The following is a 144,179-nucleotide window of genomic DNA, read 5'->3' on the forward strand; positions in this document are numbered from 1 at the left end:
TGGGCAAGGAGGGCTCTTGAAACTACACCAATGGTTTGTGGTCCAGAATTAGTCACCACCCTCTGCATCTCAGCCCTGCAGTGCTATGTGGACAGACAGCCCCCTTCCTCACTCTTGTCCACACCCCTCCCCAACTGGCCCAAGTTGGCTTTGCAGCCTCATAGGCCGTTTAAACAAGGCAGGTCCCTCCTGTTCCCCAAGTTAGAGCCGACACCGCACATGCTGATTTGTTAACTATCAGCTTACTTTCTTATTACATTACATGAAATGGAGCTTTACGGACTCTTTAGGTCACATAATTTCACCAGTGGAAATTAAATTCTTCTCTAACCTTTATTAAGAACTACATGGCAGACACTACCTTGAATGTTTTTGATGTATGATCTCATCTGATGGTCTCATCAGCTCTATGAGATAAGTATAATTACCTTCATTTTGCATATGGGAGAAGTAAAGCTAGGAGAGGTTCATTGACATGGTCACAGTCACACAGATAGACAGCCGAGCAAGGAGGATTCAAACCTGGGAGTCTGGCTCTAGGGCCCTTGCTCCCCATCGAGCTTCTCACTCCAGCTCAGGCTCCTGACCCCCTGACCTTTCCACAGCACTGATGGGCTCATGAGCCCTCAAGGACAGCTTCATGAAGCCCTGAGCCAAGTATTCCGGGCAAACAGGAGCCAGTGCCACTAGGTGTGGATGCCCTCGGGCAGGTGATGAAGAGGTGTGTCATTTCCCCACTCTCCAAGCTGGGGGGAGTGAACTTGGCCTGGGTTCAGCTGGCTGCATGTGGGCCTGTGCTGCAGCAGAGGGACACCACCTCCTCTTTGCTCTCTCTCCTTACGGGGCAAGTGTGACAGTGGCTGCGTTTTGCTCTTGAGCTGGCCATTTCCATGCTCACTTAGCCCCATGGCTACAGATAGTGAGGAGGGTGGAATAGCCGGCAGATTCCATGATGCTGGGCCCACTGGGAGGCAGTGGTCATAAATGGAGTTCCTATAGTCAGAGATTTCCAGCACACGATAAAGGAGGTCATTTATCATCCAACAGTGTGTGGCCATTCATTTGGGAGAGGTGGGCAAAAGTGAAGCCCCCTATTCGGGAGCAGGGAGCCTGGGAAATTCATCTGCTAGTTGTGGCCAGACCCCTGGGGATTGAGGCCTGCTCACTTAGCTGACCAGCAGTGCATTTCTTTGAGAGATTCCTAGTTGGCCCTCCTGGTGCTTGGTGGCTGTTCCCTCACTGTGCTGGGTGTGAGCAGGGATCCCACAGGCCTCTGGGTTCTGTGGGCTCACTCTAGTGGCTGCTGTACCCAAAGGCTTGGGGTTTTTCATTCCAAGTGTTTTTTTTTTTTTTTTTTCCAGAAGTGGACCTCCCATAGAGCATAACCCCACACTCGTAGCCCAGAAAAGGGAGACCCTCAGTAGCGGCTGACCCTCCTGCCCGTGGTCCCAGCCTCCACAAGTGATGGCGCCAGTGCTTCATCTGGTAGAAAGTGCTGATAGCGGGTAAATGCTGCTCAACTAGGCATGCAGAAGGGCTCAACGGGGTCCTCCAGGGTGGAAGATGTCTCCCCCACCCCAAGGGTGCTAGCGGGTCAGGGGTGAGCAGTAATCAGGGTGACCATGATGTCTGTGGGCCACTAAAATCCCTGAGAGGGCAGGTCACGAACCCTAAGGAGGGTTGGTGGTCTGGCAGCCATGCGTGGTGGATTCCTCACCTGGTGGAACTGAGCCATGAGGCTGCTGCCTTCCATCCTTTGGCTTCTCCTCATGATCGTGAAAGACTAGGGGAAGAATGGGACCAAAGATTCTTCCCCAGGATGGAGCAGTTACTGTATGAATATACTGTTGGGCCTCTGGGGAAAGAGAACTGGGCTTCCTAAGGCCCGAGTCACCAGAATCTCTTGATGGAATCTCTGTGCAGTGGAGTAAGGCCAGTGACAGGCAGTAAAGGGTTAATGCAGAACTTTTTTTGGAAGAACAGGTATCGAGAGTGGCCTGTCAAGAGGGCAGACACACCTGGCCCAGTCTTTTTTAATTTAAATGTTTAAATACAATTTTTAAAGGTTACTTTCCATTTACAGTTAATTACAAAATATTGGCTCTATTCCCCATGTTGTGCAATACAGCCTTGAGCCTGTCTTACGCCCGATGCTGTGCACCTCCCGCTCCCCCTCCCCTTTTCTGCCCCTCCCCCCTCTCCCTACACCCAGCCCAGTCTTGAACCGGACTCACAGTGAATAAGTGTATATACCCGTGTGGGGAACGGAGGAGACGCCAGATGCAAAGTTGAACAGCCCTGCCGAGACCACCGGTAGCACCCGGCTCAGCCTGCCCTGCCAGCCTGCCCTGCCAGCCTGCCCTGTCAGATCCCAGGCAGGATGGGTGCAACCCGCAGGACTCCACCCAGGAAAGAAGGGACAAAAGGTAGAGGAAGCCCAGAAAGGGAAAGTGGGTCAAATCTGCCATGATAACCCATCACCTAAAGCAGGATGGTTATTAGATGAGAAACGGAGGGGTTTCTAATTCTTAAACCGTGGGGGGAAATACGGAAAGCTTGAAAGGGGAAGCCAAGCTCGGCAGAGTCTCCGGAGAATCCGGGCATGCGCGCGTGAGTTCTGTCTCTCTCTGCACGTGGCTTGGTTGGCCTACACAGGGCAGTGGGCTTGTGTTCAAGGCCAGGAGGACAAATCTGGGTTTCAGAGAGCCGGCAGGCGGCCACCTAGGTGCCAGCACTGTGGTCGCTGGTTAACAGCAAAGAAGGCTCATTGGAGCCAAAGCGAGGGAAGAGGGGTTGTCAGCCAGCCCACTGAGGGGCATTCTGGTGGGCTTACCCTCTCTGGGCTCCTTGGGCAGTCTGTCCAAGCCTGTAGACCTACTGTGGGACCAGCTGTGAAACAGGAAGCCAGTGGGCTACCTCCGAACCTGGATGGGCCATTTTTCAAAAATGATTGGAATGGACTACATTCACTGAGAAACTTCTCATGGCAGTTTGTAATAGTTGGACAGGGTAAGAAGGGGCAGATAAAAACCTAGAGCAGGTATGAAAAGGAGGGTGACCAATCAGAACACCGTCAAGGTCAAGGAGGAGGCAGGGCAAGGAGGGCTGCCTTCTTGCCCTAGGGCTCCCTCTAGGGATCAGTGAATCCCTACCCCGCACTGGGTTCCGAGGACAAGGGGAAATAAAGGCACTGAATCTTGGCACCTTGACCATTTCCATCCATCTTTGGGCTCTGGTGTGAGCTGAGTGCTTGAGAAATGCTGGCACGGAGGGACTCCCTGGGGGGCAATCACGAGGCCCAGGCTCCTCTGACATGGGGAGACCCCTGGCCCTCTGAGAGTGGATGAGTGAGGGGTGGGAGAAGCTAGCCCTCCATCCCTTGCTCACATGGCCTGCTTGGCCACGTTAGCCTCCAAGTTGCTCTGACCTCCTGTTCTGGGGGTTGGTGCCTTAGCTGCAGGATGTTTTTAAAAGGGCTTGAGTGAGGGGGACAGGGAAGAGACAGGCCCTCGTACTGCCTGTAGCCTGTCAGTCAGGGATGGACACAAATTGGACCTACAGACGGGCCTTGGGTGATTTTACTAACACACTTTCTGGTCCCTGGAGGTTACCTCTGGTGGCAAGATGGAGATTCCTGGGTCCCCACAGAGTGTATTGCTCCAAAGAGAGGCATACATCACCTGGCTCACTTTGGAAGGAGTGGAAGACCCCCGCTGGTTGGGCATGGACACATCCAACACTGGGAAGGAGGTGGAGTGGGATAAATCCCTAATCCAGACACCACAGAGCTATGCCCTGCGTGCTGAGCCACTGGGGTCAGAGAGCCGAACTGGAGCTGAGCAGGGATGTCTAGTGGAGGCTCTGTGTGGCCAGGAAGAACGGCTTCCCTTCTACCAGTGGGATAGGCTGAGACTCCCGTGGACTCAACTTCCCACTGGACTGGGGGATCCCCAACTCTCCAGGTGTTAGGGCGTGGACATTTCCCCTAGTCCCCTGAACACCTGGCCTGGCCCTGAGACCGCTTGACATATGAGCCTATAGTGTGTATTTCTCTTGGGCAAGACCTCTCACGCCAGCCCCATAGGAAAGGAAAACACCCTGCTGGGGCAAGGCCCACAGTGCGCGATCTCTGCAGGATGCGGGGAGAACGGGGCCAGGGGCACCTGGGGCCCTTCAGGTTAATACCAAGTGCACTTGCTGATGTTCTTCCTGAGCTGCTTGGGGGACCAAAAAAGTATAAGGTCAAGGAAATGTCTGTTTACATGATCTAAAATATCCATCCAGGGGACCTCAGCCCTGAACACCAGACTCCTATCCAGCTGCCCACTGGACCGTCTCCACTTGGACGTTTACTGGGCATCTTTAGCTCACAATGTGCTGACCTTCTTCACCAGTCTGCTCCACCCCTTCTCCCCAGCCTGCTCCTTCCTTGCCTTTCCAGCTCAGCCAGTGGAAGCCCTATTGTTCCATTTTCTCAGGCCGAGACCCTTGTAGTTTCCCTTGATTCCTCTCTTTCTCTCACACCCCTCACCCAATCTGCTAATAGAACTGACAGGATTGGTCCAGGATGTATTTAGAATCTCAGCCCTTCTCACCAACTCCTTGGCTACTGCCAGAGCCTGTGCTGGTCCGTACGGTGATGCTTTTGTAATGTTTAGAAAAATATCACCCACATAACTTAATGGGTGGACAGAGCCTTTGAAGAGAAAGGTTCCCTTCCCTCTGGAGGGATGCAGCTCCACACTTAGGCCTTGGCTGGATTCCAGTGCCCCTTCACGCTACCCATGAGGCCAGTGCCTCTGCGATGTATCAATTGCACAACCATGTGTGGTGTGCTGGCTGGTCCACACTGGTCCAGACCCACTGTCCTCTCTCACCTGCACTGTTGCAGTCAGCCTCTGAAGTCTCTGTTTCTGTCCTTGCCCTCCTCACCCTTCAGACAATTTACCCCTTTTTGCTTCCTTCCTGCCTACTTGAACTGGGACCTCTTATTTCCTCTTCCCCAGCCCTCAACATGGAAACCATAGTGATTTTTTTTTTATTATTGAAGTGCAGTTGCTATACAATATTATATAAGTTTCAGGTGTACAATATAGTGATTCACACTTTTTTAAAGGTTATACTCCATTTATATTATAGTTTTAAAATATTGGCTATATTCTCTGTGTTGTGCAATACATCCTTGTAGCTTATTTTATACCTAATAATTTGTCCCTCTTAGTCCCCTACCCCTATGTTGCCCCTCCCCCCTTTCCTGTCCCCACTGGTAACAGTAGTTTGTTCTCTATATCTGTGAGTTTGCTTCTTCTTTTTTTAATATTCCCTAGTTTGCTGTATTTTTTTAAATTCCACATATAAGTGATATCATACAGTATTTGTCTTTCTCTCTCTGATTTATTTCACTTAGCATAATGCCAAGTCCATCCATGTTGCTGCAAATGGCAAAATTTCATTCTTTTTTATGGCTGAGTAGTATTCTATTATATATATATGTATATATAAAAATATATGTGTATATATAAAAATCTTCTTTATCCATTCATCTGTTGATAGGCACTTAGGTTGCTTCCATACCTTAGCTGCTGTAAATAGTGCTGTTTTGAATATTGGGGTGCATGTATCTTTTCGAATTAGTGTTTTTGTTTTTTTTGGAAATACATCCAAGAGTGGAATCGCTGGGTCATATGATAGTTCTATTTTTAGATTTTGAGAAATGTCCATACTGTTCTCCATAGTGGCTGCAGCAATTTATATTCCCACCAGCAGTGCACCAGGGTCCCTTTTCTCCACATCGTCGTCAACCTTTGTTATTTGAGATGGTAGCCATTCTGACAGGTGTGAGGTCATACCTCATTGTGGTTTTGATTTGCATTTCCCTGATGATTATCGATGTTGAGCATCCTTTCATAGTGATCTTTTAAAAGTACAAATCAAGTCAAGTCACTCTTCTGTTCAAAACCTCACTCCAAGTAAAAGTCCCGGCTAGGTCCTAGAAAGCTCTGTGTAGTAGGCCCCCTGTTACCTCATCAACCCATCCCCAGCGATCTCCCCCTTCTTCCCTCCACCCCAGGGACATGGCCTCCCCGCTGTCTCTCGGTTATACTTGGCTTGCTCCTATCTCGGGTGGGGCCCTTGCACTCACTCTCCTTTCTTCTGGAATGTTCTTCTGCAGATATTCGCCTGGCTCGTTCCTCACTTTCTCTAGGTCTTTACTCAAATGGCACACGTCCGACTAATAACAGCTGCAGCCACCCCTCCTGAAACCCAGCACCTCTTCTCCCTTCCCAGGGAACATCTACTCTCTTCCACAGCGCTCACCCCTCGTAACATAGCACATTCATCCTGCTTATTATTGTGGTTATGTCTCTCTCTTGTCACTGGAATAAGCTTCACAAAAGCAGGAGTTTTGGGCTGTCTTGCTTTTGGCTATATTCCCAACACCCACAACAGTACCTGGTACATCATAGGTGAACAACTTATTTGCTATTTGTCGAGTGAATGAGAGGCAGGAAGCAGAATGGAACTCTTACACTGAAACATATGAAGTTGTTTTTGCCAGTCAAAAGTGGTCAAATATCAGAAATTTCATGTGGTTCAACCTAATATAATGTAACCCATGGTTGGCCCAAAGGATGTGTTATGTGGGGGACATTTCCCCTTGATTTGCTCTGTGTGCTCCCATTCAAAAACTTTAGGTTCTGTTTAGAATCCTTCAGGGACAAATTTCCCATTTAAATGGACATTTCTCTCTCTAATTCTGTGATCCATGGAACAGCCTTCCTCCAGGGAAAATTAAAAGACATTGTTTTATATATATATAATATATATAATATAATATTATTAATAATATAATATAACTATAATATATTATTATGTAATAATATATAATATATTATAGTATATTATATAGAGAGTATAGTATATATACTATATATACTGTAATATACAATAATGTATATTATATTAATATATATTATATTATGGTATATATAGTAGATACTGTATAGTATAGTATATATATTGATATATAATATATAATATATCATTATATATACTATATACTATTATAATAGTATAATAATATATAATAATATATCATATATATACTATATACTATATATACTAATATACTATAGTATATTATAGTATACTATATATTATAGTATATATATAGCTTTATATACTATACTATATATAAAAATTATATATAGCATAGTGTATATATAATTTTTTTTAGCTATGGGATAGTTGGAAAACCTAAAAGTTAATAGACTATCAAACTGTGACCAGCCATCAGAATCAACATTAGAGCCTTAGCGGAGGTGAGATCAGTAATGAGCAGGGCATGTCCACCTCATGGCTCAGGCCTGGAGGAACAAGGCTCTGAGCCAAGATGCCGGTACCACATCCCTTGAACCAAACAGATTGTTCAGAGGGTAGAGTCTCTTCCTCTGCCAGTTTGGATTTTTTTTTTTTTCCTGTTTTACTCATATAGCCAAGGGAAAGGGAGTAAAACACTGAACTTGTGCCTTTTAAATACAACTCTCTTAAAGACGTAGACTATTAAAATCCATATGAAAAAGGTCTTTCTCTTGATGTCTCTAAATGCCACACTTCAGGACATACATTCTGTGAAATCAGTCATATCCCTGAAGGTGCGGCCTTTAACCCTGCACAGTTGAGTAGTAACTAAAAGTACAGTTACTGGTCGACTGCACTCCCAATATGGGGCCCACATTCCAGCGCCAAAAGGAGCCAGGCAGGGAATATAAGCACATGAAACTAGCTCACTCGTGTCCACAAAGAAATGTGTTTTCTTCCAAACGTCCTGACCTTCCCAGACTACCTTTATTCTCCTCACTTTTGAATGAGACATGAGTACAAAGTATCATACTTTTCTTCTCAAATCTATTCTAAGGAAAACAACAGTCCAAGTGTGACTATAAATGGCACCTGGCCCTGCCTCTCTGGAGGAGAAGGGTCTTGGCACAGTTGACCTGTCTGAAGGGGGTCAGCCTCTGCGGAGATTCTGCTGACCGTGATCTTGTGGACACGCTGGTGCATGTGGCTGAATCGCTGGCTGTTTCAGAAACTCAGATTCCTTTAGGAATCTCTTGATTTTAAAATCATGGCAATGAAAAAAAAAAACTCTGCGTGAACAAGACTGGAGGGTGTCACAAAAGTGGGTGCTCTGCACAGGGGACTTTTAGGGCAGTAAAACCATTCTGTATAATACCATGATGATGGATACATGTCATCAAACATTTATCAAACCTGTAGAATGCACAACACAAAGAGTGAATCCTAATGTGAACTATCAACTTTAGTTAATAAAAATGTATCAATATTGGCTCATCAATTGTATCAAAACTACCACACTAATGCAAGATGCTAATGTAACAGAGAAGAACAAACCTGACTCCACATTGGATCTATTCCTTTAGCTCTAACCCTTGTGCTCTGTTGCCTGTGCTTTGTCATGCTGCCTCTGCACCTTTGGTAAAAGAATGTTGTCTATACCCTGAAATAATACATGATAACCCATTCTCAAGGCTCTGACCTTTCATTGTGTAACTCTTTTCCATTTATGTAGAGATAAAAAGTTGCAGAACAGAAAATAAAAATTGTCTTGGTGGAGTTTTACAGGATCATTGTGACCAGACCTACACGGACACAGGCAAGGACAAAGGATTCCAACACCAAGACATCTGCAACAACCAGCCACCCCCCCTCCACTTTCAGTATAAAAGAAGCCAGAACTCTAACTCAGGGAAGATGGTTCTTTGGGACATGAGTCCACCATCTTCTCGGTCTGCTGGCTTTCCAAATAAAATCACTATTTCTTGCCCCACCAGCTCGTCCCTCAATTTCTTGGCCTGTTGTGCAGTGAGCTGTACGAGCTTGCACTCAGTAACACTAGTAGGCGGGGAAAGGAGGAACTGTGTGGGCGCTGGAGGGTGGGGTGGTGGTATGTGGGAACTCTCTACTTCTCATTCAATTTTTCTGTAAACTTAAAACTGCTTAAAGAACAAAGTGTGGGGTTTTTTGTGTTTTTTTTTTTTTTTTTAAATGTAGGTGCTCTACCTGAATTGGCAGGATAAAGTCATTAAGATGCAGTTGTTCAAGGCTTTTTTTAGAATGGCGTCCTGCAGGTTTTCTGAACCAATTCACCTGGTTCAAATTCCAGGCTTCCTGGAAAGCTCATGAGATGAGGGGGGTTGTTATAGACTACCGCTGGGGAAAGTAGGGTGGGGCTGGAATAGGCGTTCAGATCCTCAGGGAGCTGGAGTGGGAAGGATTGGGAAGGATGGGGGATGGTGCTGATATTTGCAGGTGGGCAATGTAGTCAATCAAAATACACGAGCCCTGGGCAGGTTCCACAGCAAGGAGAGAGCTCTCATGTGGACGAGGTGGTATGATAACCAGCAGGGGTTGTCGGGCCTACCAAGGTGGGGGGTGGAAGGGTCCAGCTAAGGGGAGGAGTAGTTTTAGCACAGACATTATTTGGAATTATCCTGTGTGGTGATAATAATAAAGGAAAGCCGAGGGCTTTCAGTTTTGTTATATTTTTTCAATTCTCTACGGACAAAGACCTCTATTGCCTGCTTAGGGCAGGTGCCTCCCATTGCTCCCCTTTCCTCTGCCACCCCACAGTCACTACTGAGAGAGAAAGACATTAGATTCAGGGACCTACCACCAAGGGCAGCGCCTTAACCTTTCACCAAGCAACTCTTCAGGGGCTGTGGGAGACAGGTGGGAGGGAGGCCAACCCTCAGCCACCTCTCTAGAGCCCACGATTTTGCTGTTGTCAGACAGTGAAATTAAAGCCTCTTTTGTTTCAACTCCGACACCAAGATGCTCAAGATTTCTCTTTGTTTCTATCCACCCCCGTCCACCGCAATGTACAATTAATTCTATTAAGAACAACAACAAAACCCGTTGGGCCAGCACTAGCAACAAAGCTCTTCTCTGTCCTCATAGGAGAAGCTTTTACTGATCACCAGGGCACTGTCCTATCACACAAGGACCTGGGTTCAGAGAAACCTCCCCGACTTCGTCTCATGGGCAGAGACTTCCTGACAAAGGTGGGCACCCACAGCGTGTCTCTCCTCGAGTCTGTTCTTCACTCAGAGACACAAACTGTGGAGAATCCAGAAAACTGAACTCCCCTTCTCTGCCGTACATTTCTTTGACACTCCTCAGTGAGGTAGCTAGGGTATCATCCTTCCACCCCCTCCCAGGCACTGCTATAAATCCCTGCAGAAAATAACAGCTACACTAGCCATGATGATGCAGATGATGGCGGCAACCACAGCTTGGAGTATGCGATGGAGAAGGAGAGGGAGAGATCCAGCGGCAAAGGACTCTCTCCAGCAGACCCGATCACTACCGGTAAGATGCGACTATGTTTTCATACCCAGCATCACTTAAAAATTTGCCAGGCAGTGGGTAGTGCAAAGTGGTACTTCAGAATTACATAGGAAAAATACTGCCAAAAGTTTGGAATGATATTCAGCAAAATGTGCATCAGCTTCCCCTTAAAGAAGGTTTTAAAGGAACCAAAACAAAACAGTAGAGTTAAAGCCAAAACTGAAGGCTTAAGTTTTAGCTGAATGCGGTCTTATAGAAATGCACGTTCCCTGTGGCTACATCTGTGGATGTTTCAAGAAGCAGAACTTATGCTTTGGAAAACCAAACCAGCCAATAAGCACATGGAAAGACACTCAACATCACTGGCCATCAGGGAAATTCAAATCAAAACCACAATGAGATACCAGTCCATACCCACTAGGATGGCTCAAATAGAAAAGAGAGATGATAACAAGTTTTGGGGATAATGTGGGGAAAAAATGGACCCCTCCTGTATCGCTGGTGGGAATATAAAGTGGTGCAGCCACTTTGAAAAACATTCTGGTGGTTCCTCAAGAGTTTAAACATGAGTCACCATATGATCCAGAAATTCCACTGCTAAGTACAAACCCAAGAGAAACAAAAGCATATGTCTACACAAAAACTTGAACATGAATGTTCACAGCAGCATTATTCATAATACCTAAAAAGTAGAAATAAGCCAAGTGTCCATCATCTGATGAATAGATAAACAAAATGTGCTACATACATACAATGGAATATGGTTTGGCCATAAAAAGAAATAAAGTTCTGATATATGCTACAAAATGGATGAACTTCAAAACATTACGCTATGTGAAAGAAGCAAGTCAGAAAAGACCACATATCATATGATTCCATTTATATGAAATGTCCAGAATGGGCAAATACATAGAGACAGAAAGTAGATCAGTGGTTGCCTGGGACTGGGTGGGGGAAATGGGAAGGGGCTGCTAAAGGGTACGGGGTTTCTTTGGGGGATGACAATAATGTTGTAAAATTGTGTTGACGGTTGCACAACTCTATGAATATAGTAAAAAAAATCATTGAATTTTACCCTTTAGATGAGTGAATTGTGTGGTACATAAATTATACCTCAATAAAGCCATTAAAAAAACAAAACCAGTGAGATGAAGGACAAACATGAGAAACTGTCTCGAAATGCAGAGGACAGTAACAGAGGTGACAAAATGAAAGACAAAGAGGCTACAAATGAAGAACGAGCAGGCAGCTAACCAGAGTTTCTGAAGGAGATCCTAGAGTGAGTGGGATGGAAGTCACAAATAAAGGTATAAGATAACCCTCCTTTTGCAAGGTCACTCAGACACATAGATACCTAGACATATCTGACCCATACAAATGGCCAGTAAGCACATTAAAAAGTAACTTGAGTTTCACTATTAATTAAAAAATTGTTTGAATAACTGGCAATGATTTAAAAAAAAAAACAATGTCAACTTTTAGCCAGGCCATGAGGGAACTGGACCCCTCATATATCACTGATGTGAACATAAACTGGTAGAACCTTGTGTAAGACAGTTTGGAAACACACGTCAAGTCTTAACATTTTCATATCCTTTTTCACAGTACTTCCACCTCTAAGAATTCACCTGGGGGTGAGGGAAAAAGTGGGAGAATGGATTTCCCCAGATACTTAACTATAAGATTATAAAACTTTGTGCACCTCTCAAATGCTCAGTGGTACAGGGGTTTGTTGAATAAATTTGGCTCTCATTACATAATTAAAAACTATGAGGCCATTAATAATGATGTTTTAGGAAAATGCTTAAGGATAGATAACTATTCATTTTTTGGTCAAGGCATGATAGCAGTTTATAAAACAACATGCATGGTAATTTTTGAATTAAAACAATATATATACAGATATGCGATATCTAATGTACAGCATGGTGACTGTAGCTAATAATACGGTATTATATGTGGGAAAGTTGCTGAGAGTAGATCATAAGCATTCTGATCACACACACACACACAAAAATAGTAACGATGTTAACTATGTGAGGTAATGGGTGTGTAAATAATCTTAATCTTGGTAATCACACATCTGCATTGTATATGGATATCAAATCATCATGTTGTACACTTTCAATATATACAATTATATTTGTCAATTATTTCTTAATAAAGTTAAAAAAATATATATACATACACTACATCCAGAGAGGAGGCCGAGAATGAGAAAATTTTTCATTACATCTTAAATGGTAACAGTGATTTTTATTTTCTTTATACATATTTAAAACTTGCATAGACTTCTATAATGGTAAAAATAACAATAAAAGGAATGTATACGAAGTCCTCCAATGACTGTCACCTCAGAGTGGAGTCCAACCCCTCAACCAGTGCCTGAGGTCCTGGCCTAGCGGCCCTGCCCCCTCGGCCCATCTGTCTGTCTCCTCCTCCTCCAGCCTTACCCCGTAGCCGTATACCATTCCTAGTTCTTCCCTAAGTGGGTTTGGTGTTGTAGCAGCTCTCTGCTGTTTCATCAGCCAGTAACATCTTCCTCCTTCTCCCTCACCATGATTCCTGCCTGCCTGCTCTCTCCTGGGTCACCTTTCTTGGGAAGCCTTCCCTGGCCACCCAAGCAGAGCTCACATTTCATGTTCCACCCTACCCCGTGCGTACACTATATTTTTTGTCTCCAATGGCACTGCCGTTATGTTTACACTTCTCTCTCCTGAGTCATTTGAGGATTAGGCCAGGTTCTTAACCATCCTGTTTACTCAGCATCCATCCAGCACAGTCCTGGATAAATGTTTATGGAGTGAATGAGGGAACGAATGGACGTGAGCTCTGGGCTCCCACAGCTGCAGGACATCTGCACTAAGCATCCCGTAGCTCTCTAAATGCAACCTCCCCTGGACTGACAGAGCCCACCATCTTCTCCTTGAGGTACCTTGACTCTCCCTCCTCATTAGTAACCCTCACTCTTTCTGTCCACTCCCCATCTCTGTGATTGGAGCCTCCATCTCTGCAGGGACTGGGGCCAGGACCGTGGGCATCTTTTTTCTCCCATAGAAACTCCCCGGGGCCATCAATCCTACCACCTGGATGGCTTTTGCCTTGTTTCCCCTTCTTTCCCTGAACACTGCCATTGACGTCTCCCCCGCTCTCACTCTCACCTGGATTCCTGCCACAGCCTCCGCATCCTTACCCTAATAAAAACTCCCCAGTAGCTTCTGTTTCCTCCAGTGTAAAGTCAAAAGTCTTCCCAGGGATCCACCACGATCCAGCCCTGGTCTCCCTCTCCAGCTTCGTCTCTCCCCCATCCCTCCCCTTTCATCCTTTTCAGGAGCAACCTGATGAGTTCTTTCGTTTTTATTTATTTATTTATTTATTTATGGCTGTGTTGGGTCTTCGTTTCTGTGCGAGGGCTTTCTCTAGTTGCAGCAAGTGGGGGCCACTCTTCATCGCCGTGCGCGGGCCTCTCATTATCGCGGCCTCTCTTGTTGTGGAGCACAGGCTCCAGACGCGCAGGCTCAGTAATTGTGGCTCACGGGCCTAGCTGCACCGCGGCATGTGGGATCTTCCCAGACCAGGGCTCGAACCCGTGTCCCCTGCATTGGCAGGCAGATTCTCAACCACTGCGCCACCAGGGAAGCCTGATGAGTTCTTACCTCTGTGCCTATTGCATGCTGTTTGTTTCGTATGGAAAACTTCTGCAACACTTTTGCTTCCCTAACTCATTCATGAAGCCTTAATATAAAAGACACTTCCTTCAGAAAGCCTTCCCTCACAACCCCAAGTCCCAATTAGGTCCCTCCAAGATAAAGTCCCATACTCCCCAAACTGCCCCCAACATACCCTTCTCATGTAGTATTTAATTGTTGACTTAACTATTCTCTCTCAACAGACTGTAAGTTGAATGGTGGCAGAAACAAAGTCAGCTTGTTCATGAACATTCCACCAATGTCCAGTAAAAAAATTAAATCCTTAATTAATGGTTAGCATTCAGTAAGCAAATAGATGAATGAATGTTTGCTTCTCCTTTTGCTATGGCAGATGCTGATTCAAACTTTGGAACCAGACGAGACATCTAGTTCTTCATTTTCTGAAGGTCAGGAATTGGGGAGCAACGCTGCAGCGACGCTGCCCGTCACCCCTACCCAAGTAGCTGTCTGCTCCAGGGCAGGCTTTTCGGAGGGAAGGCAGCTGTGCTGGGTCTTTCCAGGGGTGCTTTTCTTCTGGCTGCCTTTCCAAGTATTCATGAACAACTTCCCCATCAGTCACGAGATTTTCCCAAGACTTACAGGAACCTACCCTGAAGAGTAAGGAAAGTTCTCTCCATGTTTCTAAATGCTACCTTCCAGATATTTTCAGAGTTCTTGAGTTTAAGGTCCCAGGATTGAACCTTTGCATGATGTCAAGTTCCCTGTGGAGATGTTGCTGGGCTGGGACTCAGGATGGCTATCCACCCCTGCCTCCACCCCAAGTCAGGATAAGAAAGAGAAGTGCTGTTTGGGTCAGGCAGGCAGTAATGCCAAGCGGGCGCTCCGAAGTCTCCAACTGACTGAGTCAAGTTCAGAGGAATCCAGCACCCCTGGGGTGCTTGGAGGGTAGCTGAGCCGTGTTGGTGTGATAGATTGGAGTATTGATCAGCAAACATTTACTCCTTTTTCCCCCCACCCCCGGGCTGTGTGTACTTCCTGTTTCACTGACTTTGGACTTGGTCACGTGATGTGTGTTGGTCACCGGAATATGAGCAGATATGATAAGAGCAGAGGCTTTAAATATGCATATATGGTTCTTCCCTCTTACACTCCTTTCATTCACAATGAGAAGAATATGCCTCAGGTCACCCCTGCTCCTTCAGCCTGGTCCCCCGGATATAAGTTTTGGACAGTTTAGCTTGAGGTGGTTATTTGTTATATAAGCAGAGATGTGTATGATTTGGGGTTCAGGGGGCAGTCTGGGCTGAAAATCTACATTGGAGGGATCAACAGATGCATGGCATTTAAAGCCTTGAGACAGATGAGCTCACCAAGGTGTGGGTATAGATGGAAAAGTAGTCCAGTGAGTGGATCCTGGTTTCCTTCAATGGTAAGAGGTCAGGGAGATGAGACGGAATCAGCAAGGAAATGGAAATGGAGCAGAACGGCAGGCAGACAACCACACCCGTGAGGACCCCTGGGAGCCAAGCGGAGAGAGGGCTTAGGGTTGGAGAAAGTAATCAAATGTGTCAAAGTGAGATGACGTGTGGAATTGACCAGTGGGTTCAGTGACAGGGATGTGGTCCATGTCCTTGATCAAAATATATTCAGTGGAGTCATGGGAGCAAAAACGTCAACTGAAAAGATTCAGGAGAGAATAGTAGGACAAGTGTTTGCAAGTATAGACGATTCTTATGAAAGCTTGGCTCAGAAATGAAGGAGAGAAATGGGGCTGTAGCCAAAGGGGGAAATGACATCGAGAGAGATTTTTTTAAACTATAGTATAAAAAAGAATAAGTGTGAATGCTGGTGGGAATGATCCAAGAGAGAGAAGAAACTGATGAAGCAGTAAAGATGGAGGAGTGATGACACAGTGATAAACACAGTTTATCCTTCGGAACTGGGAGAAGATTGAGTGTGTGAACTTCCATGCATGGACGTGAGGGCGCTACAGTGATGGGAGCTTGCAGACGCTCTCCTCCAGTTGCATCAACTTTCTCAATGGAACAGGAAGCCAGGTCATCAACAGGGGCAAAGAAGAAAGTGTAGCAGAGTCATCCAGGAGGGCTGAAGAATGAATGGACCAAGGATGTGTAGCTCATATTCTGGCCAGTAGTGACTCTTGTGAGCACGCTTACCTACTATCTTATTAGTCCCATTACCTTATAGCCTTATTAGTCTTTATTATCTACTATCTTTAATAAGCCTCATGATAGCCCTCTGAAGTAGGTCCTATTATTTGCCTCATTTATAGATGAGAATATTGAAGCACAGAGGAGTCAAGAAACTTATCCAAAGTCACACAGCAAGAAAGTGGTTGGGCCAGGATTTGAACACAGGCAGTCTGGCTCTGGGACCAAATACTTAATCACTAGGTTAGTCTGGCCCAGCTGAACATATGAAAGCCTGTCACGGAACTGAACTAAATGGAATAAGGGTTGAATTGACGTTTGTGGTGTAACCGCTATGCGTCCAGCTCTGTACTAGATGCCTTCACCACTCTGTGCAGTCATGGTTATTATCAACCCATTTTACTGCTAAGGATACTGAGGCCCAGAGAGATTCAGTTGCTTGTTAAAAGCTGCAGAGCTAGGAAGTGGAAGAACTGAGTTGTGAACTCATATCAGTCTGATTCCCAAACCCACACCCTGTACACAAGGTCAAAGAACCATTATAACACTTAAGTGGGTCTACCCAGCTAAAGCTCACTTATTAGCTAAATACATCAGAACCCTCCTGACATCAGGCTGAGATCGCTTGGAACCTTTGTCCTGAGTAGGTGGAGAACTTACTATGTGGGCCTTATAGCAGGAAGAAGGTGACTAAAAGAAGGTGACCTAAACGAAGGTGACTTTGGGGGAATGCTCTTTGTGTTACTGACCGTTTTTGTAAGCCCACTCTGTTCAATGAGAAGGGAGTCTTAGAGGTAGATGGCCAGAGTCTTAGAATTTTCCTTTCTTTTTCTTTTAATCAAACCTCTAGGCTTATAACCCAAGAGCACTCACTCTACTTATATAAGCATTTCCAAAAACCATTTTCTCAAGAAAGAGATTATAATGTATCATCTACACTGAACAACCACCCACTTCCTCAAATGCAAGGAAGCAGACAGTTAAAAAAAAAAAAAAAGCCAAGAGGCAGCCGTTGTTTATCACGACCTCGCCTCAGTGAGGCCTGAGATTCTTTCGAACAGGAGCTTTGCTTCCCATGACGCAGAGTGAAGTGTCAACTGGGATATTTCTGGTAATACTGAAAGCAGGAAAAGCAGGGTGCACACTTCACGAGGTACCAGCCCCCCGAGGGACCGTGGGCGGGTTTGGGTGCCATCCCTGGTGACAGATGGATGGACCTTTCATCTGAGAAAGGAGAAGACATGCTGGCAGATCAACCTCAAACCCAAGATTGCTTGTGAAGCAATCGTAAAGGGGAAAACACACACACACAAGCTTGTGAGGCAAGAAGATCAAAAAGCCAAGAAGGGCGTGAATTGAGGCAGACTCCCTGCTTCAGCAGCAACTCACCCAAACCAGAAGCAAAATGTCCCTGAAGTTGCCAAGAAACTGGGATTTCAACCTGCGAGGGGAGGCTGGGAAAATAGGTATGGTCAATGTCTTTTTGCTGCCTTTGTGGTTCTCATACTTGGGTTCCCACCATTTGCATGTTGGTCTGCAGGGAGCATAGTCTACTTAAAAATGAATCTGTCCGCAGAGCTGGGTTTGGGGTAAAATTTGCATTCAAACTGATATGTTGGCTCAGAGTTCCCAAGTGCTGGGGAGGGGTTCTTCTTTGTTTGGAGGTGGCGGGAATGGAGCTCCTTGGTGTGTGGGATCTGGGGTACTTGGGATGGACTAAGGCTACAGATCTCACAAAACATGGTGAGTTTTTCTCTGTTTATCATGGAAGGATAATTTCCCTCCTGTTTGGACACTCATCCATATTTTGAGTGGATTTTGGTAGCAGTCTTTGGAAATGCTTGATCTGTAAAGGAACGCAAGGTGTTCTGTTTTATGAGCCCACTGGGTCCCCAGACCTTCTCTGTGGACTCGGGGCTAAGGTGGTGTTACTTGTAGCAAAAAGTAAATAGTGTGGACAAGACAGGAATATAGAGGCCTTTGAAGGTATAACAAAGACACGTTTAATTAAAGGGACAGAATACATTTTAGATTAATTACCTTAGGGGACTCTGGTATGTTTTCTGAGATATTCTGGCCTTTAATTCATACCTCTTCTCGTTAATGATGTTGGTGATACATTGATTTTTAGAAAAATTTTTTATTGAAATATAGTTGATTTACACTGTTGTGTTGGTTTCAGGTGTACAACAAAGTGATTCAATTGTACATGTATATAAACATATATATTCTTTTTTCACATCATCTTCCATTATAGGTTATGACAAGATATTGAGTATAGTTCCCTGTGTTATACAGTAGGTCCTTGTTGGTTATCTATTTTATATATAGTAGTGTGTATATTTTAATCTGAAACTCCTAATTTATTTCTTCCCTACCCTTTCCTCTTTGGTAACCGTAAGTTTGTATTCATGTCTGTGAGTCTATTTCTGTTTTGTAAATAAGTTTATTTGTATCATTTTTTTTAAGATACCACATATAAGCAATTTCATATGATATTTATCTTTTTCTGTGGCTTACTTCACTTAGTACGATAATCTCTAGGTCCATTCATGTGATACATTGATTTTAATCTGTTCTATAATTGTTATCATGAGTTTCTTTATATGGGTTCCTTCTACTATTAAATTGACCCCAGTAATTTAGAATAGAGCAGTTGGGCTGGAAATGATTCCCTGTGTTTTGACCTTATGCTTGTATAGTGAGATAACTTCCTTGATAATAGACAGAGATAAGTATTAAGGTGTTTCTAATGGCTTGGAAAAGTTTTGCTTGGAACAGGTTTAAACTTGGGCTTCTAACAGTGGTTAATGAGCTACTAAAGCAAGGGGTCCACTGCAAAGTCACATATCTGAGTGTTAATGATATAGGTCTGAGAAAGAATTTGAAAGAAAATTGAGAGTAATCAGAGAAGCCATTTATCTTGGTAACCAGGGAGGATTAGTGGTCCCTAACCAAGCTGAGAATCATTGCAGGTCGGTTCAGAGAATGAGAGATTTTACATAATCAGAGGGTTTTCTCCTAACTACTGTTGATATCAATGTACTTGGCTAATGCTCATTCTATTGTATGTCATAAAAAATTTGTTTTTAAAAGTAAAACTTCTATGGTTCTGTTCCTTTTGAAAGTGTCTTGCTTCTATTTATGTGGGGTCATTCTACCTTCTCACGATCCGTGTTTGAACAAGTCTTATTCTCCTTCTTTTAAAAATGGAAGCTTGAGACAATTAATGGTTAAATGATTAATTGATTAAATGGTTAAATGATTTTTTTCAGGGATAGAGGACGTTACCACATTAAAGTGCAGGTCTGCATAATCTCAGACCTGGGATAATGTTGGGTAGATTTCATGATTTCTACCAACGTTTCTTAAAACATGGTCCCATAGTTAGCCTGTGTTAGAAGTCACCACAAGTGCTCACTAAAAATGCAGATTCCTGGGCATCACCCTGACTTGTAAAATCAGAATCTCTGAAGGGAGACCCAAGCATCTGCAATTTAATAAGCTCCCAGCCCTCCATCTCACCTGATCAAGAAGTCCAGCTGTGGTCTAGGTTAGTAAACTTGGACAATTACCATTCATCTAGCATAGAGCATGGTGCTGGGTCCTAGTGGGCACACAACAAATATTTGTTGACTGAATGAATGATTGAGTACAAGCAGATGATATTATTTAGTATTTTTTAATGAAAAAAATCATAATTACATAATGAAATACAGAGGAGCCCTTGTCATTATCCATGCCATTTACAAGTTTGTCCCCCCAAGAGATTGGACTGCAGCCAGAATACTTTTTGTGAGTGTCACGTTGATGAGAATTCAGGTCACTGGCTGAGCCCTCTGAGGGAAGAGAGTCATTGACTCAGCCATGGGACCTCTGGTCCCTTCTCCAGCACCCTGTGTCCAGGTGTGACTGTAGGAACTGACTTAAGAATAACCAAAGAAGCTCACGTCTATTAAAAAATGTGTGGAGCTGGGAGTCATGACAGGGAGTCATGACCTGTGGTTTTTCCAGCCTGGGCCAGTCAGGAGTAGTTCTGGGTTTCTCAGTCTGGACACTACAGATATTTTGGGCTGGTTAGTTCTCAGTGATGGAGGCTATCCTGTGCATTACAGGATGTTAGCAGCGTCCTCAGCCTCTATCCACTAGATGACAGTAGCACTCCCCTACCACCATCAGTTGTGACAACCAAAAATATCTCCAGAAGTTACTGGATGTCTGGGGAGAGACATCTCTCCTAGTTGAAAACCACTGGCATAGATCCTCACCAAGAGGGTGTGGTTATCAGGTCACTTGGGACTGGAATCCAAGTATTACCTCATGATTCATTGTCAAGGTCAACTTTCAAGAGGCTCTTAGTAAGATATAACTTCAGGGAATGGGCAGTGCCCTAGGAGGACACCAGGTTCAGCACTTACTTAGGGAAATAGCAAGACACTGATCCATGATGTGGCCCAGGAAGGGGCTCCAACGTCTTTTTGGTGAGCGGCACTTCTAGTTCCCTCTGAATCTTGTGAGTGCTGAGCCAGGGCTGGAATGAAAGTGGAAGTCTCCGAGAGAGGGTGGAGGACCCTCCTCTGTACTTCCATCTCAGAGAGTGGGGAGGGCCCCAGTGGATGGGAGGCTGACCAGAGACCACACCATGGGTCTGGAAGCCGTGGGAGAACGTGACCCAAGCTACCCTGTGTCTGACCTATTGGTCCTAGGAGGGAACAGGGGTTGGAGGCAAGGGAAATGCAGAGCCAACAGACTTGACTTGAGGTGGAGCCAAGAGCACATACTTCTTCCTTCGATCCTTTGTCATCTTCAATTTTAGTCCAATAGTTAAAATCATGATAGCCTTCCATTTCTTTCATGTAGTGTTACTCATATCTTTTACTCTTTCATTTATTTGTCTTTCTAACTGAACTGTAAGCCCTAGAGGGTGGGTTCTAGGATGCAGTGTCCTTTCTTGCACACTGTCCAAGGGTATGGCACATCCAGAGGCTGGCATGTAGGTGTTCTATTGAGAGGGTATTGACCATCCAGGGAAAGCCCTTCCTGCCCGGCTGCTGGGGAGTGCTTAGTTGGAAGATCTCTGGGTGAATTTCAGGACCACCCACGTTGTATCCAGTTGCAGGCACGTCTTACTTTTTTCTCAGCTCCCCTAAGCCAAATGAGGGGACAATGGGCCCTAGAGAGCATATGACTCTGAGATACATTAAAAAAGTGACTATGGAGGGACAGTTGTTTTCAACTTTTTTTTCCCCTCTGAAATTCAATGTTGAAAAAAAATTATCCAGAAACAAAAATTCATTATTCTAATCTCCCAAGTAGTAAAGTGAAAAACAACAGTAGTGGAGGGCTTTTTTCCACTTGATAAATCATTATTTGTCCGATATGGAATCTAGTTTTGCTCTTTAGAAAATCAGAGTAAAGGGAATAAAAATATTTGTTACTTAAGACCCTGTAACTAGACCAATTTCCAATGTAGGTTATTATTCTTGTTAAAAGCTGTCAGATTTGAAAGTATAGTTTTAGATAAACAGATGCATAGATAGATACAGAGATCCACAGAGACAGAGAGAATTGAATATATAAATAAGTCCTATGAATCAAAAAATAGTTTAAAAAATGAAGAAACAACATGAATAGGCATTTTACAGGATAGGAATAATACTGTCAATAAATATATGGAAATATGGTTAATCACAGTAATTAGGAAATGTAAATTAAAAGCACAATGACATACCTAATCTCACCCACCAAAATTGCTAAAATGAAAAATTCTGACAATACCAAGTGTTGTCAAGGACACGGAGCAATAGGAACTCTCAGACACTAAGAATAAAACGATTTTGGAAAACAATTTAGCATTGCTCAGTGAAACTGATGATGTACAAACTCTACGAAGCAGCCATTTCCCTCTGGAGACTGTCCCCTGGAGAAGCTACTGTGTGTATGAACAAGAAGAGATGTACAGAAGTTCCACAGTAGTATTTCTTGAAATAACAAGGGGCAGGAAACAACCCAAGTGCCCATCACTAACAGAATAGATAAATAAATTGTAGTATCTTTATAAAATGTAATGCTACCCAAGAGCAATAACTAATTAATTGTGGTCATATATTTCAATGAGTCTGAATAGCAAAAACTTAATTTTAGGCAGAAAAGGGAAGTCACAGAAGATCAGAATGGGGATTCATTTACAGGAAGCTTAAAAACTGTGTATGTATATGGCAAAACTATAAAGGAAAATGAGGAATTGACTAATATAAAGTTCTGGATGGTTGTTACTTCTGTAGGGAAAAGAAAGGGAAATGCATTTGGGAAGCTCCAAATGTACCTAACTAACGTTATTGGTAGTTACATGAGAAGTTATTTTATTATTGTATATAAAATGAACAAAGAAACAAACGCGTAAATAAACACTCAAAAATCTGGAAGGAGATATACAATTTGTTAATACAGTTGACCCTTGAACAATGGGGGGGTGGTTAGGGGCGCAGGACCCTCCCTCCCCATTCCGTGCAGCCAGAAATCTGAGTACTACTATCTCTGCCTCAGAAACAAAGGAATTGATAAGTGACTCACTCAAGGGGGCAAGATGTTGAAATAGCAAAAGGATCTCCAATCGAACACAAACTTTTCGCTGCACTTAAAGATCTGTAAAATGAAAACACAGGAACTATATTTATCAAAAAAATTCACCTATAAGTGGACCTGCACAGTTCAAACCTGTGTTGTTCAAGGGTCAACTGGAGTAGCTAATTATGGGTGAAGGATTTATGGGTGAGGTATACCCACACATGTATGTATTATTACTTTATAAGTATTTTCCAGAGTTTCTATAGTGAACAAGTATTAACTACATTATTGAGAATACTCAAAGCTAAAACAAATTCCAGTGCTTGGCCAGGCGTGTTGGCACAAGGTCTGGCGGCACATGCTCTTTGGCAGTCGGCAGCCAGGTGCAAAGCCCTCCTGCAGCTGCAGAGGTTGCAACCAGCCAGGACCTACACGTGGTCAGCGGCAGGATGCTTATTATAGGGGTGCTGGAAAGATGCTGGGACTGGTTAAGAAGACTAAGGTGGTGATGATGGTCCCATCACACACAAGACAGCTTGAAAGAAAAAATGCCTCTCCTGAGGCAGCTCTGTGGTTGTTTAATCGGATAGAGGAGAAGGGAGTGAGTAAAGAGCTAATGTGAAGCCTCAGCGTTGGCACAGCAACTGAGACAAAAGCGCGCCCATGGAGACTCAGGGAAATACCACAGGGAGAGCCAGGGTGAGGCGCAGGCCAATGGGACAGATTCCAGCCTGGGGGTGGTATGTAAGTTTTGTGGAGTCCCCAGAGGGGAACTGAGATATGGAAGTCTCAAAGAGAGAAAATAATTTACATTTCTTGTCTTATGCTTTACTCATCACCATTTTTCTCCTTGAAAGCTTTTTTTGTTCTTCCTTTGAATACGTTCTAAAAAATCAAAATCACTTTACACACACACACAAAATGACACCCATAGGTCTGGCAAGCAAATCTAAAGGCAGTCCTGCTCTCTGCTCCTGCAAGGCTTAACAGGCTAGTGCGGCATAGACAGAGAAACAATTACAGGACATCAAGACCAGTCCTGTGATAACAGCCATGGGAGCCACAGGAGGGCTCCTAGGAATCGGCATGCTGGTCCCGCCACCTCTCTCCCCAACACTGCCATTCATTTTTATCTATATATCTATAGATAAAAGATATCTATAGATATATCTTTAAGATATAGTTGTGTATATTCTTCAGTGAGTCCCAGACTTGCCATCCTTCTCAGACTGATTTTCCTGTACATGGTCCCTGTTCCTTTGGAGAAGAAAAAACTCTATAATTTTCTGTAGCCCCTCCTTGTGAAGGGATTACACCTGCCTGCTTGTTCTTGCCACAGATGCTTCCCCAAGCAGACGCACGCACACTCTAGACCCCAGCCATGTCCTTTTCAGTTCCCTGCCCTTTCTCATCCGCCTGGAGCCCTCTCTACTTAGGGCTCCCTTACTACCACCCGATTCCTGCCCGTGCTTTAGCCCACACTTTGTCTCCTTTGAGGGACTGGCGTGCTTCCTCGTTTCTGTTAAGACAGCTGTGAAACTCATTGTATTTCTCTTTGTGTCTTGGCTGCCGGGAAGCTCAGAGCTAAATTAAGGCTCTGTCACGTTTTAGTCACAGTGTAGACATCTTGTCTCCTGGGAGACCTTGAGTCTGCCTATCACTGGAAGGAGAATGTAATAATCCTTTCCCAGGCCATTTAACCAGAGAGACTCACAGATCTAGAAACTGTGGACTTCCTTTGTGGTGAGCTCAGTGAAGCCTCCTGAAGTTGAGAGATTTGAGTCAAACCTACCAACTGATTGATTGCCTTTTATTTTTTTAACTAACTAATTATTTATTTATTTTTAAACATCTTTATTGGAGTATAATTGCTTTACAATGGTGTGTTAGTTTCTGCTTTACAACAAAGTGAATCAGCTATACATATACATATATCCCCATATCTCTTCCCTCTTGCGTCTCCCTCCCTCCCACCCTCCCTATCCCACCCCTCTAGGTGGTCACAAAGCACCGAGCTGATCTCCCTGTGCTACGCAGCTGCTTCCCACTAGCTATCTATTTTACATTTGGTAGTGTATATATGTCCATGCCACTCTCTCACTTCGTCCCAGCTTACCCTTCCCCCTCCCCGTGTCCTCAAGTCCATTCTCTAGTAGGTCTGCATCTTTATTCCCGTCTGCTTGGTTTTTAAACAAAGAAATTTCTCCTTAATCAGTAATGTGCAACCCCAGCGCTCTAGGCCCTCTCTGGAGAGAATTAACTCGAATTGCCTGTAAAAAGTGGCACCGACAGAAGCTTGTCTAAGGGATGAATTGCCCATTGGCTTTTCTTGATAGGAGTGTAGGAGCGCAGGAATGTGTGTGTGGTACAAAAAAGAGTGCGTGAGCTTGGGACCCCTTTGCTGATTTGCAGTAAATCCCAGTAAAACATTCACTTAACTATTAAACAGAATTAATAATATGTATGTTGAGAGGAAGAAAACATTTCGTGCACATAACACGTTAGGTGTTTAGCAAACACCTGTTTCCTTTCTTTATAGATAATCTGATTTCTAACCTCAGCTCAAACTAGAAGCTGTACTTGGGCTACATTACCTTGGCATCCTTACAGATGGGCTCACTAAGCTGCACTTGTCTGTCACACCATCAGTTTTAATCATCACCGCAGGTAACGATTTCATGAAATCTGCTCCTGATTATTTTGTAAAAATGAGAACAAGAAATGAACAATGCAGGCGACTCCCATGTGTAACCCTAGGTGAGAAAATTCACTGAGAATTCAGTGCTCGTACTTTGTCTCCTTTGAGGGACTGGGATGCTTCCTCCTTTCTGTTAAGACAATTGTGAAACCTATTGATTTTCTTTTTTTGCCTTGTCTGCCAGGAAACTCAGAGCTAAATTGAAGCTCAATCACAGCTTTCACCCATTCAATTAGCAGACTTATATTTTCCTTTGTCTTTGGTATAAATTTATGTGTTCATTGCAAATGAGTTTTCTATTTGAAGATGAAAAACCCATGAAGTCTTTTAAGGAGAGAGTGTAAGTATATGCAATCTATCAGTATACAACTCCTCAGGTAGCCTGTGAATAAATTTCATACTTATTAGTGGCAACTGGGCATTGTAATTTTTCTAAAAACAGTGTTCAAAGAACATGGGTGCTGAGAATCAATTCTTTTAGTTCATAAATGAAAACACAATTCTATGACCACTCATATTTTTTTGCTAGTTATATATAATGATGGTGGCTTCAGTACACCGAGGCCAATCATTTTCATTTCATTCATTCATTCATGTGACATGTATTTGCTCACCTCTACATGACAGGTCCTTTTCAAGGAACATTCTCAATATTGTGCCCTGTGACAGCTGCTTTACTGCCTCCTTATGCTACTCACCCACCTCCAAAATGTGTACACACAGATGTTCCAGATGGGGCTAGTGATACTCTACTGCTGGCACCCTGGCCTATGGCTTCTGAACCATCTGTAGGCTTCCTTGTTGGTCTGAGAGTTTCAAAGTGAAAGAGGAAGTGGTACAGTATGAAGTTTCTGATGCTGATATAAAATATTTTTTCATATTTAAAAATGATTTTTATAAAGTTGACCAAAAAAATTTCTAACAAAGTCTGAACTAGCTACAGTGACATGAGCCAACTGTGCATGGTATGGTAGTTAGAAAGTTACCTTAAAGTAAATTCTACCGTCACTAGTTGCTAATCATGTGACCTTGGTTCTCACTTTCTTTATCTGTAAAATGGGCATAATCACAGTGCTAACCCATATGGCTATTGTGACAATTAAAGGAACGATCTTGGTAAAACCCTTAGCATAACAGCAGACATCGGCATGTGCTTTGTAAATATCATTTGTCATCATCACTGCCGCCAAGCGCATGACTACAACGTGGGTACGCTATCACCTCCTTCTAGCCCAGTCTTTGGTGAAAGCCCCAGCCAGCAGCGCTAGTTTAGTTTGTCTTGGTCCAGTTTAGTTCTTCTCTTTTTTCTTTAGACAAATGGCCTTTTCAGCATCTGGTGATCCTCTTTGCTGCCCAGCGTCAGCCCCCGGCTCACCACAGCACTGTTGCTCTGGGGTTGCCTGGCACGTCTTGTTTCTGACTCCTTTACCTCCAGTCTTTGACTCTGCAGCCCTTCCTTAAGGCATACAAATTTCATCCACTCTGTTTACACAGCTACATCACTTTTCATCGTTTGTCCTTTTCCTTTCCTCTTGCTTTTCCTTTTTTTTTGTTTTGTTTGTTTTTGCCATTTCTTTCCTAAGTTGGTAAAGTACCTGAGTTGTGACTTTCCTATAAGGATAAGGAGGAGCTTCTGGTAAGTGTCCTGCAGGACGCTTGCTGTAGAGAGGTCCCTGTCTCCGTGCTGTTGTGATAGGGGCCGTTCCTCATACTCCTCTTACTCTGGGTAGGAAAAGAGTGACTCTGGGTTGTGCACCACCTGGGTGACCCTCCTCCATTGCTGTGGAGCCGCTTCCGCCAGAGCTGCAGACGTCTCCCACTGTCACAAGTATCTCTGGCCATCGAAGTGAGGTTGCATGCTGTTTGTTTGGGCCTCACTGGGGTCAATGGTTAATGTCTGTGATGTCTTACGTGTGAGTTACAGCAGCAGCAGATTAGTTTTTCCAGTTCTGTAAGAATCCCGCATGTGGCCAACTATTCATTTCCAGGCCATTATTTTTAGATACAATTGTGAAGAAACAGCAGGACCTTCCAAATGAGACCTCTGTCTTCCTTGGCCTCAGTTCCGCTGTTGCAACCCAAGGGTTCTTGTGAGTGCATTCTCCCCCTCCTTGTTCTTCTGCATTTTCCTCTGGGCACTTGGTCGTTCAGAACCCAGAAACCCATTTTGCTGGTGGGTGAGGAATCTCCCTGGGCACACAACCCAGGGTTATGATGATCACAGGTACAGAGTAAGTTGGCACCCCCTGTCCGTTCTCAGCCAGGGCCCTTTGTGCTCTGTCCCGAGACCAGCTTGGGCTCCAGCCTTCTCCATCTGAGCTGTTCTGAGTTCCCCAGCTCAGCTAGGGTGACCAGCTGTCCCAATTTGCCTGGGACTCAGGGGGTTCCTGAGATACGAGATACTCAGTATGAAAACCAGAAAAGTCACCCTGGTCCCACGCTCTGTGTCTGAGAAAACAAGGCATTTTGAGAAAAGAATGCCATCATTGTAAAAGTGCTCTGTATTATCTATTGAACTGAATTTCCGGTGAGGTCGCACAGTTTAGAGTAAAAACAAAATTATGGGGAATCTTCTTTAAACCTTGAATTGTTGTTCTCTTTTTTTTTTTTTTTTCAGTACTCATGGTTAAAAATCCTTCCAGATTCTTCCTTCAGCCTGCCTGAATCTGCCATGCTAGCTTCCTCTCTCTGTTTTTATGAAATTTTAAGATTCTTGCTCATACTTTCTCGGGAAGGATTGGGAGCCACAGCTGTCAGTCATATAGCAGGGAAGTTCTTTCCAGAATCACACAAAAATCCCTGCCTTGTGGAGTCTCTATCTGGCCGTTAGGTTTGCTCTTCTATTTTCTGAATTCATTTCAACTTTACCTATCCCTCCCCATCACCATGGCCACCACCCTTCTCCTCTTGGAAGCCTTCCTGAATTACCCAAGTAGGATTAAACCCTCCTTCTTCTGTGACATTGTACCACTTTGATCATTTGCTCATTGCCCTTCTATTTTGATTGACACATATTTATCAGACACCTACAATATGCTGGGCACAGTACTAGGCTCAGGATGTAAGGAGATAAAAAAATATTAAGATCTTGACTTCAAGTAGCTCAATCCCATTGGAGAGACCCTCAAGGTTAGGGTTAAGCAGGGCTCTCTGTAAAGAGGATCGGAAAGTCATAAATGATGTAACTGAGACTGTGACATTTAAAATGCTGACGCAGTGTTTGTTCTGTAACTAAAGTTTCCTTGCCCACTTGAGCCATAGCCCCTAAATATCTATAAGGGGCAAGTTTTCAGTCGTTAATTAAAACATACCCACACCCACACACACCCCCAAAAACTTCCAACCCCAGATGGCTATTCTGACTAGGTGCCAGTAGAGGGCGCCCACAGACAACATAACTACATTTCTACCCGTAAACTTGGTCCATTTCCCTTGTTTCTCTCCAGAAAGCCCTGGATTTAACCAATCTCTGGTCATCACAAAGTTATCCCCATATCTCATCCTCTGTGGGCTGAGATGCCCAGCATTATAACGAAAGCGATGGATGATTTAATCACCTTTTGTGTCTTTACAGATACAAAGTAGGGTTCCAGATAAAAAATGTTTCTTGAAAGAAACTGCTCATAGCCCTAAGTAAACCATGTCTTCCCTCATAACTGTACCATCTCTGAAGTCTCACTTGCAGGCACCCACTCCAGCAATTCTCTGCCCTCAGTGAGTTCCCACTCCATTGGTTCTACCACTTTTTCACCATCAATCCTCCATTATGTCCTCTTGACCATAGATTGCTAATTCTGGCATCGCAGAGCTGTGGAACAAACACCCTTAACTCCTCTGCCCCTAACCCTGTTTAAACCCAACAAGCCACTTTCCTGGCACCTGTACACGGGCACCTGAACATTGCTGGGGAAAGTGAGACCACTGAGCTGCCTGGATTTACTTCAAATTTGTGAACAATCACGTTAGGTGGATGTTCAACAGACCCAGATAAGCCTGCTATGCCTAGCTAGTAAATTTCCTTTCCTTTCCCCCCAAATATTTTTTTCTCTCCTCAAGGCCTTAACATCTACTCCCACTGTCACACTCACTTTTATATTTCTTAGAGAAAAGTATGTGCAACTGAATGAGAACCACCTCATTTTCCTACCTACAAGTTGCTTCCGTCTACCCATGTCTTCACCTCCAGGACTGCCCTTAGATCTGGGCACGGGGCCACCGTTTGGAGGCCTGGACCTTACAGGGTCCTGCTCTGGTCGGGCTCTAGCTGCCGAGGTGTCTGCCCACCTGTAGCCTGGGCCCTGCTAGCTGTCTAGACCACTTGGGAATGTGAAATTCCCTGCAAGGATAGCCAGAGCTGTTTCCAGGGCCGGGCCGCCTGTCTTCCTGGTTCCTCCTAGTGGCTGTTCTGCAGAAGGCTGATGGCAGGGAGGCCCAGAACAGAGCTTGGATGTCTGGACTGGCATGTTGACATGCATGTGTGTGAGGCCTCTCACTCTGTGAAATGGAGCGAGCGGGCAGTGGGAAGAGAAGAGGTGTGGGCTGTAGGATGAGGGGGCCTCCTTCTGTATATGCTTCCAAGGTCATCGTCAAAGTCACTGATTGTCGGGAACTTGACCAAGGGTGCATCGATTGCTGTCCTTGTCTCACTCCAGTGTCCTGCGGTGTTTGACACAGTTGGCCATTTCCTCCTAGAAATAATCTCTGGGCTGGCTTGATACCATACTCTGGGCCTTCCTTACCCCATTAATCACTCTTTCTGAGCTTTCTTTGATGGCGTCTCCGTCTCCACCAGATTCTTAACTTTGAAGTGTCTGAGGCAGAACTGGCTCCATCATTTGCAGGGCCTGGTGAGGAGTGAAAATGTGGAGCTCCTAGTTCCCAATTATGAAGAATTGCAAGATGGCAGCCGCAGAGCATGGAACCAGGTGCAAGGGACCTGGGGCTCAGTACAACCACACAGGTTGCGTGTCTATGAGGCCAGCTCTGGCCCCAGGGCTCAGTTCCCTCGTCCCCTTCTCTCATCCATCCTCACTTGCTGGGTAGTCTCATCCCTTCCCATGGCTTTAAATTCCATCTATCCTTTTGTACGTTCGCCCTGGTCTGTCTGCTGGGCTCCAGACTGCTCACCATCTCCACTTGGATCCCTCTCGGGCTTCTCTCTCCCAGTACGTCCAACACAGAATCCAGAATTCTCTCTCTTCGCATTCCTCCCCACCCAGTTTAGCTGACCTCAATAAAAGGCTCTACCATTCACCCGGTTGCTCAAGCTTCCACCTACGGTCATCTTCCATGCATGTTTTTCTCTACCACCCTGCATCTAATCCACCAGAAAAAACTTTTGGATTCGTTAGTGATTTGCGTTTCTCATCTGATTATTTTCAATTATCTCTGATACTGTAAACACCATCATTTCTTGCTGAGTCTTCTGCAATTTTTTGCTAACTAGTCTTCCTGCCTCCACTCTTGCCCTGTAGAACAGGGGTCCACAACCCCCCCGGGCTGTGGACTGGTACCGGTCCGCAGCCTGTTAGGACCGGGGCCGCACAGCAGGAGGTGAGGCGTGGGCCAGCGTGCGAAGCTTCGTCTGCCGCCTCCCATCGCTCGCATTACCGCCTGAACCATTCTTCCCCCTATGGAAAAATTGTCTTCCACAAAACTGGTCCCTGGTGCCAAAAAGGTTGGGGACCACTGCTGTACAATATACGTTCTGCACCATGGCCAGACTTGATAGTGTTTAAAAGCGGAAATCAACTTGTGGAATGTCTTCTTTAAAACCATCAGTATGAGATTCAAACTAATTATCCCTGCCTGTGGGGTCTGACCCCAGCCCCTTCCCCCAGCCCACCTGCCTCTCCTCTTCTCGTCTCACACTGCCCTTCAGCCACGCCCACCTCCTAGTTCCTTAAACACTTGGCGCTCAAGGCCACCTCGGGCCTGTCTGCCACTCTCTCTCTGATCTACCCTTACCCAGATCTTACCATGGTCTTTCCTCCACTCCATTCAGCTTCGGCTCAAATATTTTCTCTTTAAAGAGGTCTTTCCTGACCGTTAATACCTAGCATAGCATCCCCCTACCGCAGTCTCTCTTTATCCCATCACCTTATTCTATTTTCTTCATAACACTTTTGTACCGGAAATGATATTCATTTGTTTTCATGTCTATGGTCTCCACCCCCACTAGACTATATGCTCCTGGAAGGCCGGGCTTTGTCTGTTTCCCTCACTTTTAGGCCATTGCTGCCAAGAACAGTGCCTGGCATACAAACAGGTGATCTCGGAGATTTTCGTGGGATAGCTGGGGACTGCCCTGTGGCCTGCTAACTTTCCTCCACCCCAGGGAAATTTGTAAGTTAAAATAAGACCAACACATGTTTTTCTGCTACCCTTACTGGTGTGGAGCAATGGTTTGATCCAGAGAGACAATTCTGACCTTCTTTTGGAGAAGGAAGTAGAACTTTTGGTTTCTGAAGCTAATTTGGAAGCGCATGCAGGTGACTGAGAATTCAGCTATTCTCAGGAGAGGTTGGGACCTAAGTCATGGGGCTTAGGCTCCTAAATAGGGTGCCAAGGGACACTTCTTGCTCCTATAATCAAAGTCTTTTTTAAAAAATTGATGTATAGTTGATGTACAATGTTACATAAGTTCTGTGATGTACAATAGAGCGATTCACAAATTTTAAAGGTTATACTCCATTTATAGTTATTATAAAATATTAGTTATATTCCCCATGTTGTACACTATATCCTTGTAGCTTATTTTATACATAGTAGTTTGTACCTCTTCATCCCCAAAGTCTTCTTGATGATGGAGATCGAAGTGAAGCCAATGAATTAATCCCTCCACTTCAGACTCAGCGACTGGGAAGCCATGTTCAGCAGCCCCAATCCCTCTACCTCCCCTCTTTAACTGGATACTGGTTAGCACTGGGGTTAGGGTTAGGGTATCCAGGGAGTTCCTAAGAGGCGCAAAGCAGCTTTTCTCAGGAAATGGAAATATTAAAGTTGTACATCAGTGTTGTCGCGTGGTCAGTTACTCTGGGTGGGTAGCTAAGATGAAGAGCGAGGGAGAGCAATGGAGAGGAGAAAGGAGGAAAGACAGAGGGTGGGAGAGGGACCCAGCAAAGGCAGAGGGAGGGAGAAGGAGGAGGGGAAGGTGCAGCAGGTGAGGTGAGTGGAAGACAGGTCTTGCTGTAGGGGACGATGCTCTTCAAAGCCCCGCAGGTTGGCTTTCACCAACCAGCAGCCAAACTGAACTTATCAGCTACAGATTCAGAAAGTTATCATGCTCTCAGGCAATTAGGGATGACAAAACCGGCTACGATTGTAACCCTAGACTATTTCGCTGAAACTTCCTTCTACCTTTCCTTTCTTTGGAGAGACTGAAAAACTCAAACCAAGATTTCTCAGACTCCCTTGGAGCCAGGATTCTAGAAATAGATGACATTGTGCCGGGTCGATTCACTGGTATGCGATCTGGACCGTAGAAGTGAAGGGCAGGCATCTCCCTGTGTTTCCTTGGTTATTGCTGGCAAACAAGATGGGAACCCGTGAGGCTCCTGGACATCGCAGCTCCAGTGCCCGCTCTGTGGGGTCTTGGGCATGGGGGGCAGTGGCGGCAGCCTCTGCGGAGGGACCTTACTTGTGGAATTTCCCCAGAGGTGATCTGTCTCTGAGGGAATCAGGTCTGTTTTGCCGCCTGAAATATGCTCCTTCAGCTCCTCCAAATATTCGATAAACGCTTAAATCCTTAATAGGCAATTCCTACTTGCCAAACTGAACTTGGATGGATAAATTTTCATATGTCACCATTGCAGTTTGCACACAACCCTTATCACCTTCTACTCCCAGAATGGCACATTCCACAGACTCCTCCACCAAATGCATCTCCACAGTCCCTGGTGCCATTGACTCCCCGGCAGCCAATTAGTGCCTGAGCAAACCAGAGCCCTCAGGGCAATCCTGCCATTCAAATATTTACAAGGAGTTCACCGACAAACAGGAAAATCTCCTACAATAACCCCAGCTAGCACTTCTGTGAGTCCTTCAAAGAGACAAAGTCATCACCCAGTGGCCTTTCATTTCTAGGTGTCTCTCTCCACACACCCCCTGTATTGTCCACTCCTCACGGCTCTATCAAGTGGCCAAGATCTCCTCAGTGCTGGTGCTTGGGTGTGCGACCTGGGCAACCGCGCAGGGTCCCCGCGCTTGGTTAAAGGCTCTGCTGTCGCCATCTTGAAATTCTTAATTATTTTTGAACAAGGAGCCCCACATTTTTACTTTGTACTGGGGGCCACAAATTATAGAGTCAACCTTGATGTTTTCCTATCTTGTGTCCCAAGAATGGGGTGATTGTTGAGCCGAACCTTGACCTCTTGACCAGGACCTCTTCCTTCCCCAAGTAGAGCACATCAGTCCTACTAATTCTCTTACCTGTATCTCAGATCCACCCTTTTGTCTTATCTCCAGATTACTTCGAGCCTCCTAACCATTGTCCAGCCTCCAGTTCTCACGGTCCTTAACTTATTCTCCATGAGCTCCCCAGTGTCTGCACGTGTTGATAGTTTCATCTATCAGAGCCATCACTCCAGGGCTCAAGAGAATCACATGAAGATGGCATCAGGTTCTTGAACTGAACCTTCCCTACCCCTCCTCTAAATCATTGGTTCTCAAACTTGGCTGCTAAATGCCAACTAGCAGAGACACTGATGTAAGTGGCAAGGGGTGCCGTCTTGGTATCTGGCGAAGTTTGGGTTCTGCTGCTGTGAGTGTGGCCAACATACAGGGCCAGCTGACACTTATTTCCCCAGCTCTAAGCATGAATTGCTTGTGGGGTATCCTAGAAGGACTTATTTTTGGAATAACACTGTAGAGTCCAAAATTTAAAGACAAATTCTCTTTCCATGTTTTTCATCTCGTCACAGTGTCTCATTCCAGCCCCAAAGGGATTGAGGGATGTTCATCCCCATTCAGAGCCCAGAGACAGGGTAGTGCTTGTAATGGTCACTCGGTGAGGTGGGGATGTCGGCCTAATCCCACCAGGTCTCCTCACTCCCAACTCAAGTCTCACTCTTGGTCTTCCAGCGACTCTGGCCAGAAAGCACAGGGGGATGAGAAGAACTCAGGTGTGTAAAACAGGAACCCAGTACTAAGGGTGAAAAGAGAAGGTGGGGATACACAGCATAGATAAATATGTCTAAGGAGCCATACAGACATTTGGCACATTCTAGAGGACAGTAAAGGGCTTATTATCCTCCAATTGGCATAGATTTTCTCTTCCTTCTCTCTTTCCTACCCCTGATCTTTTCCCTTTCTGTTCCAAATGGCTTCAGAGTGGCTTGTGATCATACATGTATTACCCAACAAACATGTTTGTCAGGCATGTATCCAGTGTCCTTCCCTCTGTGTCCTGGACTGGCTTCAGTAAACCCACAACCCTCCCAAAATTGTATGAAAAATTTTATGTGTACGTGCAGATTCTCAAAGGGGTCTATACAAAGGCTAAAACCACTGCTTTATGTTTCCGAGCAACAAACCACGCCCCCCCCACCCCAGTAAGGAACCTTGTGATAATTAGACACAATGTGGTGGGCACATGGGTCCATCCTCTGTCCTGTCCAAGGGTATTTTCTGGGCGTCGTGTGTAGAGAGAGTGGAGGGAGAGAAAGCTGAGTAGAGGGAAAATGCCACATGATTCTCTAGTCTACAGCCTTTCCTGGTCCAGTGTTCCTGGCCTGGGACAATACAAGGGTGACAACTAACTGGGAAATTCTTAGAATTGCTTCTTGTTGCTGACCTGCTGGTCCTGGCATTCTGGACTGCATTCTGGTCCTTGATGTGTAAGCTAAAGCTGACTGTGGCCACCAGAGGGCAGCACACTCAGCCGTGGCTGGGTCAGGTCTGTTGGTCCACCTGGACCTCTGGAGCTGCCTTGGGCAACTGAGCAGGTTCAAGGCCGCCCTGCCATTTCATTAGCTTCAAAATAACGTGACCTTGTGCTGTAGATGACTGATTTTGGCCCCCACTGACTGTGTTGGGGCAGGGATTTACTGTACTTTCCGTTATCTCATTTGGTCCATATAAATTTCAGGTGGCAAAATTACCCTTCACATCCTGACAGCTCTAAGGGGGTAAAACTTGGGACTGACATAAGTAAGCAAAACTTATTAAAAAGTTCATGGAATCAGCTATGCAAACTGGGGAACATAAGTTACGGTTCTATTTGTTTTGTAGTAGCGTAAAAACCGCAAACTGCTCTTCAAGATAAAAAGGGGAAAAAAGGGAGATTATGAATTCCATTTCAAGGAGAGACCTGCCATTTCTGCTTCCAAGAGACCTGAGGCCCACGGTCATTTATTTATTTATTTATTTAGAAGAGAAATTTTTCTTTTTTTAGCGGCTAGAATTGGAATTCTTTTTAAGGAAGCTATTCTTTTTTTTTTTTAATTTTTATTTATTTATTTATGTATTTATTTATGTATTTATTTATTTATTTATTTTTGGCTGTGTTGGGTCTTCGTTTCTGTGCGAGGGCTTTCTCTAGTTGCGGTGAGCGGGGGCCACTCTTCATCGCGGTGCGCGGGCCTCTCACTATCGTGGCCTCTCTTGCTGCGGAGCACAGGCTCCAGTCGCGCAGGCTCAGCAGTTGTGGCTCACGGGCCTAGTTGCTCCGCGGCATGTGGGATCTTCCCAGACCAGGGCCCGAACCCATGTCCCCTGCATTGGCAGGCAGATTCTCAACCACTGCGCCACCAGGGAAGCCCCCGGTCATTTATTTGATGGTAGGCTTCTAGAGGGTAGGTGGCCTTATCATCCCCTTACAGATACATTTAATAGCCTCTTTGGGGCTGTTTACCCAGCTCCCCCTCTTGGCTTCCAACCCGTCTCCATGGGTGGCCACAGACTTGGCCTTTGCAAGCCTGCCCTTGGACAGAGCTGACTCAAGCTGCAACTAGCTTGTTTTCTCTCAGCCTGAGGTTCACAGAGAACAGGCATTTAGAACTGAGCCCTGCAAATCGTAGGACACTAAGAGGAAGGGCCTTGAACTCTAAGAGCTCAAAACTTGCAAAATCTACCTTGATTTCTAATCATCCTGAGCCATGATCTTTTCCCCAAAGTTACCTTAGTTTTTTGAAAGAATATTTTCTTTTTAAAAAATTATACACACATGCACATACATCATTATGTATATACATGTATGTGTGTGTCCATACTTATATCAGGGTTTCTCAACCTCAACACTATTGCCATTTTGGGCCAGACAACAGTTTGCTGTGGCAGCTGCCCTGTGCACGGTAGGGTATTTACCAGCAACCTTGGACTTCTCCACCTCATGGCAGTAGCAGCCCTCCTAGTTGTGACAACCAAAATATCTCTAGACATTGCCAAATATCCCTTGGGGGTAAAAATGTCCCCAGTTAAGAACGATTGGTTGATCTAATTATTGGTCCATGTATGTATGTATGTATGCATGTATGTATGTGTCGATCTATCGATCTAAGTATCTATTATCTATCTGTATTAAACCAGCTTGATTCAGAGTCTGCTTTTTGCAGCCAAAAAAAAAAAAAAAGTCTGGTAAGACAATGATAAAACATGCATTATGTAGACTGCTCTAATATGAACACAGCAAGTTAGCAGCAGAACCAGGCCTGGATAATTAAGTCTCCTGAACACTACCCAGTGGGCTTTCTATTACTTTCCACCAAAGAACTCCTTTTCAGGGTATTTAACGCCACCAACTTGCCTATCATTGTGCTCTCCCTTGTACTAAAACCCGGAAGCACTGGAATTCGGAGACCGTGTTGATGGGAGGAAACACTCCTGGCCAGGTTCCCTTGCTAGTCTGGGACACCAAAATGAGTCATCCGGGTGAGGATCATGGTCAGACTTTCTTCGCAGGAGTGTGGGCTTGTTGCTGGGGACGGCATGCCATGAGGTAGACCAGCCTTTGAAGGGGTACCATCTGCCCTCCCTGGGATCCTGCTCCCTTACCATCTGAGGAGATTTAACTTAATGTTTTGGTCTTCCCTACATTCCCATGTTTTTTTGAGACCACTCACCTAATCCAAGTCACTGTGGGATGGTAGAAGTCACTTTCTTTTTTTCCATTCAGAACTTATAACAGACAACCCAATCCAAAAATGGGCAGAAGACCTACATAGACATTTCTCCAAAGAAGATATACAGATTGCCTACAAACACATGAAAGAATGCTCAACATCACTAATTAGAGAAATGAAAATCAAAACTACACTGACTTATCACCTCACACCAGTCAGAATGGCCCATCATCAAAAAATCTGCAAACAATAAATGCTGGAGAGGGTGTGGAGAAAACGGAACCCTCTTGTACTGTTGGTGGGAACGTAAATTGATACAGCCACTATGGAGGATAGTATGGAGGTTCCTCCAAAAACTAAAAATAGAACTACCATACGACCCAGCAATCCCACTACTAGGCATATACCCTGAGAAAACCATAATTCAAAAAGAGTCATGTACCACAATGTTCATTGCAGCTCTATTTACAATAGCCAGGACATGGAAGCAACCTAAGTGTCCATCGACAGATGAATGGATAAAGAAGATGTGGCATATATATACAATGGAATATTACTCAGCCATAAAAAGGAATGAAACTGAGTTATTTGTAGTGAGGTGGATGGACCTAGAGACTGTCATACAGAGTGAAGTAAGTCAGAAAGAGAAAAACAAATACCGTATGCTAACACATATATATGGAATCTTAAAAAAAAAAAAAGGTCATGAAGAGCCTAGGGGCAAGATGGGAATAAAGATGCAGACCTACTAGAGAATGGACTTGAGGATACGGGGAGGGGGAAGGGTAAGCTGGGACAAAGTGAGAGAGTGGCATAGACATATATACACTACCAAACGTAAAATAGATAGCTAGTGGGAAGCAGCCGCATAGCACAGGGAGATCAGCTCGGTGCTTTGTGACCACCTAGAGGGGTGGGATAGGGAGGGTGGGAGGGAGGGAGATGCAAGAGGCAAGAGATGTGGGGACATATGTATATGTATAACTGATTCACTTTGTTATAAAGCAGAAACTAACACACCATTGTAAAGCAATTATACTCCAATAAAGATGTTTTAAAAAAAAATTGTAAAAAACAGAGTCATGTACCACAATGTTCATCGCAGCTCTATTTATAATAGCCAGGACATGGAAGCAACCTAAGTGTCCATCAACAGATGAATGGATAAAGAAGATGTGGCACATATATACAACGGAATATTACTCAGCCATAAAAAGAAACGAAATTGAGTTATTTGTAGTGAGGTCGATGGACCTAGAGTCTGTCATACAGAGTGAAGTAAGTCAGAAAGAGAAAAACAAATACCGTATGCTAACACATATATATGGAATCTAAAAAAAAAAAAAAAAATGGTTCTGAAGAACCTAGGGGCAGGACAGGAATAAAGACGCAGATGTAGAGAATGGACTTGAGGACACGGGGAGGGGGAAGGGTAAGCTGGGACGAAGTGAGAGAGTGGCATGGACTTATATATACACTACCAAATGTAAAATAGATGGCTGGTGGGAAGCAGCCGCATAGCACAGGGAGATCAGCTCGGTGCTTTGTGACCACCTAGAGGGGTGGGATAGGGAGGGTGGGAGGGAGACGCAAGAGGGAGGAGATATGGGGATGTATGTATATATATAGCTGATTCACTTTGTTGTAGGGCAGAGGCTAGCACCCCATTGTAAAGCAATTATACTCCAATAAAGATGTTAAAAAAAAAAAAAAGAAACTCAGCATTTGATATTCAAAAAAAGAAAGAACTTCTATTAGCTATGGAAACTTTTGAAGGTCAGGAGGAAGTGAGAATGTCAGGTGGTTCTGTGTAACAAACATGTAACAAATGAGAGCAGATGAAAAAATTGTTTTGAAATTGACATCTAGTAAAATGTATTTACTTTGGTCTGCAGTTGTATGAGTTTTGGCAAATGCCTAGAGTCATGTGATAACCACCACAATCGAGATACAGACAGGTCCAGCACCGTCTCTTTTTTAGCCAACCCCTCTTGGCCAACCCTGGGCGAACCCTCATCTGTTCTCCATCCCTATAGTTTTACTTTGTCCTAAATGTCGTATAAATGGAATTGTATAGGACGTAGCCTGTCTGCAGTCTGATTTCTTTTAGCCAGCAGAATGAATTTGAAATTCATCCATGTTCCTGCTTGTATCAATAGTTTTGTTCTTTTTTTTGCTGAGTATTATTCTATTGTATGGATGTAGCCATTCGTCAGTTGAAAGACATTGAGTTTGCTTCTGATTTTTGGAAGTTAGAATCAGCTGCTATAAATATGTGCTTACAGGTTTTGGTGTGAATATAGTGTCTCATTTCTCTTGGGTAAATTTTGAGTAGTGAGACTGCTGGGTCATATTGTAAGTGAATGCTTAACTTTGTAAGAAGCTGTCACGTTATTTCCCAAAGTAGCTGTACCATTTTTTATTCCCACCAGCCATGTTTGAAAGTTCCGGTTGCTTCTCATCCTTACCAGTCCTCAGTACTGTTAGTTTGTCTTTAAATTTTATTTCAGTCACTCTAATATGATTGTAAAGGTACCTCATTGTGGTTTTACTTTATGGTTTCCTGATAGTTGATGATGTTTGGCATCTTTTCATTTAGTGAAGTATCTGTTCAATAGTTTGCCCATTTAAAAAATTGGTTTGTTTGTTTACTTATAGTTGAGTTTTAAGAATTCTTTATATATTCTGGGTACAATTCCTTTGTCAGATATGTGGCTTGCAAATATTTTTTCCCAATCTGTGGCTTGCTTTTCATTCTCTCAGTGCCTTTCAAAGAGTAAAGGTTTTAATTTTGACCAAAACCAATATCAGTTTTTTCTCTTATAGATAGTGCTTTTGGTGTCAAGAGTAGTTTTTTTTTTTTTTAAACAATCATTCTTTAATTTTATTTATTTATTTATTTATTTTTGGCTGTGTTGAGTCTTCGTTTCTGTGCGAGAGCTTTCTCCAGTTGCGGCAAGCGGGGGCCACTCTTCATCGCGGTGCGCGGGCCTCTCACTATCGCGGTCTCTCTTGCTGCGGAGCACAAGCTCCAGACGCGCAGGCTCAGTAGTTGTGGCTCACGGGCCCAGTTGCTCCGCGGCATGTGGGATCCTCCCAGACCAGGGCTCGAACCCGTGTCCCCTGCATTGGCAGGCAGACTCTCAACCACTGTGCCACCAGGGAAGCCCAAGAGTAGTTTTTGATAATCCCAACCCAGGACACTCCATGGATATCAAATATGTTTTGTAAATTTTATAGACTCTCTGAGTCTCTCGTTCAGCTCCTGCCTGCAATGGTTTGCAAACATTTTCTTTCATATTTCCTCTCCAGCACTGCCCACGTGAACACACCCACACACTTAAGCGTTACAAACACAGATTTCCTGTGTCACTCTGAACCCTCAGCCCTCCCTTTCCAGGCCTCCTCCCAAAGATCACAGAAGTCACATTTTCCAAAGTATTTTTTATCATGCAGGGGAAAGTGCTGGAGATTGGAATGGTCAGTGCTATTTTTATGGCCAAACACTCCAGAATGTCATTGTGAAGCCTCTTTCTCAAAATTATGCAAGTAGAAATGGCATTATGGAAACTCATCCCCCAATATACATCCATCCCTCGTATATCAAAACTCACACTGTATATCAATGGGATTTAACGTTCAAGTGAATTAATTAGCCATGTTTGTCTATTTGTATTTTGAAATATCTTTCCATATATTCAAAGGAACAGATGTTTTCTGGGGCTATTTTTAAGTCTGAGTACAGCTTTCTTCCACTTCTCTTAGGTTGGATTTGAAGTCCTCACATTTCACAGTTGATACAATTAAGGAAATGCCAGAAAAGTGAAGGAGAGAGGGGAAGGGCGGAATTAAGGAGTTGAAGGAGAAAAAAGTATGATCCATTCTTGAGCACACGAATAAATGCTTTCTTCCATGTTTTAAACTCCACATTAAAATGTTTACTACTTCTTTCCTGATTGTACCCCATGCAAGATCATTATAAAACATGTCAGTTATTGTATCTCCATTTAGTGCATACACTGAGTTGAGTGAAATGATTCCCTTTCAACAAAACCTCATGAAAACATAAGTGATTTTTCACCTTGAAAAGGTCTTTTATGCTATAAGATGCGCCAGACCAGAGGGACTTGGAACTGGGGGCAAATCCTGCCTGTCATGGTATCAATCACCGAGTCACCCATGCGTGGTTCCCTGTCTTCCGCTTCCTGTTTGTTCATCTGGGCTTCCTGCTTCTTCAGGTTTTGCACCTACGACTTCAAGGCTTAGTTTGTCTTTCAGTGGCCATCGGCTAAAAGCAAACAAATGGATAAAGGAAAAAGAAAGAAGAATGATGTTCTTCTAGATCTTCTGTGGGCAACAAGTGATGTGGTACAGAGGCTGGGAGGACTGTCAAGGGGCGGCCAGCCACAGAGAGAAGAATCAGGGCAAAGGTTTGTGTCTGCCTGTCGAGGAAGCCTGCACTTCAGACAGATGCTTTCAGAAGAAATCCTAACATTTTTCTGAGGACCTTGGGCGATAATAGGGAAAACCCCTAGAGCATTTTTTTTCAGACAGCTGATAAAATTTGACAGCTTTGAAGAGGAAACAGAACTGCAGGATGTCAGCGGCAGAGTCACAGGGGAAATTCTGCCTTCTGCGAAGCCTCACTCAAGTACCGTGAAGCATAGCCTGAAATGGATAGAAATGCTGGTAAACAATAATATTTTATGAAAAAGTAAAATCTCAGTGATTTCCCACATCAGTAGCTCTAAGCAAGACCTTGACATTGATTTATTTTTTTTTTCTATTGGGTTAAGTTTTATGGATTTTAGAATGATTTCTTCTGTGAATCCTCAAAAAAATTTTAAAGGAATTGTAAAATGTCACAGCAATGGAAATGTTCACACATTCCATAGCTCTCAATTATATGACACAGTAGAAGTGTCAGAAATTTTCTGCTGTGTCATTTTGTGTTTCTTTGAAACTCTCACCTTCATCACTTTTCCTTACACAGCTAAACACCAAACACTTGGCCTTGCTCCTAAGAACTTTTTCTTGAAGTTTTCTTGAAGAGTTTTTCAATTTTCAGTAGTTGAATTTTCAGCAACATAGAGCATACTTTCAGCTACCTCTCTTTGGTTTGAGATAGACATTCCTTACCACCTAAGAAAGTATTCTATTCTTGATAATTAATTTCATAATATCAATCGATATTGAAATTTATCAAATGTAAATTCACAATGTTTTGAAAACATATGGCTTTTCAATACTTTTACCTATTGCTGTAATAAACTATTGAATAGTTTTCCTAACATTGAAATATCCGCATTCTTGGCGTATTCTAGACACCTGGGCTACCTGAGTGGCAAAACAGGCAAATCTATCACTTTGTGAAGTTTATGATCTATTTTAAATGGTCTTTATAAAATGAGTGAGGAATTGGTCCTTGTACAGCAATTACCACAATTCAGTTTTAGAAGACTTTCATCTTTCCAGATAGTTCCCTCCTGCCCATTTGCAGTCAATCTCTACTTTTAACCCTCAGCTCCAGGCAACCTCCCATCTGCTTTCTGTCTCTATAATGTTGACTTTTCTGGGTATTTCTTCCACAGATTTGCAGTATGCTGTCTTTTGCATTCAGTGTCTTTCACTTAGCATAAGGTTCTTGAGGGTTACCATCTTGTAACTTGTATCAGTACTTCATTCCTTTTTATTTTGGGGCAGTGTTGCATTGCACAGCTACGCACTTTGTGTTCATCCATCCAGCAGCTGATGGACTCTAGATCATTTCCAGTTTGACCATTATGAATAACGCTGCTGGAAACACTTGCATACAAGAAATCTGTGGACGTGTGCTTTCACTTCTCGTGAGGAGATTCCTAGAAGTGGAATTGCTGGGTGGCATGGTAAGCATACCTGTAACTTTTTAAGAAGCATTCAGTTTAGGGAGTGTGGCTCTGTTCATGGAGAATTTCTTTTTTTTCTCCTTGGCGAAGCCCCGGGTTAGTTGGAAAAGTCCTCCCTGCTCTCACTGGTTCAATGGCCCAGGTTAGGAGCCAGCAAGACAGGCCCTCCCACCCCTTGTTTTCCTGGCGGGACTTTCAGCCCCTGGGGTAAGCTGGAGATAGCAGAGCATGCCCAGCCAGGCCTTTGTGCTCTGGGGGCCTCCCTCTGTTCCCCCCTCGAGCGCTGCTGGCCCCCTCTAGGAGGTGGTGCAGATTCTTTGGGGGACCATCCCACTCTCGTGGACAATTTCTCCTCCACAGACACTGAACTGTGGGTGGGTCAGCCCTTTCAGTTTAGTCCTGCCTAGCCTCCAGCTCACAGAAATCCTCCTCCCCACAAATAGCTCACAGACAGCATCCTTCCTTACTTTTACTTTCATTTCACATTTCCCATTGTTATCACTGAAGTCATTCTTTGGTCATTTTGATGGAAATTTGGAAATGGGGCTGTTACACCATGGGGTCAAACCGTCCAGAATTTCAGGGGCTCCTTCCTTCCTGGGCTCCCCCAGAGCAGCCCCCTGTGCTCCCTCAGGCCTTTCTGCTGACTCTTCTCTTTCCCCAAGCCCTGCCCTTTCTCAGCCCCAAAGAACTTGTTCTGGTTCTATGGTTTCTGTGATGTCTGGGCTGACCCTCCAAACTGTACTGATCTCCCTCCCTCACTGAGCACATTCTCTCTTATTTTCTTTCCTCAATAATGAATCTCCTCTGCTCCCCTTTTCTCTAATTCTATACTCTGAGTGCATTATGGTATTAGTAGAAACTGCTCATATACAAAGAGTAGAAGAATTGGGGGTCTAGAAGGACGTTAGCAAGCATCCTGTTCAACCACCTCATTTTATATATGTAGAAACTAAGATCTGCAAAAATTATTCTTGTAAATGACAATAATAATAAGCAAACCTATACCTACTGTATATTTCATAAAGGACATTTATATATTGTATCCTGCTGGCAAGTAATCCCATCAGTCAGGGAAAGGTGATTTGCCCAAGAGAGCATAGCTAGCTTCTGAAATGCTCTATTTGAAAACTTTTGGAATTCACTTTGGTTTAGATTATGAAAATTCTTCCTAACATTGGGACTGATTCCTCTCAGTCAGTTCTTTCTTTTTTTTTTTTTTAGAAGAGCTAAGGGTCTGGCTTTTTTTTTTTTTTTTTTTTTATTTATTTATTTATGGCTGTGCTGGGTCTTCGTTTCTGTGCGAGGGCTTTCTCCATTTGCGACAAGTGGGGGCCACTCTTCATCGCGGTGCGCGGGCCTCTCACTATCGCGGCCTCCCTTGTTGCGGAGCACAGGCTCCAGACGCGCAGGCTCAGTAATTGTGGCTCACGGGCCTAGTTGCTCCGCGGCATGTGGGATCCTCCCAGACCAGGGCTCGAACCCGTGTCCCCCACATTGGCAGGCAGACTCTCAACCACTGCGCCACTAGGGAAGCCCTCAGTCAGTTCTTTCTTGACTCATGTTAAGTTTTAAATTTTTTAATTTGGGAGACAGCCTGAAGATCATTGAAGAAAAAGCTGACGTAGAGATTTTACAAATAACTTTCGTTTCCTTTATGAAAAAATGACAGCATGAGAAGACATAAAAATTACCCATAATCCCACCTATCAGGAAAATAACCTATAACCCTACACCAGTCTGGTGTGAATCTTGCATTATGTTTTTCTGTGTTACACCACACATGTATTTATGACTTTCTTACACTATAGTATGCGTGTGTGTGTGTGTGTGTGTATTTTTAACAAAATGGAGTCATCCTGTGTATATTGGAGTAAGCAGTTTTTAACCTAACTACGTAAATTCAATGTTTTCCATGTCATTATAACTCAAGAAAGCATCAGCTTTAATGGTACATAGTATTTTACTTTATGAGCATACCATACTTCATTCAACTGATTCCATGTTGTTGGACATTTACTTGTTTACATTTGTCAAGCAATAATGCTGCAGTGAATATCTTTGTAAATAAATTTAAGATACATTCATTATTATCTCCTTAACTAAATTAGTAGAAAGCTTCTTGGTCAAAAAGGCATGGATGTATTTGCAGATGTTGGTATGTAAAGCCTGGTTTAACGTTGGAGAGATGCATCCAGAAAGATGATGGGGTCCGTAATATTTGGGAGCTAAGGTATCACCCCAGAATAAATTGATCACGCAGCCTGTTTAATTGTCAATCCTTGAGTAATAGTTACAGTGGCTTTTGTCTTTGTACCTCCTACCCTGTATTATTACTGGGACTTCTCAGGGGATCTTCTTTAGCCTAATATCGAAATTCACACTCTAACCAGGACGTGTCAAACCATCTGTGTTTGATTAAAATCACCAAGATTATGTATTTTGCCAAATTCATTTTTCTTAATCAATTACATAAACGTAGCACTAGAGACCTGTGATCTTGATATGGAACTGGATTCTTGCCTGAGTTGGCAAATTAAGTTAGACATGTTGCACATAAAAAACAGAATTACAGCACAAAGTATTGGCTGAAAGATGTTTGATAGGTCAATCAAAAAAATTTAGAGTTGATGTTTTTTTTTTTTTAATTTAGAGTTGGAAAAGCATTCAAGATGGTTTATTTCCATCCTTGTATTTTACAAATGAAGAAATGAAGACTCAGAAAGGCCCTGAGAGTTACACAGCTGGTTTGTGTCTGAGCTGGAACTTGAACCTGGGTCTCTTGATGCCCAGTCAGATACGCCTTCCACTGCTCTAGGCTACCTGCCTGCCTGCTTGCTACAGGGCTGGAGGGGGGACGGTCATCCAGTGTTGGCCATCTACCAGGCCCCAGTAGCCTGTGAACTAGCACTTCCTCCAACTTTTGTCATTGTAAACGCTGATAATCAGTCACTCTATTCTTTCCATTGATCTTGAACTAGGCCACCGATGTCCCAGTCGTTACTTCCGGTCAGAAGGAATTGTCTAGCAAGACAAAGTCTCTTGGCCTTCCTTGCAACAGCTGTTTTTTTAAGCTCCTTCCGCGACCCTGGGGAATTATATATGTGTGTGTGTGTGTGTGTGTGCGTGTGTGTGTGTGTACATGTACACAGACAGACCATCACCACCATTAACAGTTTGAGTAAAAGCTGACTTTACAGGAAATATTATCCATAACTGGAAGCTTCAGGAGTCCGTCGGTTCTTCCCCTTCATTAACTGATAAAGTGACAGTGCGGGGGCAACGGAGGGGCTGGATCTGTCCGGGGCGGGGGAATGTGTACGTGTGTGGTAGAACATCTGTGTAACATCACTTCACTGTGCTCAGAGGAATAACTAACAGGTCTGGAAATGCAGGCCTGGGAAAACCAGCAAGTTGAAGTTCAGGGCAATAGCTGATGTGTGAAAAAAAATTAAGCCTAAGAGAATTTATTGTTTAAGGCCTAGTAGAATCTTGAAAAAGATTTTTTTTTATTATACATACATTTCAAACACCAACATAGAGAATAAATATAATGAACTGCCATGTATATCCATTACTGAAATTCAAAATTATGAAGAATTTGTCACATCTGCTTTATTCCTTGGTTTCTCTTTTTGTCTTTTCTTTGCTGAGATATTTTAAAGCCAATCCCAGACACTGTGTAATTTTATTCCCCATGCTTAAGTATGCATCTTTGAAAATATGGACATTTTATTTCCTAATCACATGCCTAATCACACCTATGAAACTAATTAATAATTAATGGGTGTCCTCTGTCCTCCATCCATAATCTAATGGCCTCCATTTTTAATAGAATCTTTTATCAGATTGTAGAAAAATGATACAGATGAACTTCTTTGCAAAGCAGAAATAGAGACATAGACGTAGAGAACAAACATATGGATACCAAGCGGGGGAGGGGGGTGGGATGAATTGGGAGATTGGGATTGACATATATACACTATTATGTATAAAATAGATAACTAATGAGAACCTACTGTGTAGCACAGGGAACTCTACTTGGTGTTCTGTGGTGACCTAAAGGGGAAAGAAATCCAAAAAAGAGTGGATATATATATATATGTATAGCTGATTCACTTTACTGTACAGCAGAAAGTAACACAGCATTGTAAAGCAACTATACTCCAATAAAAATTAATAAAAAAAGAATCTTTTTATCAGATTGTAGAATAAGAGAAACCTATTATGACTTGTACACCAGGCCCATTCCACTGCAACAATTATTTATTGTTCACACTCTTATTAGAACTGTACGGTTAAAAATCACTATTCCCGAGGACCAGAGAGGGCCTTAGGAACAGACTGGAGTGACATCTGTAGGCTGGTTAATAGCTTGTAGCTTCGTCAAGGCCCAGTGCTTGATTATTGGGGCCAGCCCTTGGGCAATGGCCTGGTTGGGTCACTGCTGTGAGTTACTGGAGCCACAGAATTTAGTTGGGCTTATAAAATATAAATACTTCGAGCATTCTAATGCACTACATATTTATGAATGCTAGTGACTAAGCAGAACCCCTTACCTGGAGCAAATGACTGGCTTTGACAGTGGAAGGGTCAATAGTTCTTCTAGCTTACTGTGTTAATGATGCAAAGTCCTTCCTTCCATCCATATCTGGGAAGCCAGTTAACTTGGATACAGTTAAGGGGCCACAGTGTGGACCCCGGGGTGCGTGTGCCACCCGATTGCCAAATCTCCACTACACCGTGTGCTGAGGAAGAGGCAGTCCCTAGCAGTGTTTAGTCGGAAGCACTCACAATTCTGCATGCTTCTTGTTTTTATGCTTGGCTTCCTGTTATGCAAAGATAGGCCGAGGGTGCTGGTGAAGTGTTGCAATGGATGGAGACACAGGCCCACAAGAGACAACTGCTCTCCACATTCCCAAGACACGCAAGTTCCGGAATGAACACCAGAAGGGCGGCCCTGGAAAGGCAGCCTAGTCGGGCGGATTCACAGTGTAGAAGAACTTGCAAGCCTGAAGAAGAAACAGAAAGCCAGCTCTCTCTCTCTTCTTCATATGCTACAGAGACCGCATTTTTGCTTCTTCCTGCAAAAGACGTAGCTATGTGTGCTAAGTCCCTTTGCAAAGCAGAGTTTGCTTTTTTACATTGAAAGGCTCACTTGTCAAACAATAAATTTCTATGAGCTATAGAACATGGGAAAATTAAACCTGCTCAGTTCCTGGGTCTGGAGACAGGTATTCAGGGAACAACTTTAGGTATTTCTTTGAATTAGGTTATGTAAATGTGTCTCAGGGCAAGCGGCCTGGGAAGGCCCGTGTGACTGAATTCCGGGTGCACAGAGAAAGCCCCTTGGCTGTCCTCAGTCTCACATCTCATTACCTTTTGGGAGGTTGGGGGTGGAGCAAAGTTTTTTAAGCCCAAGTTAAAAAAGAAACAGAATTAAAAAAAAAAATCCAGGAGAGTAATCACAGGATAAATTTATCCTGAAGTCTAAATGCCAGGTTTTGAGAGTGGAAAGATTTTTAAAGTTCCCCACCCCCCTGAATGGTGGGTGTTTCAAAGTAGAGGTCAGTTTGCCTTTGACAAGAAGAGAAAAGGGGTAAAGAAAGTGGGCCTGGAGGTTCTGAAGTTAAAAGACTTAATTTTCTTCTAGGAGGGCTGTCTTCCCACAGTCTGATAACTAGACAGGCTGAGGGTCTGCATGTGTGGTGGGGGGAATGGGGTGTGTGTGGGTGAATGTGTGGGTGTGGGTGTGAGTGTGTGTGGGTGAGTGTGTGAGTGTGGGTGAGTGTGTGTGCGTGTGAGTGTGTGTGGGTGAGTGTGTGAGTGTGGGTGAGTGTGTGTGTGCGTGTGAGTGTGTGCATGTGGGTGGGTGTGGGTGAGTGTGTGTGTGCATGTGAGCGTGTGCGTGTGAATGTGTGCATGTGTGTGTGTGTGTGTGAGTGTGTGAGTGTGTGGGTGTGGATGTGAGTGTGTGTGGGTGTGAGTGTGTGCGTGTGGGTGTGAGTGTGGGTGTGGGTGTGGGTGAGTGGGTGTGAGTGTGTGGGTGTGTGGGTGTGTGAGTGTGTGTGGGTGAGTGTGGGTGAGTGTGTGTGGGTGAGTGTGGGTGAGTGTGTGAGTGTGTGGGTGTGGGTGTGAGTGTGTGTGGGGTGTACGCAATGGTGTATGGACCCCTACTGACCATCTCCAGGGAGGCAGCCATGCGGGGGCCTGCTGTTTCCCACGGCTTCCAGGGCTGCCTCTTCAGCGAGGCTGGGGGGCCCTCTGTGAGCTGCCCTGTGGGCTGAGTGCTGGGCCCCCCTCGGGTTGGTTCCGTGCTCCCCCCTCCCACACCTCAGCCCCACTGTGCTTTGGTCAGGATCCTTAGGTCTCTTCAAAGGAGCTTGTGCAGAGAGCCGGTAAGACGTGGCAGGACCCATAATATGTCCATTTTCCTGTCGGGGTGTCAGCACAGCCTCAGGGCTGGGCTGGAGGCTTCAGTGTTACTTCCCCATCACTCTTTCGTCAAGGCCTGCCGAGCCTTGCAGAGCTTATGTTGGAAGGAAAAGGTAGCACAAAGTGGTTTATGCGTAACATTGCGGCAGAATGGGTGGAGGCCGAGCCTGGTGTCTCTGTGATGGGAATAGTGGCCCGTCCCCTTTTCATCTCACCGTTACTGTCTAACCCTGTAAATTATTACACACGATTCTCAGTCTAGGCACCTCTCTTTACCACTAGAATATGTGCCTCTCTGTGGGCTGTGTGGCCTAGGTATGGATATTGGGCTTTGAAATTAGATTTCTAGCCGTGTACCTGGGCAAATCACTTCAGTTCTGTGAGCTCCAGTTCCTGGTCTGTAAAATAGAGCTTACCATGAAGAGGTAGGGTGAGCATTCAACCAGACTGCCTTGATCTTGATCGATAGTGTGCTTGCATGGTGGCTAGCGCAGGTAAAACCTCATTAAATACGTCACTGTTGGTGGGGATCATTATTACATCAGGGATTCTATCTTCCTTGGCCGCTCTGCTTGCATGGGCACAAGTAAACACATCTAGAAATCCCACAAATGGGTAGATCAGTCAACGTTTGTTGCAAATGTAAAATGCCTCACATTTCTCTCTAAAATGTTTATTTTATTCACTCAAGAAACATTTGTTGAGAACCTTCAATTGGCCAAATGCTCTTCTAGAAGGTGTGGTTTGATTGGTGAAAAAAATTTATAAAAATCCCTGCCCCTGGGAACTTATTTTCTGATACCTGAGCCTCCATCTTTTCACATTTTGCGGTTTGTGATTGATTATGAATCACCTTTTTTTATACAAGGAGAACATGACAGAGCTCTGGCCCATCAAGAACTAGGGCTGGGATGGAGGCAGCTATTGGCAACAGGGTGCAGTAGAATGCATTTTTGTGTGCCAGGGTGCACAGCAAATATTTGAAGCCTCACAATCTCGAGTTCACTAATTTAGAGAGCTTCCTCTATGTTTTAAACTCTGCACATTACCTAGCACCATGCCCTGCACATAAGAAATGCCCAAGAAATTTTTCTGATTGGTTAATATAAAGGATATGAATTTCTTTGTTAAAGAGAATCCATCCTATGAATTTTCTATTTGAACTTTATTCAACATTAACACACACACACACACACACACACACGTACACTTTCTTCCTCTCTTTGTTCCTTCCAATTAACTTTTCTAAGCCAGACACAGTGAGGGTCCTCAGGATACTAAAATGAATAAGACGTGGTCTTTGCCCTCAAGAACCTCTCCATAGCTCTAGCACCTTATAACCAGCAGACATGCAATAAAAGCACAAAGATATTTATTCCTCACTACTCAGCCATAAAAAAACCGCAATAATGCCATTTGCAGCAACACGGATACAAACTAGAGATTATCATACTAAGTGAAGTAAGTGAAAAAGAGAAAGACAAACATCATATGATATCACTTATATGTGGAATCTAAAATAAGGCACAAACGAACGTATCTGCAAAACAGAAACAGACTCACAGACATAGAGAACACACTTGTGGTTGCCATGAGCGAGGTGGGGGAAGGAGAGGGATGGGCTGGGAGTTTGGGGTTAGTACAATAGATGCAAATTATTACATTTAGAATGGATATACAACGAGGTCCTACTGTATAGCACAGGGAACTATATTCAATATCTTGTGGTAAACCATAATGGAAAAGAATTGAAAAAGAATGTATATATGTGTAACTGAGTCACTTTGCTGTACAGCAGTAATTAACACAACATTGTAAATCAACTATACGTCAATAAAAAAAAAAATTAAAAAGAAAGATATTTATTCCTGAGCCATGGGGCTTTCTGCTCACCTACGCAGCCAAATATCATTTTCTGAGAGAGAACACTGAGATCAGAAACTCAAACACTTCTTTATAAAGGACCTCTTGCTTCTGAATGGTGCTTTATGTTCTTAAGGGTCCTCTTGCAGAACGTGGATGTCTGTGTAAGTGCATGGTCAAGAGCCTTGGCAGAAAGGGTGAGTAGGGCTGAAACCCAGCTGGTGCTCCTATCATGAAGCTGTTACCCTGGAGATTGGCTGCATCCATCCATCCAGGGGCATCATCTGCTCCCCCAGGACAGCTCCTGGCCCAGGGGTGTGAGATGGACCAAAACTGGCCCTGGATCTTTGCTTGGCACAAGATGACAGCCTCTCTCCTTTCACTCCCCTTCCAGGAAGCAACCCCTGCTCCAATGCTAAACTCTTGGGGATAGTGGATTTTCTTGCTGCGCTTCTTTTCTCCCACACTGATACCTAATGCAAGCTCTCTGTAAAGTCCCAAGGAAAACAGTAACCTTCTCTGTCTTGTATCTAAGTTGATCTCCAGTGCCTTGACTTAATGCTAGTCTCCTCTGGGCTCAGCCTTTTCTTTGATTTCTGAACATCTATTATGTTACTTTCCAGATCAGAGATTCTCACATCCTGGTTTTCACTTGCACCTCATTTTCCCCCAATAACCTCTTTCTGAACCCACAGGCCTCACTTGTCAAAAGTAGAATTCTGGGGAAGTCAAAATCTCTCAGCCCACCCTCATATTTCATCACACCCAGAACAGGACTTTCCTGCCTATTCCAACCCACCACGTTCTCTGCTTCCTTCCCAGCTTCTACGAACGAGTCTCTCAGGTCTCTGAGTGTTTGTGGGGCAGGGTTGTGTCAGGTTGATCTTAGATCCCAGACCCAGTCCCTGCTCCCGGCACACGCCAAGTGCTCAGCCAATGTGCGTTGGATGAATGGATGGAGACGGCCCCTCACCTGAGCCACCCAAACCCCAAACCTCCCACCCGCCTCCTGTTCAGCCAGCTATGGAGCTCTGGTGGTCTGCCTCATCACTCCCTCTCCTACGCTCTCCATTTCCCCGGCCGCCATCCTAATTCAGGCCTCCGGATTCACACCTGGAATTTTGTACACTCTCCAGCTAGTCTTCCCTTTTTCCTTTCCTCCTTCTCTCTCCCTCCTTTCCTCTCTTCCCTTTCATCTCTTCTTCCTTTTCTCTCATTTAACATAATATCCAGTCCATCCTAAGATAATACTGCTAACAATAATAGCTTCCATTTAATGCCCATGTTTTAAGAGGCAGACATTGGCTAGGGCCCGTCCACTTATCTTTGTTAATCCTTATAGACTGGCCACCCACGAGCTACGTATTATTATCACAGTTTCACAGAGAAGGTAACTGGCCCTCAGAGACAGAACATGATTCACCCGAGGCTGCATACGTAGAAGCCTGTGCTCTCTGCTACCTCACCCTGCCCTCTCTTTGTCAGCGCTGTGTTAGATGTGGGGGATACAGGGTGAACAAGGCTAAGCATGAAAGTGGAGCCCCTGTCCTCTTAGAGTTCAAGTGGAGAGGGAAGACAGAGTAAGAAAAAGGACCAGGAGGGATGATAAGTGATTTGAAGGACATGTGTCCCCAGTTAAGAGGGAATAGAGCCAAGGGTGTGACTGGGCTGGGCTGAGAAGGCTTCTCATGGGAGGTGTAGCCAGAAGTAAGTCTTGAAGGATGAACAAGAACATTTCAAGAACTGGGGGTGGGTGAGAATGGGTGGGGAGAAGAGTCCAGCAGAGGGAATGGAATACCGTCATGGATGGAGTGCAGAATGGGTATGGAGGAAGAGCAGGAGATGCAACAGGAGAATCACAAAGGACTCTGAACCCCATGGTAGGGAGTTTAGTCTTCATCTTTTAGGATGAAGATGTTGGAGGGTCATTGAAGGCTTCTAGGTCAAAGAGTAACATGATCAGATTTGTGTTTCAGAAGGACTATGTCACAAACAATGTCATCAGTGGATTAGAGGTGAGATTGGTAGGAGGGAGACAGGACAGGGAACTATTGCAGAAATCCAGGGAGAGGATAAATGGGCCAAAAAAACCAGGTAGGGGTAGAGAGGAGGGATCAGAGAGAAAGAGAGCTATTGATTGTGAGGACTGTAGGAATGGGTCAGCCTTCTGGTTTGGCTGGTTGACCGGGGAGAAGTCAGTCACAGCAAACCATAGAAAAGCAGGCTTGGGTGTGTTTGTTACACAAGCCCGGGGAAAGGTAGGAGGTAGGGGGAGAAAGACGGTAAGTTCAACTAGCATCACGTGACCTGGAGATCCTTACGGAGGTACCTGCGGGCAGTTGGGTAGATGAGTCTACAGCTCAGGAGAGGGTGTCTGGGGGTAAGCTATGTATATTCTACTCCCTTTTCAACTTTATTTAAACAAGGTTCCCAGACTAATGCACTGCTCAGATCAACATATTGAGAAAATACCTTCAGTAGTTTTCCAGCTTTGATTGAACTATTCTCATCTCACATGTTTGGAGCCTCTAAAATAGAATCTAAACTGATGCAGAGTTGAGAACAGATGGAAGACATATCTCAGAAGTAGACCCTAGAAGATTTTGTGATTGATTATCTGTGGGGGGAGGGTGGGGTCAGAAGATGAGAAGATAAAGAGAGGAAGTGATAATGCCTCCCAAGCTGACTTCTCTGTTTATACTTCCTCCTTTAATTTTTTCTCGCTCCAACTGGGGCAAAAAGCAGCTACCTTCTACTGCGAAACAGCACCCCTGAGACTGTGGAACTTCTTTTATGTCTCTTCTTTCTATGTCTCTTCTTGCCCTCCCTCACCTGCAGACTAAAATGCAGCCTATGCGTTTCAATTACTTAACTTGTCTCTATTTTATCACGAACCTCCCTTGCTTAGGTACATGAGATGGCTCCCTGTTAGCTCTCAGATCAAGGTTGAACTTCTCACTCGGCCACCAGAAGCTACTTTTCTGGACCCTCCAGTTTGATTTCTCTCTTTGATGAAATGCTACCCACACCTTTATGGGCCATTTTGTCTCATGCTTGGTCATGATACTATTCAGATTCCCGGAAGTGCCAACCAATAGACCTTTCTGTGATGATGGAAATATTCTCTTCCTGTGTTGTCCATTACTGTAGCCATGAGCCACATGGGCTACTGAGCACTTGACATGCAGCTGGTGTGACCGAGGCACTGAATTTAATTTATTTTAATTCATTTCAATGTACGTAGCCAGTCACGGCAAGTGGCTACTGTACTGGACAGTGCAGCTCTGGGGGCTTGTTCTTTCTTTATCTACTAGAGTACGGGTGGGTTTCCCACCTCCCTAGAGCGTTCTGCAAACTCTTAGCAACTGCCTTCCAACTACCCACCTTTCGCTGGTCTGCCCTCGGCCCCCGCTCCAGCCCACAGCCTGGCTCAGACCTCCTTCCCCAAGGGCTGGGATCGTGCGCTCTGTATGTGATGACTGGCTCACAAGCAAAGCTTATCACGGTTATTATTTTCATTATGAGAAACAGCTCTAGAAATAGTAACAGATCTCTTTGTTTACTTTATCCGGGAACAAGTCACACCCACAGACAAGAGAGACTGTTCAAAGGAACGAACCAGGAAAGTCGTCAAAAACAAGTCCAACTCAGGGCCCACTAGGCTTTCTTCTCTGATATTTGAATCACCTCATGATAGGGCCGGCCGATGAGCCATACTGAGGGCCGAGGTGGGAGATGGCTCTGATATGGGACAGAAGGAGCCCCTGCTTCGTTACTGTCTCATCAGAAGCCCTGCTGTCATCTCCCCAGTGTTCAGGCCTCATTCGAGCAGTGGCAGTTTGTTCTGAGCCATCTGTACTCATGGCCCAGTGCCCACAGTCATAGCACGTATGCTGGATGTATGGGTGAATGGGATCATTTCTGAAATATAACAGATGGTTAGCCAAGGCCTTGATCCCATGCATACGGACAAAGTGGTCACCTACTTGTCACAAGGACATCAAGACCCCTCTTGGCCAAGTATGAGAACATAACATTCTCATATCTACCCCTCCTTTGCCAGACCATTCTGCAATGCACAGATGCTTCTAGGGGGAGGTTTTGAGTGTTGCATGTTTGTTTTTGCTATTATTGTTTTTGCCACTACGGAGCATAAAAAGTTTCCCAGAGCTATCCCAGCAGCTGAATTCTTCTGTGCTGAGTTCATTCTCTTCAGTCTACGGTATCTTTTTGGCCCCTGCTCCCCCTATCCTACTTCTTCAATTCTTGTTGGAGTTCTTCAGTTTCTCCTATTTTCTAGAGCAGTCCGAACAGTTTCTGTGGGTCTCTGGGGGGTAGCCTGAGTCTGCGGGGACCTGAGTCTTCATAGCCACCACGTGGCACCCACCTGCTTTCCTCCTCTCCTGTGCTGGCTGCCTTTGGTGGTATCACCCTAGAAGCCTAGAAGCCCTCCCTCCCAAGTCTGATACTGCTTCAGCTGGATGAGCACAAAAGTCACACTGGGCTGGGCAGAGGCTACCGAGGTGAGGAAAAATCCCCGCGCGTCTGCCAGAATCCCTCACTCTTCAGAAAGTCTGTGTGCCAACCATTCTTTCCATCTCTGCCCTCTTTCTAGTACGCATGTGAGTCTTTCCATGTTACAGTTTCTGACCTAGAGAGACACAGCGCTGTGCACAGCTCTTCCACTTCCCTCCTCCCCACTGTATTCCTGCCCCAAACCCTCCTCTGGTTCCTTCAGATCATTTAAACAGCCTTAGAGCAAGTGATCAGCCCCAGAGTGGCTGTTCTTTGAGTTACAGATGGAAGGCCTTCAAGATTGCGGTGAACTGAAGATTAAGATCAAAGGTAAAATTCTTAACTGGCGTGCCGGGACACACGGATATAAAGCAAACCCTTTGCTAACACATTGCTAAATGTTCATCAACATGTCAAGTTACTTTTTTTTTTTTTTAACTTTATTTATTTATATATTTATTTATTTATGGCTGTGTTGGGTCTTCGTTTCTGTGCGAGGACTTTCTCTAGTTGCGGCAAGTGGGGGCCACTCTTCATCGCGGTGCGCGAGCCGCTCACTGTCGCGGCCTCTCTTGTTGCGGAGCACAGGTTCCAGACGCGCAGGCTCAATAATTGTGGCGCACGGGCCTAGTCTCTCCGCGGCAAGTGGGATCTTCCCAGACCAGGGCTCGAACCCGTGTCCCTTGCATTGGCAGGCAGATTCTCAACCAGTGTGCCACCAGGGAAGCCCCAATGTCAAGTTACTTTTTACTGCAACGGGGTATCGGGGTATCTGCACTCTTATGATATCTGTCTAATAGGAGGTTGAATCAAGTGTGTCTCGTGCCCTGGTGTACAGCATAGGATGATCTCTCCAGTCCCTGGTGAGAGGCGAGGGGTGACTGCAAGTTGGCACCTTGGGAATGAGGGTATGTGACAGGAACGCAGACCACTTGTGGGGTCGCGGGAGCCCAGAAAGGGCAGAGTCCACTTCAGACAGCAATCCAGGATGAGCTATGTAAATAGGGTGATAATTCTGGATCCAGTTAGAGTCAGTGGAAGAAAGACGCTGTAATGCTGTATAAAATTCTGGTATTTGAAAGCAAGTCATGAATATAAATAGAAGACAAAAACTACAGGTCTAGAGGGAGATAGAAAGAAAGGAATCAAAAGCAATGAGAGAAGCTGTTGATTCAATGCATTGAAAATGGGAATAAAGGAAGAGGGAAAGCTTGACAATGCAGCAATATTTTGAAAAGAAGAGGGAGGTTTAGGAGGTTCTCGAAGATGATCTGCATCTTCGCAGTAGGAAGTAAAGTCATCTGTTGATAAAAATAATGAGTGACATTTGCTCACCTTGGACCAGGGACTGTGCAAAGTGGTTTATATATATTAACCTGTTTAATCTCCACAACAATTCCATAGAATAGGGGCTATGATGATCCTAGTTTCACAAGCAAGGAAACTGAGGCTCAGAGAAGTTGCATAATGTACTCAGGGTCAAAGAGCCAAGAAAGGAAAAACTGATCTTTACCAGGTGAGATGAGTTTGGATGAGAGTGGAGTTGGCTTCGTTCAGCTTCTTCCTGAATGCTCTGGAGACTGACAAAAGCTGGATAAAGGGATTATAAAATGGAGACTTCCTCCAGCAAGGAGGAGAATGCAAACACTGGGGACTGGCAAGTGTGGAGCGCACCGCACAAGGTCGAAGAGACACGGAGCTCCAACGCGGTTTTAAGGGAACTGTTGAACCAGCTGCGAAAGAAGGAAGGGGAGAATCTGAGGAAGGACATGTTGACCCCCAGGGGACCACAGGCCGGCTGATGGATCGCTGTGCAAAGGAGGGAAGGAGAGTTATCCTGGGTGGGAGTTACCATGGAGACAAGCTGCAGACACCTGGATCTAATCTGATGACAGGCAGAGCTCTTGTGTGAAAACAAAAGCAAACTACACGATGCACTGGGTTGGGGGGGTCTGGATTCAAATTCTGCGTCTGTGTCCTGGTGGCAGATTCATGTCCTTTTCAAATGCTTGTGTGCTGTCAGCCACATGGGAGGGACAACCCAACTGAAAACGTAGTAGGAAGGCAGCTACAGGGAGGCCCTTGGTCCAGCAGAAAGGGCCGTGAACACTCTCCGTGGGCGGGGGACAGAGAGCTCTTGACGACACTGGGCAGGAAGATTCAGGAGGTGCCAGCATCCTGCACACTGGCTGTGTGGTCAGGGGTCGGGGGGCTTTGGGGGGCCGCTGGCGCAGGGCAGTACTGGGCAGTGAGGTTGGGGAACACAGTGGCTCCTTCTAGGAAGAAGCCGGGCAGCTTCTGGCTGCCTCTGCAGCTGTGTGGGACTCACCCTGAACCCTGAGAACAAGAGGCATTATTTTCTCCCCTCTCTTGTCAGATATTGACTCCCACGCAGGAAAAAGGAAGCACCTTTTGTCAGATGCTGTGGCCACTTCCTCTTCAGAAGGCTCCAGCCAATCTCTGGCTTTGCAGAACGAGGGCGCCGACTCCAGCTGCCGGACCTTGAGGGTGTAGGGCCCCAGGGCCGGCGCTGATGGGAGCTGGCCCCTCGGCTGGCTCGCTGGGTTCCGGGGCATCCTCTCTGCTGCAGATCTGGACCCCTGAGCCCGGCCTAGCTGGGGCCCGGCGCTTCCCGGCCCCTCCCTGCACACTACTCACAGCCCCTGTCAGCCCGCCTGTCTGTCCCTCTCCACAGCTCGGTCAAGGAGCGTGATGACCGGAGAGCAGATGGCAGCCTTTCACCCCGCATCCACCCCCAACCCACTGGAAAGACCCATCAAGATGGGCTGGCTGAAGAAGCAGAGGTCCATCGTGAAAAACTGGCAGCAGAGGTACTTCGTGCTGAGGGCACAGCAGCTCTATTACTACAAGGACGAGGAGGACGTGAAGCCACAGGTACCAGTCTGGCTGTTTGCCCCCTTCCCAGGGCTGTCCCCTCCTGGGTGCGGGAGGTGGATGGAGCCCCGGAGATCACTACAGACTCGCAGGGGGGCTTCTTACTAGGATGAGACCCCTGTCCATTTGAAAGGACTTCTCTCTCTCCTTCTCACCCTTTGTGAGATACATAAACTGAGTTGCAGAGATGACAGGGTAATCCTCCTCTACGGAGCCCCAGGATGAGCGCTGGGGCTCTTCCTAAACGCAGCACTAAGTCAAGGTTGGCAGCGTGGTCTCGATGGGGATGTGGAGTGCAAGGGCTCCGGGAGAGTGGATTTGGGTTCAGGAAAATTGATTTGGGGCTTTCATTTATTTGTCTGTTCAATCAATATTTATTGAGCATCTACTGTGCGCCAGACACTGTTCCAGGGAGTTGAAATAACTCAGTGACTAAAACAGATAAGCACCCCTGACGTGTGGAACTTAGAAGATGGGGAGGGGGGAAGCAGAAACATAAAAGTAATCAATAAGAAAATTATGTGGTTTGTTAGAAAATGACTAGTTCTATGAGGAAAAAATAGAAAGGACTAGGAGGATCAAGCGTTTGGGGGAGGTGGTACAATTTCACGAAGGGTGGCCAGAATGACTTCATGAGAAAGGGGACATTTGAGCAAAGATTAAGGAGGAGAGGCAATCCGCCAGGCAGATATCTGGGTAAAGAGCACTCCAGGCAGAGGGGACAGCCAGTGCAAAGGCCCTGAGGTAGAGCATGTCTGATGTGTGTGGGAAATCGCAAGGAGGTCAGCGTGGGAGCAGCAGAGTTAGGGAATGAAAGGGTCAGAGGAGATGAGGTCAGAGAGCGGAGCTTTGGGGGTTGGGATGCAAATTGTAAAGCACATTGTAGTCCCCTGTAAGGACTTGAGTCTTTACCCTGAGGGCGATGGCAGGCCTGGCAAGGTTCCCGGCAGAAAGGGGTCATTCTTGGGTTATGTTGTGAAACTATGGTTCTGGTTACCATGCTCAAAAATAGATCCAAGGCTGAAGGGAGGAGGTATAAGGGTAATTTAGGTGAGAGGTTATAATGTTTAGAATCTCAGTGGGCTGGAAGAAAATGATCAGATCCCTGATATACTTGAAAATACAGCAAACAGGACTTCCAGATGGAGTGGATGGGGCTAGAGAGGGCTTTGACTGTAAATCTTGGGCCTGGGTCTTTTCTTCCTGCCTCATTGATTCCTCGTGGCCATCGTGGTGAATGAGAGCAAAAGGGGATGCTATTAACAGCTGAGAGACCCCAGGTGTAAATTGTATGTCTCAAGGCAACCAGGAGGACTGGACACCCTTTCTAGAGCTCACGCCTGTGGAGGTGGAAGAGTGGGCAAGGAACTTATTAGGGAGGACAGACTCTAAAACTTTCTGCAGCCAGAAAAAAAGCCCCAAGAAGGGTGAGGATATTGAAGGTGGATGGCCGGGTAAGCAAAGAAATGAGAAGGTCATTTTGGAAGAGGACAGTTCTCTCTAAGGGCAGGCTTGAGGCTCTGTGACGCATCGGCAGTGCCCGGTCAACTTCCACTCAGAGGGCTGTGAGTGTCTGTCCCTGCAGAGGCTGGAGAGGGGCCAGAGACCCCACCACTGCCTGGGTTCTTGCCCAGTGTCCTGTGCCTAGTAACCAGACTTTCTTCACTTTACGAACAGACCCTATCAGAGGCAAGCAATCACAAGCTAAGATGGGGTTCCTGGTACATTAATAGCCGAGGCAGGAAGTCTTCCCGTCTGCGGAGAGTGAGGGAGATGGCAATAATGTGTTAGCCTTCCCAAAGCAGCAGAGAGGGAAGTTCAGTGAGGCTTACTTCCGTGAGGTGTAGCCGGGGAGCTTGTGTTCTTTTCCTGGCTCTACTACCATCGGGTCATGTAATTATTTAATTTTTCTGGACCCCTCTTTTTTCTTTTGTAAGATGAGACAATCATACCTGGCCTGCATCTGTCACAGGATTAAATGATATGAAGCACATGTAAAAAATTGTTTTGTAAAAACATAAATGGATGTCAAAGAGTAAAATAAATTATTGGAGGTCCTGGCTTTTCTCCCTTACTTTTGGAGGAGGAAACTCTGAGTCCTCTCAGGATTAAATTAGTCTGGGATAATTAGGCAAAGCTTCTTCTAGAATGACAAGTATGGTTTATTTTTTAGAAAACCTATTAATGTATCAGACCAATAAGTCAAGATCAAGAAGTCAAATGAGAAAAACCACACAACCCCTAAATAGATGGCTGAAAAGAGCATTTGATAAAATCTAAAACTCATTTCAGATATAAAAAGTTTTTTTTAAAAAAGGAATAAAATGATAATTTATCAGAATATTTTATTTTATATGGATGTGAATATTTTGATTACAAAAGCTATATGGGTATATAGCTGGAAATTTGGAGGATGCAGAAAATCACAAAGTAGAAAATAAAAATTATCCCATCAGTAAGAAATAACCACCTAAATCCTCAATTCTTCCAGTTTTGTCTATGCATATACATTTAGAAACTCATCTAAATGCAAAATTAGTATAATAGTATTCTTTAATTAAAAATTAACAATATGTCGTGAATATTGTCCCATATTATTAAATATTATTCTACAATGTAATTCTTAGTGGTGGCAAAATAACTTATTTTATGGACATTCTATAAGTTATTTAACCAATTTCCTCCTGGAAATTAGTTGAGAATTTGGGCTGATTTTTCTGTTACTATAACAAACAAGAATTAAGTGGACATCCTTGTAGACTTTTCATATATCCATCATTATTTTATTAAGATAAAGAAATGTCTATTCAAAATAAAATACTTTTATTATGCTATCATTTAACATTGTTTTGGGATTCATAGACATTGCAAATATCTAGACGTGAAATGAAAGATATGAGCTAAATTCTTGGGAAAAAATAAAGGTCTATTTCCACACTACGTTTCACACCATTCATGACTCTGGATGGGTTAAAGACTTACGTGTGAAAACGAGTTCATAAAAATCCTAGAAGAAAGTGTAATTATCTGCATGATCTTTGGGAAGCAGGTGTTTCTTAAGCATAGCAACAAAGACAGCACAAGGAAAAGACTGATTTAATTGCATAAATAGAAATATCTGTACCTTAAAAACCAAAATAATAAGGTGAAAAGGCAAAAATAAACAGGAAAAATTGTAAACAACTATTCTTCCTATTTAAAATAGTCTCAAATCTTATAAGAAACAGCAATAGGAAAATGAGCAAATGACGTAAATGGGCAATTTCCCAAAGAAATGCAATAGCCAAAAAGCATAGGTAAAAAAGTCCACTCAGTCATAATTAAAGACATGCAATGGAAGTTAATGAGATACCATTGTCCCCTTATCAAAATGGCAAAGATTTTCTAGAAATTCCAATGTTAGTAAAGACTAGGGAACAGGAATTCTCATGCACAACTGGCGGAAATGAAAATCTGTACAACCTTTCTGGAGGGTAATATGCCTCTTAGAAATGCAAATTCTTTGACCCCGCATTTCTAATGTAGGGGTTTATAATAGTGATGTGGAAACAATGGCCGGTGGTAGGGGCTAAGTTATGTGAGGCAACTTTTATATATCTATCCGATAGAATATAATTCAGCTGTTGATGCCCTAAATTAATACTTTTTGAAATTGAAAGATGTCCATAATATAATTGCTTTGAAAAAAGCAGTTAACAGCAGAGGATGATTTATATGCTAGTCCTATTCTTGAGGGAAAAAAGCAATGAACCTGTAATTTATGGGAAAAGGCTTGGAAAGAAATACACAGAGGTGTTAACTGAGTTGTCTCTGAGTACTGGAGTTACACATAACTTTTACTTTTCTTCTTTCTCTATGACTAAAATATAAATTAGTTGTAAATTTAAAAAGAACACACATACACTACGATTCCTAAAAAACTCAAAAAACAAAAATCACTCCAGTAATCTTAGAGCAATCAGATGAAAAATGCCCTCAGGTATACTGTTGATGTGTACGTTTGGTGCAGCCTTTCTAGAAAGCAATTTGGCCAGATTTCTAAAAGCCAATAAATATCATGTCCAGAATGACCCAGTCATTCTGGTTTTAAGAAGCTATCCAAAAGAAATAATAAGATATATGCAGTGCTATTTGTAATGAGAAACATTAGACCAAATGTCCAACAAAGGAGAATGATGAAGTAAATTATGGGGCCCTCTATGATGCACCCTTGTATATGCTCTTCCAGGGGACCCTGGGGTTCAGGAGAACTGTGCAGTTTTTCCTCTGAGTTCTCAGAAAGGTCTGTCTAGCTCTGACAGTATAATGCCCTGTAAGTCCATGACCTAGCTTCCTATAACTCATTCCAAAAGTTTCTTTGTCAAGGAAGTTGTTTAAAACAGAATCTCAGTGAATTGCCCTCAAGTCTCTGCTACAATGATGGTTTTAGACAATCCTGGCTTAGCTGTTCCATTGCCTCATCTGCTTTCTCTGAAGTTAGAGCAGAGAGTTGTCTATCAGGGGCGAGCTGGGAAATGTTTAACCAACAGCCCTGTGGTAGGGGAGTTGTTTTGGACACAGCATTTGCCAATTTCTGTTGTGTAGATACTCCCACTGTGGCTGATTCAAGCTACCAGCATCCCTGAACACAGAGTTGAGAAGGGATGTACAGTAGCACAGTGTTAGATAGTGTTTCTACCACACAGATAGATTTGATGTAAATGACCGTATGAACAGAAATAATAGTAAAATAGAGCAAATAGTTAGGTAAATAGAAATTTTTTTCTTTTCTTTTATATTTATGTGAGATGATGGATGACCACCAAACTTATTGTGGTGATCATTTCATGACGCTTGTGGGTCAAATCGTCGTGCTCTGCACCTTGAACTTGGACAGTACGGTATGTCAATCGTGTCTCAGGGGAATTGCAAGAAAAAAAAGAAAAAGAGAATTAGAAAGTGATGAATTCTGAGTAGTACTACCTTTATTTTTAATATAAAATATTTCATTGTAAGTTTATATAATTTAACTTTTAATAATGGCTGTGAGTTATGGCACCAGAATAAAACACTATGTAGTTTTTTCAGACAGGAGGGAGTACTGCCTGGTAGGAAGATAAAGAAAGTGTCATTTCAGGGGTACCTGCCTCTCCTAAGTTCGTCTCTAAATGGTTATTTGATAGTTTCATCCAAAAATAGTGAAAATAAAATACAAAGTATGTAAATACCATTTATTTAACAGTTACTAGGTGCCAGGCTCTGTGTTAAATGTCCTGAATATACTATCCAGCAGCACAATCTAAGGGTCATTTTTTTTCTGAGGCCACTGATATTATTTAAGGATGGCCAGGAGCATGTAGGTGGTGGTTATTTTTAAGTAATAAAATTAGAGAAGTGTAGGTAGAATTTTTTTTCTTTTCTCTTGTCCTCCTTCCCCCAGCTCCCCTCCTTCCCCTCCTTCCCTTCCCCTTTCTCTCCTTCCCCCCTCCTCTTCTGCTTTCGCTTCTACTCTTTTTCTCACTCAGTCTTAGACATTTGCATTTATAGACCCCCAAGAAACATTTATTCTTTCAGGATTCTGAGCTGATCTGGGAGTTCCTTAAGACTCTTCCTTTATAGCTTTTCTGCTGACAATCCTTTTCATCCACGGTTTGTTCTAGAAACAAGACATCACTGTTTACTCAGCTCAGAATCAGACACACTACCTATGACAGCTAGTGAAATGTAAATTATGAGTAAGGAACTCTAGGACAATTAACTGTGCCCCCTCGTGCCGTTACTTAAACTTTGGAAGTGTTGGTTTCCTCATCTGTAAAGTGGGAGTGGCCCATCCTGCCATGTTTCTGATTTGGGGGCTGTTCTGAGGTCTAAGGAGACGTTGCATGTGACAGTGCACTGTCAATGGTAAAGCAATGAGCGTACACGTGGTGGAAGTGACTTGGTTTTCTGATGACATATTCATGTGTAAGGTCACAAATTCCACCCTCACTCCACCCCTCCCCCCCCAACGGATCCATGATCCTCCTCCCCTTGCCCGTTCAAGGGACATTAAGCTGATGGGTCCCAGCACTTCCACTGTGATGGTGAAGAGCACAGGGTCTGAACACACTTCTGAGATGAATTACCATTCTGTCACTTACTAGCTCTGTGACATTGGACAAATCACAGAACCATTCTGACCCCCAGTTTCCTCACTTGTAAATCTGTGTATCAATACCTTGCCTGGAGAATTGCTTAAAGGACTAAGCGAATAATACACATTCAAGGTGCTCAGCAGAGGGACAGACACCTGGAGCGTGCTGCTCAGAAGCTCTTGATGCTACTAAGTGCTGCATCGCCTCAATGAACCTGTGGTTCAGTCCTCAGTGCCCCCTTTGGCAGCCCGGCAGGTGGTATGGTCCCCCCAGTCTCAGCATGGCCTCCACAAAGATCAGGCGTCTGGTTTGGCAAGGAATTTTGGCTCTTGGAAAGTAGGAAGAGGCAAGTGTTGGTGACGGCACCCTCTCAGCTCATTCTCCAGTCAGAACCGTGTCCGCCTAGTCTCTTTAGGCACCTTGCTTGCTCTCACATAGATGCCACTTAATTTGACCAAGGTCTGAGTAGCAGAAGTGCCCCATTCGAAGCTGGGATGCCAGCTTTCCACGATCCTCTCTGCTATCCCATCATTATCCTATCTGTCCTCCAACTTAATTTTAGTTCATAGCTGGTAATGTGTTTGCTTACCTTAAAGGCCTCGCTTTCAATCTTTCAGGGTTGCATGTATCTACCAGGGAGTACAATCAAGGAGATCGCCACAAACCCAGAAGAAGCGGGGAAGTTTGTCTTTGAAGTCATTCCAGGTAGGTGACGAAATGTGGGATAGACGTGCATCACGTTCCCATGTTACTTCTGACCCCAGAAGTCAAGGCTACATTCAGTGAGTCTGTCAACCAGCTAGCCAACCAACTTAGTAAGAATGCATAATAGTTCTGTGTATAGTTAATGATCCCATACTAGTTCATTAATGACATGTGAACTTAGTGGGTGTGCATCCGGTTGAGCTCTGTGAGCATCTCACGAGCACCTGCTTGGAGCCAGGTATCCACTAGGCACTGGGATACTGATCGCAAAGTACATCATCCCTGCTCGCTAAAAGGAGCTCAACTTTGAAGGCGAGTGGGACAATAAAATGAACAGTTAAATTTTAAATTGAACCATGTGAAATCGCCATGTTGGTAGGTCAAAAACGGTCGACAGTCAACAGTCTCATGTGGTTCATTGTGACCTGTTAAGAAATGACAGCTCTGACTTACTGAGCACTTACTACATGTCAGGCGCTGTAATTTACCTATTGCACAAGTTAGCCGCACACTGGAGGGTGTCTCTTTCTAATCAAGAGTTACCTTCCTCGAATGCCTCTGGGGAAAGGGGAAGTTTGTCTCAGTTTGTCTCAAGGGGAGTTTGCTTGTGTCTGTGGAAGTCTGTCACACTGAGGCTCTCCTCCCTGTCTCTTGCTCCTTCACCAGCCCCCCCCTCCCCCCAACCAGCAGGAACTACAGGGCTGCTTGTCCAGCTATGCAGCCAGATTGCTGCTGCCATGCTGACATAGCAGGGGAGACCAACGTCCCCTGAGTGCCCCTTGCCTTAAATTTCTTCTTACCTCTCACGCAAGGCAGCTGTGTGCATAAGAAACTTGATGGCAAAGTCAGTGTAGCAGAGAGGGTAGATGTGCCCCATCTGGAGCCAGCCTGCCCGGGGCCACATCCTGGCCCTGCCACTTACTATGTGTGTAATTGTGATCAATTATTTAATTTAATAATTTAATTTGATTATTTAATTTCTCTTTGCCTCTGTTTCTTTACCTGGGAAATGGGGACAATGATGACGATAGTGAAGATTAAGTAAAGAAATGTATATGCCACGCTTGGTGCAGTGCCCAGTGTTTGAAGTTTTGGCAATAACTAGAGGAAATTGTAATGTAGAAACCAATCCCAAAACTGGCTCTGACTGTTTATAGAAAACAAAGAAAAACAGGTGTTTTTTTTTAAAGTTCAGCTCTTCCCAAGTGGCCCCCTCATGGACACTCCCTTGCTTGTTATCTGAGGGTCTATCCATTTTTCTTCCTCCTCAGAGGAAGAGCCTACTTTTCCAGTCTTTCCTTTCTGGGATAACCCCACCCTTTTCCCACGAGGTTTCTTCTATCCTTAGGATCCCTTTCCCAGCACAATTCAAGGGATGTGACCATTCATGATGACACATGTCCCAAAACCTGATTTTTCGATCTGGGGTGACCCTGCTGAGAGCTCCAACTGCACATTTACTGTGGACTTTGCAGTAAATTGAAGATTGCTGTTACTGTAGGATGAAGATTTGTCCTCTCATTGTCACTCACACTTACAGCTGTCTCCTGGGCTGCTGGGGGAATTCTTGGACAGATTCACACATGCATGTACGTTCACATGCACACACTCAACTCATAAGGACAAACAACAATTCTAAAGCAATAGTAAAGCAGGGAACCATTTTCCTAAAGACACCATCATTCTCAAGGCTCCACCTAACCTAAAACGAGACAACGCTTTATGTTATGATGTAGAGAATTTTCAATTCCTCTTTTTGTCATCCTCTTGTGCAAGACAATTCTCAGGGGCCAGCGCTGGCATAAGAAATGGCCTTCCTAATCAGGGCCCCCTCTCTGTGATCACCAGTTTTAGCTGCACAAAGGCCATAGAGAAGAATTCGGTTGTTGTTATGTTGTTTTTCTTTATTTGGAGCAGGCAAAAATTTGAGGCAAGCTTCTCCCTCCCTTACTACCTCAAGCAGAATAATTATCTGTTCTCTCACCCAAAGGGAGTCATCAGGGATGGGGGGTTTATTCCTCTGCAGGATATGTAGCATTTAATTCTCATACTGCCTTCTGAAATGTTACACCAAAATTATTGAGCACCTGCTACGAGCTGGGCACTATTGTAGGAACTGGGGATCCAGCAATGAACAAAACAGCCTGTATGCAGCTTACAGTCAATGGGGGGAGACTGAAAACAAACCAAATAAATGAGAGCATTGTATAGTTTTATTATGGGATAAGTACTATGGGAAGAAAGAAAGCAAAGAAAGAGAAAGTACTGGATGAGGTGGGGATGGCAACTGTTGATTTGTCATTTGAAATAGAGCGGGAAGAATAGACATCATTGAGAAGGTGACCTTTGAGCCAAGATCGAAGGAAGTGAAAGCGTGAGCCAAGTGCACATCTGGAGGAAGAGCATTCCAGGAAGGGGAACAGCCAGTGCAAAGTCTCTGAGCCTATTTCTTGTGTTCAGGAAACATCAAGGAGGCCAGGGTGGTTACAGTGAAGTGCTGAGAAGGGAGAAGAGTAGGTGATTTGGTCAGGGGTGGGCACAGGTTTTACAGGCACTGGTAGGCAACTGTAAAAGGTTTAGTTTTTGTGCTAGAAGGATGGAAAGCCATTGGGGGGTTTTGAGCAGAGAAGTAACGTGATCTGACTTTTGTTTTAAAACTCTTTTGAGTTGAGACTAAAAAGGAGCAAAGATGGAGCAGGAACACCAGTGAGGAGATTATTGTAATTATCCAAGTCAGAGATAGTAACAAAGAAGGGGGTGAGAAACGATCAATTTCTGGACACATTTTGAAGGTAGAGAGGACTTCATTTGCTGATGGATTGGATGTAGGAAAGAGAAGTCAAGGTTGACTCTAAGGTTTTCACGCAAACAACAGGAAGGATGGCTTTCCTGAGATTTGTGCATGTGACCAGTTTTGGGTGGAAGATCAGGGCTTTAGTTTTGGACGTATTAAGTAATTAATTCAATTTTAATGATAAGGAAACCAATGTTCAGGATAATTTAGCTACTGCTGTGATAGAGGTGATGATAGGATGTTAAGGGATTTAGAAAAGGGAGTCCCCACTCCATTCGGAGTGGGAGAAGGAGGTTTGAAGGAAGGGTCCTTAGAGAAGATAACATTTGCACTAGGTTTTAAAGGATGGATAGGAGTTCCTTAGGCAGGGGAAGAAAAGAAGGGAGGTTCCTTTCTGACAGGGGTAACAGCCCAATAGGTGACACAGGCTGAACAGACTGTTTAAGTCAGAGAAAGTATGTGCCTGAGGGCAGAGATGCTGTTCATGGGCTTTGTGTTAATGTCAGGCAGTTTCCCTCAAAGACAGCTCTCCCTCGCACCCCAATGTGCCCAAACATTCATTTTTTTGAAGGGTAACAAAGAATTTTCAAATTCCCTTTGGTTCTTGTCTCTTGAATCTATCTTAATATTACCCAGCCTCACCTTCCTTACCCTTTGGGATGACTTACTTCTCAATCCGTCTTGTCGTCAACTCTTCTAATCAGAAAGATCAGTCCATGGAAGCCCTGGTCATTGAGGAACATCCTGAGAGCTGGATATTTCTCAGTGGTGTTGCCATGATGGAACTAAAGGAATCTCTCAGGAATGAGAGAAAACTGAGAAGGCATGTTCTTGATAACGTAATAGACTGGAGTGTAGGCATGCTGGAGAAGGATACCAGATAAATTTTGGCCAAGGTCAAATTTGAAGCACTATGGGCTGGTGGAAACTATTGGGAGAAAGACCCATGGCCTTGCCTTGAGTTTGGTGATAACTTACTGGGTACCAATGGGCAAGACCCTTTGCATCTCTGGGCTTCAGTTCCATTATTTGTAGAGCAGAAATGATACTAGAGCCCTACTCTATTACTAAAGGATGTTGTGTTTCCTATGGGAGTCTTTAGTTCTGCCCTGAGGGCTTTTTACTGCCCATCTTACTTCTGGAAACACCCAGTTTCAGGATGTTCCTCAGTGGCCAGCACTTCCATGGGCTGACCCTTCTGGCCAGAAGAGCTGATGACCCAGTGATAAGATGGATTTGGAATCAGGTTGTCCCAAAGTGTAAAAGAAAGTGAGGCTGGGTAATATTAAGATAGGTTGAAGAGACTGAAGACAAAGGGACTTTGAAAGTATTTTGCTGCTATGTAAGAAAATACAGGTTTGGGCCCAACTGGGCAGCTAGAACAGGCTCTTTTTTTTAAGCTTTTTAAAAGTTGAAGTATAGTTGATGTACAGTATTATATAAATTACAGGTGTACAATACACTGATTCACAGTTTTTGAAGGTTATACCCCATTTATAGTTATTATAAAATACTGGGTATATTCCCATGTTGTACAATATATCCCTGTAGCTTATTTTATACCCAATAGTTTGTCCCTCCTAATCCCCTACCCCTGTATTGCCCCTCCCCCATCCCTCTCCACACTGGTAACCACTAGTTTGTTCTCTATATCTGTGAGTTTGCTTCTTTTTTTGTTATATTCACTAGTTTGTTGTATTTTTTAGATATCACATATAAGCAATATCATACAGTATTTGTCTTTCTCTGACTTATTTCACTTAGCATGATGCCCTCCAAGTTCATCCATGTTGCTGCAAATGGCAAAATTTTGTTCTTTTTTGTGGCTAAGTAATATTCCATTGTATATATATACCACATCTTCTTTATCCATTCATCTGTTAATGGACACTTAGGTTGCTTCCATATCTTGGGAACTGCAAATAATGCTATGAACATCAGGGTGCATGTATCTTTTCAAATTAGTGTTTTTGTTTTTTTCAGATAAATACCCAGGAGTGGAATTGCTGGGTCATATGGTAGCAAAACAGGCTCTTTTTGAAGGAAATGCCCTGATATTTTGAGAAGAATGGGTTGATGTCCCCTAAAGCAATGTGAGATTTAATAGTATCCTGTAATTGAAAGGGATTGCTGTTATTTTCTTATACTTTGTAAGACCTGTGTTTGATGTGCCCCTTCTCCCTCTCCTCTCCTTCTCTCTCCCTATTTTTCTCTCTTTGTCACTTTCTCTTATTCTTTCTCTTGGTCTCCTCTCCCCACTCTGCCCCCTTGTCATTTCTTCCACCCTTTCGTCCACTTGATAACAGCAACCCAGGACAGACTACAGATGTCTGTCTGTAATCTTGGGTTTAAAGTGAAAACGATAAAGAAAGTCCTAACAAACTTCATTTGTCCATCAGCTATGTATCGAGAGCCTACCATTTGCAATGTCTTCACGCAGGCAGGAGGGCAGTAATCCTGAACAGGAGGCACCGATTCATAAGAAAGGCATACGGTGCTCCTTGCCCCTCCCTCCTGAGTTGCTGTTCCCTCCTCCAACCCCACAGCTGAGCTCAGGGTAGCCTAGGAAGGTATCCATGATGGGCGTGATGGACTTAGGTTTCAGAATCGTATGGGCTGAGCCTGTCTCCTCTTGTACTGACACTGCCCCTTGAACTTCCTCTTAATTTTTGATAGGAAATGGCTTCTGTCCTCCATGGGGACAGATCTCAGCCCAAATCATCTCATTTGCAAACCACTGAGTTCAATGATTTGTGTATAGGATTAGAGCTCCAGCAAAAACAATAAAGGTGCGTAGATACTCAGTTCTGCTGAGGAAAAGTAGATGCTTTTGTGCTGTTTGACTGCTTGTTTAATTGGACCAAAGAAGCAATTCAGGCTCAGCTTCCCCTCGCTGCCCCTTGCCCTGGCCCCTGACCAATGTATGACCTTCATTAGTGTTACTTCTTCCTCCAGCCTCATGTGACCAGAGTCGCACGGGACAGGACTCCTATGTCCTCATGGCCAGCTCCCAGGCGGAAATGGAGGAGTGGGTTAAATTCCTTAGGAGAGTCGCTGGCACACCCTCTGGAGGTAAGGACTCCTGCAGGCTTTCCTGGACAGGTGTCTGTGACATCTCAAGGATGGGAAGGAAGTAGTTTCAGACAAGAGCTTTCCTTGAACAGTGTTCAAAGAAGACCAACAGAGGACAACTCCGAGGCCATGCTCATTGCCAAGGCTCTAACTTCCCTCCCTGGGTGATGTCAAAGCCAACTCCAGATTAGCTGGAAGGACTGCAAGCCCTTTGCACTCATCGGCAAATGTGTGTGATGCCCTGAAGCAGTCCTTTCTCCTCTCTGGACACAGTGTTCTCATCTGTAAAACGAACGGGTTGGATCAGCTGACCCCGGTTCCTGGCAGCACTCACGTTCAGTGGTACCAAGAGCCTGCCCAGTTATGGGGGTTTGGGAACCCAAGAAGGTTGATGGCAAGATCTATGCTGAAAGCATAAGTTAGGCTGATCAGCACAGGAAACTAAAGCTGCTGTCCAGAATTGGGGTGGTCACAAGGGGGAGAGGTTCCGGAATTGTGTCTGCAGTCTTACAGGTACACAGTGAATTCAGGGTTGAACACTTTTCTGGGTTACAAGTGTTTGAGTTTATAAGCTCAAGTTCGAGGTTACAAGCTCAAGTGTTTGAGCTCTCTGAGAACACCCGGTGTTGTGTCCACACTACAGGAGGGCCCTGCCTGTGAATAACTAATGTGAAAAAAATCTGAAATTAACCAACAGGTGAATCCAGTATGTGTCTTTTCCTTTCATAAAAATATGAAAGAACTGATGACACAATCTCAAGTGACCATTTTCCTTCAACTTTTTTAGGAACACACTCATTTGTGTCAACTCCAGGATAACAGTATAATTTATGATTATTTATCAGTTATGCTGCCTGTTATTTTGGAAATTATTCAGGGGGGGCTGTTATAGCTCAAATATTAAATATTTATTTGATTGCCCAATAGCTTCTCTCAAAAATTATGAACATCTTAACAATTTTGTGGACATTTGAAAAACTTTAGGAAAATAATCACTCCTAAAACTACCAGAGGTGTTTTTATATTTTCCTTCCAGCTGGTGTTCATATATACATACTTGTTTCTCAGGATGACAAACACAGGATTTATGCAGTTCAACACCTTTTATTTTCTAGCTTAATTTTCCCAAAGGGCTATATAATCTTAATGGATAAATTCTATCCAAATGATGTTAAGCAAGAAAGAGGTATTTACTGGGCAGGTGCAAGCTACTCCAAGAAACCAAGGGCAGGAACTTCCAGGAAGACTGAAGGGACTGGGGCTGAGAACTGATCAACAGGAGCTTATCCTGCCAGTTCCCCTGGGGCCACACAGCTTCCCATTCCACTTTTCTCTGCCTGCCTGTTTTTGTCTAGTTAACAGCCCTCTAGCGCTCACGCCTGTCCCAAACACTGCTGTGCCAGCCCTAGCTTTCCTATATTTATCCCTGGAGTACCAGCAGAGGCTGAGCTCAGCCTCTACGGCCGCCGCATTCCAAACTCCTGGCTCAGCTGAGGTCAGGATCTGGGGCAGGGAGGAAGTCCTGTGGCCAGTGACCTGCCCAGGAGGGGCTGCGAGAAAAGAAGTGACTTGGATGGGACATCCTAATTTGAGTGCTTGCCTCGGACAAATAGCTGTAACCTATTACAAAGAAAGACAGCGTAGTTTCATTAACCATTTCCCAATTCCTAAACACAGTATTTTTTATGGTGCTAATCAGGTTGAGATGAGGGGTTTATTTATTAAAGCTCTGTTATGTGCTGCTCAGCCTGGACGGTCTAACCTGTGACCTTCCTTATTGCCCTGGATTGTGAGATGGCTGACATTTTCTGTTTTCCCTGGTCCAGTGCTTTAGGCTGTCTGCAGTGACAAGGGTAGCACATGTCGTCTAAATTATGTACCTGTTCTGAGTCAAAATGCTGTGGAGGCACTGTGCATACCAGCATCTACGCCCCGTGTGGCGCTCTGCTCAGCCATGTCAGGGCGAGCTGCTGCAACGGTCATAACCCACATGGGGATTTCTCCCTCACCCCACTCGGAGGCCACCACCATCAGAAGCAAGTCAAGCGTAAGTCCTGTAGGCAGAGGAAAGTCCAAGGGAGGAGAGATAAGAGTCCAGCACTATTTATGTATTCAAAGAACAAGGTTTGGATTTGATGTGGCATCTCAGATTGAACCAAAATCAGACATCTCAGGATGAGAAGGCATTTTAAGACAGCAGAGTCCAGTCTGAGGTCTTGGGACAAGTCAGACATTTGCTCTTCCTGTTTGTAAGTCAGGAAACTTCAGTCCTGAGGAAGTAAATGATTTGTCCAAGGGGCCCAGCCGTCGAGGGGCAGGGCTGGGGCTCCTGCCTCCGGGGAGGCCCTCTTCCACCTTGTAAAGTGCCTCTGATCTGGGTCTACTAGATCGGCAGCGCATGCCCCCTCACACGCTGGAAAGTCACTGAGGTATGTTGTTGCTGTCTTTTTTTCAGCTCTTCATGAAACTTTCTATGATTTTTCCCACCCAGAACCTACCCACTTCTCACCACCTCTGTTACTTGCCATTCTGGTTGAGGCGCCAGACTGCCTTGTTCGAATTGCAGTCTCCAAACTCTCTCCACGCTTCCAGGCTCACCTTCTTGTAGTCTGTTTTCAACGGAGAGAAGAGTGAGCTTATTAAACCTGTCATCTCAAGACCTTCTCTGCTCATCACTGTCCAATAGCTTCCTTTCTCTCTCAGAGGAAAAGTCAGAAGCCTTATAATGACTCCACGCACAATCTGCCCCCACCCCCATGACCTCTCTGACCTTGTTTTCTAGAACCTTCTCCAGTGCTCATTTCACTCCAGCTTCACCAGCCTCCTTGCTCTTCCCCAGACATCCTAGGTACATTCCTGCCTCACGGCCCTTGCACTTGCTGCTTCCTCTGTCTGGAACCCTCCTTCCCCAGGGTGCTGCACGGCTTGGTCCCTTGCTTTCCTCAGGTCTTTGCTCAAACTTCACTTCAGTGAGCCTTCCCCTGATCGCCCCGTTTAACATTGAACCCCTTCCCCACCAACTCATTCTCATGACAATTCTGCAGAGCTGAGGCTTCCTCCTGCCCCGACTCCTTTTCTGGCTCCCTTGATGGGAGAGAGGGTCCACATGGTCCCCGTGGCATACCTAACTTCTTCCCCTCGGCTCCTGCTGCCTCTGAGCTGACTCTGAACACGCCTCTTAACTTGTCCGATTTGATTCTGGGACCAATTCCAGTGGGTGTGTGTTGGGGAGAGGGGGAGGGTTCCCCACGCGTCTAAGCAATTCTTGGACACCAGCTAGGTGTTCTACAATTTAACTCAATTTTGATACTATCTACCTGGAGATAGCTTCAGATTTCACAGGTTAATGGCTCAGTCCTACAAGACTGCCCTCATATGCCTATGGCAAGTCCAGATTGTACCCTGTGCATCTGACCAACCAGCTACAGATTGGAAGTTCCACAACCCCCGTCTTGGGTTCAAATAATTTGCTAGAGTGGCTCACAGAACAGAGGAAACCAGGTTACTTACTAGATTACTGGCTTATTATAGTAGAACAAAGCTCTGGAACAGCCAGATAGAAGAGATGCATAGAGAAGGTATGGGGAACGGGCACGGAACTTGCATGCCCTCTCCCAGCGCCATTCTACCTGCACCTCCTTGTGTTCACCAACCAGGAAGCTCTCTGAACACATCCTTTTGGGCTTTTCTGGAGGCTTTAGTACATAGGCATGATTGATTAAATCATTGGCCATTGGTGATTGAACTCAATCGCCAGCCCCTCGCCCCTCCCTGGTGGGTGGGGCTGAAAGTTCCAAACTAATAATCACATTGGTTGGTTGGTTGGTTCCCCTGACAACCAGCCCCCATCCTTAGCTGGGATCCAAAAATTACCTTTTTAACATAACGAAAGACACTTTATCGCTCTCATCACAGGAAATTTGAAGAGTTTTAGGAACTCTGTGCCAGGAAATGGGTGGAAGACGAAAAAATATTTCTTATTATACATCACAATATTGCACATTGGAGAGCAGCTCTTTGGTGCACCTTGGTGTTCCAGCCTTTGCCTTCCTAGACAGCCAATTTATCTCTCTCTCTCTCACTCCCTATTTTTTTTTTTCTTTCTTTCTTTTTTTTTTTCCCCCTACCTTTTCTTAAGGGCCCAGCTGGAAAGGTTAGATTAATTTTTTCCCAGAAATTCTGGATGCAATTCTAGGTTGTCCCGAATTACGTAGGAGAAAGGGAAGGGAGGCGATCACACCTCAACTTCAGGTGACTTGTTCCCAGGCTCCCAGCTGCCCACTTTCTCCAAACCACCTCCTCCTTTTAGTAAGAAGGCTCTGCCTTCCCTGGATCTCCGCATTGAAACCTGATCTCCATCCCATCCCCAGGAGGCTGGCAGCCATATTGCAAATTGTTACTCAGTCGGGACCTGCTTTGCCCCCTTCCTGCGGAGGATGGCCTCTGAAGTTTTCCTTGGGCCATCACCGGGTACAGAAGCACTGCACTCAATTATGCATAGCTCTGTTCCACCCAACCAGGTTGAAAGACCCTGGGGCAGGTCTCATGGTTTAAGCGTCTTTGTGTGTTTGCCAGCACTAGGCATGGTTCATATAAATATGGAATTGTTCTATGCCTCAGGTCCCTTTTCTCCCTCTCATTTCTTTAGGTCTCTGCAGCCTTCAGAGCAAGATTTCACAACCCACAGCCCAGCATAGCCTGTGGGAGTGTGGTCTCTGTGATTCACTGTTACCTCATGTGTCCTGCTTCTTTCTCTCTGGCTAAATGGGACATTACGAGGCATGATTTTTATTTATTTTCATTAATTCCCTCACCTCCCTTCCCCTGAGATCCTAACACCAGACGGATACTTATTTATTCATTTACTCAACAAATATTTCTTGAGCACGTGTCACGTGCCAAGCGCGGCACCAGCACGGGGAGTACAACGGTGAGAGAGAGAAGAAGAGAGAAAAAAAGAAAAGACAAAGTCTCAACTTTCAAGGAGCTCACAGTCTAGCAGAAGACACAGAAAGGAAACAAAAACCCCAAGGAAAACCATAAAATTACAACTGCGAAAAGTACCATGAAGAAAAAGACTCATGATGCTATGTAGGGGAAAAAAAAAGTCTTTGTTAAGAAGTTCAGGGAAGGCATCCCTGAACTAGTGATGATTAAGCTTCTATCTGAAAGGCCAGTAGAGGCCAGCTAGGCAGAGAAGGGGGAAGAGGAGCAGTGTCCCAGTCAGAGGAATAGCATGTGCAAAGGTCCTGTGGCAGAAAGGAGAATGGGCTCTGGAGTGAGAGGAAGGCGAGAAAGGTGGAGATAGCTATGTTAAAGATGTGGGTCTTCATCCTAAAGTGGCTTGGATGTGGGTGGGGGTGGTGGAGATGGAGAGAAGTAAACAGGCTTGCTTGTTTCTGTGGTAGCATTGCCAGGACATGGGAGTGAATTTGACATGGAAGGAGACTGGTGTCAAAGATGAGTCCTCCTTTCCTAGGAGCACATGGAAGGGTGAACTTGGTTGGCGGCATCACACTGCCCAGGACCCTTCCTGGCAGTACTTCCCTGCCCCTGCCTATCCTGCCCATGAGGCTGAGAGTCCATTTCAAGTCTCCTGGGCATGTCTAGTTGGCCTGCTGCACTCTTTGCTGAATCTTCTCAATGGGAGGGGGGAAATCATCTCATTTTACCCGGCAACCCACCTCCAAGATCCTTCTCTCTGAACGCTCCACTGAGCCACATGCAGCTCAGTCATTTCCAGGGAAGGGTAGGCTGGCTTCATCAGCGCTAAGTGAAATCCTGTGTTCCTGCCAGAGGCTTTGATATATGGAGCGACGTTGGTAAGGGCTGTGTGTGGGATTTTTTTTTTTTTTTAACCCACCTCCCTGGTATTCCTTGAATGGCAGTTGACAATTCGCTGCTAAGTAAAAGGAGGCACTTATTTTTATTGCGGGGGCCTTGACAGCTTTATGGTCACTCTTTAAAAGCCAAGAGTCATGTGTGTAAAGGTGAGTGGGGAGGAGAAGTAGTGTGGGAAGGAGGAAGGGAGGGCCGGGGCAGGTGCCGACACATCCCATGGTTTCAGTGCCGGAATCAGAACCTGAAGCAGTATTGACAAGCATGTGTTGATCTGGAAGCAAGAGGGGACGGTTCTTGCAGCTTGGGGAGGAGGGAAGGTCTGAGCCTGGCCCAGCAGAAAGTACGATTCCTCGGCCCCCGCCATGCCTCATATTCCCAGGATGCCGCGGTGGGAACTGGGCTGTGGCTTTCCTGCCCTGGCACTGCTCTTTTGCTGGAATTTCAGGAAGAAAACCCCCAAGCTCCAAAAGAAAGGTATTTCTTTCCTATTTTGTGATTCAATTCTTCCACGAAAAGACACTTCGCCCAGCTCCCCTTCCCTCTCCTGTCTGAGAGGGAGATGCTCCTGGGACTGAGCCTCTGGGGACGGGGCCAGTGGGGAGAGGGAGGAGAGGGGCAGGGCGGGCTCTCGGTGGCCTGGGCTGGACTGGAGGTGGGGTGGGAGGGGCCCTTGTCCTGGATCCAGGAGTGTTGGAGCGATGATGAAGTAGGAGCTAGGTTAGAAAGGAGGTGACAGCTAATCTTTCTACTTTTGCTTACCGGAACCAACACAGTGTTCTGGGGTTTTCCAGCAAATCTGGGGAGAGGGCTTAAGAAGTAAAGAATGGAGGATGGCTTGTGAGCAGAAGCTGCGCAGCTTACCCCTCTCTCTCTTCCCTTGAGCCTTGCTGCTGTCTGAAATTTCACCTAGACAATTTTATTCCACTGAGTTTAAACAAGAAAGATTAAAGTACCGATTTTAGAATCACAGGGCAAATATGACCTTGGACAGATTCCTAATCTGAGTCTCAGTTTTCTCATCTGTAAAATGGAACAATTGTAGGGTTCGTATGAGGACTAAATGAGAGCACACATGAAAGCTTTTAGGGTAGTCTGTCATACATTAGCTTAATTAATTAAATGTATTAATAATTAGATTACATATTATAATTAATTAAGAGTTGTACCTGTTTGGATGGAAATGCGTCTGTTAATGGTGACAGGTCCAAAGTGATGAGGAGTTCCGGGTGGATGAGTGGCTGGCAGAGGTTAAAAAGAGCAGTAGGGCACTAGTTCCCTAAAGGACTGAGTGCAAGCTAGGAGGGCATGGCACAGAAAGGGGAGCTGGGTTTCACCTCTTGGAATCCTTGGGGTGGGAAATGGTCGTTGAGTACCTGTCTACTGTCTTCCTCCTTCACTGGTCCCTTCCCTAGTTTCCCTGGATATTTTGGTTTATCTATTCCCTTATATTTAGGCTCTTTCATGTCCACCAAGGATCAAAGGGTAGCAATCAGGATCCAGAAGTCAGCGGTAGGTAGAACTCACGATTGGGTCTTTGGAGTTCCAGGGATGTTTTGGATTCCAAATTCATCATATACGATGTGAGATGAAAAGTGACCAACCCTGACCTAGACAAACTGAACAAGCAAGGATGCCCTTTCTCTCATGTTAGAAGGGACCTGTGGGTCCTGATGTCTCTAGAGCGGGTCGTGGTCATTTCTTGGTAAGAATCACTTGGACTGATTTCTAGGCTGGAGATGGAAAGTTTGGAGTCTTTATCATATGGGTGATATTTAAAGCCGTGAGATTATGCAGTAGATGCAGATGCAGAAGAAAAGGCCTGAGACACTGCAACCTTTAGAGGACAGGGAGGAAGGAGGAATCATCCAAGGAGGCAGGGAACGAGAGGCCAAAGAAATAAATGGAGAATCAAAAGTCATGTGAGAAATTGTCTCAAGAAGGAGGGGTGATTTGCTGGGTCACATGTTGCTGATGGAGCAGTTCAGATAAAGACTAAGAATTTGACCCTGGATTTTAAAAATGTAGAGGCCATTGATTTCTTTGACAAGCCCAAGTCTGAGGAATTGCTGAGCAGAGTACATTTAGGAGAGAAGGGACGGGCAACAGGAGGAATGGAAGACAGCAGGTAACAGCACTTTGAGAACTAGTCTGTCATGTGGCAGGCTCTGTGCCAGGAGGTAAAAATAGATGGTGAGCCAGGCGGGCTGTCTGCCTCCGAGGAGCCCACAGTCCAGTGGAAGAGAGATGCTTAACTAAATCATCATAAATGGACACGAGAAGTGATGAAGTATGCACACGGTGTGCCATGAGCACAGCAGAGGGGGCAACCAATTCCCTCTTAGAAGAAGGTGTTTGAGTTCAGGCTGCAGGAAAATCAGGTTTCCAGGTGGGGAGGAGGGAGGGCTTTCACTCCAGAGTTTTTAAGAGAAAGACTATTTTTCCTTCTTTCTATCATAATCTCCAGCTACCAAAGAAGCTGGTCCACAGCAGACGCTCAGTCTATATTTGCCAAATGATTTCATGAGTTCCAGTGAAAGGAATTTGCAAGAAAAAGAATTGCAAAAGAAACCATTACAATCATGTTTACAGTACGAGCAAGGATGGAGAAGAGAAACAGTTTAAAGGGGACTTAAAAGGTCCTGATCTGTTAAGAAGGAAGGAGGGTTGTTGCAGATACTTCTAATGCTCACACTTTTTCTAACTGGATTAGTTGAGGGCGGGTACCTGGCGTTAATGGCTTTGTACTGTCAAGGCCTAGGAAAGTGCCTGCTGCTTGACTGCTTGATTGACTGAAGGCTATTGTCTGTGGGGAAGTGTGTAGGAGAAGCAGTGATATGGGAGAGTTGGGGACGGGATGAGAGTGAGATTGGAGAAGACAGTGGGAGAACTGCCATCAGATGTTGGGCTTATAGGCACAGAAGAGGGACAGAAAGAAATGAGGGAGATAGAGATGATATATAGAGAGAGATTGGACCAGGTATGCAGATTTATGTGTCAGTTTATAGGTGATATCCAAATGCATGGAGTTGTATGAACTTTCCCAAGGATAACACCTAGAGTGAGGAGAAGTCTGAGTTGGAATGCTAGGAAATGACACACTGAAGGGGCAGGTGGAGGAAGGGCAAGTACGGGAGCCTGCAGAGGAGGCTGCAGAGACATGAGACTAGAATGAGGGTGGACGGTTTCACAGCCACATAAGGAGAAAGTCTTGAGGAAGGAAGGAGAATCAATACCATCAGAGTCTTCAGAGAAGACCAGTAGAGTGTGGAATGAACATAGGTCAGATCTGGCCATTAGGAGGGCACAAGAAATCTTAGTGAGCAGATTGGATGGGAAGATGCAGCTTGTGAAACCAGGTTGAGATGGATTGAGAGTTTACATGAATAACAAGGGAAACAGTAGAGGCTATGAGGGTGGATGACTCTTTCCAGAAACAGACATGTTTTTCTATGAGCATATTGGTGAAGAGAAAAAGGCAGGTATTAGTTGATTGCATGAGAGCAGGGGTGGGAGATGATTCTTTAATAAATTGGTAAAGATTTAGACTCACATGCTCTTTCAATCTAAGATATAAAATAGGAGTGAAAACCTAGAAGAGGTGGAAAAGGATGGAACCCACAGTTCAAGAAACATCATCTTAGAGGAAAGCATAGGGTAATTTTCTTCCCCTGAGAGAGGACAGGCAGACGGACAGAGGAGGAAGGATAGGAGAGGCAGAGACTGGAGATCAGGGGGTTCTCTCATGATGCTCTTCATTTGGGGAGATAAGGGAAGGAGGAGACAAGATCACCTGCTGAGGCAGAGGGGAGGGGATTGCGTGGTGAAGATTTGGACTGAAGGTCTTATGGAGATCGGTATGCTCTGTACCTCTGTGGCCTGAGAAAGGCATGGAGGGGGTGGTAGAGATGCTGGACGGAAAAGGAATGTTGGAAAATGAGTGTCCCGGGGAGAATGACATTGAAAGGCCTGACTGTGGGCATGGGAGGAAGAGAAGATGAACACAGGACACGGCTGAGAGACTCGGTTGAGGAGAAAAGCTGGTGGACTGACTGTGCAGAGGGCTGGAAGAAGGAACTTGATTCCAGATCGTCTGCCTTGGGACCTCAGAGATGGAGCTCATGTTTGACAGCTCTGACGTCCCCATGAACACCGTTCCATTGTGTTTGCAGTATCTTTCTCCATGGGGATCCAGTGGGCTCCTTGAGCCCAAGTTTCAACTGCTCTGAAACACATCTGCTTCTCCCTTTGAGGTGCCCTCCCTGGACCCCTCAAAGGGAATTTTACAAAGGCCTCCTCGTCTATGTTTTGAGTCAGATCATTTTAATCATTTTCTTCCAGTTTGGTGAAAATATCTATCTAGGTCCTTTCACAGACAAACAGAAACCTAATGCTGTGTAGTTCCTCACATCCTCTAATTGTTTCTCATTATTTTGCATGGAGTCCTTTCATTTTCATAACTTGGTAGTAAGCTAATTGAAAGCGAGAACCACATCTTACTGTCCCTCCTTTTCTGTATAACCCATTCCACGTGACCTGCTGTTAACACATGCAGGGCACTCAATAGATGTTAGTGTGAAGCTGAATTCATTTACTGATGGGGTCCCTACTATTGTTTAAACTATAGAAATGCCCAAATTGTCATGAATCACGGAAAGCACTTGCTTAAAGATGACATAATTGATTAAGTAATTCAGCAAAACTGGTTGACTATCTACCTTGGGCCAGGCCCCATGCTAAACAAGATAATGAATGACAAGAGACCCCTCCTAATATTCCTGGCCTCAGGAAGCCTACAGTCTTGCAGAGGGCACAGTACTTACAAATGATAATAGCACAGTGGAAAAGGGATTGGGATATTACAGAAGGGATACAGGTGCACAGAGTGACAATGGAGCCCCTCGGGCTGGGTCAGGGAAGACTTGGCAGAGGTGATGATATTGAGTCGGGCCAAGGAACACAAAGAATCTTAGTAGACAGGGAAGGAAGGGATGAACAGACTGCCTCAGCAAGGGCATGAGGACTGGAGAGCACTGTGGCTTTGAGATCATCAGGTTGAGGTGCCAGATCAGGCAGAAAGGTAGGTAGGAGCCAGTACAAATGCCAACCTGGTTTTCAAATTTTAGCCACAGAAATATTTAAGCAAACAATCTCACTGGAATGCTGTAAGTAGAACAGACAACAGCCCAGCAGGTCGGGTTGGAGTAGGGAGGAGAGAGGCCCACCTGCTCAGCTCCTCCGAAATGCTCTCACCTCTCAGCATCTGAGGGGCCTCTGAGGAACCGCTGGAGTTTTGAGGGGTAATTTGAAAATCGCTGCTGTGGCAATTGGGGAAGAAGTGGGTGACTATTAAAAACAAGGACAAACGTGCTCAGGTAGACCAGTTGTTTAAGTAGCAGGAGGGTTTTGAACAATTACAGGAGAGGAGACCACAGCAGGGGGAGGTGAGAGAGGAGTCCAGCCTGGCCTAGGGCAGTGGGAAGTGGGGAGGACACGGTGGATTCCAGAGAGATCGCTGCAGCTCTTTACATGTGGCATCTGCGTTAATTAGAGACTGGATAAAGGGGACCAACCAGAGAGAATCATGGGGAAAACCAAAGGGCATTGGGAACAGTGTCCTAGCGACTGGAGTGGTCAGTGTAACAGAGCCCTAATTATGCCAGAGAGAAAGCCAGGCAGGACAGAGCTGAAACCATGACTGTCTTCTGAATCTCCAGGACACAAAGGGCATGGGGACCTGAGGTCCCATGGGGCCCAGCCAACCAGTGTCCTGATTTATAAACTAACCTTGTTACACTGCTGGGGTGGGGAAATTATAGAGCCAAGTGCTGGCAGGGCTCGGTGGAGCTGGTCCACACATGCTGGAGGGAGGGTAGGGAAGGGAGGGAGGGAGGGAAGGGAGGGAAGGGAAGGAAGGAGGGAGGGAGGGAGGGAGGGAAGGGAGGGAAGGGAAGGAAGGAGGGAGGGAGGGAGGGAGGGAATTACACTGAAGGCAGTGTAATTTGGAAAAATATTTTTGGAAAGCAATTTGCATACTGTAGTCACTAAAATGTTCCAACCACTTGAACTAGTAATTCTACATGTGGGGATTGGCCCTAAGGAAATAGTCCAAAAGAAGGAAAAGCCTATGTTCATCCATCCAAATATTAATTAATCAATTAAGCAATTAATTAGGAATTATACATTGCACTATATACATTCCAGGAACTCTGCTTAGGGGGGTGGCCATGTTTGCTGTGGCAATGCTTATAATAGTAGAGCCCGGTAAACAACGTAAATTATTTAAAATGCCGCAATGGTTTAATACAGTATGAGACATCCGTATGATAGACTATTATGCTTTAATGCTACATGACACAAGCAGAATTCAAAATGGCCTGCTTGCTTCTCTTGAGTTTACTGCCTGGACTTGAATTCTGATGGCACTGTGTCCTGGCACCTGACCTTGGCAAGTTCATTAGCACCTCTAAGGCTCAGTATCTTTCATAGGAAGGCGGGCACAATGATACCAACATCTCATGGGATTCCTGTCAGGATTAAATGAGAAAAGGTGTACAAATTTAGCACGATTCCTAGCACAAAACAAGCACTCATTAAAAGTGAGTTGTCATTTTAAATATGATAAATGTGGACCAACAGAAAAAGACTGACAGACTGCTTCAAGTAGACAACCCCCAATTTATAGCCCCAGGAAATATATCTGTGTGATTTGTCTTCCGTGTTTTGTTTAGTATCATTGCAGAAAATCAAGAAATAGACAGAGCACTTTGACCTATCCGTTCCTCCAAGGGCAGTCAGAGTGATGGGCAAGCTCTGCTTTTTTCTCTTCCCAGCGGTGTTCGGCCAGCGCTTGGATGAGACCGTGGCCTATGAGCAGAAATTCGGCCCCCACCTGGTGCCCATCCTGGTGGAGAAGTGTGCCGAGTTCATCCTGGAGCACGGCCTGAACGAAGAGGGCATCTTCCGACTGCCTGGGCAGGACAACCTGGTGAAGCAGCTGAGAGATGCTTTTGACGCGGGGGAGCGGCCCTCCTTTGACAGGTATGCCGTCCTTGCCTCGCCTCCCCCGTGCCCTGCTTGGCTGAGAGGACCTCTCTCTACCAGTTGAGCTATGGGACTCTCACAGATGCTTCCAAAAGCCCTGGTTTGCAACAGAAAGAACCTTTTGCTTTGCTCATAACTCAGAATTTGGGAGCCTGGAACACAGTTAGAGGAGCATATTCTGATCATTTAGGTGAGAGATGATGTGAACTAGAGCTAGAGCCTTGCAGGCCAGTCAAGAGGTGTTTAGGATATGGTGGGAGGGGAAGGGTGGACCAAGGGAGAAAGATGGGACTTAGCTCAAGGCACGCACTTCGGAGTGGATGAGGGGTGGAGAATTGTTGAGCTGGCTGTACCGACTCTGGGTGGTGGATAAGGCACCATGTCCATATCCAAGGGCTCCATGGTCTTCCTCAGCTTTCCAGAAATGGCCAGAGCCAGGACTTCTTGTTAACTTGGGAGGCCACAGTTCTGTGCAACTCTGAACATGGTTCTGAACCCTTTGGGAGGGAGTGCATACCAACATCTTGGCGTTCTCCCAATCTCCTCTGTGGAGGTTGCCCAGTCCTGTTTGGGGCATTTCAGGCGCAACGACATTTCTTCCACCATCCCCCTCCCACCCCTGCTGCTGCAGCCACCCTGACAAGGTTTCCTTTTCTGCCCTGCTCAGCGGGTACAACCGCCACCCGACATTGTATACTTTCTGTCTGTTGTGCAATATTTGCCCCAGTTGCCTGCACGCGCTTGTCCTGCTGGCAAGAAAGAGCCACTGTTCTTTCCAAATCGGCAGCCCATAAACCAAGACTCAGTGAGACGGGCCTGAACTCTTCCAGTTTCCAAAGGCTGAAATCCCCCCAAGAGCTTATTTACGATAGAGGACTCGGGCTGATCCTGGGAAAATCGTGAACAGCTAAGTGTGGTGCTGTGTGGACCGTCTCACCCTCCCTCTCCCTCACCTCCCACTCCAATCACCAACGATGCCCACCCTCCCTCGGAAGCATCGCCGAGACCCGTCTGTTTCTCTCCATTCTCACAGCCACTGTCTTAGTTTGGATCACCATATGTCTGTCTTTGCTGCCCTTGGCATGCAATAGGTTAACTTATCAAGGTGCTGTATTTTATCAGGAAAGCAACAGGTGAAGATGTTACTGGAACTAGAGCAGGTTATGGGCATCAAATTTAGAGAGCTTTCAGCAGGACCATAAATCACATTTCATTATCAGGCACCGATTCAATCAAGTTCACTACCTTTATATTCACTTTTCTTTTTATATTTTTAACTAGCTTTATGTTGATCAAAACATACAGATGCGTTGTTGCTAAGGCAATGAGAACAGTCAGCCAGGAGGACTAGAGGCGATTGTGGGGATTGCCAAACACCTGCCCAAGGCTTGAGTTTCTGCATCTGTAAAGTCAGACTGGGTGGTAGACTTGGAGTCTTTGATTCTGTGAAATATTTGGGGCTGGAGGGAGGAGAGTTACCACACCTTGTCATCATAGCTCCACCCCGTAGAACTGAGGAAAAGAGTTTACACATCCAGAAATAGGAAGGGTGACCTGTGGCTCTTTGGAATCCTCCCAGGGATGACTCTTGGGTCCATGTGACCCGTGTGGGTACTCACCTAGATCCTCTACATAGGTCATGTATGCAGTTCCACCAGAGATCCCCCAAACTGCCTCACTAGAATGAAGAAAAACAAAGGCGCTCTTACTTGGTAGATTCTACTGGATGTATCTGGCGCTCATTAAACATATAAACATTATGGGATGGCTATCCATCTACTGGGATGGATACTGCCAATACACAATACACTTCCCATACCTATATTTCTGTGAGTAAAGGACCGACATGCCACATTATAAGGTCAGTGCTACAAGGGAAGGGTAGGCAGATCACCTGAGAGGCCCTGGCTAGTCTCTGATGGGTCAGGCGTTGAACTCAGAAGTTCATATAACATCATATAAGGATGTTCCATTAGGTTGGAGGAAAAGCAGACTCAGGAAAAATCATGCTGGAAACTTAGATTATAAGCATGACATCTGATCTAGCTCTGTTACAATGGGGGCACAAACATTAAACCAAAAATTTAAAGACATAACTGTAGACTTTCCATTGTGTTAAATACCAAAAAATGAAAAATAGATGGTATTAATACCATCTATTTTTCATCTATTTTTCATTTCATTTCATTTTTTCATCATTTTTCATTTCAACAGGAGACTTTTGACATGGTCTGCTGGATTTAGAATGCCCCCCCCAAAAATGACACTTAAGCTGAGACAAGCCTGAGGACTTAGCCAGACCAAGCAGCATTATCTTCCCCCGGCAAAATGAATTGGGAAGCTTTCTGTGGGTTGCAATATTCTACGATGATTTAGATGGCTAAATGTGTTTTTTGATGATAATTTTGAAGTATCAATCCTATATGGGTGGTTACAACCCCTTTCTTTTTTCTAATGTTGGCTATTAGTTTCTCCTGATTGAACCATCTATAGAGTTTGTCTTTTTTTTTTTTTAATTAATTTATTTATTTTATTTATGGCTGTGTTGGGTCTTTGTTTCTGTGCAAGGGCTTTCTCTAGTTGTGGCAAGCGGGGGCCACTCTTCATCGCGGTGCGCGGGCCTCTCACTATCGCGGCCTCTCCCGTTGCGGAGCACAGGCTCCAGACGCGCAGGCTCAGTAGTTGTGGCTCACGGGCCCAGTTGCTCCGCGGCATGTGGGATCTTCCCAGACCAGGGCTCGAACCCGTGTCCCCTGCATTGGCAGGCAGATTCTCAACCACTGAGCCACCAGGGAAGCCCCGAGTTTGTCTTTTTTTATTGCTGTTTCTCTTCAAAATTTCTGGTTCTTGATGTATCATCTATACTGTTTTTCTCATTTCAAATTCTTTGTTTTCCATATTTGTTCTGTGGGTATGTTTTGAGTGTTGGGGGCTGTGCCAGTGACGGACAGTGCATTGGAGAATGGAGTCGTGGAGCCAGGAGGCCAGATAGGGGCTGGCAGAATCCTGGCAAAAGACCATGGCCTTCTGGAACAGGACAGGGAGTGAGGTCTAGAGGGATTCCTGGGACATTTGCAGAGTAGGATTAGAGGATGTGGGGTGAGGAAGAGACTTCAGTCAAACCTGAGACCCTGGACCCTGACTAAGCCCACTGGGTGGATTGCGATGCAGAGGATTTGGGACAAAGGAGATTTTAGGACTTAGGAGACTGCTGCTCGGGCAAAGTGTCAGCTGGCTGTTGTCCTGCCATTTTCTGGGGAACTTCTCCTGCATTTTGACGAGAGGGCTCTGCCAAGGTATTTTTAGGCAGTGACTCAGCAGGGAAGGCTTCTCCAGAATCCCCACCTTAAGTGAATGGTCCCCACCCCCGATTTCCTGAGGGCAGCAGTGGAGCAGAGGCAGGGCTCTGTGCCAGCTCAAGTTCTCCTTTGGAGGTGGAGTTCACAGGCTGCAAAGTGGGGAACCTTTCCAGAAGACAGTTCCAACCACTGGCTGTCAAAAACCAAAAAGAAAACATTTACATGAAACGTCAAGATAGAGAGCTCCACAGTCAAGCCTTGATGTTCTGGTTTCTGAGGCCTCAAATGCCTGCCTTCTTCTCTTGCCCAAATCCACCCCTCCCGGCCCTCCTCCAGGATGTGATCCCACCCAGCCCAGCTGCTTCTATGTCCCCATTGCTGAAGCCCAGGAGCCACTCAGATCAGCTGGACCTCTTGCCCCATCACAGCTTTTCAAAATACTACTGGGAGTGTCTCTTACAGATACCAGTTTTTCTTTTTCTTCCTTTCTTTTTTTTTATTGAAGTATAGTTGATTTACAAAGTTTCAGGTGTATAGCAAAGTGATTCATTTATATAAATATGTGTTTGTATGTGTATATATATACACATATGTATATATGTATTCCTTTTCAGATTCTTTTCCATTGTAGGCTATTACAAGATATTGACTATCATTCCCTGTGCTATACAGTAGGTCTTTGTTGTTTAGCTATTTTATATATAGTATTGTGTATCTGTTAATCCCAAATTCCAATTTATCCCTCCACCCCCCCTTTCCCCTTTGGTAACCATGTTTGTTTTCTATGTCTGTGAGTCTATTTCTGTTTTGTTAATAAGTTCATTTGTATCAATTTTTTTTAAGATTCCACATATAAGTGATATCGTATGATATTTGTCTTTCTCTGTCTGACTTACTTCACTTAGTATGATAATCTCTAGGTCTATCCATGTTGCTGCAAATGGCATTATTTCACTCTTTTTTATGGCTGAGTAATATTCCACTGTGTATACATACCACATGTTCTTTATCCATTCATCTGTCGATGGACATTTAGGTTGCTTCCATATCTTCCCTATTGTAAATAGTGCTGCTATGAACATTGGGGTGCATGACCAGTTTTTCTTGATATGAAATAAATATTTTTCACTAATGAGTTTCAAGTATATGGTATACTCAGACTCATTTTCTCTTATAGAGCTGCAGAATAAACACAATAGCTCCATAAACCAGGGATCAGCAGACTTTTCTTAAAGGGCCACATATGAAATATTTAGGCTTTGCAGGCCAGACAGTCTCTGCTGCAGCTACTCAACTCTGTTCTTATACCAGAATTCAGCCAAAGACAATACAAAAATGAATGAGCATGGCTATGTTCCTATAACACTTTATTTATGGATGCTGAAATTCAAATTTCACATGATTTTCACATGCCATGAAATATTCTCCTTTTGAGTTTTTTCCCCAACCATTTGAAAATGTTAGATCCATTCTTAGCTCACAGGCTGTACAAATAAAGGTGATGGGCCAGGTTTGGCTCCTGGGCCATGGTTCGTCCAGTCTTGTCTCCATCCTCCAGGCTGAAGGATATGCTGCCTACCCCATGCTCTAATTCCTCATCAGTCTTCAGATCTTGTTTGAAGAGTTTCCTAGGGTTCCCCAATTCTGCATTGGGTGTCCCTTTTCTACATTTCCATTCAGTCTCAAGTCCTGGACTTCCTTGTCATCGCACTAACCACACAGTATTGTAATGACTTGGTAACATTTGAGTCTTCATAGCTCTGTCACTCCATCAGGACAGGGATCCTGTGGGTCCCTCAGGTTCACTGCTGAAACCCCAGTGCCTGACATAGTGTCTTGCACCTAGTAGGTTCTCTCAACACATTGGTTGAATAAATGATTGTGTGAATATATGAATGAATCCCAGACCTATTTTAAGCTCTCTGATAGACTAAAGAGATCAATGGGTCATAGCTATAAGGAGTTACCACATGAAAAACTAGAGACTAAGTAGAGAATGCTCAATTGTACTAAGTGACTTGGAGAAAGAAGAAAGCAATGAAGACTAGAATAGTTTAACAGGCTTATTGGAAGAGTAGACCTTAAACTTATCTTTGAGGCAGTTAGGTAGAAGAGATAAAGGAAAAGGTGTTGGGGATTATTATTCCAGAAGGGGGAGTTGAAAAATATTTTGGTCAGATACATCTTTATCAGACTCAACTCCTCTGCAAAATTTCTTTTTGGAAGCTGGGTTCTTATTCAGTGGATCACCAAGGGGGAGGTGAGGAGAGTTCTGGAGGTTTGTTTTCAAAAAACATTGTTTTTTTTTCCCAGAGATACAGATGTGCACACGGTAGCCTCCCTGTTGAAGCTCTACCTCCGAGACCTCCCAGAGCCAGTGGTTCCCTGGAGCCAGTATGAGGGGTTCCTGCTCTGTGGGCAGCTCATGAATGCAGAGGAGGCAAAGGTTTGTATCTCAATAGAGTTAGTTGTCCTGCTTTGGAAGAAGGTGAAGGTTACTGAACACTATTCTGGTAGGCAAGCAACAGCGGGTCATGGGTGAACCCCATAACTTTTGGTGAGATAGTTTGTCAAACTGGAACTCTCAGCAACAAAAGTTCAATAAAGCCAATCATGGTGACAGCCTTTATGGGATGTTGCACTCCAACAAAGTACTGGACTATCATTAAATACCCCCAAGTCACTCTAAAATTAGTAAGAGAGTGAGGATGCTTCTGAGAAGGGTTTCAAGCAATATGGCCTTGCTAAGACCCACTGGGACAAAAAGACAGACTGACCCACCTGGAGGGCAAGTGAGAGGTCCAAATGTTCTAGATCTGTGATGACCATGCGTGTCATGCATGGGTATACAAGAAACACATGTGCCAGGGAGAGGAAGGACAAGAGCTTTTCTTGGTTCCTTTCAGCTGCAGCTGCCTGTAGCGTCTGCAGTCCCCATCTGCAGCATCATGCAGCTCCTCACCAGCAGGAATTTTGATCCTTTTGTAAATTGTTTCCTTAAAGCCCTTATAGTCAACATGTTAAACAAACTAACCAACCAGCAAAAGAAAACCTGACTGACAACAAACTAGCCAACCAGCAACAGAAAACCTGACTGACAACAATAAAACCATTATGGTTTTTAACCAAGATTTGCAAAACTAAATGGCCCATGAATGCATTTGTTACACAGCTAATAAAAGGGTTTAACTGCCCACTTTGGGGAGGTTAGTGTTTAGCACTGCTATGTTAAAAGTTCTCTCTGGCAAAGTGGCGCACAGAAAAACTTGCAATGAATTTAACTTTGATTTTGCCATTTAGCAAATGATGCATCTTCTGTGAGACTCAGTTTACTTACTTAGCCCAAGAGAACTTTCTACAATGATGGAACTGTTACATAACTGCACAGTCCAATGTAGTAACCACTAGCTATATGTGGCCACTAGGCACTTGAAATGTGGCTAACACAACTGAGGAACCGAATTTCTAATTTTATTTTATTTTATTTTATTTTATTTTATTTTATTTTATTTTATTAATAGTCACATGTGTCAAGTTGCTGCTATATTAGACAGCACAAACTTAGATACATTTCATAATAACAGGATTGTTTTGAGGACCATGGGATATGTGTCACAAGTGAGTGACATTTTAAAATTATTGATTCAAGGGGATGTTTAGTCTCTGCTCTACTTCAGAATTTGTTATATAGTATGCTCCCAGAAAAAGTATATATATATACATATATAATCATTGAAGAGATAGTGCCCTAGCCCTGGAAGAAAGTACAGCTGTGAGAACTTCCATCCTGATTGAAAGGGAGGAGACTCACAATTTAAGTAGATCCTGGTACAAGAAAAAAGGTGGTTTTATATTTTAGCATTAGGAAAGAAAGAGCACGATAAGGATGCAACTAACGCACTATAGCCTTTGTAGCTATTTTCCAACACAAAAATTAGGTTGCATGATCTGATTTTAGGACATTTTGTGTATGATTTATGAATTTTGGGGGGGTTAAAAGAGGATATGGACAGTCTTAATTTATACAGGCATATCAGCTCACCTTTGCAAAAGTAATACAATTTTATGGAATAAGGTTTAAAAGTTGACTAAAAAGATGAATGTTTCAGGTGACATCTTGCCCCACAGCTTCAGGGAAAGGAAAGGAGGTCCATGGATGCAGTTCTGACAACCAGACTCCCACCCCTGAACTTCCTTGATTTAGACCTGCTTCTCCCAACTTTTCTCGATCTCAACATATTGGAGAGTTTCTAATCCATGGTAACACAGATCTGGACAGGGTGAGGGATCACAGCCTCTCTCATGGGCGAAAACGTGGCAGAGGCAGTCACTGGGAGGCGTGAGTCTAAAGCAACCTTTGCAAAGAATTTACTTGACTAAACTGAAGAGGAGGGAATCAGTATGAAGCAGGCATTCTAGATCCAGTGGGGCTGCACCAAGTCACTGCATGCAGGCCGACAGGCCATAGGGTGCATTTTCTCCTGGAGGAGCTGCTCAGATTTGAGGAGAGCCTGTGTGTCTCATGTGCACCGGTGCCCTTTTACAATCATGATGTTGTAGACGGTGACTGCAGACACTATAGGCACTGTGAGAGGAAAGAACAAAGAAAATTCACTGTCCTTCCTCTTCCTGGCACTTGCATTCCTTGTATGACTGTCTCTAACATTCAGTGTCATCATGAAGCTATAACCTTCGCACCTCTCACCTGCCTTCCAGCTTGGTCAGTCTGTCCCTGGGTTCTAGCAGCTCCCAGCAAAACCATGTCGCGTGAGGGCTTCCCTGGTGGCGCAGTGGTTGAGAATCTGCCTGCCAATGCAGGGGACACGGGTTCGATCCCTGGTCTGGGAAGATCTCACATGCCGTGGAGCAGCTGGGCCTGTGGGCCACAACTACTGAGCCTGCGCGACTGGAGCCTGTGCTCCGCAACGGGAGAGGCCGCGATAGTGAGAGGCCCGCGCACTGCGATGAAGAGTGGCCCCCACTTGCCACAACTAGAGAAAGCCCTCTCACAGAAACGGAGACCCAACACAGCCAAAAATAAATAAATAAATAAATAAAAATTTAAAATAATACAGACATACACTTTATAAAAAAAAAAAAAAACCATATCGCGTGAAACCTCAGTTCTCAGAAACATCCTCCTTCTCACAATACTTTTAAAGTGACTTGGGAGGCATTTGGTTCTGGTCGAATTCTTTATTGGAGAGTTACAGCTCAAGCATTTATTAAGCAAACAATTATTGTGAGTATGGTTATCAAATAGTTCTTGCCTTAGAGTAGCTCTGAGTCAGGGAGGAGGGCATAATCGCAGATGAATAAAAAAATACAAGGTACCAAAACCAGTGAACCTCTCCAGGCTATTTTTGCAACTTCCTGTGGATTTATAGTTATTTCAAAATTAGAAGTTTTATAAAAATAAAAATAAACAGATGGGACCTAATGAAACTTCAAAGCTTTTGCACAGCAAAGGAAACCATAAAGAAGACGAAAAGACAACCCTCAGAATGGGAGAAAATATTTGCAAATGAAGCAACTGACAGAGGATTAATCTCCAAAATATACAAGCAGCTTGTGCAGCTCAATATCAAAAAAACAAACAGCCCAATCTAAAAATGGGCAGAAGATCTAAATAGATATTTCTCCAAAGAAGATATACAGATGGCCAACAAACACATGAAAAGATGCTCAACATCACTAATCATTAGAGAAATGTAAATCAAAACTACAATGAGGTATCACCTCACACCGTTCAGACTGGCCATCATCAAAAAATCTACAAACAGTAAATGCTGGAGAGGGTGTGGAGAAAAGGGAACCCTCTTGCACTGTTGGTGGGGATGTAAATTGATACAGCCACTATGGAGAACAGTATGGAGGTTACTCCAAAAACTAAAAATAAAGCTACCAAACGACCCAGTAATCCCACTACTAGGCATATACCCTGAGAAAACCGCAATTCAAAAAGGGTCATGTACCACAATGTTCATTGCAGCTCTATTTACAATAGCCAGGACATGGAAGCAACCTAAGTGTCCATTGACAGATGAATGGATAAAGAAGATGTGGCACATATATACAATGGAATATTGCTCAGCCATAAAAAGAAACAAAATTGAGTTATTTGTAGTGAGGTGGATGGACCTAGAGACTGTCATACAGAGTGAAGTAAGTCAGAAAGAGAAAAACAAATACCGTATGCTAACACATATATGTGGAAGCTAAAAAAAAAAAAAAAAAAAAAAAAATTGGCTTTGAAGAACCTAGGGGCAGGACAGGAATAAAGACGCAGATGTAGAGAATGGACTTGAGGACACAGAGAGGGGGAAGGGTAAGCTGGGATGAAGTGAGAGAGTGTCATGGACATATATACACTACCAAATGTAAAATAGATAGCTAGTGGGAAGCAGCCACATAGCACAGGGAGATCAGCTCGGTGCTTGGGATAGGGAGGGTGGGAGGGAGACACAAGAGGGAGGAGATATGGGGATAAATGTATATGTATAGCTGATTCACTTTGTCATACATCAGAAACTAACACACCATTGTAAAGCAATTATACTCCAATAAAGATGTTAAAACACACACACACACACACACAAAACTATGGGAACAGGAGTGACTGCCAAAATGTTGCTTCTGCAGAGATGCACCAATTATGCTCCAGGGTCCCATTGCTGGCAAGTGAGCAGGCTCTTTTACTGGCATTAAAAATCTCTTCCCAGGCTCAGCAGGAGTTGATGAAGCAGCTCTCCATCCTTCCTCGAGACAATTATAGCCTCCTGAGCTACATCTGCAGGTAAGAGGCACCTGGTATCAGTTCCATAATTTTCAGCCACACCAGAAAGAATCCCCCAGTTAGAGGAGGAGAGAGTATCTCTGTGAACTCAAGAGGTTCTGTTCCAGACCTCTGGAAGTTCAACTCTAGTCACATAGCACTGAGGTAGTTTCCTGTGTCCCCAAGACAATTGAAAGGATCCCAGAAAATCTAATCAGCATAAAAAGGAAACATGCTTCCTCCTTCAAGCCTGCCCCAGTGCTACCCAGAGTCCTGGGACAGGCATTAGAACCCAGAATCCTTATAAAGTTTCTAGAATTATCTCCCATCTTCCTGTCTCTGCACCATAACTTAGCACCCCAGAGACATTCATTCCAGGCCACCTTTCTTAATTCCCTTTCTGAGGACGGACCTGCTATGTGCTGTCTCTGTGGCAACACATAGCATGTGGATTGACCCAGATCTGGCTGACTTGGGAGCCTGGATCTCCATGTCAGACATAGCTGAAATTTATCTTTATTTTTTTTAAATTTATTTTATTTATTTATTTATTTTTGGCTGCGTTAGGTCTTTGTTGCTGCACGCGGGCTTTCTCTAGTTGCGGCACACGGGCTTCTCATTACTGTGGCTTCTCTTGTTGTGGAGCACAGGCTCTAGGCACACGGGCTTCAGTAGTTGTGGCTCGCAGGCTCTAGAGCACAGGCTCAGTAGTTGTGGCGCACGGGCTTAGTTGCTCCGCAGCATGTGGGATCTTCCCGGACCAGGGCTCGAACCCGTGTGCCCTGCATTGGTAGGCGGATTCTTAACCACTGTGTCACCAGGGAAGCCCTACTTTTTTTTTTTTTTAATAATTTTTTGTAGTTCCCAGATGATAAAAGAGTTACATGCATCATTTGGAAACTAGGAGAATATAAAATACTGTAAATAAATAAAAATTTCCCCAAATCCCCTCACCCAGAAAAAGTCACTATTAATATTTGAGTGTGTTTCCTTCTGAATGTTTTTGTCTCTGTGACAGATCATCACATGCATCAATTTAAATATAGGGAAACAATTTTTATACCAAATTAGAAATATATTTTTTAATAAAAAATATATATATACTTGTATCCTGCTTCTTTTAGCTAAATGTTGTATTGTGAGCATTTTCCTATGTCACAAAGTAGGATTATACATGACTCTATAATATTCCATAATGTTTCCTCATTTGGTCACCCCCCTGCCACTTATTTGATAATTTCTCTGTATTTGGAATTTTATGTTGCTTCAGCCTATTTACTTATAAATGGTTTTTAGAGACAGTATTTAGAAGTGTTTTTTTTCCGATCTTTTCCGGTTTTTAAAATAGTGAATCTGAGAGCTTCAATCCTCAAATACGTGGGATTATAGCAAAAATTCAGTGTTAGTTTTTGAGCACTTGCTGAGAATTTGAGATGCTTGGTGGTGTAACCTGAGGATGAGAGCAAGGAGGCACCATGAATTCCCATTTCTGAGATCTTCCCACGATGAAGTTTTCTTCTCTGGAGACTCAGCTGGGATAGGTGCTGAGAGCCTGGGAGAGAAGCCTGTAAAGTCAGGACCAGGGATAGTCAAACACCCAATTTAGTCCTTCTTGTCTCCTCTTAGCTCCCTGAACTGGACCCTGTCTCCTGCCGATGTGACTCCTCACCCACCCCTGGCCCCAGTGACACCATCAGCAGCTGGGTTGCTTGTGTCTCTTCTTCCTTGATCTTGAATCTTTCAGGGGGAAGCTAAATTCTTGTAGTCAGAGCAGACTGGTCCCATTCCTGAGACCAGAAGGAAAGAGTTGAGACCCACCTCTGGGATCCTGTGGGTACCTGGAAGTGCTTCCTTGTGGCAACCTCCTATTTCCTACTCTGGGATTTCCTGGTTACCCACAGGTTTCTCCATGAAATCCAGCTGAACTGTGGAGTTAACAAGATGAGTGTGGACAATTTGGCTACTGTGATTGGTGTGAATCTCATCAGGTCAAAGGTCGAAGACCCTGCTGTGATCATGAGAGGTACGCTGGTCCTGTGGTGAAGGTAGGGGCAGAAGAAGTAAAGACAGTGACATAGCTACCAAATTGCTCTGCAATTTGCCAAGCATTTTCCGTTGATCATCTTGTTTGAATTGTAAAATAGCCCTGTGAAATAAGCAGGCAGGAATTATGTTCATTTTCCAGGTCACAGCAGAGCAGAGAGGTTAAAGATTTACCAATCATCACACAGTATGATAGGCTAGCACGAAAACAGTTAGTTAGTGTTCCTTAGTCTCTTAGTACTTTTAAACATCCTTAGCCAGAGAGATCAAACAAGTGTGATTTTATAAGGCAACTCCCAAAGAGGCTACTTGTAAAGCTGCGCTGAAAAGACTTCTGAGGTAATGTCTTGGTTCAGTGAACAAGAGTGCTGACACAGAGTACTGATGTCTGCCATGGTTTGGGGGAGGCAGTATGCCTGGTACGCATTCTCTATGCGTGCAATAAGAAATCAGATGTCATATTGAGGATCACATCAAGAGAGAAAGATGTCTTCATTTTCTTTCCTGTCATATTGCCTATAACCTGATCAGAGACTGACCCAGAGGACTGTAGGCCAAAAATAACCCTCTTTCGCCCCACTGCCATATCCTTCTTCTATCCCATCCCATTCACCACAATCTCCTACCCCAAGCAATTAAGAAGGGTCCTGTGAGGAGAAAATGAGGTCCTTTGGGGCCATGTGGTTTTAGAGTCAAGTTTAGAGACATCTCATGGGTGGAGAACCTTGAGGACCACCTGCCCTCTGCCCCATGGTCCAGCACTACAAATCTCTTTCTTCTTTCTTTCAGGGACTCCTCAAATCCAAAGAGTGATGACCATGATGATCAGAGACCATGAAGTCCTCTTTCCCAAGTCCAAGGATGCACCCTTGTCACCCCCTGCCCCAAAAAATGACCCCAAGAAACCTCCAGTGGCGCGAAGCTCTGTGGGCTGGGATGCCACTGAGGACCCTCCAATTTCTAGGACAGACAGCGTCAGTAACATGGTAAGGTGCAGAGAGCCTTCCTCCTTCCATCCGACTCTTCCTTCAGGCCAGGTCATTCCATATAAGAGCTGCTCTGGAGTGGCGGTTTAGGGAGTCCTGGGTGATGCTGTGGCAGTGAGCACAGCTGATATAGACCCATTTGAATGAATCTTGAAAGCCTGGCCTCTTTCAAAATCTAGTTTCTGTTGGTATCCTGGAGGTGGGATTAGTGACATGTGTGCCCATCCCCCAGTGATTAAGCAATGGGAGTCCTCACTAAAGCCCAGTCTAAACCCTTTCAAACTCAGTCCAGGGAAGTTCGATGGGGAAATTACATACCGCAGTGTTAATGTTCTAGTGAGAGTTGTTGAAAATTCCGGGTGAAAGTCAAGAGAGAACGGTTTCCTGCTAAGCCATGAAACGTGATTCCTTTCTCAGAGTATGTATGTGTTTGTGTAATATTTCTCATTCCCTGATAAGCTGTCTCAGCAATGTCAACCCCCTCATTTGTACTGAAGGGTTGGGGCTCACGTTCACAATGTCAAAAAACTCTGCAGACTCTGAAATTTAGACTATTTAGGCCAATAATTTGCAAAGCTCAAATATTTTAACGTATTTATAGAGGCAAATATTTTTTAAAAGAACGTGTGAACTTTATATAGCAGCTTAATTCTTTATGTGTGGTCAAGGAATGAATGTAAAATTTCCAGTTCGCCAGGTAATGTCAGTTGCCTACTGTTAATCCTGAGGATGATTAAGAATGTATTGGAAAAAACATGGTGGTAGTTGTGATTTTTCTTGGGTGACGCCTGTCTGGACACAGTGCATTTACTAATACTCTAAAATCAAATTAATATTTAGAAATGTTTATTTCATATAATGAAATCATCCTAGACGTCTTTGAGAGTAGCCATTGTTGTGCTCATTTGACAGGTTTCTGTATTTATTGTAACAGTATGGGCAGCAATGGACAGGCAGTGTGCTGGGAACCTTAAATAGATCACATCTGGAGTCCTCACCGTTACTCTGTAGGGCAGAATTTATTATCCACATTTTATAGCTGAGGCACTGAGTCTCAGGGAGGTTGACCAGCTGTCCCAAGATGACAGCAGTAGAATGGTAGAGAATGGGACTCAGATCTAGTTTGCACCTCAGGGCCCAGGTCCTTCTGACTCCAGGTGGGGTTGCCAAGGCAGGTGATGAGCTAGAAGCATCAGACAGACAGGTTGAGCCCTGATTTTCTCATTTTAGGGCTCAATCTTTTTCTTTTTAATTTAATCTAAAAATACATATGTATGACTCAAGAAAGTCAAAACAAAAGAAAGAGATATGTTTAGAACTCCTGCTCCCTCTGCTGTCTTCACCCACCTTATTCTTCCATGTCTTTATCAGTTTCTTTTTTATCCTTCCAGTGTTCCTTTTTGCAAATATAAGCAGATATGAGTGTAAATTGTTATTTACCTCCCTTTTTACACAAAGCGTAACATGCTCACTCTCTCCCTCTCCACACACACACACACACTACTGTGTATCTTGAATTTTTCTGTTTAACAGATACCCTGGAGACCTTTTCATGTCAGTACATAGGCAGTACCTCATACAACCTCAAGTTTCTGGCAGATGTGTGGTGTTCCATTCTGTGCATGTACCGTGATCTACTCAGCCAACCTCCATAGATGAACAGGTTTCTTTTACTCCTTTGTACTACCAACAAGGATGCAATGAATAACCTTGGCCATGCTTCATTTTGTGCTCAGGCAAATATATTTCTGGGATAAATTCCTAGAAGTATGATTGCTGAGTCAGAGGGTAAATAGATTTGTAATATGTAATTTTGATTAAAATTGTTAAACAGTGGTTGTGCCATTTTGCACTTCCACCAGCAATGCATGAAATAACCTATTTCCCTATAGTTTCGCCAGCAGAGTGTGTTGTCAGATTTTGGAGGATTGCCCATCTGTTAGATGAGAACTAATATTTCAGTAATTTTAATTTCAATTTGAGTTTTTCCTGTTATAAGAGTGTTCAAACATTTTTTTTTTACGTGTAAGGGCCAGTTGCATTTTTCCTCCATGAACTCTCTGATCTTGCTCTTTGCCCATATTTATATTAGTCTTTTTCTTCTCAATTTTTATGAACTTTATGCATTATGGAGAGTAGCCTGTTGTCTGTGATATACATTGCAAATATTTTTGTCAGTTTGTCATTCTTTGATTTAGCATGTGGTGGTTTCTTTGTTTTATTTTTAATTTTGGGGGTCATGGAAACACATGTGGATTGAGTTTATCAAATTATTCTTATATGGCTTCTGGATTTGGGTCATAGTTAGAAAAGCCCCCCTCCCCCCCCATTCTAAGGTTATAACAGAATCCTAGTTTAGGGCCCCTTACCACAAACAAACAATTGATTTTACTCAGCAGTTTACCTCTAGAGCATGAGTTCCTTCAAGTATAATATCCTTTTGGAAAAATGCCACACAGATAATCAATTAATGTGACAAATTAAGAGATGGTCTTCTAATTGAGTTTCATAGGTGTGTGGCCAGGAGATACTTTCTTTCAAGTCTCTAATCCTTATCTTGGGAACGTGACACGTGTGGGAAAAACCCATGTAACATCCGTGACCACTTTTTTCTAGGCCAGTGACTCAGATGCAACCAGCCCCACTGGACAACGGCCAAGTGATGGGTGTTTAGAAGACAAAGCATCCAGGGAAAAGCCAGGAGATTGGAAGCTGCAGTCACGAAAAAGGACTCAGACGCTCCCTAACCGGAAATGCTTCTTGACATCAGCTTTGCAAGGTGCCAACAGCTGCAAAGTAGAGATCTTTAAAAATGAGTTCTGGTCATCTTCTTCGGAGGGGAAGGCAGGGGATGGGCACAGGAGAACGATGTCTCAAGGTGTGCCACAGTTTTTCGACTCCCAGCGGACTTCCACCTACGATAATGTCCCCACCCAGCCGGGGTCCCCTGGGGATGAAGCCGGTACACTATCATCCCAGGCCTGTGACTCCAAGAGAGATGCTCTTGCCAGCCTAAACTCTGAAACCGGGCCTGGGAAAAAGAACTCCGGAGAAGAGGAACTTGAATCTTTGCAGAGGATGGTCCAGGAGCTGCGAAAGGGAATAGAAATACAGAAGCAAATGTATGAGGAACAGATTGAAAAGTAAGTCACGTCCAGAGGGCCCTGGGCAGCCACTCGCCTTCTATCTTAAAAGCAATAGGGATTGTTCTCCTCTGCCAAAGAAGTGACATTATAAAACTTCAGTTACAGAAGATGCTATCTACAGCAGTTGGGCCTAATGAGGAACAGGGCAAAGGCATTGAGGAGGTGACTAAATTAGTGAACACTCTAAGCTTTACCTTACATTCATGAAAAGTTAAATATGTAGCTTAAGTAGTTTAATCAACTGTTTCCAAACAGTGGTTGTTTAAGCATCAACATGTCTTAACGAATTAAGAGAAATTTTAAAATTTTTTATATTAATGTTATTCATCAACTCTGCAAACATTTATTGAGCATCTACTATGTGCCAGGCACCATCTCAGCTGTTAGAGAATAGCACTGAGCAAAACACACAAAAGCCCTTTTGCTTATAGAGCTTTCCTTCTAGTGGAGACAGACAGAGAATACAAAAAGGTAATTAAAACATATGCTATGTCAGATGGTGGAAAATGCTAGGGAGAGAAATAAAGCAGGGCAGGAGGTTGGGGAGCTCAGGAAGGGGGTTCCAGTGTTACATAGGGTGGTTGGGGAAGGCCTCACTGAGAAGGTGACACTCAAGCAAAGGCCTGAAGGAGGGGAGGGAATGAGGGAGGTCCACGTGGGAGGGGTTGGGGTGGGTGTGGGAGAGAGCAGGCCAGGCAGAGAGAACCAAAGTGCAGAGGCTATGGGAAGGGAGGGGTCTGGCGTGTTCATGCAGAGGAAGAGCAGTGGTTGGTGGCAGCAGGGGAGTGACTGATGGGAGAGGGCAGAGAATGCAGAGGGCCTGGTCAGCCACCTGAAAGCCTAAGTGAGGCAGAGCTTCTGGGCACCCCTGACCTGACTGAGGCCTCACTGGGTCAGGATCACTAACTCCCCACGATCTCAGACTGCAGGGGGTGAACGGAGGCGAGGCCGGTGACATGGCCGTTACCACCATTTCACACAAATCTCTAAGATGCTCGGACATGATTTGCTCACTTGAGTAGATAAACTACTTTCTTGAAATCTTTTTCACACCACTGATTTTTCCTGAGAAGAAACCTCAATCCAGATTTGCCTAAAGTCACACTAATCAAAAGTTAGTGAAATGTGAACCTAGTGGGGTTTTCGAATGATGGGTACTTTTCAGTCCATAGAGACTCAGGTACATGAAAGGAAGACTTTGGTGAGCCTGAACCTTTTTTCCCTGGAGAGGGCTGCCCATCTAGAACAACACATAACTTCTTGTCTAAGAACCTGAAATCAGCTGTTTGTAGACTCTGAGACTTGGGTGACATCTTGGCAGTGGCCAAGGCAGCCCCAGAGCAGACACTGAGCCCCAGTTTCTAGCACAGGGGTCATTGACAGGGTGGGGAAGAACTGGCTGCCATTGAGGTGGCCGCTCCTCCTGAAGGGAACAAAGTCTTCTGAATCCGCTGTCAGGGGAGCCTCCCATTCCATCCTCGGGAGAGGAAGGAGAATTAACAGTTTACAGTGCCTGCTCTAAGCTTCATGCCTCAGACACGCCTTCTCATATAATCCCCTCAGTTATCCCGTGAAATAGGTAATACCCCCATTTTACAGAAGAAATGGGAGTTTAGGAAGTATAAAAAGGTTGCACAGCTAGTCATTGGTGGGGCTGGGATTTGAACTCGGGTCAGCCAACCTCCCAAACCCACTGAGATTCTACCTCTCCACTGGAGTCAGTGGTCAAGATCTAGCATGGTGTCTCTTTTGAGGTTTCCCCCCAAAACAAGAAGGATATGGAGGACTCAGAGAAGAAAACTAAATTTGTAATGGGTGGAATTCCAGAGGAATGAGACTAATTTGGCTTTAAGAAGAAACAGGTAAGGGTAAGCAAGGCTCTGAAGCGAGGCCGTTGCCTGCAAAATGGACCAAGGCCCTTGAAGATAGAAGCCAGAGATGGGCTCAAACAGGAGCTCAAGTCTCCGTATAAAAATGAGCAGGCCATTGGGTAGCAGGGAAGCAGCATCTCACAGAATGAAATTCTGAAGCCACTTTCCAATCATAGTCTCCTCATAGGCCTGAAATTCCCTCCTTTGGCTCAAAAATGTCATATGTACTCTCATTCCCAAGGGTTAATTCAGCACAGCCTGGAGGGAGAGAGATGGGCACCTGAGACTAGACTAGGATTTTGGCCAGTAACGGTGAAAATGCTGCAAATTCAGGAATCCAACAGATCCTTCATTTGGAGTGGGATTCAGAAGCAAGGGTGGGACTGACAGGACAGTTGCTCCCAAGGGGCAGCTCCCCCAAATTCTCCAAATCTTGGTTCCCCAGGAGCCTTCATAAGAGAAAGCTCTGGTCCGTGCTCTGCAATGAAGCAGGATGAGAAAGGATGCATGTGTACACAGGCGCTGGGAATCTGGAATCCGGATGGGGTTCAGCAGTCAGTCAACCTTTCCACTGAGCAGGACAGATGCAAGGCGCTGTGGGGCTGTAAATATTAGAGGTGGTCTCTTCATTCAAAGACTTTATTGTGTGGTGGGAGATACAAAACACAAAATGACGTGAAAAACAACACAAGAGATGTCATGAGATGGATGACAAATGACAAAAAAGGGGACAGGCTCTGGGCATTCAGGTTTACTGGGAAGTCCTCCTGTCGGGGATGGGACATAACTAGGAGGTACAGGTTGGAGATGGGTCTTGGGATGTGGAAGGTAAAGTGGACAGAGGGGGTTGAGGGCAAGGCTGAAGGGAAAGTCTAGAGGTCACACCCCGTCCTTTCATTCTTTTCTTTCCTTCCTCGTAGCCTTGAGAAGGAAAATTATGATGTGTGGGCTAAGGTGGTGAGGCTCAGTGAAGAACTGGAGAAGGAGAAGAAAAAGTCTGAAGCCTTGGAAATCAGCCTCCGCAACATGGAGCGCTCCCGGGAGGATGTGGAGAGGAGGAACAAGGCCTTGGAAGAGGATGTCAAGGAATTTGTCAAATCGATGAAGGAGCCCAAGACCGATGCTTGAGGGTCCCAGGAGCACCACAGAGACAGCCTGCAGAGACCCAGCAATGCTCCCTTTCTCGCTGCTAGCTGATGACCAGGAAGCAACATTACTCCCTAAGAAGGAGAGGACATTTTGGGGGGGAAAACATCACATTTCCCAGTAAATAAATCAGTGGAGTTTGCAGGAGGATAAGGGTGAGCAGGGACTTGTGTGGACATCTCTGAGCCCCGGGGCTGTATTCAAAGGGATTGCATTATTCCACCGTGGTCTCAGGCCGAGTGAAGCGGCACCTCCCGTGGCTGAATGGCTGTGTCCAATGGAGACTCTGATGCAGGCCACATCCCAGGACCCAGGCAACAGGCTGACCCCAACAGAGGCTGGACTGAGAAGTTGGTTCTTTGTTTCCTGTGTGGAACATTTCACCTAGTCAGACGGCCTCCAGGTGTCTCTGAGACACAGGGACCAAAAATGATATTCAGCTTTTGATTTCTCAGCCATGGTGGGCTGTGTTTTGAGGGGCTGCACCTACTGAAGCCAGGACCCCATTGTGCCACCGCCCCCCCCCTGTGATGCACACTCTCCAGGGCTGCAAACTTGAAATTAGTATTAGGCAAAGACAAAACAAGCAGTAAACTGGATTTATGAAAGCAAAAGTGATTAGAAAATTAGATTCAAATAAAAAAAAAAAAAGCAGGGCTATTGGCAATCCATACAACACCATTATGAGAGTAAAAGTCTCCCCTGCCTGGGGACAGATGCACCCCTCTCTGGGCACATGGCTTGATGAGCAGTTCACGGGCCACATTCCAATCCCACTTGCCTTTCAGGAGCCACGATTGCATAGGGCAGGCCCACTATGATGCAGCTTCCTTAGATGCTAGTTGGGTGTTTAGATAGTAACAGTCGTGATAATAATATTTCTCCCGTTTCCCCAGAATGCAAGTGATTTTACTCTTTAAAGGGACCTGTGGCACTAGAGAAGAGCTGGGAGAGGGGCTTTCCCAGCCGACAGCTGACTTTTCCTTCTACATTAAGCCACCCTGGCCAAGGCCCCTGGTGAGGCCCCAGGCCTTGATAGGTAGGGTGGTGGAGTCTTTAGTGGTTTTTGTCATTGTTCTAGTTAGGTGGTCTCCAAGCTCTTTTGACCATGTACCCCATCAATAGAAAATATTTGAACATACATTCCTCAATATAGGTATATTTATTTATTTATAAATTATACACACGTACTACTGTATTGCTATATCATAAAACATACACAGAACAAAAATTGAATAATGATGAGATAAAAACAAATATAAGTAGATATTCTCAAATGTGCTTTTAGCTCTGGAAACTCCTGGCCCAATTTCCCAGCAGGTATTACCTGTACTAATGTTACATAGTTCATCCCATTACTCCCATAATTTTCTTGAACCCTTGAAGCCACGTGGCTGAATTAGTGGTTTGGAATCTCTGGTTACACAGTGAGAGTTTAGCCTTCCACAGCATCTGTGTCTCCTCCTTTATTCCTTCCTCTCCCTTCATTTTCTCCCTTTTTCTTCTCCTCTCTGTGTTTTCTTCCCTCTGGTTAGTCCCCACTGCCTGTGGCCATGACATATTACTCACAGAGTGAAAGGGATGGACAGGGGGTCGGTGTTTCTCAGTCCTGCTACCCAGGCCCTGCTCTGCCCACCTCCAGCCCCCCAAGGACCAGACTGACAGAGGACAAGGATGGCACCTAGAGCTCCTCGTAGAGACTTGCTTACAGCAGATTGGGGGCGGGGAGACGGATTTGGAACATTATGAAGTAAAGCAATAAAATATTTGATTTCCTGGAGTTGATTTGTTTTTCAGTTACAGAGTAGCAAACATAGAAACACTTCCTGAACACCTAATGTCCACTGATGAGTGTCTATAGTTCTGCCAGACGTGTGCCATGTTCTCCCACGGGTTCCTGGCACGGACCCTTTGAATGCTAATATAGACTTGAATATGGAAGGAGCCGGCTTCACAGTTCCAAAGGGAACATTTGTTTGAAGGAGCAAAGAGGAAGCCCTGAAGCCTGTTTGCTTGGGGGTCCACATTATAGGACCTTGCTGGGTCTCAGGCTGGGTGGAAGGCCCATGTTTGAATCCCAAGCCCCTCCTGGTCAGGTGATACCTCTCATTCCACACCTTTTGCCAGAACTGCGAGATCACAGAGCGGCAGGTCCAGCATCAGAAGCCAGAACGTCAAGTCTTCTTCACAATCGAGAGGGGACCTGGTTTGCCTAAGCTGCTCCTGTGCCACCCTCCATATGAGGAGAACACAAGAAAGAGTTTCTCCAGGAGCCCAGGCCCTCGTGAGTCCAAGGAAGGGCCAGGGAAGAAGATCTGGGGTCTGAGGCCACACTGTCCTCAATGCCCCAAAAGACCACCTATGCTATGCATGGAAATGTAGCTCCAGGCCTCACCTGGACCTGGGAGCCTGTTTCTGGAAGGCAGAACCAGACTGACCTATGTCACCGGTGCTGTCTTGGACCCAGGAGCTCCCACTGTTACTTTCAAAGCCCTGCCATGGGCAGGATCTACTGAATCTGCCTTTTTCCAGCCACCCACTCCTTCGCCTTCCCCTCTCTTCTACCAGCACAGGTGCTGAGAACTCCAAAAGGTCTGCAATATGCACGTTAAAACCCCTTACCCTCTTCCCACCAACATTTTGCATGTCCTCACAGCCTCGAGCATGGCACGTTAGGTCATTTTCTCCTAAGCGTGAGGCACATCTGATGGTTTTCCATACGTGTGTGCACTGGATAGGACACTTTGTATTAGGGGATTGGCTGGGATGAGTCCTGTCTACATCTGCTTGGACCACTCTAACGAAATCCCACGGGCTCGGTGGTATCTATTTGTCACAGCTCTGGAGGCTGGAGTCTGAGATCAAGGTAGGTGAGGATCCTTTTCTGGGTGGCAGGCTTCTGGCTGTATCCACACATGGCAGAAGGGGGTAAGGGGCTCTGTGGGGCTATTTTGTAAGATATTAATCCCATTCGTGAGGGCTCTACCCTTACGACTTACCTCCCAAAGGCCACATCTCCTAATACCATCACCTTTTAGGGGGTTAGGATTTCTACATGTGAATTTTTCTGGGGGGTAGGGCGACAAACAGACCAGAGCAATTCTTTTCCAGTGGATCTTGGGGCCTGGAGAGATGGAATGTGACGTCACTAGTACAGAGTCTGCTGCCGAGGATGCAAACGATAAATGTTTTGTTGTTGTTGTTTTGATCAATTCTTTAAGTCCTGCTCAGAGGCCCATCCTCTCAGGAAGCATGGAACAGTGGACTCCAAAGCAGCCCAAGGCTCTCGAGAAGGGGGAGGGGGGAAAGATGCAGCACGGCACAGTAGCTGACGGCTGGGCTCCCAGCTCAAGACAGGAGGATGTGTGTGCACTGACGTCATGTAAACTTCCACATTCCACCCCTTCCTCTGCAGATACCATCAGGCTGTGTGCTGGCCCGGGAGCAGAGAGATCACTTAGAGGCTACTCCTGCCATTCATGTGGGCTGCCTTCACAAGAATGGCATGAAATCTTTCATCCTGCAGGAGAAGCCTGGGTGAAGGGAGGCCCCAAGGATGGAGATTCAGCTGTTGCTCTGGAGATTCAGCTGTTACTCAAGGCTGGTCTTTGGTCAGCAACAGAGAGCTGCCAAGTGACTTCAGACAAGGAGTGGGCAGAGAATACCAACAAGGATGTGCAATGCCAGCCTCTCTTTCCTCTGATGCCTGGAAGCTATCTTAGGATCACAGAAGAACAGCCCTGGAAGGCACCCTTGAATTTGTCTAGTCTAACCTGTTCATTTAATGGATAATGAAACCGAGACTCAGAGACAAGTGAATTGCCAGTGTTTATGCAGCGATGAGGAAGAGGATTAAAGAAAGGGCTCCTCTGATCCACTGTTCAGGGATTCTTATGATTCTTGGCTTCTGTCCAAAAGTTCTCTCCCCCAGTTTCACAACCATGCTGTGAAACTCATTGAACATCAGTCGCTAAGCGCTTCCAGAATATAGAGCTGGGCTCAGCTCTTGTCACAACCAAGACCCACCTCATATGATGCCAGTTGCCACTTCCTCTGCATTACCAGTGCTGTCCTGAGACAGTGGTTCTCAGACTTGGCCTCACAATAGAACCTCCTTAAGGATCTGATGCTCAGATCCCACCCCATATCAACTGAATCAGAATCTTAGGGGTGGGGCCTGGGAATTTTCTTTTCTTAAAAAAACTTTCGGGCTTCCCTGGTGGCGCAGTGGTTGAGAGTCTGCCTGCTAATGCAGGGGACACAGGTTCGAGCCCTGGTCTGGGAAGATCCCACATGCCGCGGAGCAACTGGGCCCGTGAGCCACAACTACTGAGCCTGCGCGTCTGGAGCCTGTGCTCCGCAACAAGAGAGGCCACGATGGTGAGAGGCCCGCGCACCGCGATGAAGAGTGGCCCCCGCTTGCCGCAACTAGAGAAAGCCCTCGCACAGAAATGAAGATCCAACACAGCCAAAAAAATAAATTAATTAATTAATAAATAATAATTAAAGGTGCTAATAATTAAAAAAAAAACAAACTTTCCAGTTAATTCTAATATGCAGACAGGATTGTTAAACATGGTTCTAAAACTGCTAAGTTTGGCTCAAGTCATGACTATTGATAATATTAAATCTACCTGCTCCCCTTTCCCATCTCCAATCAACACAACTGTTGATTGGAGGATACTCTCTGTCCTCCCTTCTTGTTGGTTTATCATGTGTTCACTCATTTAGGATAAGAGATGCCTGCAAGATAGAAAATGGATTTAGGATATGAACCCATTTTTTAGATGGGGAAGACTGAGCCTGAAGATGTTACCAAAGAATTTCAGTATAACAGTAGTTTAGTCATCGAAGAAGTCCCAGGAGTTTGAGACTTCCTTAATACCTGGGGATACACTCAACTTATACTTTAAGGGTTGACATAGGCAAAGGAGATAAGCACTTCAGGGCTTGATTTAAAGAGTCCTGAGAACAACTCTGATTAAAACCATCTCCCTTTCAGACTCATAGTAGATCGAGAAATCTCTACCAGGAGGCTTTGGGATATTAACCACAAATGTGACATTCCTGGGAGACATCCATGAAACTTGCATTAATCATTAGTACCATCTTTATACCACGTAGTTATCTGATTCCTAGCAGAGAGCTGTGTAATTAGAATGGGAGCCTTGTGGGGTAAGTTGTGTTGTGGGTGGAGAGGTGGATGAAGTGTGAGATGTCACCACGGAATAGTGCAGTGGGGGACGCTGGTCACCTGAGAGCACAGGGCGTACAATCTGAGATGGGTGAAGAGGTAGGGACTTAGAAGGGGACAGGGGGACTCAGGTAGCAGGATGGAGAGCTCATTTGCCCTCAAGCAAAGCTGACAACTGGTCAAAGTAGGCACTTTGACCACCTTTTCTGCTCCCTTCTCCCCTTTACTGATTGGTGTCCTCCCAGCCTGCAAAGCCCATCATGTTCAGATATCATCCTGGATCCTTGATCGGTCTCATCATCAACATCATAACAGGAACTACCATCAATAAGGAACAAATACCAATTATTCTCTGTGCCAAGGATTTTGTACACGTCATCTCCTTTAAATCTTTTTTTTTTTTTAAGAGATTGGAGTTTATTTATTTATTTATTTATTTATTTATTTATTTATTTATTTATGGCTGTGTTGGGTCTTCGTTTCTGTGCGAGGGCTTTCTCTAGTTGCGGCGAGTGGGGGGCCACTCTTCATCGCGGTGCGCAGGCCTCTCACTATCGTGGCCTCTCTTGTTGCGGAGCACAGGCTCCAGACACGCAGGCTCAGTAGTTGTGGCTCACGGGCCTAGTTGCTCCGGGGCATGTGGGATCTTCCCAGACCAGGGCTCGATCCCGTGTCCCCTGCATTGGCAGGCAGATTCTCAACCACTGCACCACCAGGGAAGCCCTCCTTTAAATCTTAAATCGACTCTTGGATTAAATGCTACTCTACCAATTTTACAGATGACAAAATTGAGGTTTCAATGTAGCAGAGCTGGGAACTGACACAAGTCTGTTCAATTTGCCCAATGCTATGGCCCTCATATAGAGGAGTACAACATAGAAAATGATCTCTTAAGTAATGATAGATTAAAATAAAATTTCCGAGAACATTCCAAGTTTTTTAAGGAGAGAAGACAGGTGTGGGTCCAGGAAAAAAAATCACGAATTTTGCCTTTTCTGACTCAGCATCAATGTGGAGAAATATCTGCAGGCAGATGCCTCCCCACAACCCCGGATCTCACCCCACCTGCTTGCGCTGAGGATGGATGGAGGCCACACATCACCTGGTCTTTGCCTGGAGTCAGTTCAGGGTCCCATGTCATCGACTCCACACTTAAAAGATCTCTTGGGAATAACTCTGGGACTGGGGTCTCCTGAGAGCCTCTGGTTCTACTGTGCTAAGGAGTCAGTCTCTCTACTCTGAACTTTCTCACTTATTCTCAACCCTCTTTTCCATTTAGAAAACACTTTTCTCTTCCCACGAGCCTAGAAGGGCCCTCAGTGGGCATGCTGGATGCTTTTGAAGGATGTACTGCCAATGAGATCATTGGGAGAGAGAAAAACCTCCCTCTGTTCAACGTGGAGGCGGATGTGGTGGCAGGGGTGGGGACACAGGGTCACGTGTTCCCCATCCTTTCCTCATCTTAAGATGTGTCATAAGTTAAGTATATGCTCTGCCCTTAGCCTAAAACAGACCATTCTGGCTGGAAGCTTGCAGCTTCTGAGCAGAGGGCAACGGACAGTCTTCAGTCTGTTTCACATAGTCTGTTTCCTAAATACTCCTGGTAGATCAGCAAGCAGAGGAAATGTTGCCATATGAACTGCTCTAAAAATAAGGCCCATCTGATGATGCGTTTACCCATACTTGCCCTCTGCTTCTTGCTTTTTATGATTACTGCCTTTCGGCTAGGATGCAAAGCCCTTATTTCCCTTAGAAGCTGCCACCAAACACATTCCTTGGGAACTTGAACTTGATCACCAGGAAGCAGGTGGTCTGGATTAGATATAGTGTTTATTTTAGGACTGGATATTACCTTCAACGAAAAAACAACCCCAGTCAGAAAAAGCCAATACCCGGTTCTGCAACTGAGCTTAGTCACCTGTGGAAATGCTGGTCCTTAACCAAAACTAATACCCTCAGAATCCAGCTATCGCCTTCAAGATTCTCATGCAGGATTTCATGGTATTGGACTCAATTATGTGCACATCGGTTGTTTGGCTTGCTCTTCGTAATACTTACTTAGTCATTGACAGGCATTATTGTGTGTCTTCTTTGCTCTTTTGAGAGTAGTGGAATCCATGCCCCAAAGAATTTGAGAATTACTGAAAAATAAAATACATGAAAATCATATGACATCTAGCATCTTCCACTCCTGATGGTTGATCTCTACACAATGATAATCTGGGTAACTGTGTTGCGAATGACATCTTTACTCAGTACAAGTAAATTGTACCTAAGATACAGCAAAATATTACCATACTGATTCTTCCTCCTACAGTTTAGTGTTTTAGAAGAGCTACATTTGTATGGACATTTTTAAAAACATAATATACTTATTGAGTGCTTCTATTCCCTAAGCATGGTAGACTCTGATTTACCTGCAATATTTCTATTACATCTCACAGTAAACTATGAGGGAGGTGCTGGTATCATCTCCATTTTACAGATGAGGAAACAGGCTTCAAGAGGTTAAGTAATTTGCTTAGGCTCATAGTATCCTGCTAACTAATTTCAAGCATGCAAATGTTTTTTTTCATTTGCACCCCTGAAATTAATATGTCCAATGTGTGCTTTTCCAACACCACGAGCAGTTAATTCTGACACTCTCTACGGGGAGATGGCATCAGAACCCACAGGTTAAGGGATCAGTCCTGCAAGACTGCTCCCGCACTCAACCCTTCAGGTACCAATTGTCACCTGTGCCTCTCACTGACCTGCTACAGATCAGAGGTTCCCACCATCCCCTCCTCAGTTGTGATTAATTTGCTAGAGTGGCTCACAAAATTCAGAGAAGCATTTTACTCACTAGATCATAGGTTTATTATAAAAGAATAGAACTTAGGAACAGCCAGATGGAAGAGATGCACAGGGCAAGGTACATGGGAAGGGGTGCAGAGCTTCCTTGATCTCCCTGCATCTCCATGTGTTCATCAACCCGGAAGCTCTCCGAACCTCAACTTTTTCGGTTTTATGAAGGCCTCATTCCATAATCACAATTGGTTAAATCATTGGCCATTGGTGATTGAACTCATCTCCAGCCCCTCTCCCCTCCCCGGCTAAATGACGAGACCAAGGGTACGGACCACTGAATTGGCGCTAGTGATTGTTACCTATCTTCTTTACCTGGCATTCCTATTTAAATTGTTATTTAAATTTTTCACCAAATGTGTAGTTCAATTCATATAATTTAAATGCATGTGTCAATTAAAAGTAATAATTATTATAATGGTAATAATCACCAACTTTTATCGGGTGCTGAATGTTGCCGGCCAGACTGTTCTAAGTGCTTTTTTTGTATTAACTGAGTTAATCCTAACAAAACCCCCAGAACTAGATAGCACTATCCCCTTTTTATAGCAAAGGAACTTGCTTCTACTTTTGCTCCTGCCTTTTACTGTGACTCTGTAAACTGTCTCGCATCCAGAGGAAAACATTTTTCTGACAGCTTCTGGGGTCGGAGATGGATTTGGGGACACATGAGGGCAATGCTAACACTTCAAACAATCTCCAGTAATTGGGTGAATTGTTCATCTGACAAACTGACTTTTGGCAAATTAGTCTGCTTCACACGCTAATAGCCAAGCTTGGCCAACTGGAAACAGAGATTTACTGGAAACCCCAGTAAAGCACAGGTGAAGTTCGCACCTGGTAGGAAAAGAGTTAGACAGAGGGTACAAGGAAAGGCAGAGACCGCTTCCTGGACCACCGAACTGAAGATCAGGGCTGGGACAAGGTGGGATGAGGCAGTGGTTAGAGACCCTGCAGAGAGGATCAACAGGGGCAGAGAAAGCTTGCCATTTGGAACTCCGGGGGGTGAGTGCCTCCTGTCTCTGGGTTGCCCGTGCAGTTGTACAGCTGAGGGGGGGCAAATGCAGCTCCTTCGCTCTGTCGGCAGCCTGGACTCTGCCTTCCAAGCCTCCATCCTGACTGCTCACCCCAAGGAAGGGGGGCCCTTTGCTCCACACAGAAGCATGCGCAGCTTGCTAAGCCTAGCACCTGCAGGGCTGCACCAGCCCACGATGGGTCCAGTCTTCATCCGACACCAAGGAGCCACACAGGCTGCTGATGACTCTCCAATAGAGGTCTTGGTGGAGCGGAGATGGAAGCCTAGCTGTTGAGAATGAGGAAGTTCAGGCCTGCCAGGCTTGAAATAAGTAACTTGGTAAAAACTCAGAGACAGAGGGGAAAAGAAGTTCCTGAGATCTCAAGAGATCTGCAAGGGGTCCATCTTAAGATAGCTCTTTATTCGTAATTGAAGATACTATTATTACTTATAGCAGATGAAAAGCTCTCTTGTGGATAAAAAAAAATCAGTATCAAAAAGATTTAGGAGTGAAACAGAGTTGCCCATATGATCCAATAAACCCACTCCTGGGCATATATCCAGACAAAACTATAATTTGAAAAGATACATGCACCCTAATATTCAGAGCAGCACTATTTACGATAGCCAAGACATGGGAACAACCTAAATGTCCATTGACAGATGAATGGATAAAGAAGATGTGGTACATATATACAATGGAATACTACTCAGCCATAAAAAAGAGTGAAATAACGCCATTGACAGAAACATGGCTGGACCTAGAGATTATCATACTAAGTGAAGTAAGTCAAAAAGAGAAAGACAAATACCATATGATATCACTTATATGTGGAATCTAAAATATGGCACAAATGAACCTATCTACGAAACAGAAACAGACTCACAGACAGAGAACAGACCTGTGGTTGCCAAGGCCGGGGTGTAGAGGAGAGAAGGATTGGGAGCTTGGGATTAGCTGACGTAAACTATTATACATAGGATGGATAAACAACAAGGTCCTACTATATAGTACAGGGAACTCTATTCAATATCCTGTGATAAACCATAACGGAAAAGAATATGAAAAAGAATATATATATACACAACATTGTAAATCAACTACACTTTAATAAAATTAGAAAACAAAAAGTTTTAGGAATGGAGAGAACCAGTAGGCTGAGAATTTAGCAACAGAGGCCCAGACTTCCATTTTAAAATTACTTCCTTTCTCTAGGGGGTGGGTCGTACTGGTTAAGTGTAAACAGGGTTATTATCTTGGGAGAATTGTATCTAGTTTGTAATTATTTAGTCTACTTCGAGGTGTCCACTCTGCCTCCTAAAGCTTTGCCTGCCAGCAGGACAAGCTCAACTGCCTGCCCTCGGTGTAGGGGGCACTTAGAGCATGGCCAGGCCAGCGCCACCATGTAGGACCTGCACCCCATCCCCTGCTTCATGCGTGCACACACCCGTGGTCCCCGTGCTACCCTGGGACCCGCCGTGTCAGCTGAACATGCTCCTTGGCCCAGCTTGGCTGTCTTCCTCTGGGGCCCAGGACCAATGCCACGACAAGGCTGCCACAGGAACGTGCAGTCCGCCGCTTTAAGGTGTCTCCTCTGTCCCTATCGTCATGCCATTCATTTGACTAGCGGTGCAAGGTGCAAGTGTCCCTCAGAGCGACCTGTGAGACATCACTTCCCTCACCCATAAACTGGGCCAGTGGGGAGATGTGACTTACCCACCACACATGATGACCGAATAGGATGGTGCCTGTGAAAGGATGATACAAATGTGAGCCATTGGTCTAAGGATTAGGGTTCTGCACTTCAAGATCCCCGGAACAGGAATTTTCCTGAAAGCAGGCTTTGCACCCCGTTTCCCTGTCAGCGCTCTGGCTCCCGAGCAGGAGCAAGGCACAGATTCTTCCCAGCCCCTCTGACTGCCTGAGTTGAGGATGAGGGTCCTTGCCCAGACGGAGGGCACCTAGGCCTCCCGATGCAGCCCGAGAAAATGGGCTGTTCGCGCACATAAAGTCACTATGGGGAGTTTCACGTCCCTGACCCACGGGCAGCCTCCAGGGCAGGAATGTGCTTACACAGCTCGTGGAGACCCCAGGGATCTGGCTCCTCCCTTTTGCCTTCCAGGAACCGTGTTCGCATCAGAGCACTTGGTGTGGAGGAAACGTCTGAAAGAGATACAGAAGCAAAGCTTGTGCTTTCAGCCGAAGCCTGCTGCGCTAGGACAGAGGGGTGAAGAGACTCTGATGCACGTCGAAGCTTCCTGTTCACTCCTGCACACCACTAAGAAAGCAGTCTTTCTATTAAAAAAAAACCCATTTCTCCCTCAGATTTTTTTTTTTTTTTTTAGTATTTATCACATTGTTTCTTTTTTTTTTTAACATCTTTATTGGAGTATAATTGCTTTACAATGGTGTGTTAGTTTCTGCTTTCTAACAAAGTGAATCAGTTATACATATACATATATCCCCATATCTCTTCCCTCTTGCATCTCTCTCCCTCCCACCCTCCCTATCCCACCCCTCTAGGTGGTCACAAAGCACCGAGCTGATCTCCCTGTGCTATGCGGCTGCTTCCCACTAGCTATCTATTTTATGTTCTTTTTTAAAGTTTTTTATTGGGGTATAGTTGATTTACAATGTTGTGTTCTCCCACAAATGTTCTTTAATGGCCTTTTAAAAGGCATTGTTTCAAAACAGCTCGAGGTGGTGAACAATGAATAACATTACCATTTGTGTAAAGACTCCTGAATTTGAATCCCAGTTTAGTCAATTTAATAATATTATTTTGAATTCTGCATCACCATTAAAAATCATCAGAAAAACTCCCACCCTTGCTGTATTAGTTTTCTAGGGCTGCCATAAACAACAGGAATTTATTTTCTAATAGTTCTCGAGGCTAGAAGTCCAAGATCAATGTGTGGGCAGGGTCGGTTTCTTCTGAGGCCTCTCCCCTTGGCTTTCAATGACAGCTTTCTGCCTGTGCCTTCACGTGGTCCTTCCTCTGTGTGCATCTGTCCTAATCTCCTCTTCCCGTAAGGACAAGGGCATATTGGTCTAGAGCCTACCCTAATGGCCTCATTTTACCTTAATTACCTCCTTAAAATTACAAAATTATAAAATCTCTCCAAATATAGTTGCATTCTGAGGTACTGGGGGCTAAGACTTCAGTATATAAATTTTGGAGGGGGACACAATTCAACCCTAACGCTTGGTCACATTTTTAGCATCATCACTTACATCTCCAATGAAGAGGCATTCCCCACTTTTCAGAATTTCCTCTGCACATCAGTAAAAACTTTAATATCTTCACAACTAGAAACCAGGGGCTATTGTTTCATTTAGTTTTAAATTTTCTATCACAGGAGATGAATAAGATCAGAACTCTAAAATTTGGCTGACCCATGGGTGCCATGAGAAGGGCATTGGGTGGGGGGTCAGGAAACCTGGCTTTTACTTGTAATATAAGCATTTCTATTAGATTATTTATTAAATTAATAATAATAATAATATTAGGAAGGCGTGATGAGGCACTATTTAACTTGACCCAGGAACCCCGAATGCCCCAACCTGCACTCACCCAGCCATTACTGTGGTGGGTTTGTAGGGATACGCCAGACAATTGCATGCTCTTTCTCACTATAAAGGTTTTGCCCCACACTACAGTTTAATCCCTCAGTGATGTGGGCTGGACCTCGTGGCGGCACAGGGGCCCTTGGTACCTGGGCTAGAGGTGGATTTGCAGCCTGTTCTCGAGGAGGACTTAAGGGCTTCCTCTGCCCCCAGATGCTGGGCCCCCGAATCTCCCCATTCTGACACTGGAAAAAGGCAGACCTAGAGAGAAGCTTCATTAAGAAAAGGAGGGGAGGAGAGTACTCTTCTTAATCCCTGTGGAGAGCTTTTCTAAGCTCTCATTCCAGACTCCCCAGGAACCCTACCTATCTCCCAGCTGGCAGAAGGCAGGGATAACCTAATTGTTTGTGTGTGTGTGTGTGTGTGTGTGTGTGTGTGTGTGTAAAATTCACATCTCTTGATTCTGAACAGTCCTCAGGAAAAAAAAAAGTAGTAGGGGTCGGCGGAGGTGGTGGCAGGAATGAGATGACCTTACACTTGCCTCCTAGTAGCTGAGGTAGGTCTGTAGAAAACTGCTAGAATTTGGAGAAATGTCCCCATAAAGGTGAAGATGGCGTTTTTGAATGCCTCTCGGAGACCATAGGCCTAGCTGTTAAACCCACAGTGAATGAGAGAAGAAACCAATGGAAAGTTGAGAAGCCCTCAATGAAAAGTTGAGAAGAGTTGGTGGCCCACTCCTGCCACTAGTGGGAGCTCTAGGTTCATGCCGCCATCAACCCGGGGATAGGCTAGAATATGGGGTGAGGATATTTTGGTGGGGCCTTGGACTAGGGAATGAGAGGCTGAGGTCAAAACTCTCCCCTGCAGTGCTATCTTTTGAGAGTCTCATTATTCCACACAGTTTGGCAAGAGAGGCCACCTCTTCAGTTCCTTACACATTGTGAGATCTAGAGACGAGGGTGAGGGCCCAGGAAACAAACACCCAGGAGGCCAGAGAGCCTGCGTCCAGGTTGTAAGCTTCAGTTTGGCTGGGAATTGGACAAAAGGCATTCATCTTAAAAAACCCAGACATTCACCCTGGAGCAATCTCTAAGATTTACAGCAAAAGCTTTATTGAAATAAAGTGGTCTTGCTTTATTGAAATAAAGTGGTCCCCTCTGAACATGGTGCCTGAGAACCAGGGGTAACAAGAAGATGCTGAGGTGGGCGTGGGCATCCTCATCCCCACCTGGATGCATCTCATTAAGACTAACATTATTGGGGGCTTCCCTGGTGGCGCAGTGGTCGAGAATCTGCCTGCTCAATGCAGGGGACACGGGTTCGAGCCCTGGTCTGGGAAGATCCCACATGCCGCGGAGCAGCTGGGCCCGTGAGCCACAACTACTGAGCCTGCGCGTCTGGAGCCTGTGCTCCGCAACAAGAGAGGCCGCGATAGTGAGAGGCCCGCGCACCGCGATGAAGAGTGGCCCCCTTTGCCGCAACTAGAGAAAGCCCTCGCACAGAAACGAAGACCCAACACAGCCATAAATAAATAAATTAATAAATAAATTAAAAAAAAAAAAGACTAACATTATTATTTTTAATTCTGCAATTTGGGACATACCAGGTTTCTCCTCCTTCCAAGTCATTGTTTTAGGAAAGATGGTGCTGAGCACAACAGTAGCTTTGTGGCTGCCAAAGGAAACACCTGCTGAGAACCAAATGTGGATAGATTCTTCCCGCAGGCCTTAGAACAAGGTCCTGCTGGCAACACACTGGTTTTACTTCGTTGTACTTATCACTGTTTGTAGTAATACATTTCGGGTAAGATTATTTGATGAATGTTGATCTCATCTATCAACCTGTAGGCTCATGGGGCACAGACTGTGTCCATCTGGTTCATGCATGAGCCTCAGTGATCAGCAGATTTCCTGGTCCACAGCCTCTGCTCTTTTAAGACCTAGAATGGAATACCCAAGGGTGCTTCCAATAATTCCAAAAGGAGGTGTTTTAAAAGAGAATACACTTTGGCTCAAAGCTCTGAAGAACCACTACTTGTACAGAAGTATTTAGTCCTTGTCACCGGAGACACTATCCCATCATAAAAGTCTTTTGCGTGGTTTCCACCTAAACATTTTGGTTTTTGTGTGTATCATATTAATGATACTGGTTGGCATGAAATAAAAGTTTCCACAACAAAAAATACAGGTAATTAGTTTTTGGAAAGATACGCAGTAAAGCAGCCCTGGATTGAATTTTAGGTATTTTTAACTATGATGTGCCAGACATTATTTATTCTAACTAATATTTTTGGAGCACCCAGTGAATGCCAGCCTCCATGAAAGAGACAAGAAAACAGGATCCTTGCCATCACACAAGGGTCCTTCTAGAGCAGGAGGGAGAGAGATGCAAGAAAGCAAACAAAAGAACTGCAGATTGTGATTAATGCTATTAAAGAAATAAATAGGGTGCTCTGCTCGAGAAGAAACAGATTTTCAGAGATGGCCCTAAGAAGGACATTCCAGCAAAGGAAATGGCAGAGACACTGTTCCTGGCAGATATGCGCTTAAATTATTAAGAACACAGTCCTTGTGAGTAAACTTTTCCAGTCAACAGGAGACGTGTCGTAATAGGAGCATGTACAGCTTGCTGTTGGGACACACAAAAAGAGAACACCCTACACCAGATTTTGGGGAGCTCCGTGGAGAATATCCCACTGAGCAGTAGACTTATAGCAAGCAGGTCAAGGGACATTCAGAGGAGGGGAGGGAAGGGTTCCAGGCAAAGAAGACAGCACATGCAAAGCAGAGCCATCACTTAATTCAGAAACCAGACTTGGCTGGGTGCTTTTAGGTCCCAGAAGAGGCTAGAAAAGAGTGGATTGAAATCAAAGGTGGCAGGATTTTATATTAATTGTTCAAAGTTCACATCTCTGAAGAGAGTCATCAACAGTTGTTTGTCCTTAGTTCCAGCTCAGACTTTTAAAATTTTCTGCTGAGCACACTGGTGCAAAATCTGAAATTTAAGAACTTGATTTTTCTCTTCTGCTAATTTTCCTGGTGCCAGCCGTTTCTCATCTCTTTCTTTCTTTGATTCCATTGTCATCTCTATTCATTATGTTTATCACATGGCAGCTGGAATAGTTATACAGTCAGAATAATAATTTTGGAAATGAATTATTGCCTTTAAAATGTTCAGTCCATCAGTTGCACAGAGCCCTTGGGTTTTTATTATTTTATAGTAACCTGTGGCTCCAAGCCCACGGGGGCCACTCTCTGTATTACTTCTTTTGTCTCTATATATTGGTAGTCTTGAAGACAGTGCAAAGAGCTCAGAGCATTTTTTAAATTAATTTTTATTGGAGTGTAGTTGATTTACAATGTTGTGTTAGTTTCTGCTGTACAGCAAAGTGAATCAGTTATACACATACATATATCCACTCTTTTTTAGATTCTATTCCCATAGAGGTCATTACAGAGTATTAAGTAGAGTTCCCTGTGCTGTACAGCAGGTTCTTATGAGTTATCTATTGTATATATAGTAGTGTGTATAAGTCAATCGCAATATCCCAATTTATCCCTCCCCCGCTTTCCCCCTTGGTAACCATAAGTTTGTTTTTTACATCTGTGACTATTTCTGTTCTGTAAATAGGTTCATTTGTACCATTTTTTTAGATTCCACATGTAAGCGATATCATATGATATTGGTCTTTCTCTGACTTACTTCACTCAGTACATATATACAATGAAATATTATTCAGCCATTAAAAAGAATGAGATAATGCCATTTGTAGTGATGTGCATGGACCTAGAGATTCTCACACTGAGTGAAGTCAGAGCATGTTTTATTAAAAAGAAATTCTTGGTTTTTTTACTTCTATCTTTCGAACTCCCCATGCCACCCCCAGCAGTAACTTCTCTTATCCAATCTTTTATGCTCCACCCTCATCAGAGTCGCAAAATCACTTTCTCTACTGGAGATGTGTTATTGATCTGTGTGTTTAGCCTTAACTGCCCCCCGACTTCTCTCCTTGCCATCTCCTTAGTCAGTCTATCAGTCTAGCTCCTCTCGCTTTGTCCTCTCCTGATGCCTTTTCTTTATCTGGCTCTCTCTTTCTTTGCCCATCATCCAACTCTGCATCACAGAAGTCTCATAATCTGACAGACACAGACACAGCCCAGAGAGCAGGCGCTGCAGTCCAGCTGTGTGGTGTGTGCAATGCCAGCCTCCCTCCCCACTTGCCAGCCTCAGCAAAAGTCACTGACCATTTCCAAGTCTCAGTTTCTTCTTCTAATACTGGTTATAAGCTGATTCAGTTAAGAGTGTTTGGCTGTAAATAAAAGGACACCCAACTAAGAGTGACCCAGGCAATGGAGACATGTAACAGTCTCTCCTCGTGAGAACTCTGGAGGCAGGTGGTACAGGTATGGGAGGGCACCTCCACAATGTCTTAGGAGCTCAGGTTCTCCCACGCTTCCCCCTCCCTTGTCATCCTCAGCCTTTTGGCTTGCCTCATGCTGGTCACCTCCTGTTTCCAAAATGGCCACTTCAGCTCTGGGCTGCTTGATCACAACTGAAGTCAAGGAGCAGAAGACAAATGCCCCTCTCCCTCTGAGGCATTGTCCTTTGATCTGGAAAAAGAAGCCTCCCCAGAAGACTTGCCTTAACTTCCCATTGCTCAGAATGGAGTCTCGTGGCCACTCATAGCTATAAAGGCAGCTGGGCAGGCGCACATCTGGCCAAATGGGGCAGGACACCTTGGTTTATTCAGATCAGTGATGAGACATGCCATGGTGTGAGCTAAATTGGGGTTCTCTTAGCAAAGAGGCAGGAATAAGCAGGGGATCAGTTTTTTTTTTTAACATCTTTATTGGAGTATAATTGCTTTACAATGGTGTGTTAGTTTCTGCTTTCTAACAAAGTGAATCAGCTATACATATACATATATCCCCATATCTCCTCCCTCTTGGGTCTCCCTCCCACCCTCCCTATCCCACCCCTCTAGGTGGTCACAAAGCACCGAGCTGATCTCCCTGTGCTATGCGGCTTCTTCCCACTAGCTATTGGTTTTACATTTGAGAGTGTATATATGTCCATGCCACTCTTTCACTTCATCCCGGCTTACCCTTCCCCCTCCCTGTGTCCTCAAGTCCATTCTCTACGTCTGCGTCTTTATTCCTGTTCTGCCCCTAGGTTCTTCAGAACCTTTTTTTTTTTTTTTTTAGATTCCATATATATGTGTTAGCATACGGTATTTGTTTTTCTCTTTCTGACTTACTTCACTCTGTATGACAGACTATAGATCCATAAGGGGTCAGTTTTTACCTGCTACTTCATGATGCTGCCATAAGGATTAAATAAGGTGTCACTCTTGGAATGCTGCCTGGCACTTAGTAAGAGTTTAGAAAATGTTAGCTATTATTTTTTATTTTGATCCCAATCATTTTTGGTCCTGTCTCATCACCCCCTGGCTGTAGCACCCCAGTGTCTTGTGAGTAGTCAGTTCATGCTCACTTTTAACTGTGTGTACCTGTGTGCTATGTGACACAGATGAAGAAATGAATGTTTACAGGCAGAGCTGCGGCAGTAGATGTGACCTACAGGAGGCACAAGGGGCTCAGAGCATGAAAAGAGAGTTAAGGGTTTGGAATATCTAACCAAGTGAAAGATGGAGATGGCTGGGGACACTTGGCAAGATTGTTGGACAGTCTTGTGGTCAGAGACTCTGAGACTACAGAGAGGCTGCACCCATCTCCTGGCTGCATGGTTTCCCCAGAGCAGCCCGAGAGCAGGAGTGGAGAAGGCAGAAAGTAATATGAATCCAGGCTTGGGGCTTTGCCTTGTGGATGAGCTGACCGGACAAGGAGACAAAGTGACTTGAAAATACAAGCCCGAGAGTGGGTAGACTGATGGACAGTAGATCCATGACACAGACATGGGAGTGAAACTCAGAGAGGCTGATAAATTCAGATGAAGTGCATGGGGGACGTGTGTGTCAAGGGATCTGGGATCTTTTTAAGTCCAAGAACAAGTACAGTCAGTGATGGTGAGGAAGCTAGTGGGGAGAGTGGGTACCTGGCTGAGTGTCTAGAGGGGGCAGCTCAAGCAGTGTCCCTTACAAAATGAGGACTGAATAAATCCATTCCTGCCTGCTTGTGCCACACACCACAGGTTGACCTCATTTGGCACATGTGTTTCTATAAGACTGTTTACAAGTTTCCATTTTTCTATCAAGATTGATAAATTCCCATGTATTTCTATTACATTTTCACTAATGTGTTCCATCTCCCAATGTATCACCAGCAGAGCAAAGACTGATAGTGTTGGCACCATTGCCTTCTCTTGGGTAATACTCGGGGATGAATCTTTAACTGGGGCCTTGACCTGTGTCTCCAAATGAGGACCCCACAGTCACTGCCCTACATTTGTCATGCTGACCCGAAAGCCGCAGGCACAGAAGTCACTTACCGAGAGAGAGGAGGCATCCAGTAGGGGTCTCTACCCTAGGATCTTGGGTAGAGAGGCAGGTAGTCAACCATGAACATGACAGCACTTGGTGGTGATTAGCAGACCAAGACCACCTTCCAGATTCTCAGTATGGGTCTCCAGCCCTGACCTTTTCACCAACTCCACGTTTATATTTCTCACTGCTGGACACATCCACGGGCAAGGGTGGGCATCTCACACTCAATGTTTTCAAACTGGAACTCTTGGTTTTCCCCTTCCTACCTCCTCCTCTCCTTCATCATTCTTAGTTAAGAGTGTCACCATTCAATATGTATACAATGGAATACTACTCAGCCATAAAAAGAATGAAATAATGCCATTTGCAGTAACATGGATGGGCTAGAGATTATCATATGAAGTGAAGTAAATCAGAAAGAGAAAGACAAATATCATATGATATCACTTAGATGTGGAATCTAAAATATGATACAAATGAACTTATTTACAAAACAGAAGCAGACTCACAGACATAGAAAGCAAACTTATGGTTACCGAAGGGGAAGGAGGGTAGGGGAGGGATGAAATTAGGAGTTTGGGATTAGCAGATAGAAACTACTATATATAAAATAGATAAATAATAAGGTATAGCACAGGGAACTATATTCAATATCCTGTAATAAACCATAATGGAAAAGAATATAAATATATGTATATATTCAGTTATATATATATATATATATATATATATATATATATATAACTGAATCACTTTGCTGTACACCAGAAACTAAAACAACATTGTAAATCAACTATACTTCATTTAAAAAATATATAAAATTTAAAAAAAGAGTATCACATTCAACCTGTCATCCAAACTACAAAACACTGAATCATCTGGGTTCTCCACGCCCTGCTCTCTCTTCCCATCACATCCAAACTCAGTAATTCTATTTTTGAAAATATCTCTTGAATCCATCCTCTCCCCACCTCAAGCATTTATACTGCCTCAGATCAGGCCTTTTTATCAACTTCCCTGCTGGACCCCCTACCTCCAATATCTCTCAACTAGGAAATAGGGCTACCCTGGGAACAAGTGACCCTGGTGGAAAGGGATGGACAAATAGCCTAAGTCACAGTAAATGGCCACTGAGTCTGAATAGTCAGTGACCTGCAACTGTTTCAGCTCCTGGAACTAGGGCAGCAGGAGACACTCTCTAGTACCGGGTATGAGGTGAGCTGCTGATATTCTGGCAGGCCAAGCACCACGGTTTCTGATTAGAGCAGGATAAGCCAGGCAATCACTACTATGATTAGCTCAGGAAATTCAATTCTGTTTTGATTAGACACTATGCCTACCACGTTCCAGATCCTGGTCAAGGCATTAGGGCTATCAGGCAATGAGTGAGATCAACATGAGCCTTTTCTCATGAAGGAAACTTACAGCCTAGGTGGGAAGACAGTCATTAATCAAGTGCGTTGAATGTTACAAAGGAGAAGGGCAGGGTCCAGTGGGGCATAAAGCTGAAGAATTTAACCCAGTCTAGGGGTTTAGGGAAGCCTTCCTTGGGAAAGTGATTAGAAAAGATAAGAAGAGATTATGCAGGTAGGTAGAAAAGGGAGAAATTGTGTCCCAGAGAAATGGACAAAGGAGGCAATTGCCTTATTCATCCAAATTCAAAATACATTGGACTTTGACAAGGTATAGAAAGGTTCTCACATGAGGCACATGGCCACAATATAGCTGCTTCTTTAGGACATCTAGTTTTAACACCACTATAGTTTTCTCAAATATTCCACTGACATATCTCTAAGCCACTGTAAGCTAAAAATTGTGATGAAATATCATGTCTTATTTTCAACATTCATTTATTCATTCGCTCAACAAATAGATTGATTACGCACTATATCAGGCACTGTTCTGGGAGCTGGGGAACAAGTGATATATGTGATATGAACAGAGGTCCATGTGATATGACGTTTGTTTCTAAGTGTTGACCTTAGTATAAAACTGAAACTCTAGGAAAATACCCTAAGTTGTATCCCCTCCCTTTTGTGTACCTTGTACACATAGCCACACATACATCTCCAGGGAAGCACATGGACCTCAATTTTGAGAACCCTGGAGAGTAGTAGAAAGGACTGTTGTTTGGGAGTTTTTGACTCAGTCCTGCTATGAAAGCGACTTTTGATCCCAGAAGTTCATTGAGCCTCTCTGGCTTCCACTTCCATGTCAAAAAAAAGAGTTCAACTAGATGAAATCTGAAACCATTTCCAGCTCTGCAAATATATAAATTTATATACTATGGTGTTGGAAGAGCCCCTAAACTTATCTTGCCTGTCAGGTACTTCAATTGGTCATTAGTAGAATCTTGAGGAAAGAGTGGCCAAGTGTCTGGGGCACTTAAGAACAGAAATGAGAAACGCAGAGCAAGAAGCTCCACTAGAGTGTTTATCCAGAGACACACAAGCATACAGAAGCTTTGCCACGAGGTCACCTTCCCCTTATATCTGCAATGCTGGGGGAATATACACATCTGTCCAAACTCTTCCCCCAGAGCTCCCTGAGTCAGCCAGAAGCCAAGTCACAGAAAGGTCCACAATAAACCCAAGACGTAGGTGCCTTTGCTTTCCTATCTCCCCTCCACCCTCATTTCTCTGGGGACATGAAAGTGAAAATTCTCTGCAGCCTAGGGGAAGGTTCTGCGAAGAGCAGAACGCACAAATGCAAATCACTCCCTTTTTCTTATTCTGGAGGAGGATAAGGAAGAAGATACAGCCTTCGTGTGAACAGCGGAATTTAGAAGAGGCAGCACTCCTCCAAAAGTCACCTCCTAACCTTTTCAAATGCTTACTGTGGAAAAGTCCTGGCAAGAGTGGTCTCTTTTTTTTCAATCTGGAATTTTCTTCTTAGTGGTCATTGCAAAGCTGAAAATCTTGGAAATTCCATTTTGGCTTGTTTCTGTGGGACTTTCATTGCCAACAGAGACAGTTTCAGATGAGCCTCACTTAAAAATGTGTGTTTCAACTCCCCACCCCCAAATTCTAGTGTGCCAGCTCCACTGGGCTTTGCCTTCGCTCAGAGTGGACCTCAGGTGGGCTCACTGAGAGCTCTGTGCTGAAGCCATCCAGGGTTATAAGGTGGTCCTTCCCCCTATGACAACCTACCACCCATATGCACACTTGAAAGTATGATAAAATCAGCTTTATGCTCAGCCTTATGGGAAAAGAATGGAAAAATGGAACAGGAAAAGGTGAACAAACTTCAAAGGTGGCCCAAGGTTTCCAGTGGAGGGGACCGGGGACTTCCTGCCTTTACTGAGTAACACAGTTAGTTGACATTTATTGCTTCCTTACCCATTGGCACGCACTGTTCCAAATACTTTGTATGCATTAGCACATTTGATCCTCACACTATGTCTATAAGGTGAGGTGCTTTCATTCTTCTCAATTAGCAAATGAAAGGACGCAGGCACAGAGAGGTTGAGTAACAGGCAGGCTGGCTCCAGCACCAAGGCTTTTCGCCACTATGCCACATTGGCCCTTGGGGAGCAGAAAGGAGGCAGGCCTGGCTGAGGGATGATTGCATGGCCATCTATAGGTTCCGCAAAGCTTGGTAGTCTAGGGAGAACTGAGCTCTTCCTTTCCACACCTCTGGCCAAAGCACTATCCACTATTAAGGACTTCAAGAATCCTTAGTTTGTAAAAGTGTGGCCAGGAGAATGTGAATTTTTCTCCTATTTCTATTTTCTCCTTCTTGCTGACCCTTCTCTTGCTCTTCTAATTTTGTTACCTTCCATGTCGCTAGACCAGAGTGGCCGCAAACATTTGTTCAAAGCAGGTATATTTACGAATGTCCACAACACCTAAATAAATGTGTACACACACACACACACACACACACGCACCAAAATAGAAATTTAAAATACGTTAAATTATTTTAGGTTATTTTCCCACTTGTTTAATAGAATTAGATTCAGAACTGAAAGGAAACTTACAGTTCATTTAGTCCAATAGGTCTCAGCTGGAGGCAATATCACCCTCCATAGGGTTCTTTTGAGGATCTGGGTGTGTTACAATGATTGAAGTTGGGGTGCGGTGTTACTTGTATTTAGTCGGGGAGCCAGGGATTTTTTTTCTTTTTTTCATTGAAGTATAGTTGATTTACAATGTTGTGTTAGTTTCTGGTGTACATCAAAGTGATTCATGTATATATATATATATATATATATATATATATATATATATATATATATACACACACACACACAAAAATGTATGTTCTTTTTCATATTCTTTTCCATTATGGTTCCCTGTGGCCAGGGATATTAAATGTCCTGTAGCCTGAGGGACAGTCCTTTACAACAACAAATTTTTCTGCCTTGAATGCCAGTGGTGTCCCATTGATAAACACTGATTTGAGTTCCAAACTTCCATTTTACAGTTGAGACACTGAGCCATAAAAAGGTGAAGAAACTTTCTTCAGGTCACTTAGCTAGTTAGTAGCACAGCCTGAGGTAGAATCTGGATCTAAATATTTTTAGGAAAGGGCTCTTTTTGCTACACAAGAGGGTCTGCAGAGGTCAAAGCTATTTTCATAATAATACTAAGACATGGTTTGCTTTTAATCACTCTCATTCATGGAGTTTTCCAGAGGCCACATGATATGTGTTGATATTGTACATGAAATGTGTCAACATTTAGAAGATCTGTGAACAAATATTTTCCAAATAACAAATGCATAATATTATAGAATCACTCTTGGCTCAAAGATCCATTAAAAGTGCAAGACCAATGGATTTTAATGTAACTAAATACAAAGAGTTCATTGATATGATTTAAGATTTTACCTTGCACTTAACATTTAAGAAACTATCATTGATTGAGTTTTAGTGTAGTATCAAAGAAGAATACCCACAATTATCTGAACAAGCTATTAAAATGTCTCCCTTTTCAACAGCAAATTTGTAAGAGGTCACATTTCCGTCATCTACTTCAACCAAAATAACATACTGCAACAAATCGAATGGTAGGAGAATGCAGTTGTATTCTATTAAGCTAGACATTGAAAAATTTTTGCAAAATTGTAAAGCAATGCCAATTTTCTTATGACATGAATTTTGCTTTGGAAAACATATTTATTATTCACAAAAATATGTTCTTTATATTAACGTACAATGAGTTTGTTAATATTAAGCAGAATTGATAAATACATTTTTTAACTTAGTCTAAATATCTAATACAGTAAATATCAATAGCTATAACCTACATAAACACAAGCTCTTTGGGGTCTTCAATAATTTTTAAGGATGTGAAGGAGCCCTAAGAAGAAAACATTTGAGAACTGCTGCCCGACATTATATCCATTAGACTCAATGTGATTCTCTTTGCTAAGACCAGGACTCTTGTTTTAAAAATTATTTCTCAGATGATTCTAATGCACAAACTAGCTTGAGAACCATTAAGAACCACTGACACAGAACATCTCTTTACTGAAGAAAGTCTCATTCTAATGTTGAGCTGTAGAAACAGTGCCAGGATCAAGGGCAGGCTTCAACAGGCCCACTGGGGACAGGCTGTTGGCTCTGCATCTACAGGTAGCAGAGATAAACTTCCCGGGACTGGGTAGGGAGGTGATGCCAAGGAAACCCCTGACCCAACTCCTGGTCCAGCTGATCAAGAGAAGCAGCTGGGAGTCAAACAGAGAATGCGCCTCAAGAGGAACAGATCCAGTTCCGGACATGATTGCTGGGTTCAGTGAGAAAAGTCGTGGTCCCACTCAGGAGGATTATGATTCTCCCAGTGTCCCAACTAACCTCAAGGCCAGAGAGGGCAAAGAAGTAGCTTATGGGCCAAATTAGGCTCACAGGTGTATTATCTGTACTTCCCAGAATGTAGACACTTTCTGGAATCAGATGGAAAAATTCAAAAAAAATAAAATTTCAGATTTCTAATGTATCTTCAAATTGGAAAATCTGGTACACCCAGACCTAAACTACTGCAGCAACAATTGTCTGGACCCTCACAGCTGCTGCTGCCAACAGTTGGAGGCTGAGCCCTCCAGTGGTCCTCAGTCTCCAGACCTCCTCACCTGTGTGTATTACTTGCCTGGCCTCTGGGGTTGCCATCCCTGTTCTAGACAGCGCAAAGGGAATGGTGGGATCCCTTGATGGCTTAAGAAGAAGACAGGAAGTAGGGCTGTACCGGTACACAAGACAGCCATACAGCTCAGAGTGACATAACAAAGTCTGAAATCTGGCAATGGAACTCCAAGTTGGTCTGATTTGCCTGGGCACAAGGGTTAGAGGCAAATAGTTTGATCCTTCTACTATTGATTTTAAGTTATTGTGCTAGTAATAGCACGAGTAGTAGATCTAAAGGGCTCATATTAGCTGTAGGTAGTTGATTAACTGCATCTTATTGGTGAATATCAGAGCTCGGAGTAACCAGTATTCTCCATTCAGCATCTTTTGACATCACTGTGTGATAATGAAGAGAGCAGTTATAATAAAGCCCTTAATATCCTCCTTGTGGAAATCTCTTGCTGTGTTCCTGAATTTTCATATTTAGTCTTTGTTTGTCAAGCCAGTTAAGAAAAGCTACTTCCTCAAGTGTCAGCTCTGGATCCAAAAACATCTACCAAAGATAAGCAGTTGTCATGGCAAAAAACAACAAACCCAAAGGTGATGGATCATGGGACTTGGTTACTGTACTTGCCATGTGAATCCACACTGCCTTCAACCTTTACTTAACTCCACACGTAGCTTTTCAACACATGTCCTGGGTTGTCTCAAAAGCACTTTGCTTCTCACTTTGCAACTCCTCAAGCCAGTGGCATCCAACCACATTACGTAAATCCTTACTTACTAAATAATATTGCTTGGCAGTATTTGTCAAAATCTGGCTTTTGAGCAACCACATTCATGAAAGTTTAGAAAATGCAGATTATAGTCTAGAAGCATCTGGAATGTTTTATTTGTTTGTTTGCTGCTCATTAAAACAAATCAGTATTGAGGCAAATCTTAGGAGGTAACTTTACTAAAAACATCTTGGTCACCTGAGGTTATGATATATCTAGGTCTTGTGATTAAGTCTTCCACTGACTGATTAGATGACTTTAGTTAAGTTACTTAATTTTTCTGCAACTCCTTTGTCCAAAGATCAAGAATTCCAAATAGAGCTTTAAAATCAAATAAACCAAAAGAACTGAAAGAGGCCTCTAACTTTAGCTTAAACACATTGCTTAGCTATCTTGAGTCACCAAGTTAAAAAGCCTATCATGATTTGACTTAATTTAAGAAAAAATTTTTCTGATTAAAGAAGGATTTGCCATGCCTGCAGATATCCTTCAAAACTTGATTTTAGTGACTATTAATTCATTTTGAATGTATCTTCATTTACTTAAACGAGCTCTTATTGTTGGAATTGAGGGGAGGGGGAAGAATGCTTGTCCTTCACCTCATGTGTAGTCAGAGTTGCTTCAAATTGCACCCCTCTGAGATCCTGACAGATGTTTCCTATGTTTGCAGGGAGGCACCTGGATGACTCAAGTCTGAGCCCCATCCAGGAAATCTAAGCTCAAGAGTTGAGCTGGTGACCTGCTCTGGTGGAGGCATGCAGAACAGTTACTGCCAAGCAAGGGGGTACTCACTGTCTCAGGATTAGGCAGGGCCAAGAATGCATGTGTTTCCTGTGGCCCCAGTGTGGGCAGAGCACAGAAAAAAGAGAATCACCTTTGAGATTTCTTAGATATTATCTATGGGGATTTTAAAAGATGGCTGAAGTTTCATCAACACACATCACTTTGGAAGATGGAGTCAAATCATGAGCTTGCTGGTCACAAATAGGATATGGCAGAAGTGATGTTGCCTGTCTTTCAAGGCTAGACATGCACCCTGGAAACCTTCTGCCACCATAGAAGAACTCTGGTTACCCTGAGGTAGCCACGTGGAGAGACAGCATGGAGAGACAGAGAAAGAGACCCAAGGTGTCCCAGGCCAGATGCCACACACGTGAGTGAGGAAGCCTTGGAGATGACAAAGCCCCAGCCACCATCTGACTGCCTGAGATGCGAAGGAAGCCTCTCCCCCTGGAGCCTAATCAGCCCCCAGATTCATGAGCAAAATAAATGATTGTTATTGTTCAAAGCATTGTTTGGGTACGGTTCCTTATACAGTGGTACATGATAGGAACACCATCCGATAAGATCGCCTAAAGACACGATGGGACATTAGCACAAAAGAGCCTGGGTGGACCCCTGGTTTGGTGGGTTTTGCAGGAGTCAGCAACCAGCCCTCAAGTCACAGGAACTGCAGAGTCAAAGGCAATTGCAAAATAGGAGGTTTTTAAAGAACTTGCAGGAGAAAACAAAGCTTTAAACTTTTTCTAGGTCCAGCGTGAAATTGGCTTATGTTAGTCCTAGCCAGGAAAAACTTTCCTATTCTCTTCACTTCTTCTCCTTCCTTTGACTGTTTCATTAAGCTGGGCCAAATATTACTTTGCCAGCAAAACATTTTAATAATTTTGAGACAGGGAAACCACCTCTAAGCATGACACACAGAACCAAGAAGCCACAGAGGAAAAGACTGACAGGTCCGACTAAGTAAAAATGTAAGACTTTGAACGGCAAAATACAATATTTTTGAAAAGTTGAAAGATAAGCGACAAACTGGGAAAACCACTGGTAGCATAAAACAAAGGATTAATTGCACATAATATATAGATTCCAACAAATCAGCTAGAAGAATATGAACAATGGGTAAAAGACAGGACAAGTCTATTGATAGAATAAAGAAGATTAATCAAGAAATATTTAAAAATATATTCAAACTCACCAATCATTAAAGAAATAAAATTAAATTTATTTAATTAAATTTATCATAATTAGCATCTGTATGAGTTTCCTAAGGATACCATAACAAAGCACCACAAACTGAGTGACTTGAAAGACAGAAATGGATAGCCTCACAGTTCTAGAAGCTAAAAGTTTAAGATCATGGTGTCTGCAAAGTTGGTTCCTTCTAAGGATTGTGATGGAGAATTCATTCCATGCCTCTACCCTAGCTTCTGGTGGTCTGCTGACAATTTTTGGCATTCCTTGTCTTGGAGCTGCATCTTTACGAGGTGTTCTCCCTGTGTGCCTGTCTGTGTCTGTGTCCAAATTTGCCCTTTCTATAAGGACACCAGTCATATTGGGTTAGGGACCACGCTAGTGACCTCATTTTAACCTGGCTACCTCTTTGAAGACCCTATTTTAAAATAAGGTCACACTCTGAGGTACTAGGGGTTAGAGCTTCAACATATATTTTGAGGGGGGACACATCTCAACCATCCCAACATCCATTAAGAAAAAAGCAATAGTATTGAATATTGGAAACTACAGAAACAGACCTCTTGCATACAGCTGATGGGGTATGATGTGGTATAACATTTTGGAGAGTACCTTGGTAGTATCTCTCAGAATGATATAGTCTAAATGTGCACATCCTTTTTCTCCAGCAATTTCACTTTTGTAAATATAACAAAATCCAAAATAGGCAAAATCAACATGAAAAATGGAAACTCTGAAGGTAAGATTTCCAGGGAAATGAGGAGGAGGGTGTGTTAGGGATTTGCTACTGTTTTTAGTATTAGGTATCACGGTCAAGTGGATTTTAACCTCAAATCTCAAAGCTGTCCTTCAACAATGAACACTGCTAGGCTTGATTTGTGATCCTCTGAGTAATCCTTTAGGGAATCGATGGAAGAAGTACTTCATTTCCTCCAGCTCTCTCCCCTCAAAGAAACTTCTGAGCAATAACCAACAAAGACTGCCAAATTTAGCAAATAAAACACAGGACACCCAATTAAATTTGGAGTGAGATAAACAACGAATACATTTTGAGTATATCCATGTCCTATGCAATATTTGAGACATACTCAACAGATTTTTCATTGTGTATCTTAGACTCAAATTTAACTGAACATCCTATATTTTATCTAGCAACCTAATACCTGACCCCATACTGTACAAAGCAAGAGTGCCTGGCCCTTGGGAGTTAGGATGCGATAATGTGATTTCACTGTGCTGTGCTTTTGTAGAATTTTTTTTTAAAAAGCAACAACAAAAACCCCAAAACAAAAAACAAAACCAAAAAACCTTCAAGAACAGAACATGTGACAGCGGCAGCAAAAGAGGTAACAGGAGCTGGTCTCATGTAAATACTATGTTAATTAAAACAGACGGATCTGGAGCATAAACAAAATAGCTGCAGGGGGCTGGTTTTTGTTCTCGCTGGGTTTCTTAATATAGTAGCTCAGTTCCCATCCTGTTAGCACTCTTCCCTTATCAAACATTGAACTGGGGTATAAGGAAGTTTAAATTACCAGTGATTGGAGAGTCATTTTCTAAACACTTGAAACAGATGGTTTACTGCCTGAAAAGCACGCTTCTTTTCGGGGAATGGAGTGTTGAGCTTGGCTATTTCAGGAAAATGTTTGGCTGCAGCTCGTGTACTGACATCACGTTTGCCACGCGGATGAACACTTTCTCCTCCGCTCTGTTCCTTCTGTCGAGTTTACCCACTGGCGAAGGTCTTATTTTGAACGCTGCTTGCTTGCTTCTTGCAGATTACATTGGGCAAAAGCCTAGTTACTCCTCCCATATGACGTCTCACAGCTTCAGAGAAACACCAATAACCGTGATTTTTTTAAATGACTCTCATTTGAGAGTGTACGGGTGATAGAGTTCTGCTAGCTGAGCAGTAGGGAACTTAACAAAAAGAGAACATCCTTTTGCCCTTTTTGGGGGGATCTAGGATCCAGTCCAGGATCATGTGTTGCCTATGGTTGTCATGTCTCTTTAGCCTCTTTTAATCTCTAACAGTTCCTCAGTTTTTCTTTGCCTTTCATTGAGGATTTTAGAGAGTACAGTCTGGTTATTTTCTAGAATGTTCTCCAAACGGATTCATCTGATATTTCCTCATAAATGGTCAGGTTACGTCATACATTGTAGGCAAAAGTACTAATGAGGGGTTAGAACTGGATTTTTCTAGCACCACTTCCATGCTGTGGGAGAAACCTGGCCTTGTGTCCTGTGAGTGAAAATTTTCTGCTGAATCCCGATTTGATGACAACACTTCACACTTCCCACCAAAGAATTTTAATTTGAACTGAGTGGCCCAAAGTTTGTATAAGAGTCTCAGAATCACATTTAAGAGTAAAAATGGATTGGGGTGTCTGCGTGTTTCCGGGCTTTCTCCTTGGGATGATATGAGCTCCTTTGGATCTGTGTGAACGCTCTGAGGAAGGTTAAGAGAGGGCAGGAGCTGGTTCTTGTAAACTGACAGTTTGGGAGAGTGAGTTGGAGATAATCGCATAATCCATTTATAACCACCCAAGTTAACAAGCTCTCACCTTCTCCAAACAGGCCCCTTATTTACAAATAGTCACTTCTGCACAAAAGCGGGCTCTCATCATGTGACTGGAGCCACATGCAGTCCGTCTCATGGCATTATTTTCCCGTAACACCACAAAGATCAATTCACCTTAGGGGCACTGATAGAACCTGTAAATATTATTCAATGCATAATCTAAGATTTGAAAATAATTTTTTATCTTACTTTGTAGACAAACTACCCCCCAAATCGCTTGCCGCCCTGTCTGCCCAATGCGATGCCGGGCTCTATCAGGAGATGAGAAACTTCTAGAACCATGGTGGCTGGTTCTGTGCTGCCGTGCTCAAGTCAGACCACAGGTGGAGAACAGTCCAAGCTCCACACTGGGAGAGGCACTCAGAAATGGAATTGTTTACAGAAGAGAATGAATGCGTTGCTAAAGAATTCAAAATCAAGTCATAAGAATGGCTTTTCAAAGGTTTTTTTCAGTCGAGTCCTGGCCTAGGCCCCGTCTCGGGTTCTCAGCCCCCTTTCCTCCAGGACTGGAACTCTTGTCCTGCCTTTATCACTCCTCCTGATACTGGGAACAAGGGTCGTGCTCCCTGCTGACGCACTTGCTAGATATAGCCCACCGGCCAGCACTTTGGAGGATCCCCTCCAAAAGAGGTGCAGGTTGATTGTCTGAGGGAAGGATTTGGGGCCCACCTGGGAATGTCTCCATGTCCTTCAAATCCCACATTCTGCCATAGAGTCAACTTCCTTCTAGGACAGGCAGCAGTGTCTGTTTGTCCACCAGGCCTATTAACACCTCAGGCCCAAGTCTAGCCTAGGTGCAGGCCTTCCTTCTGTTTCCAGCTGGCCGAGGGAGCCCGCTGTTTCTGGCCATGTGTTCAAACACACACGATTACAGGAAAAGGGGGACAGTGGATGCAGAAGGACAGGAGAGCTGTCTGCAAGCCAGAGGGACTGTCATGAAGATGGATTAGATGTTCACAAGGGTTGGGAACAGGGAAGTTTTGAGGGCCACCAGGAGAGTCTTCAGTTCCATATAAGGAAGAACTCTAGTGACTTTCTGCTTACCTTTGTCTCTCCTGCAGTAACTCGTGGGCATAATGAACTAACCTACTAGATGAAATGAGTACAAAGCAATCCCTCTAAAAATGTACTAGCTGCCCTTAAGAAGGTAGTGTGTTCCCTTCTCATCATTAATATTTGCGGAAAAGATGAAAAGTGCTTTGGTGGCTGCCAGAGGGAGTGGCCCTCAGATAACTTCAAAATTCTCTTCTAAGCTTGAGATTCTGTAAAGTTTCGGTAATCAAATTTCAGTGAACTTTAGCCTAGATATGTTTCCCAAAGTAATTTCTGTTTCATCTGTCTCATTCCAAACTCAAGAAATATTTCACAATTATTGACAAAGAGGAGCCAATTTCATTGTCTATGTATGTCTCTGGCATTGTTGGGTTTCACAGAAAGTTGTGTAAAATGGGAGAAGCATATCCTCACTCTCTGGTGAGACCACTTAGAAGCTAAAACTAACTCATCGATTCTTCAGGCCGTGCTCTATGAACATAGCAGGAAGCTCTACTCCATCCGGATAGACTGTGAAAAAGAAACGTTAAAAAAAAAAAAAAAGAAAAGAAAAAAAAAGGGAGGCAGGGTATGCAGAAAAGATTTCATCTTGAGGAAAAATAAGCTGCACGTAATTATTGTCAAAATAATTTTTCCATTTTATTTAACAAGATGATTCTGAATGTACACAGGTGGCTTATGAACACAGTGTAAAATATTTATTTCCATCTTCACTGTAGTCTCATAATTACTATGTAAATTTGGACAGGGTTTTACACGAAAACATGAACATGCTTCAGCTGGTTCGGTGTGACCGTGGGATTCGTGGATTTCCCATGTTTGTGGAGGCTCGTTAGGTGGGCACGAACACGTCGACATCCCCACGGCAATCAGGCCAGACACTCACAAAACAAGTGCTCACATGTGATAGGAACATGCGGATCACGACAAACGGGCATTCCTTGACAGGGTTGTTCAGATACATTTCCACACCCAGAAACACCCTTTTATGCTGCTCTGATACAACGTTATCTACTTTCCTTCCATCTAATGTGTGAAATCAAATGTCCTTGTTGGAGACAAGAAAATGCACAGAGTCACAGAAGCATTGCTTTTTTACCAGATCCGAAAAGGGCTAAGTACAACCCACGGTGACTCTGTGAAAAGATCCCAGGCCTTTAGGTAGGGCAGCATCCCCTCAATGTTCCAGACAAATTGCAAATGGCTTTGCTAAAACACTGCTGGACTGTATGATCTCTTGAACAGTCCAGTAAGAAGCCGTATGTAAAATTCCTTTCTATGAAAATATCTTTTACTTAGAGAATATAGATTCCAAAGAATACCAAAACATTTACTAACATTAATTTCTGGGAGAAGTATTTGCCATTAAGTTCCAAAAAAATTATATGCAGGGAAAGAATTTAGGTACCTTGAGACTGATTCTTTTGGGAAATCACTAAATTAACTTTTTTTTTTTACATTTATAGAGTAATGCTTCCAATTACAAATGGATTTGTCCAATTGGGTCTCTGAATTGGTGGGTCATTGAAGGTGATGGATACAGTCAGAGGGGAAGCACCAGTTTAGGGGCATGAAAGGCCCCCATTAAATACCGTCTCCATTCACTGAGCAGCAAACATAGTCCCTCAGAGCCTGACATTTGCCTCTCACAGTAAAATGACAGTGTCAGCTTATTAGAATGATATTTATTGGCTAAATATTTTCTGGAACACCTACACTTCAGTTAAAACTGTCCTATTTAGAAATCAGTGAATATGCCAAGGGGCTCACAGCATGCCTACAAGATACAAATATACACAGTTACGGCAAGCTTCTGGCAAGGCTCCTCGAAGGAACAGGAAATGTTGATGCAAAAAGACAGAGATGAAAATACAGGCCATACACTGTAGAGGAGCCATACTCAGGGGAAGGTACTATTTGAAAAGCACAGAAGACTCTTTTATCCAAGAGGGAATCACAAACATAAAAATAAAATATTTGGTATTCTACACTATATTACAAAAAATAAATATATCCATCAATAAATAGTAGGAAGCCTAGAAACTTTTACATGAATATTTTGGTTGTTGGCTGCCAAAGTCCCCCTGCTACCTTTCTCAAGAGTCATTTAGGTTTATCAACTTCAGCGATGATAATTCTGCCATAAAAGTGTAAAAAAGACAGGTGTGGCATATAGCAAAGGTCTATGACCAGAGAAGACAGTAGTGAGTTCTACTTTCCTAAGGATCTGACACCTTCCTGGCTTCGTACTCATGCAGTGAGGTAAAGGAATTGCGAGCATGCTTCAGGAGGCCTGAGGGGAGCTGGCAGGACCCCTCTATTTATGGTCGGTGTGTTTTAATTTTTTGATGACAAGAAAGCAAAAAAAAACAAAAAATGCAACTAGCAACATTTGAATAGCCAATAGGTGGCTTTCTGCACTCCTTCCATAGGGAAGAAGAAAATCTTAGAAACGCGTGTTTACCTCTGGACTGTGGTAAAAGGAGAAACATCTGGCATATGCAGCCTGATTGCCAACAGCCTAGATTTTCACATCTCTTTAACGGAAGAGTGACTGTAAGGGCTCACAACAAAGCTTCTCTAGGAACCTGGCAGAGCCAGCAGAGGGCATGAGGAAAGCAGAGTCTGGCACGTCACATCTTTAGTGTTCTAATATCAGCGTGCTAATAACAGGAGGATACCAGAGTTGGCAGACGTGGCTCCCGAGAGCTTACTGTTACGTTTTTGGGTATTTTGCAAGTCAGTTGACATCACATTGGTAGCTTGAAGCAGGCCATGGAGGGGGTATTTGCGCCATTGAAACCCACGTATCAGAGCTATTCCCGCCCCACGACCCGCACCTCGCCACTGCTGGGTATAAAGCATTCACCAGCATACCACTGTCTTATGTATTTTACATATAAAAGAAAATTCTGCTTGATTTTTATCTAGTTAGAACAATCCCATTCAACCAAGGTTTTACCGTTACGTCTATTACAGTGTCCTTTAGAAAGGATAAGAAGTACCGTAGAGTATATGAGTATACAGTACGTACCATGGATCCATGGATGTAAAGGATGCACCCCATCCCACGGAGGGCACTAAGCTTGGCTATATAAAGCCAGTTAGACACACACACACACACACACACACACACACACACACGCAAGCACACCGTTTTCTATGGAGGGTATTCCATAAATGAATGATTCTGAGTTGCATGGCTATCTCAAATTGTCAATCACTGTATACCCACTGATGGCCAGAATACCACTCTTCCAGGGGCAATGGATTCTCCAGAATTCACCCTCTGGATACCAGTGGACAACAGATGTGCAGAGCTGAGGGCCAAATTGGGCAAAATGTCCTTCAAAATAGCTTCCCTGGCCTCTATTTTCTAGGGCAAGATGAGATTATGACCCCAGAGCTTTGTGAAAGCAAGGCTGATGGTTTTCCAGGGTAAAAAAAAAAAAAGTGCAAGCCTTTTTAAAGAAGCATTCAGGGGGGTGAGGGGGGGACAATGTACTGGAAACCACTTTCCCGATTCTAGGTTGGACCATCCGTGTTGTCTGCCTGGAGGTGTCAGAACAGTCTGAGAACTGCTCTGCTGTGGTTCTCCCTGCACAACGCCTGTGGTCCTGCACGGGGGGCACTGGGACCAAGTCTCAGTGTCCTTCCAACTGGCCAACTAATGGGCAGACACCCCAGACCATTGTCATCAGGAATACTTCCCAGTCCCTTAGTCCTGGCCAGTTCCCAAACAGAAAGACTGCAGAGTGGGAAGGATGGGAAGGCTACAGGGTTTCCATCATGGGGCAAACCTGATTTCCAAATTCCAGCTTAGCTTTCGAGTCATTTGGTTGTGTGTCTATTTATTAATTCATTTATTTAAATGTATTCATTTCGACTCTGGTTCTCTTTTTCTTACACTTAAGTATTCTTCATGAACAAAACATTTTATATATTAGCAACTCAACTAAATAAAATATCAGGGGGAAATCTAGAAATTAGAGCACTAACTCCTTTTATCCCAAGAGCAAACGCTTTCAGGTGTCCTCTTCCGGCTCAAAGCAGGGGCAATGAAGGCCAAGGATGATAGGGGACACATGAATGGGAGAAGGACACAGGCGCTCAGGCAAAAAAGAGGGAGGGAAGGGAAAAGGTAGAAAACAGCAAGAGCAGAGGTTCAGAGGCAAAGGAGAAATATGAAGAATTGAAGAAAAATAGTAAGAAGAGTCCAACAAACAGATCCCTTCTGATTTTTCCTCCTCTTGGTCTTTGTTATTTTTATTTTGTCCAAAATATTTAACTCTCCAATTAGAACTGCTTATAATTTTACAAACACATCCTAGGACAGCATCTCTATCCTTTGCCCCTCCTCCCCTAAGAGCCCCTCCCACCTCTTGTACCCTCTGCAGCCATAAAGGCCAACACACATGGCCTTGCCTTCCTGTTGCCTTAGGAACAGATGAAGTCCCCTCTGCTTTCCTTTCTTGACCAGGCACTGCCCTCTAGAGCACACTGGTCCCCCGTGGGCTCATTCTTTGCTGTTGTCCCTTAAGACCACTGCCCCTTGAAGCCACTTGGTTTGTGTATCAAATAACCCCTCCCCTCAAACATGCAGCCTCCTTTACCAGGCCCTGCTGCTCTGAATAATAGCAGAAACTCAACTGACAAAAGCTACCCCTACATTTCCAGTAGTATTTCGGAAATGTAATACTTCCTAGGATGGTTAAATTCCTGGTGCAAATTATCCTGATGGAAATACTACTTAGAGAAGAGGTGACCAAGAACATCTCACTGTCTTTTAACATATACACATTTGATTGGGTTATGCACGTGTGTGAGTAGAATCTGCCTCTATAGAACCAAAAGGATTTTATAAGTTTATCTATGTACACATATACATACACAAATATCTACCTCTCTCGACAGTGTTTTTCTGCTTAGGGGTGTTGCTTTCGAATCAGCCTAAAGGGCAAGTAGTGTGGGCTTGCCACTTACTGTTAGAGATGGCATTGCCAGGAAATGGCAAGTCCAAAGAAACATAGATTGGAAGGAGTAAATTATGCATTTCCTACAACAAACCGACCTGTCAAATTCCCTAAGGCAGCAAGCTTCTATGATCTGTACACCCTTATTAAATAATCTCATTAAATAGGAACACAAAATATACACATTTACAGTTATTAAATAAGCCACAGGACTCCTCTTCTATCTACAGCCACACTCAGAGACGGCCATGCCCTCATATTTAAACTTGTAGGTGACGACACCTTTGTCTAAATAGAGAATGGAGATGGGCTCCAGCTTGGTGGGCACACAGCAGGCTTTGGAAGCCTTCTGGGAATTCTTGAGGTGGACCAAGGCCTGGATAATTGCATGCTTTGTGGGGGTGAGATGCTCGGCCAGGGGGTAATTGCAAACACCACGGCACTCGTAGGCTTCGTATCCAGGCGGGGCGATGATCCAAGAGTCCCAGCCAATCTCCTTGAAGTCGATGTAGAGCGGGGTCCTCTTGCAGTAGTTTCCTTTTGCATTCCTTCTGATGCGGGCAGTGGAGTCATAGATGATGTTTGACCTCATCTGCAGCAAAGCCTCTTCCCCAGGTCCGCTGGAATAACCTTCCAATCCCAGGTTGTCCATCTCCGGCAGTTGCTCGTGGGCAATCATTTCATTCAGTTCCTCCTTCCGCTCCTTCTCACTGCTTTGGTCATCAGAAAACACGACAAGCAAAGGGACATGCTTATTCCGGGCACTAGTGTCTATTTCCAGTTGTCCCCTGCCAGCATCCTCCATTTCATGTTTGCTCTCAATGTGAACCTCCAGCTGGTGGGTGGATAAGCCTGACTTTTGCCAATGCCTGATGGCATCGGTGACATCAAAAGTCTCCCACTCACTGTTGGTTCCATAGATCTCCCCTGACACCAAGACCAGCATGCTTCTTTCACCCTCACGGTCCCCTTTGCTCTCTAGTACTTCGAAAATGGTAATTTTCCGGTCCACTCCTTCATATATCATGCGATCTCTTTGCACCAGGGTGTACAACCTGAGTTCAGCCATGATGACCTCTTCATGGTGAGGGATGGACACATTGAAGAGGAGAGGGTATTTTCGGAGCCCATTAAAACTGGCTGGTTGGGAAAACAGATCTGAAAAAAAAAAAAAAATCAGATTTGCAGTATGTTACAGAGAAAAACAGATGCTTATTTATTCAATAAGAGTGCCTGTCCATTCAGGAGGCTTGATACAGAGAGAATGAGGGAAAATCACTGAAAACAAACACAGTGTTAGCATTCTCTAAGAGAGAATAGTGAAAGGTCAAGGGTAGAACGCTAGACTGAGTTAAGCTGCCAAGACTAAAATGGAAAATGGCCGCCTCATGAATGAGAGAAAACGCACCCAGCCTTGTTTGCGTAGCTTATCGGTCACAGAATTATAGACCTGGGAGGGACCTTGGAGATTGTCCAGGCAAACCCCCAATTTTTCTAACCAGTGAGGAGCTATCAAATGAGACACGTGTGGTGGTTGTTTTTTTCTTGAAGCTTTTCAGTGACGAGGATGTCATGGCTTTTCCTATTTGTACTTGTAATGGATGGAGACCCTCACATAGTCGGGGTCTTCCTGAAAAACATCCATGTAGACCAGGGGTTGGTAAACCTAGCCCACAGGCCAAATCAGGCCTGCCACCTGTTTTTGGAAATAAAGGGTTACTGGAAAACAGCTTCACCCATTCATTTCTGCATTGTGTTTGTGGCTATTGTTGCACTACAATGGCAGAATTAAATAGTCTCGACCAAGATCATACGGCCCACAAAACCTAAAATATTTACTATCTCTCTGGCCCTTTACAGGAAAAGTTTGCTGATCCCTGCTTTAGACAACAAAGCCTGACAAGGTCAACAAGATAGACATAACACTAAGGGGGTCACAGCAGTTGAATTTGGGGTTTGTGGTCCTCCGTAAGGAAGAATGAGGGGAAACGAACCTTGGGGATAGATTGGTTGCCTTAATTTTGTGCTCTTAGCACCCGGCATGGAAGTGCAGCACACAGGAATCACTCAGAATGTTTATGAAATAAAATTGTAAAGGTCCTGTAGTCTTAGAAACACACCTCCAAATATTATTATGTTGACTTCCTATCTGAGAATTTTATAGGCGTCCAAATCTCCTCTACACATGTCCCAGGTAATACCTGTCTACAAGGAATCCCTGAAGACATCTATCATCAATCAAAAAGTTCCATGACACCAAAGATGCTGAGGACCACCAATTGAGGGGGTCGCTATCATCTTTGTCAGCCTTTTCCCAATTGTATATCCAATTCATGATTTCAGTGAGGTCCTTGTTCCAGATTGTACTTTTAAATATTTTTCTTTAACTTGATATTATTGTTTTTATACTAACTTCCTCTTTTAGACTTGTTCTAAGCAACAGTATTCATGAAATGAGGGGTTCGAGATGATAGTTATGTGGATTTTTTTCAATCCACTTTAATAAAAACATACTGATTTCACATGATTCACAGCTTCCTCTGGGTACCACCTAAAATCATCTCATACACTGCCAGTGAGAATTACAGGTCAGTGGAATGAATTTAAACTCTCTAGCATGGCTCGCAAAGCTACCTATAATTAGGTCTTAACCTCTTGATCCAGTCATAGCTCCCATTCATCCCCTACAGCATGGAACATTGCAATTTATCAATTAATATTTGTAGAAATATTAAACAAAGTCTCCTATTTAAAGTAGACTGATATCTTCACTACTTGCCAAAACACTCCTTTGCTTTACTGTATACTGCACCTTTGGATATGTTCTTCTGACCCTTGGAAAGCTCTACCCCCTCATCTCCATCTATCTAGCTGTGACCCCTCCCTATGGGGCCCTCCATTCTTCACCTCCCTATCTGGGAGCCCACTCCTCTCTGGGTAACTTGAGTATTTACCCTCTATGCCTCTCCTTTGACCTTGCCATTTACATCCTTGATTTTCAGTTGTCTTTATGAATGGATTTTCCCCAACTAGATTGTCATCCTACTGGCACGTACCACAGCTTAACCTCCCTTCTATGCCTCCAATCTACCATGATGCTTTGAACAGAGGTAGCACTTTAAAAATATTGATGAGTTGATGATTCTGGGCATCAGACCGAACTGATTTATGGGCATGACATATGTCCTTCATACATCAAGTAATATGGTAGTTGTCCCCCACCCCTTATAGGAATGGAGAAAACTTGATTCCCCTTGGACTGGAAACATGAGAAGACCAAAAGTAGGGGAATAGACTGGTTGCTCCATCCATTAGAAAAATGCACAATAAAAGCTCACTGTAGTGGGAGGAAGTGTTTACCAAGGAGCACAGGGACATTTTTGGTGGTATGAATATGTTCACTATCTTGATGGTGGTGATGGTTCCAATGGATGTTTACATATGTCAAACCCTATCAAAGTATACACTTTAAATATGTGAAGTTTATTGTTTATGTCCATTATACTTCAATAAAGCTGATATAAAAATAAGTTCACGGTGCATGTGCAAATATAGTAATAATGGAGGTGTTACCTTTCAGGCAAGGGAGCTAGTGTTTGCTGAGCAAATTTCACGTGCCAAGTGCTTTGCGAATTGTTTTATTTAGTTCTTACAATAACCCTATAATGTTGGTATTGGTATTCTGTTCATTTGATTCTGGAAGAAATCAAGCCTCAGTGCAGAGAACTGACCTCCCCAAGATGACAAGGAGAGG

The 144,179-nt window shown here is 44.2% G+C and overlaps 2 protein-coding genes across 2 annotated transcripts in view; one reads left to right on the top strand and one right to left on the bottom strand.

The window, feature by feature from the left end:
• The first annotated feature begins 17,609 nt into the window (after positions 1-17,609).
• ARHGAP25 (Rho GTPase activating protein 25) lies at positions 17,610-105,712 on the top strand. The gene is made up of 11 exons (XM_061210570.1): positions 17,610-17,658; positions 58,910-59,109; positions 65,840-65,927; positions 71,677-71,793; positions 84,465-84,672; positions 90,288-90,420; positions 94,697-94,770; positions 96,651-96,772; positions 97,582-97,778; positions 100,395-100,921; positions 103,716-105,712. Exons 2-11 carry the CDS (start codon positions 58,927-58,929, stop codon positions 103,921-103,923), a joined length of 1,857 nt encoding a protein of 618 aa, XP_061066553.1. The 5' UTR covers positions 17,610-17,658; positions 58,910-58,926; the 3' UTR covers positions 103,924-105,712.
• A 34,933-nt stretch (positions 105,713-140,645) lies between these two features.
• BMP10 (bone morphogenetic protein 10) overlaps positions 140,646-144,179 on the bottom strand; it is a 5,684-nt gene continuing 2,150 nt past the window's right edge. Inside the window, exon 2 of the mRNA XM_061168521.1 lies at positions 140,646-141,583. Within this exon, the coding sequence (XP_061024504.1) occupies positions 140,646-141,583 (938 nt within the window). The remainder of the gene's footprint in view (positions 141,584-144,179) is intronic.

Source organism: Eubalaena glacialis, chromosome 14 (assembly GCF_028564815.1).
Source record: "Eubalaena glacialis isolate mEubGla1 chromosome 14, mEubGla1.1.hap2.+ XY, whole genome shotgun sequence".
Classification (NCBI taxonomy): Eukaryota; Metazoa; Chordata; class Mammalia; order Artiodactyla; family Balaenidae; genus Eubalaena; species Eubalaena glacialis.

What these genes read in the sequence shown, in the direction of transcription:
- ARHGAP25 (XM_061210570.1), top strand. Translation starts at nt 58,927, where the DNA reads ATGACCGGAGAGCAGATGGCAGCCTTTCACCCCGCATCCACCCCCAAC. An exon ending in GAGCGGCCCTCCTTTGACAG is followed by an intron (nt 84,673 to 90,287) that starts GTATGCCGTCCT and finishes TTTTTTTCCCAG; the next exon opens with AGATACAGATGTGCACACGG. An exon ending in CTCCTGAGCTACATCTGCAG is followed by an intron (nt 94,771 to 96,650) that starts GTAAGAGGCACC and finishes GGTTACCCACAG; the next exon opens with GTTTCTCCATGAAATCCAGC.